This window comes from Ranitomeya variabilis, chromosome 3 (genome assembly GCF_051348905.1).
Source record: "Ranitomeya variabilis isolate aRanVar5 chromosome 3, aRanVar5.hap1, whole genome shotgun sequence".
NCBI lineage: Eukaryota > Metazoa > Chordata > Amphibia > Anura > Dendrobatidae > Ranitomeya > Ranitomeya variabilis.
The window spans coordinates 233,447,752-233,591,930 of record NC_135234.1 but is presented as its reverse complement, the minus strand read 5'-3'; the positions used below and the strand labels follow the sequence as shown (position 1 = coordinate 233,591,930).

Here is a 144,179-nt window from a genome sequence, read left to right as displayed (position 1 = left end):
AACGCAATGTGAACCTAGCCTTAGAATAAAGGTACCGTCACACTAGGCGATATCGCCAGCGATCCGTGACGTTGCAGCGTCCTGCATAGCGATATCGCTATGTTTGGCACGCAGCAGCGATCTGGATCCTGCTGGGATATCGCTGGTTGCAGGGAGAGTGGACGAACTTTCTTTCGTCTCAACTCTCCCGCTGACACCGCTGGATCGCCGTGTGTGACGCCGATCCAGCGATGTCTTCACTGGTATCCATGGTAAACATCGGGTTACTAAGCGCAGGGCCGCGCTTAGTAACCCGATATTTACCATGGATACCATGGTAAAAGTAAAAAAAAAAACACTACATACTCACCGTCTGTCGTCCGTCATGTCCCCTGGAGCTTGCCGTACTGACTGTCTCAGCGCCGTCCGGCCGTAAAGCAGAGCCCAGCGGTGAACCTGCAGTAACAGCGGTTCACCGCTGGGCACCGCTGTTACGGCCGGCCGGCGCTGAGACAGTCAGTACGGCAAGCTCCGAGGGACATGAAGGACGACAGAAGGTGCGTATGTAGTGTTTTGTTTTTTTTACATGGGGACTTCGGCATCGCTGAAGACAGTTTCAGCGATGCCGAAGTCGCTTGGTCGCTGGAGAGAGCTGTCTGTGTGACAGCTCCCCAGCGACCACACAGCAACTTACCAGCGATCACGTCGCTGGTCGCGATCGCTGGTAAGTTGCTTAGTGTAACGGCACCTTAACACTGCCTTCGCTTCTGCGGCTTTCAGACTCCATGACACGTCCTAGCTGTAACACTGGTGACCAATCTCCTCACCTGAACACAGGAGAAGCCACAGCCAGGCCGCCATGATGCGCGGTCACATGACTATTCCACCACCCGGAAGTGGAGCAGAGGAGATATTGTGAGTGACGTCCAGAAAAAATGAGGTAATGTGAGGCGGGAGGGCGAGTCTGCGCCCGGGCGCTGCGCTCTGTCTGCAGATCACTGACTGATCTCATGAAGGTGTATAAAGCATACACATATATATTATACATTATAATATACATAAAGTGTATGAGTGAGGAAGTCTGCTAACATTGAGTTTATAGGATCCAACAGGGAGTAAAATCCTGGCGAGGCGGAGACGTGAAACTAATAATTGTTGTAGCCGGGGGCGGTCCGGGGGCGTGGTAACAATTTTCAATTACCGGAACGCTGGCAGATAGAAATTTTAGTAAACGGCTGCCCCGTACCGGGTCGTACCGGCTGAATCCCACCCCTGGGCAGAGAATACCCCCACGAGAAGCAGAAATTCTGGACATTGAGGACACTGAGGGACAGGAGGATATGATCCATCCTGGGGACAGGCTTAGCGGCAGAGAGAAGAGGCAAGGGAAAGCGTTGCCAATTGTTGTGATTGATTGTGTCCTGGATGATGCTGTGTTGAGTAAAGAAGTTAAAGTGAAGCCGGACTGTGAACAGTCTGTAGAGAATACATTCCCGTACCGGGAGATTTCAGATGACGCAGAGAAGCAGCACCGAGGTACTCAGGGAAGGAAACATGATCGTGTGTTGGGAGGGGGCCAGGGAGTGATACAGGGGTTACTGTCGGCCATGACTGCAGCCCTGGCCCCACCATCCTACAGATATATAGCAGAGCAAACAACCTGTCAATCAGCCAAGTGAGGGGGCTGCTAATACAAGAATACAGCGGAGGCTGCGGAGCTGCAAGTGCATTGTCATGTCCCAGTGCACTTCTAGACGGAACTCCAAAAAACGATTTCTTGCTGCTGGAGCCACACTTTGGTGTCATGATCATAAACGCTTTATCTTTTTAAGGTCTACACGAGGGCTTCACATTAATGGTTTGGAGAAGAGATTGGGTAAAAGTTTCTGACGGGTTCCCTTTCATGTGATTACATAAGAGGGAAACAATATTCTTCTTTTTTAAATGTGCATAAGGAGACAGAAATTACAGAGCCTGCTTCTGTTAGTCATACTGTTGTTTTTGCAGAAACAGAACCCTCTGGAATCTGCTGATGGTTCCACTTCGCAGATCAAGAAGCTAAAAGATGGCATATAACATAAGATAATATTAGCTTACACAGTGATAACATCGCTACTAATAATAGAAGCAATACGGGCAGCATAAAATATTACACGGGTAGGCATGCACATAGTGCGTTAACTCTTTAATATGCACCAGTAAGTTTTGATCTTCAGGACCCAGCCATATTTTAATGATTTATTATATGTCACCTTATTTTGTAAATAAGTCTGTCATTTTTTTTTTAATTTTTTTTTTACACACTTTACTATCTAGTATCTCGCCACCTACTAAAATGCTATTTACTTGCAGATTTAGGCCTCCCCACATGTCTTTGTTTAAACATGTACGTGAAAAAAGTGGTATCGGAGTCATCAGTGTTTTGGATCAGTGTGCCATCAGTGTTTGGTCTGTGTGTCCATTTTTACCATCTGTGTGTCATCAATGTTTGGTCCGTGTGACTGTTTTTACCATCTGTGTGTCATCAGTATTTGGTCCATGTGTCCGTTTTTACCATGAGTCATCCGTGTTTGGTCCATGTGCCCATTTTTACAATCAGCCATCAGTGTTTTGGATCGGTGTGCCATCAGTCTTTGGTCTGTGTGTCCGATTTTACCATCTGTGCGTCATCTGCGTACGGTCATAAAACTTACAAGAGAAAAAATGAGCAAAAACCCTGCTGTAAATAAGTAAAAAGCAAAAGATGCCTCTAAATAACACAAAGTTTTAGTAATACTGTTTCTGTTCAAAAATAGCATAAAAGCCATCCCACCACAACATTCCCCGTAGTCCTCGATATAGTATAATGCAGCCCCCATATAGTATAATGCAGCAAGCCCATAGAGCATAATTTAGCCACCCCATAAAGTATAATATAGAGTATAATGCAGCCACTATACAATATAATGTTGCCCCCTTCATTTAGCATAATGCAGCCCCCCATAGAATATAATGTAGCTCCCCCATAGAATATAATGCATCCCCTCTCATACACTGTGCTCCAAATTATTATGCAAATTGGATTTAAGTGTCAAAAAGATTTAAGGAGTAAAATCATCTTCATGCATGACAATGCACCATCTCATGCTGCAAAGAATGCCTCTGAGTTATTGGCTGATATGGGCATAAAAGGAGATAAACTCATGGTGTGGCCACCATCTTCCCCTGACCTCAACCCTATAGAGAACCTTTGGAGTATCATCAAACAAAAGATTTATGAGGGTGGGAGGCAGTTCACATCAAAATAGCAGCTCTGGGAGGCTATTCTGACTTCATGCAAAGAAATACAAGTAGAAACTCTCTAAAAACTCACAAGTTCAATGGGTGCAAGAATTGTGAAGGTGATATCAAAGAAGGGTTCCTATGTTAACATGTAACTTGGCCTGTTAGGATGTTTTGGAGTTAAATAGCTTTTTTGTTCAGTGAATGTCACCTCCTAATGCTGCAAATTCCACAAATGAGCATTTTCAGTTCTTTAAAGCATATCAAATGTTTAGAAATTCTACTGTGCCTAATAATTTGGAACAGTGCATTTTGAGTTTCTATTCATTTTGGAGATTATACTATTATCATTGGGAGGTTTCTTCAATAAAATTCGATGTATACTTTAACGGGTGATGACTTTTATTAGACTGACTGTCATTTGCACAGACCATTTAGGAAAATCTGAGAAAAATGTCATTTGCATAATAATTTGAAACATGATGTATAGTATAATGCAGCCCCCCATAGAATATAATGTAGCCCCCTCATAGAGTATAATGTAGCCCCCATAGAAAATAATTCAGCCCCCCTTAGAATATAATGCAGCCCCCTTCATATAGTATAATCCAGCCCCCCACAGAACATACTGCAGCACCCCACACAGAATATAATGCAGCCCACTATAGCACATAATATAGCCCCCTCATAGAGTATAATGTAGCCCTTTCACAGAGTATAATGCAGCCCCCCACAGAATATTATCCAGCCCCACAGAGCTACAGTCTTATGGCCACCAGCACTCACTGATTATATATGTATGTATATATCCCTGTCCTGCAATGTGTGGCTCCCCCCATCCTGTCCTGGTATGTGGTTCCCTCCGTCCTGTTCTGCTATGTGTGGCTTCCCCTACCTTGTCCTGGTATGTGAGGCTCCCCCATTTTGTCCTGGCATCTGTGGCTCTCCCGTTTTGTCCTATCATATGGCTCCCCCATTTTTTCCTGGTATGTGTGGAAACCCAGTCCTGTCCTGGTATGTGGACTGATGTAAACACACTGTCACTGGACTCTACAAAAGTGCAAAAATATTATGTGGAGGGATGATTCACACTTCTGAATCTGGCAGTCTGCTGGACGAGGTTTGGCGATTGCCTGAAAGCCTGCCTGACTTTGTCAGGGAGGGCCAGGGCCGTAGTCGTGGCTGAGACTAATAGTCTTTGCATACCCTGGCCTCCCGTCACATACAAAGGACATATTTCTATGAGGTTTATGCGGTGCTCAAATAAACCAGCAGGTGATTTACCACAAAAGGCGTTCCTGAGTTTACCTCTGTAAGCAGCTGGATGAGTGAACCCCTCACACGTGGTGATAGAGGTCTTCTTTGAGAGGATTGCCATGGACCTAGTAGGTCCCCTAGTTAAGTCTGCACGGGCCATTAGTACATCCTAGTGGTCATGGATTATGCGACCCTGTACCTTGAAGCGGTTCCACTAAGGAACTATTCGGCTAAGAGTATCTCCCTGGAGCTTGTCCATATCTTTGCTACGACAGGCCTGCCAAAAGAGATTTTGATGAACCAGGGAACCCCCTTCATGTGCAAAGTGATGAGGGAGCTGTGTAGAGTCCTCCAGATTGCCCAGCTGGGAACCTCAGTTTACCATCCGAAGACAGATGGCCTGGTGGAGCACTTCAATGTGATCTTGAAGGCCATGCTCAAGAGGGTCATTGAGAAGGACGGTCAAAACTGAGATTATCAGCTTCCATTTCTGCTCTTTTCTATCAGAGAAGTCCTTCAAAGCCTCCAATGGCTTCTCACCGTTCGAGCACTTTTACGGTCGACATCCGCAAGGGCTCCTGGACATTGCCAAGGAAACATGGGAAGCCGAAGTCACGCCACACTGGAGCGTCATTGAGCATATCGCCTAGTTACAGGAGAGGATGGCGCATGTGATGCCTATCGTGAAGGAACATCTTCTCCAGGCACAGGAGGCACAGACAAGGGTATATAACCGATCCGCATGGCTGAGGCAGTTCCAGCCTGGGGACTGCTAGTGCTTATCCCCACAGTGGAGAGCAATTTCCTAGCCAAGTGGCAAGGACCATATGAAGTGGTGGAAAAATTGGGTGAGGGGAATTACAAGGTACACCAGCCCAGTAGAAGGAAGCAGCACCAAGTGTACCATGTGAACTTTCTCAAACCACGGCGAGATGGGGAATAGCTGGAAGCTCCTTGCCTGAAGGCCCGTCTCGAAGCCAAAGTGGAGGAGTTCACAATTGCAGAGACTGACACCGGCCCAGAAGCAACAATGTCAGGAACTGCTGCAGTGGAACCAAGGACCTATTCTCAGAGTTGCCAGGGTGTACACAGGTGGTGGAGCATGACGTGTTAACAGAGTCGCATGTAAGGGTGAACCGCAAGCCCTATTGGCTTCCTGAAGCACACAGTTAGATAATATCAAAGGAAGCTAAGAGAATGCAAGACATCAGTGTGATAGAGGAGTCAAAAGGTGGATGGTCGAGTCCCATTGTCTTCGTGCCGAAGCCTGATGGCGAGTGTGGTTTTGTAATGACTACCGCAGGTTAAACGAGGTTTCCAGTTTTAATGCGTATCCGATGCCTCGTGTGGACGAACTCATTGAGCGACTTGAGCCTGCAAGGTACAGTACAACCCTCGACCTGACAAAGGGGTACTGGCAGATCCCCATGTTCAAGAGTGCCAATGAGAAGACAGCCTTCTCCACACCTGATGGGTGTTTCCAGTACACAACAATGCGCTTTGGTCTCAAAGGGCCCCATCTAACTTCCAGAGCGTGATAGATCAAATCTTGGCTCCACATAAGAAGTATGCCGTAGCCTACCTTGATTACATTGTCATATTCAGCCCTGACTGGAGTAGTCATCTACCAAAGATACAGGCGATCCTGGATGCGTTAAGAAAAGCTGGGTTCACCGAAAATCCTAAAAAAGTGAGCCATAGGGAATGAAAATGCCAAGTACTTAGACTACATTGTCGGGAGAGGCGAAATCAAGCCACAGTTAAACAAGATCAAGGGAATTCAGAAGTGGCCGCAACCATTTTCCAAGAAGCTAGTGAGGGCATTTCTTGGAACTGTGGGGTATTACTAGCAGTTTATACCAAGTTTTGCCATAATTGCACCACCATTAATGGATCTCCTTAAAGGCGCTAAGTCGATAATGGTTATGTGGACTGCTGACAGATAGATGGCTTTTCAAGAGCTGAAGCGGGCATCCGGTTCTGGTCGCACCAGACTTCGCCAAAAAATTTGTAGTCCAGACAGATGCTTTAGAAGTCTGGTTGGGTGCCATGATGTCTCAGGAAATAAATGGGGAAGAGCATTCTATCCTGTATTTGAGCCGGAAACTCTCTGCCTGCAAGAAAAATTATGCCATTGTCGAGAAGGAGTGTTTAGCCATATAATGGGCCATGGATACACTGAAATATTACCTACTAAGCCAAAAGTTCAAACTAGTGTCAGACCATACCCCTCTGAGATGGGTAAGAGAAAAGAAGGGTTTTTAGGTGACTAGGTCAGAGATGGATGCCTACTCACCATACTGTATCTCCACCTCAAGGCAGTAGCTGGGGAGTTAAATGTTGCGCTACTGTTTTTTTTTTCTGTTGTGTGTTTGGAGAGGAAAGACTCCAGACGTGGCTCCAGGAGGAGCTGAGGACTTTGTGTGTTACCTGCGGGTGAATTCTGCAGGAAAAAGTACTCTATTGGACTTTATCTTTGTTTTCTTTTACCATTAGTCCAGAAAGGCTATGTTTACTTTATTTAACCCTGATACGGTTTATGCTGTGTTTTAATAAACCAGCAGGTGATTTACCACAAGAAGCATTCCTGAGCTTACCTGTGCAAGTAGCTGAGTGAGTCAACTCCTAACAAGGTGTAAATTTTCAAGTTATTTATCTATAAGAGTACAGAGAGTATTCTGAACCCACAGTTTTTATATGCTTAGATCTTTCATAGAAACAAAAAATAAAGTGTTTCATGTGTATGACAAGACAAATAAAAAATCTAAGAGCAATCCCATTTTTTTGCACTTAACTGGGTGAATCTTGGGTCTGAGGTTTTCCCAGTTTGTGAGGTTGTAGTGTGGAGCAAGAGCTATAATTCTGATGTACAGTATCAGTCAAAAGTTTAGACGCACTTTTTCATGGTGTGGTTTTCCTTGTTGTTATTGAAAGGTGCACATTGTAGATTCAGAAAGAAGGCAGCAAAACCATGAATGGACACACATGGAAACAAGGAGTAGAGAAATGTAAGTGAAATAACCCAGAATATGTGTTCATTAAACCTTAGGGCTGATGCAGACATCCGTCAGATCAGTGCAGTTCCCAGCAGTCGGACCCCCACCAATCAATAACTTATTATCACTTATCCTTTAGGCACGTTCAGTATTTGGTCAGTATTTTACATCAGAATTTGTAAGGCAAAACCAGGAGTGGAAGAATCAGAGGAAAAGTATAATAGAAACACGTCACCACTTCTGCATTTTTTCACCCTCTCCTGGTTTTGGCTTACAAATACTTACACAAAATACTGACCAAATACTGAATGTGTGAACAAGGCCTTAGGATAAATGATTACATGTTTTCACTGTACAAAACCCTGTAAGTGCATATTGGCTACTGTGTAATAGTCACAGGACAGGGGAGGGGTTAAACATCCAAGTATTTAATCGCTATTGAAAATCAAAAATCTTCCCTTTATATATTTATATCAGAGAAAACAAGTAACCTCCATACACAACACAATCCACTACATCAAGATCAATAATACCACATACACGGAATAAATACCACCACACTGTGACCAGATCATTTGTTACCACAACATAGTGACTGAAAAATACCGCCACACCATGACCAAACAGCATATTACCACCACACAGTGATGGAATAATACCACAAAAAATGGACAAATACCGCCACGCCATGACCAGACCACATATTACCACCACATATTACCACCACATAGAGACGGAATAATACCACATACAAGAGAGATATACTGTGATGGTCTGCTGAGTTTCTGGGATTAGGTGGTTTTAGGGTTAACCTCGATGGCCTCACTCTGGGAGGCTTCTTATAGCCTCATTGTGGGGCCATTCCCTGTCGCCAGGGCCGGCTCCAGGTTTTTAGGGCCCCGGGCGAAAGTGGGCCCCCACCTTTAACACATACCCCGATTCATGATGCCCAGATACGGCAGAGAAATGTATAGTACAATGCCAGATTTCACTTCTTACATGAGTGACAGCTATTGTAAATTCTGCAGTGGATATACACTCACCGGCCACTTTATTAGGTACACCATGCTAGTAACGGGTTGGACCCCCTTTTGCCTTCAGAACTGCCTCAATTCTTCGTGGCATAGATTCAACAAGGTGCTGGAAGCATTCCTCAGAGATTTTGGTCCATATTGACATGATGGCATCACACAGTTACCGCAGATTTGTCGGCTGCACATCCCAAAGATGCTCCATACAAGGCAGGATGGATCCATGCTTTTATGTTGTTTACGCCAAATTCTGACCCTAACATCCGAATGTCGCAGCAGAAATCGAGACTCATCAGACCAAGCAACGTTTTTCCAATCTTCTACTGTCCAATTTCGATGAGCTTGTACAAATTGTAGCCTCAGTTTCCTGTTCTTAGCTGAAAGGAGTGGTACCCGGTGTGGTCTTCTGCTGCTGTAGCCCATCTGCCTCAAAGTTCGACGCACTGTGCGTTCAGAGATGCTCTTAGGCCTACCTTGGTTGTAACGGGTGGCGATTTGAGTCACTGTTGCCTTTCTATCAGCTCGAACCGGTCTGCCCATTCTCCTCTGACCTCTGGCATCAACAAGGCATTTCCGCCCACAGAACTGCCGCTCACTGGATTTTTTTTCTTTTTCGGACCATTCTCTGTAAACCCTAGAGATGGTTGTGCGTGAAAATCCCAGTAGATCAGCAGTTTCTGAAATACTCAGACCAGCCCTTCTGGCACCAACAACCATGCCACGTTCAAAGGCACTCAAATCACCTTTCTTCCCCATACTGATGCTCGGTTTGAACTGCAGGAGATTGTCTTGACCATGTCTACATGCCTAAATGCACTGAGTTGCCGCCATGTGATTGGCTGATTAGAAATTAAGTGTTAACAAGAAGTTGGACAGGTGTACCTAATAAAGTGGCCAGTGAGTGTATACAGGACAGGAGGAGTGGTACTGTGCAGTGTATATATATACAGGACAGGAGGAGCGGTATTGTGCAGTGTATATACAGGACAGAAGGAGCGGTACTGTGCAGTGTATATATATACAGGACAGGAGGAGCGGTATTGTGCAGTGTATATATACAGGACAGGAGGAGCGGTATTGTGCAGTGTATATATATACAGGACAGGAGGAGCGGTATTGTGCAGTGTATATATACAGGACAGGAGGAGCGGTATTGTGCAGTGTATATATACAGGAGGAAAGGTGCTGTGCAGTGTATATATACAGGAGAGGTGCTGTGCAGTGTATACATACAGGAGGAAAGGTGCTGTGCAGTGTATATATACAGGAGGAAAGGTGCTGTGCAGTGTATATATACAGGAGAGGTGCTGTGCAGTGTATACATACAGGAGGAAAGGTGCTGTGCAGTGTATATATACAGGAGGAAAGGTGCTGTGCAGTGTATATATACAGGAGAGGTGCTGTGCAGTGTATACATACAGGAGGAAAGGTGCTGTGCAGTGTATATATACAGGAGGAAAGGTGCTGTGCAGTGTATATATACAGGAGAGGTGCTGTGCAGTGTATACATACAGGAGGAAAGGTGCTGTGCAGTGTATATATACAGGGGGAGAGGTGCTGTGCAGTGTCGTGAGCAGGGCGTTGTTGTATCAGAAAATCTTTTGTTTTGAGTTTTTCTATTAAACAAAGACTTTTCTACATAAACAACGTTGTTTGGTTTTGCGGCCCCGACAGATCTGTGCTACAATTAAGTAACAGGCGGCTCGGGCATTAATGAGGGACCTGATGCTGAATCCTTTCCACAAACCCTAATGATCCAATTAGTGCCCCCTCATTAGAAGCTCATTAAAAGCCTCCCTGTCCCGAGCAGTCATGTACAGTATGGGGGGATCCTGCAGCCCACCCCCTGACTGCTCCATACCATACACTGCCCTCTGTTGCGCTCACTATTATCCTGTGCATTTCTCCTTCATCGTTACCCTTGTCACCCCCCACTACAGAGTAGCAGGGCAGCCAATGTCACAGGTCACTCCCTCCCGGACCCTAATGGCAGCAGGAAATGTCTGCTCCTCTATTGGGTTGGAACCTGATTTAATCAAGGAATAATGTGGATTTGTTGCCGGTGGCCGCAGGGGAAGGGTTAAGTAATGCCATGTCCGTGGTGGGAGCGGTGGCAGCTGCTGGGACCTGGACAGACACAACCAATGTTGCTGTGACTGCACAGTGTGATGTGGAGGAGAGAAGCTGACACTCCGGAGCAGAAATCACCCACATGCCAGCACTGGGCAAAGTCCCTCCAGTCACCAGCCTGGGGCCACGGGGGCCCCAACGTACAGCCCACAGCTCAGTTTTATCCATGGCAGCAGCTCCCTTTCCTCCTGGCATCTGGTTAACCCCATTTATGCGGGTCGGATTTTTATCTTTAAGGTTCAGCAATAACCTTCATACAGGTGGGAAGGGGTTAAGCTTCTTCCTACCCCACTGGTGCAGGTTCGGGGGCGGCATGCAGGACTGGCATGCCATTGGTTAATCAGCAGTGGTTGCAGTTGGACTTGTGGCTCAGTCTGCTGCTGTCTGTCTCGCTGCCTAAAAATGTGGGTGATGTCTGGAGGAGCTGGTGGGGTGCAGCCTGCAACCTGCAGCCGCCCAGCTGACCCAGAACCCCAGAATACAGGGATACCATTGCACTCACTCAGGCGCCGGTAGGAGCTCCTCCGGATCCAGAATCTGCCTGGTAAGTTCAGCACTGCAGCCAGCCAGGGGCGGAGAGCAGAGCAGGAGAACGTGCTCTCTCCGCCCACAAAGTCGGCTGTCTGCGTTCTCTTAACCCCTATGTGCCTGCTGCCTGGCTGCACTAAGTGAGTGAGAAGATGCTTGTGCCGGCAGCTGTATCTATGACAGCATGAGTGGGCCCCCCTCTCTCGCCAGGGCCCCGGCACTTGCCCGGGTATGCCGGGTGCTGACGCCGGCCCTGCCTGTCGCTTATACTCTGACCCTTAGCCGAGTGTGTTTGACCCTGTTGTGCTTTGTGCCTGTGCTACGTTTCGTCTGTCTGATTCTGATTTGGCTGTGTCCCTGTTACGAGTTTTGCCTGCCCCTTTTGTACTGCGCTGCCCTTTCTGTGTATGACCCCTTGGCTACTTCCTGACTACCCTCTGCCTGCTTCTCTTGTACTGCGCTGCCCTCTCTGTGTATGACCCCTTGGCCACATCCTGACTATCTGTTCTGTCTAATCCCTTTGTCCCGTAGTTACCTTTCTAGGAGTTTTCCTTCAGATCCTAGCTCTCTGGAGCTTAGGCCACGCCCCCAGAAGTCCTGTGCTTCAGGTCCTGTTTGTCTGAAGCACACATCTTCACCGCTGCTACCCCGCTCCACAGGTATCTTTGGGCAGTTTGTTTTACTCAGGACACGTGCACTGGCTCAGTGAGAAAGTGCAGTGCGGTGTTCCTGACATATACCTTCACACCATGACCAGATCACATCCACCACATGACCGAGTACTACAATCCTGATCATTAATAAAAACCACAATACTAATAACACTAATATTACCACTGGTGACATTATACACAGGAGCTCTTTATGTAGTTTCAGTATACAGATAATTCAGTAATCACCATTGTCATTATACACAGGAACTCTTTATATAGCATACCGTGTATAGTGTCAGTGTACAGGAAATACAGTGATCACCAGTGACATTATACACAAGACCTCTGCACATAGTATACAGTGTATAGTATCAGTGTACAAGTAATGCAATGATCACCAGTGACATTAAACACAAGAGCTCTGAATATAGCGTACAGGTAAATACAGTTGCCACCGGTGACATTATACACAGGAGCTCTGTACACAGTATACAGTGTATAGTGTCGGTGTACAGATAATACACTGACTCACCGGTGACATCTCTAGTTGAAGATCTTCATCTTCATCCAGTGCAGACCGCCAACACTTCTTCCAGCCAGGCCTAGTCTCTGCAGAAAATAATGCATAGCTATCTATGGCTGATCGCCTCCAGAGCACATTTCCCACGTTTTTTCTCCCCCCATGGAAGGCAGAATTCTCAAAAATAAATTAAATTACAGCAGTGATAATGTCTCCTGATTGGTCCATACAGTAGTTGTGTCCCCACTTACCACCATAAACCAATAATAAATAATAATCTTTATTTTTATATAGCACTAACATATTCCGCAGCGCTTTACAGTTTGCACGCATTATCATCACTGTCCCCGATGGGGCTCACAATCTAAATTCCCTATCAGCATGTCTTTGGAATGTGGGAGGAAACTGGAGTACCCGAGGAAACCCACGCTAACACGGGGAGAACATACAAACTCCTTGCAGATGGAACCATAATATATGTTTCTCGTCCTGACCTCCATACAGTAATTATGTCACCCCTTTATTTAATAAGTTGCCAGATCCTAGGCCTCTTTATTTAATGTCCCCATCCTGGTCCTCAATGTCCACTTTAATAAGGTAATAATGTCCCCATCTTAGGCCCCTATGTCGCCCCATCCTGGGCCCTATGTCTACTTTATTATTGTCCCCATTCTGGGCCCCAATGTCAGCCCCTATGTCCGCTACCTTGCCTAATCACAGAGGGGGAGGGATTCTTCTCATCTTCCTGCGCTCACTGGCGTCTTCTTGTGGCTTCATATTTGGCATGGTTGTTAAAATGGCCACCGACTGCAGCTGTTTAAAGGTGCCCTGCTCTGTGACAGGCCGTGATCTGATGTCACACAGCAGTAACATTGAAAGGCTGCCGGCCTATCAAAGGCTGCAGGAGTCAGCGTGTGACCTCTGATAGGCAGTGCGTCGTAGTCACATTGCAGTTACGTTAAGTGACTGCCAGCCTATCACAGAGCAAAGCAGCCCATCACAGCTGCAGCCAGCATTCATCTTGATGTGTGCCGTCACCAGGGCTGGCTCCAGGTTTTCCTGGGCCTCGGATGAAAGAGTCTCAGTGGGCCTCTTTAACACACACCACAATTCATGATGCACAGATAAATAACACAGGTATAGTAAAATATTATGGGCACCACATAGTCCTCCATACAGTATTATGGGCACCACATAGTCCTCCATACAGTATATGGGCACCACATAGTCCTCCATACTGTTAAAAGGCCCCCAAAAAATGCTTTCTTCCTCCTTTCTCTGGGGCCCAGCGGGCATTTCACCAGTGTCTCAGTGGCCCAGTCCAACCCCGATTGCAGACCATGCCCAGACCAATTTGCACGCATTTCTGCATGAGCCCTTAGATTCACCCCTTTTATTCCAATAGCAGCATAACACACCTATACATTCTCTTAGCCAGCAAAAATGCTATTAACCTAGAGATATGGAGTTAATCTGCTGGTTAACAGTATTACTAACCTGCCCAGTGACGGCACTTAGCCGCATGCTGCGGGGTAAAAATGAATGCTCCCCTGCAACATTCGTGTTACAGTGACGGGCGGTGCCAGTGCTGTTTCAATCACTGCTCTGAATATACAGAGCAGTGGCTGTAACTGCACCCCTGACTGACACTGGCTCTGCACTGGGGCCAGCAGTAAGACAGGGCAGAGGGTGCGGTTACAGCTGCTATTCTGTATATTCAGAGCGGTGACTGAACCAGCGCCAGTGCCACCCCGTGACTAAAACCGAATGCTGCCAGGGAGAATAAAGTTAAGTTTCTTCCTTCAGCATTTGGCTTCGTGCAGGAGCTGGGCAAGTTTCTAATGCTATTAACCTACAGATTAAGGCGATTTCTGCAGGTTAACAGTGTTTTTAACTTGTGACATGTTCCCTTTAAGTAATCTCATCGGGTACAGTGGGGGAATTAAGTATTTGATCCCTTGCTGATTTTGTAAGTTTGCCCACTGATAAAGACATGAACAGTCTATCATTTTAACCCCTTCATGACCCAGCCTATTTTGACCTTAATGACCTGGCCGTTTTTTGCAATTCTGACCAGTGTCCCTTTATGAGGTAATAACCCAGGAACGCTTCAACGGATCCTAGCGGTTCTGAGATTGTTTTTTCGTGACATATTGGGATTCATGTTAGTGGTAAATTTAGGTCGATAATTTCTGCGTTTATTTGTGAAAAAAAAAACGGAAATTTGGCGAAAATTTAGAAAATTTCGCAATTTTTTGCTAGGAAGTTATAAGGGTTAAAATTTGACCAGTGATTTCTCATTTTTACAACAAAATTTACAAAACCATTTTTTTAGGGACCACCTCACATTTGAAGTCAGTTTGAGGGTTCTATATGGCTGAAAATACCCAAAAGTGACACCATTCTAAAAACTGCACCCCTCAAGGTGCTCAAAACCACATTCAAGAAGTTTATTAACCCTTCAGGTGTTTCACAGCAGCAGAAGCAACATGGAAGGAAAAAATGAACATTTAACTTTTTAGTCACAAAAATAATCTTTTAGCAACAATTTTTTATTTTCCCAAGGGTAAAAGGAGAAACTGGACCACGAAAATTGTTGTCCAATTTGTCCTAAGTACGCTGATACCTCATATGTAGGGGTAAACCATTGTTTGGGCGCACGGCAGGGCTTGGAAGGGAAGGAGCGCCATTTGACTTTTTGAATGAAAAATTGGCTCCAATCTTTAGCAGACACCATGTCGCGTTTGGAGAGCCCCCGTGTGCCTAAACATTGGAGCTCCCCCAGAAGTGACCCCATTTTGGAAACTAGACGCCCCAAGGAACTTATCTAGATGCATAGTGAGCACTTTAAACCCCCAGGTGGTTCACAAATTGATCCGTAAAAATGAAAAAGTACTTTTTTTCACGAAAAAATTCTTTTAGCCTCAATTTTTTCATTTTCACATGGGCAACAGGATAAAATGGATCCTGAAATTTGTTGGGTAATATCTCCTGAGTACGCCGATACCTCACATGTGGGGGTAAACCACTGTTTGGGCGCACGGCAAGGCTCGGAAGGGAAGGCGCGCCATTTGGCTTTTTGCATGGAAAATTAGCTCCAATCATTAGTGGACACCATGTCGCGTTTGGAGAGCCCCTGTGTGCCTAAACATTGGAGCTCCCCCACAAGTGACCCCATTTTGGAAACTAGACCTCCCAAGGAACTAATCTAGATGTGTGGTGAGCACTTTGAACCCCCAAGTGCTTCACAGAAGTTTATAACGCAGAGCCGTGAAAATAATAAATAAGTTTTCTTTCCTCAAAAATAATTTTTTAGCCCAGAATTTTTTAATTTTCCCAAGGGTAACAGGAGAAATTTGACCCCAAAAGTTGTTGTCCAGTTTCTCCTGAGTACGCTGGTACCCCATATGTGGGGGTAAACCACTGTTTGGGCACACGTCAGGGTTCGGAAGGGAAGTAGTGACGTTTTGAAATGCAGACTTTGATGGAATGCTCTGCGGGCGTCACGTTGCGTTTGCAGAGCCCCTGATGTGCCTAAACAGTAGAAACACCCAAGTGACCCCATTTTGGAAACTAGACCCCCAAAGGAACTTATCTAGATGCGTGGTGAGCACTTTGAACCCCCAAGTGCTTCACAAAAGTTTATAACGCAGAGCTGTGAAAATAAAAAATCATTTTTCTTTCCTCAAAAAAAATTTTTTAGCCCGCATTTTTTTATTTTTCCAAGGGTTACAGGAGAAATTGGACCCCAAAAGTTGTTGTCCAGTTTCTCCTGAGTACGCTGGTACCCCATATGTGAGGGTAAACCACTGTTTGGGCACACGTCGGGGCTCGGAAGGGAGAGAGCACCATTTGACTTTTTCAACGCAAGATTGGCTGGAATCAATGGTGGCGCAATGTCGCGTTTGGAGACCCCTGATGTGCCTAAACAGTGGAAACCCCTCAATTCTAACTCCAACACTAACCCCAACATACCCCTAACCCTAATCCCAACCCTAACCCCAACACACCCCTAACCCTAGTCTTAACCCTAATTCCAACCCTAACTCTAATTCCAACCCTAAGGCTATGTGCCCACGTTGCGAATTTGTGTGCGGATTTTTCGCACCTTTTTTGAAAAATCTGCAGGTAAAACGCACTGCGCTTTACCTGCGGATTTACCGCGGATTTCCAGTGTTTTTTGTGTGGATTTCACCTGCGGATTCCTATTATGGAGCAGGTGTAAAACGCTGCGGAATCCGCACAAAGAATTGACATGCTGCGGAAAATACAATGCAGCGTTTCCGCGCTGTATTTTCCGCACCATGGGCACAGCGGGTTTGGTTTTCCATAGGTTTACGTGGTACTGTAAACGTGATGGAAAACTGCTACGAATCCGCAGCGACCAATCCGCTGCGGATCCGCAGCCAAATCCGCACCGTGTGCACATAGCCTAATTCTAACCCTAATTCCAACCCTAGCCCTAATTGTAACCCTAACCCTAATTGCAACTCTAACCCTAATTCTAACCCTAACCCTAAGTGCAACCCTAACCCTAAGTGCAACCCTAGCCCTAAGTGCAACCCTAAGTGCAACCCGATCCGGAGATCTTTCTCAAAGCCATATCTAGATCTGATTGTGTTTTTCCTATATACAAGGATCCACCAATCAGATTCAATTGCTGGATCACATGACATTTCGTAAGGTCCTGATAAAAACATTATCAATCTATACAGATACATTAAAATATTCACTTTATATTTAACAATAATGCAGCATAGTCTCGGTACGTTTATTTAGTCCCATCGGATGTCTAGTATTTAAATGAAAAATCCAATACGCCTCTCTTGTTAGGAGACGTCTTCTCATATCCCCGCCCCGCCGAGGCATATTTACCTGCTCTATGGCCTGGATCTGAAAATTTGCAGTGTTACGTGCATGGCAAGCAACAAAATGTCTGGATGCTGCTGACATATTCCTATTGCCACTTGTTGTATTATTGATGTCATATAAATGTTCCCGAATACGGGTTTTGAGTTTCCTTGATGTGCAGCCTACATATGACATGTTACATTCTTTGCAATCAATTTTGTATACCAAATTTGTAGAATTACAATTGATGTACTGTTTAATATTGAATTTTATTGTACCTTCCACATTTTGAAAAGTTTTAGTCACTACAGCATATTTACATGTGCTGCAGTTATTTGTGCCACATCTAAAGAAACCTGGATAATTCAACCATGTTTTTTTCTGTCCCATTGACTGCGATTGAAATAGGCTGGGGGATATTTGGCTTCCTATAGTTGGAGCCCTTCTTGATACTACATTAACACCTGATTTTAAAATGTCATTAAGTTGTTGGTCCTCATAGAGCACGGGCAAATATCTGTGGATAATATTTTTTATTTTATTGAATTGAGGACTATATTGAAAACATATATACGTTTTTTTTGTCTGATTTGGATCTATCTTCCTCTCTGATGTTAATAGATCTTTCCGATCTTTTTGTTCCACTATTTTTTTTGCTCTATTGATTACCCAATTAGGATATTTACGATTTTTTAATTTGTTTTCAATCTGCCTAAATTCCCCCTGCAGATCTTCTTCCAGAGAACAATTTCTCTTAATTCTGGTGAACTCCCCCACCGGGATTGCCTTTATTGTATGTTTACTGTGGCTGCTGTCTGCATGTAAAATGGTGTTACCACTAACTGGTTTATGGTGGGTTTTGGTGATAATATTTTGATTAATAGATCCACTAAGTTCTAAATCTAAAAAAGAAATATTAGTCCTATCAAATTTATATGTAAATCTAATATTATATTGGTTATCATTAAGATAATCCACAAATTGTGGTATGGCAGACACATCACCCCTCCAGATGATAAGGGTATCGTCTATGTATCTGCCATACCACAACACATTGTCCAAATACGGATTACCCACCGAAAAAACGTATTCCAATTCCCAGAATGACATGACTAAATTTGCTAGGGAGGGTGAGTATTTTGCACCCATGGCCACTCCCGTTTTTTGTAAATAAAATTGGCCATCAAACAAAAAGAAATTATTTGATAATAGAAATTGAATTACTGTCAGCAGATAATCAATCAAATCCATAGAATAGTCACTGAATTTGGCAAGATGATATTGTGTTGCCTTTAGTGCCAACCTGTGAGGAATACACGTATACAGGGAAATAACATCGCAACAAACCCATGAGTAATTGGCTTGCCATATTTTGCTGTCCATAACTCGCAATACCTCTTTAGAGTCTTGTATGTAGCCCGGAGTTCGTTTTACTAATGGTTGGAGAAGAGAATCGACCCACTGACACAGTTTCTCATTACATGAGCCCATTCCCGACACTATTGGTCGCATAGGAGGAATCCCCTCTTTTTTATGAATTTTGGGTACCCCATATATAATAGGGAGAATCGGGTTCTCTACCGTAATATACTCTATTTCTTTTTTGGTTAGTACTCCTAAATTTTGCCCCTCCTTTATAATCAGATCCCTATTTTTTATAATTGCACTAGATGGATTAGATTTCAATTTTTCATATGTATTAAGGTCTGACAATAGCTCTATCATTTTTTTGTGGTAGTCTGATGTATTGAGCACTACTACTACCCCCCCTTTATCTGACATTTTGATAGTAATATCTGTCATATCTTTCAGCTCCCTTAGTGCATTTTGGAATCTCCTAGGTATGTTATTCTGACTCCTCACAGTATTATTTTTATTCTCACTATATAATTGTCTAAATTCTCTCTCCACACCCTCCTGAAAGCAATCCATGCATTCGGATCTATCTTGAACTGGGTAATAGTATGGGTTTTTGGTCTCAAAAGCCTGTGAAAAATTAACTCTATCTGAGTCAGACATCACTTCAGAATTAAGATCCTGCAACATAACCAATGTCATCTGATCTTTAAAATCCATATTAGAAAATTAATTTGTTGCTCCATTAGAGATAACATTGTCCATCTGTTGTCTATGATCCTCTAAAGTCTCCCCTTGTAGAAAATGTTTTTTGATGGTCAAGTTTCTGATAAATTTATTGATGTCCATGATGGCTGTAAATAGATCAAAATTCTGATCTGGCACGAAGTTTAAGCCCAAAGATAATACTTGGGTCTGATCCGCAGTCAAAGATCTAGTCGATAAGTTCAATACATTTGTATAGCTGTTTATTTCTTGTAAAATTTCTTGTTGCGTGTTGTCATCCCTCCTTCGTTTGTGTTTTCTGCCCCCCCGCCTCCTGCGTTTTTTGACTGGCGGTAATTGTTTTGGGGTAGCCACCCTATTTTCGTTAGAAGAAATGTCTGATGCATTGCTTTGATTGTCAGATGAGTCCACGTCCGAGGACGTAAAACAAACGTGCGATTTAGTTTTTTCCTAAAATTTCTGCGTTTTTGGTGAGACTGACTCTGTTTAAGTATGGACTTAGGGGTCCCATTTTCATTTATCCATTTTCCCCATTCATAAACCATATTGGCTTGATAGTCATTAGAGTCTCTAGTAAATTTTCTTTTCTTTCGTTCCATAATTAAATCTTCTAAGGCTGCCACTTTTTCTTTGATTTTTGCCATAGACAAATCATATAGTGGATCTGTTTTATATTCCGCCAACATAAGGTTTGTCTCATCCATCTCCTGTTGAATGTTCTGTAATTTCTTATCCTCATATTTAATAATAAGTTTCATGAGGTTACAAGAACAATTGCTCAGGATAGAGTTCCATTCCTCAGAAAACTGTTCTGAGTAAATAGTCGTGGGCAGTTTTTTGATGCGCAGACCTCTAGGGATCATCTCTTTGGCCACATAATTATTTAAAGTGGTCTGATCCCACCAAACTTTTGTCTCCTGCATCATTAGGGTTTCCAATTTGCTCAGATTATCACTAAGGACATTGTTTCCCATTTCGTCCATTTGCTGAGTGGAAAACACCTGTGCAGCTTTTCGTAACCTGTCCCTAGATAGGTCCGTAGCCATGCTGCTGTATAAAGTGAATAAGCGTCCTCACGTATTTGGGGGTATCACCGGTCCAATATTGTATCAAAATAAACACACTAGTGTATAAAGGGAGCACCAACGGGGGCACGGCAATCCAGCAATATAAATAATGAAAAAAAAGAGTTATAAGCCAGCTCACCATTGATTCCTCCTATGCGACCAATAGTGTCGGGAATGGGCTCATGTAATGAGAAACTGTGTCAGTGGGTCGATTCTCTTCTCCAACCATTAGTAAAACGAACTCCGGGCTACATACAAGACTCTAAAGAGGTATTGCGAGTTATGGACAGCAAAATATGGCAAGCCAATTACTCATGGGTTTGTTGCGATGTTATTTCCCTGTATACGTGTATTCCTCACAGGTTGGCACTAAAGGCAACACAATATCATCTTGCCAAATTCAGTGACTATTCTATGGATTTGATTGATTATCTGCTGACAGTAATTCAATTTCTATTATCAAATAATTTCTTTTTGTTTGATGGCCAATTTTATTTACAAAAAACGGGAGTGGCCATGGGTGCAAAATACTCACCCTCCCTAGCAAATTTAGTCATGTCATTCTGGGAATTGGAATACGTTTTTTCGGTGGGTAATCCGTATTTGGACAATGTGTTGTGGTATGGCAGATACATAGACGATACCCTTATCATCTGGAGGGGTGATGTGTCTGCCATACCACAATTTGTGGATTATCTTAATGATAACCAATATAATATTAGATTTACATATAAATTTGATAGGACTAATATTTCTTTTTTAGATTTAGAACTTAGTGGATCTATTAATCAAAATATTATCACCAAAACCCACCATAAACCAGTTAGTGGTAACACCATTTTACATGCAGACAGCAGCCACAGTAAACATACAATAAAGGCAATCCCGGTGGGGGAGTTCACCAGAATTAAGAGAAATTGTTCTCTGGAAGAAGATCTGCAGGGGGAATTTAGGCAGATTGAAAACAAATTAAAAAATCGTAAATATCCTAATTGGGTAATCAATAGAGCAAAAAAAATAGTGGAACAAAAAGATCGGAAAGATCTAATAACATCAGAGAGGAAAGATAGATCCAAATCAGACAAAAAAAACGTATATATGTTTTCAATATAGTCCTCAATTCAATAAAATAAAAAATATTATCCACAGATATTTGCCCGTGCTCTATGAGGACCAACAACTTAATGACATTTTAAAATCAGGTGTTAATGTAGTATCAAGAAGGGCTCCAACTATAGGAAGCCAAATATCCCCCAGCCTATTTCAATCGCAGTCAATGGGACAGAAAAAAACATGGTTGAATTATCCAGGTTTCTTTAGATGTGGCACAAATAACTGCAGCACATGTAAATATGCTGTAGTGACTAAAACTTTTCAAAATGTGGAAGGTACAATAAAATTCAATATTAAACAGTACATTAATTGTAATTCTACAAATTTGGTATACAAAATTGATTGCAAAGAATGTAACATGTCATATGTAGGCTGCACATCAAGGAAACTCAAAACCCGTATTCGGGAACATTTATATGACATCAATAATACAACAAGTGGCAATAGGAATATGTCAGCAGCATCCAGACATTTTGTTGCTTGCCATGCACGTAACACTGCAAATTTTCAGATCCAGGCCATAGAGCAGGTAAATATGCCTCGGCGGGGCGGGGATATGAGAAGACGTCTCCTAACAAGAGAGGCGTATTGGATTTTTCATTTAAATACTAGACATCCGATGGGACTAAATAAACGTACCGATACTATGCTGCATTATTGTTAAATATAAAGTGAATATTTTAATGTATCTGTATAGATTGATAATGTTTTTATCAGGACCTTACGAAATGTCATGTGATCCAGCAATTGAATCTGATTGTGTTTTTCCTATATACAAGGATCCACCAATCAGATCTAGATATGACTTTGAGAAAGATCTCCGGATCGAAACGCGTCGCCTTTTGCTCCTCACACTTGGGGATGTACACCGGAGGGAGCACAGTCACTTGTCTTATTTTAATGTTGGACTCAGTTAAACTTTTTGAATTTTACGGAGCTGGAACTCACATTTCTTTTTCTCTTGGATTTTATTATTGTCCCTACCTATGGGGGGGTTTATTTACTATTTTTTTTTATTTTGATCGCTGTGATAGAACCTATCACAGTGATCAAAATGTACAGGGAACGAATCTGCCGGCAGGCAGATTCAGCGGGCGAACTGCGCATGCGCCCGCCATTTTCCAAGATGGTGGCGCCCATGCGAGAACGAGGACACCGGGAGGGACACCAGGACTAGGTAAGTATGGGGGGGTGCGATCGGACAGCGGGGGGGGGGGGGGGCGGAGGAGAGGACGGGGAGGGTCGGAGGGGAGAGGAAGGCGCTTAGGACAGGACAGAGGGGTATGGAACACTGATGGCGGCTGCAGATCGCCGCCGTCAGTTGGTGGGGGGGGCAGATCGGGGTCTCCAGCCATGGCCGATGCTATTGCAGGATCTGCCATGGCTGGATTGTAATATTTCACCAATTTTCATAGGTGAAATATTACAGATTGCTCTGATTGGCTGTTTCACTTTCAACAGCCAATCAGAGCGATCGTAGCCACGGGAGGGGTGAAGCCACCCCCCCCTGGGCTGAAGAACCACTCTCCCTATCCCTGCATGTCGGGTGAAATTGGAGTTAACCCTTTCACCCGGCCTGCAGGGACGCGATCATTCTGTGACACGGCATATGCGTCACAGGTCGGATTGGCACCAACTTTCATGACGCATACACTGTGTCACAGGTCGGGAAGGGGTTAAGGGTAGGTTAATTTTAACATTGAGAGATAGAATATTATTATTATTATTTATTGTTATAGCGCCATTTATTGCATGGCGCTTTACAAGTGAGGAGGGGTATACATAATAAAAACAAGTACAATAGTCTTAAACAATACAAGTCATAACTGGTACAGGAGGAGTGAGGACCCTGCCCGCGAAGGCTCACAATCTACAAGGGATGGGTGAGAATACAGTAGGTGAGGATATCAAAATTAAAATCACATTGTATAAATGTTATAAATGTATATGCATTTTGCAGTGAGAAATAAGTATTTGATCCAGCTGTCAAACAAGACAATACTTGGTGGCAAAACCCTTGTTGGCAAGCACAGCAGTCAGACATTTTTTGTAGTTGATGATGAGGTTTGCACACATGTCAGGAGGAATTTTGGTCCACTCCTCTTTGCAGATCATCTCTAAATATTAAGATTTTGAGGCTGTCGCTTGGCAACTTGGAGCTTCAACTCCCTCCATACGTTTTCTATGGGATTAAGGTCTGGAGACTGGCTGGACCACTCCATGACATTAATGTGCTTCTTTTTGAGCCACTCCTTTGTTGCATTGGCGGTATGTTTTGGGTCATTGTCTTGCTGGAAGACCCAGTCATGACCCATTTTTATTGTCCTGGCGAAGGGAAGGAGGTTGTTGCTCAGGATTTTACGGTACTTGGCTCCATCCATCCTCCCATTGAAGCAATTAAGTAGTCCTGTGCCCTTAGCAGAGAAACACTCCCAAAACATAATGTTTCCACCTCCATGCTTGACAGTGGGGACTGTGTTCTTTGGGTCATAGGCAGCATTTCTCTTCCTCCAAACATGGCGAGTTGAGTTAATGCCAAAGACCTCAATTTTTGTCTCATCTAACCACAGCATCTTCTCCCAATCACTCACAAAATCATCCAGGGGTTCATTGGCAAACTTCAGACGGGTCTGCACATGTGCCTACTTGAGCATAGGGACCTTGCGGGCACTGCAGGATTTTAAACCTTTACGACATAATGTGTTACCAATGGTTTTCTTGATGACTGTGGTCCCAGTTGCCTTGAGATCATTAACAAGTTCCCCCGTGTAGTTTTAGGCTGATCTCTCGCCTTCCTCATGATAAAGATACCCCACGAGGTGAGATTTTGCATGGTGCCCCAGATCGATATCGATTTACAGTCATTTTGTATTTCTTCCATTTTCTTACTATTGCACCAACAGTGGTCTTCTTCTCACCCAGCGTCTTACTTATGGTTTTTAGCCCATTCCAGCTTTGTGCAGGTCTATGATCTTATCCCTGACAGCCTTATAAACCTCTTTGGTCTTGCCCATGTTGTAGAGGTTAGAGTCTGACTTACTGAGTCTGTGGACAGGAGTCTTTTATAAAGGTGACTGTAAGACAGCTGTCTTTAATGCAGGTAACAAGTCAATTAGGAGCGTCTAACTGGTCTGTAGGATCCAGAACTTTTAATGGTTGGTAGGGGATCAAATACTTATTTCTCACTGCAAAATGCAAATAAATGTATAGAATTTATACAATGTGATTTTTTTGGATTTTATTTTTGATATTCTATCTCTCAGTGTTAAAATTAACCTACCCTTAAAATTATAGACTGTTCAGGTCTTTGTCAGTGGGCAAACTTACAAAATCAGCAAGGGATCAAATACTTATTTCCTTCACTGTATATATGTGCGTCCTTATAGTTAGATTTCCTTTCCATGGTAGAAAGATAAATCGTTTTGGATGATTACCATTGTCCCTTCATTGTCTGCGCCGTTGCTTCCAACTAACCTATTCACAAAATCAAAGTATGTAATTGGGAAGGGGTTAAATAGGCAGTTTTGATGACATCACAAAGCACATAAACATCATATGACATCACAATTGGCATAGAATGTGCATAGTGCAACACCTGAGCAATCTTGTTTCATTAGAACCTGACAGCTTGAAGAAAACAAGTCCAGGTAGGGAACTCTTCACTCATGACCTTACTCACAAATTGCATGGATGGGGGGTTAGTAGTGGGATTCATAACTGCATCTTTCACCTGAAAATCTTAGCAAAAAAAAACGCTGTATGTATGTGTCCTGTGATTTTTATAATGATTTTTAAAAAATGTTATTGCCTAGATTCCAAGGAAAAAAAATGAACATTTGAACCCAGGACTCCAGCGCTGCAAGGCTATAATGCTTACCACTGAGCCACCGTGCTGCCCGTCCTGTGGTTTCCTTTAGTTCATAGGTGACATGGATTAGAATAAAATGGTGGAAATGTTTAGGTTTTGACTCAATTAAAAATGAGGCTGGTGGTTATTTGCAGTCTGTGATTTTGTTTTATTAATTCTACTCTTCCTTGATGTTGTAAACTTGATGCATAACACACCAGTGGCCGTTATTACGACAGTGGACATGATATCACAGGGCACATGACATCATAGATAGCACGAGACATCACAATTGGTACAGAATGTAGAAAGTTATTATCCTGAACCACTTAATGTCCCCAGAAGCAGCAGCTTGAGGAAGACAAGTCGCAGTAGGTAGCTGTTCACATAACACTAAGGTCCCACATTACACATTGTGTAGCTGTGGGGTGTTCGTGAAGTATAGAAAATCTCAGCAAATATCTCTGAGTGATGGGTTCGCTCTTGTGCATCAGAATGATTCCTTCAATAGGACCAACCATTTAATCCTCTTTTTTGTAATGATAGGTGTTATGTCTCATCTAGCTTAGATGAGCAGCTGTAATGAAGCACGGATAGATGACGGTGGTGCAGCAGGAAGGCTGAGCAGAAACAATGGAGAATGTTGGAGCTTGATGGCAGCAGGAAGAGCAGAACTGGAACCACAGGAAATCATGAGCAGAATTGATTAAACGGCAACTGGCGTAATAGAGTTACAGACTCAGATCAGAGTTTCTCCACCTTCTCCATTATGTCAGTCTGTGAAAATCGGACCGCACTCAGATGTCATCCAAGTGGGGTCCAATTTTTTTCATGGGTCCATAGACTTGCATTGCCGATTTTCATCTGACACGGTGATAAAAATCGGACTTGTCTCCGATTTTTTTCCATGGACAACTGGGTCCGACGAATAAATCTGCCATTTGCACAGCCCCATCATAGGCACGAGTGCTATCCGTCAAAACAACGGTTGTGTGCACGAGCCCATATGTGGAGTTGGTCAGTGGGCAACTGGTCCTGAGAAACCCACCGATCGCTCCAAACAGCTGCTCTATAGCAGAGCTTCAGCCTGCGCATTCTCAAATCTATGTACAGGATCGATAGAAAGTCTATTAGCCTGTATTCTACTCTGTGCACAGGCTTATAGAATTGCACAAATACACACAAACACATAGATATTTATTTTACTCGCTTACATAGCGCCATTAATTCCACAGCGCTATGTATACATACTGTATATGAATTAAATACATATAAATATATTTATACATATCTATTTATATATACATACTCTCCAATTTTCACAGACTGACAAAATGGAGAAACATTTTTTTCCCCCTCTCCAACTGTGAGAGAAACTGATGCCACTTTGATCGCACTCTGATCAAAGCCTGATCGAAGTCAGCAACTCTAATAAACATATACCGTATATACTCGAGTATAAGCCGACCAGAGTATAAGCCGACCCCCCTAATTTTGCCACAAAAAACTGGGAAAACTTATTGACTCGAGTATAAGCCTAGGGTGGAAAATGCAGCAGGTACCGGTGAATTTCAAAATTAAAAATAGATACTCCATACCGTTCATTATGGCCCCATAGATGCTCCACATAAAGCTGTGCCACATATAATGCTCTGCACCGTTCATTATGGCCCCATAGATGCTCCACATAAAGCTGTGCCATATATACAATGCTCTGCACCGTTGCCCCATAGATAGCTGTGCCATATATATAGTGCTCTGCACCGTTGCCCCATAGCTGTGCCATATATATATAGTGCTCTGCACCGTTGCCCCATAGCTGTGCCATATAGTGCTCTGCACCGTTGCCCCATAGCTGTGCCATATAGTGCTCTGCACCATTATTGCCCCATAGCTGTGCCATATAGTGCTCTGCACCATTATTGCCCCATAGCTGTGCCATATAGTGCTCTGCACCGTTGCCCCATAGCTGTGCCATACAGTGCTCTGCACCATTATTGCCCCATAGCTGTGCCATATAGTGCTCTGCACCGTTATTGCCCCATAGCTGTGCCATACAGTGCTCTGCACCGTTGCCCCATAGCTGTGCCATATAGTGCTCTGCACCGTTGCCCCATAGCTGTGCCATATATATAGTGCTCTGCACCATTGCCCCATAGCTGTGCCATACAGTGCTCTGCACCATTATTGCCCCATAGCTGTGCCATACAGTGCTCTGCACCATTATTGCCCCATAGCTGTGCCATATAGTGCTCTGCACCATTGCCCCATAGCTGTGCCATACAGTGCTCTGCACCGTTATTGCCCCATAGCTGTGCCATATAGTGCTCTGCACCGTCCATTATTGCCCCATAGCTGTGCTGCTGCAATAAAATAATAAAACACATACTCACCTCTCTTGCCGCAGCTCCTCGGCGCCATCTTCCCGGCGTCTCTCTGCACTGACTGATCAGGCAGAGGGCGGCGCCCTCTGACCTGCACAGTCAGTGCAGAGAGACGCCGGGAAGATGGCGAGACGCCGGGAAGATGGCGCGACGCCCGGCGTGTGGAACGAGGACAGGTGAATATGCGATACTTACCTGCTCCCGGCGTCCCGCTCCTTCCCCCGGACAGCTGGTCTTCGGTGCCGCAGCCTCTTCCTCTATCAGCGGTCACCGGCACCGCTGATTAGAGAAATGAATTATGCGGCTCCGCCCCTATGGGGAGTGGAGCAGCCTATTCATTTCTCTAATGAGCGGTCCCACGTGACCGCTCAGGGGAAGAGCTGCGGCACCCGGAGACCGTGGGACGGGCAGGGGGAGCGCCAGGATCGCCGGGACTAGGTAAGTATGCCTCAGCGCCCTCTCCCCCTCACCCGCCGACCCCACCACCGATCATGACTCGAGTATAAGCCGAGAGGGGCACTTTCAGCCCAAAAATTTGGGCTGAAAATCTCGGCTTATACTCGAGTATATACAGTATATAATTTGTGGACTATAAGACGCACCTGACTATTAGGTGCGTTATCGGGGTGGAAAATAGGGAAAAAACATTTTTAAATAACATGGGGATGCGTCTTCTAGTCTGGTTTAACGCTACCTTGTCGGGGGGCGACATCACAGGAGGCAGGGTCGTTGCTTCAGGAGGCTGGCGGATGCGGCAGGAGTGGGAAGATGCTGCTGGCCCTGGGCTCTCATAAGATGCTTGTACCGGTGAATGGAGTCCCCTTTCCCATTGATTTCACTGTGTTGGGCTTTGGGAAAATCGTTGCCAGAGGCCATGCATGCGCAGATTGAGATCTTGGGAGACGAGATCTTGGGAGACGAGATCTTGGAAGACGAGATCTCGTCTCCCAAGATCTCAATCTGCGCATGCACCACCTTTGGCAGCCATTTTTCCCGAAGCTCCTTGCAGGGAAATAAATGGAAAAAGAGTCTCTGCTCACCGGTGCCGATATCTTATGAGAGCCCAGGGCCAGCAGCATCGGCCCACTCCTGCCGCCTCTGCAAGCCTCCTGAAGCAACGATCCTGCCTCCTGTGACCCCGCTCCACTGCAGCCGCCACTTCGGTAAGCTACCTTCAGATTATAAAACGCACCTTCATTTTCCTCCAAAATTTATCGTAAATGAGGTGAACTCCTATACTCCCCCCTCCCCTTATTTACCTTTACATTATGCTGTATGCTCACAACAGCATGTACCGTATATACTCGTGTATAAACTGAGATTTTCAACACATTTTTTGGAGAGTCATGGTCCAGAAAGCCAGGGGGGAGGGGGAGCAGGGAGCTGTAGCAGTGACAGCTTCAGCCGCCGGCTTCCAGAAGACATTAATACTCACCCTCCGTCGCTGCATCTTTGTCCCTGGATCTCTCACCTGGCACCGACAGCTCTTTCCTGTGCTCAGCGGTCACGTGGTACCACTCATTAAGGTCATGAATATGGATGCAACTCCCATAGGCGTAGAGCGCATGTTTATGACCTTAATGAACGGTACCACGTGACTGCTCAGCACAGGAAGAACTGCCGCGCTGGGACAATGGAGATGCAGGGACATTCAGCGATGGAGAGAGAAGGGTGAGTATGACGGGGGAGCCGCGCATACAAGGATGGGACTGGGGGAGCCGAGCTTACAAGGATGGGACCGGGGGAGCCGAGCATACAAGGATGGGACTGGGGGAGACGAGCATACAAGGATGGGACCGGGGGAGCCGTCATACAAGGAAGGGACCGGGGGAGCCGTCATACAAGGAAGGGACCGGGGGAGCCGAGCATACAAGGATGGGACAGGGGAGTCGAGCATACAATGATGGGACCTGGGGAGCCGAACATACAAGGATGGGACCGAGGGAGCCAAGCATACAAGGATGGGACTGGGAGAGCCAAGCCATGCATACAAGGATGGGACGGAGAGCCGAGCATACAAGCATAGGACTGGGAGAGACGAACATACAAGGATGGGACCGGGAGAGCCGAGCATACAAGGATGGGACCGGAGGAGCTGAGCATACAAGGATGGGACCAGAGGAGCTGAGCCATGCATACAAGGATGGGACCGGGGGAGCCAAGCCATGCATACAAGGATAAGATGGGAGAGCCAGGCATACAACAGGGGGAGCCACAGAGCAGGACAGGATGGGGGGATCCACGCATACCAGGATAGGAATGAGGGGACAATACTTACCCAGCTTATACTCGAGTCAATAAGCTTACCCAGTTTTCCATTGCAAAATTAGGTGCCTCAGCTTATACGCGAGTATAAATGGTATATTGTGTATTATATTGTAAGCTCCTAGGAACAGGGTGTATATTAGATTATAAGCTCTTAGGAGCAGGGTGTATATTTATATTAGATTGTAAGCTCCTAGGAGCAGGGTGTATATTAGATTGTAAGCTCCTAGGAGCAGGGTGTGTATTAGATTGTAAACTCCTAGGAGCAGGATGTATATTGTATATTAGATTGTAAGCTCCTAGGAGCAGGGTGTATATTAGATTGTAAGCTCCTAGGAGCAGGGTGTATATTAGATTGTAAGCTCCTAGGAGCAGGGTGTATATTAGATTTTAAGCTCCTATGAGCTAGGTGCATATATTTTTCCTTCCAAATTGACTCTCCTGAGCTTATATTACATGTAGACAGACAGCAATATGCAACAGGACAGATGTGATCCAGGGAAATTTCCGATCGCCACAACTGGAGTCAGGAAGGAATTTCCCCCCCCCCCCCCCCCCCCCCCCGAGGCAGAACTCTCCGGGGGGTTTCTTCGCCTTCCTCTGGATCTTTCGGTTCAGTGGCTCTCAGCTTAACCTCAGTGCCAACAGCTAGTTCTGTGGTCTCCATGAGGTCTGACCTGAAAGTCATTGTGATCATGGTTTAATTTCTTAAGTGGCCGGTAATATTTTTATTACAGTGTTGCTTATTGCGATTTCAATAAAAAAAATTAAAATAAAAAATAAAAGTGTAATGGGAGTTTTTTTGTATTCACTTTCTTTTTACACAGTTACAATGATGGGAATGATCATTATTACCCTCAATACTCTACAAGTTGAACCAGGAATTATAGGGGGTGCCATTTACAGAATGCAGACCACATATATCTCCAGCCATTGTGGTATCATGTAAACTCCTGTCCCAAGTTATATTAAAAGTGTTATGGAGGCGGAGCCCAATAATGTATCCTATACAACAAACTACCTGATAGAAATGACACAAGCAGTGTAGGATAGGGTGCCAAGGGCCCACTAGTAACCAACCCCAGGGCCTCACTTTTCAGCTGATAATGTGCCAATATCCTCAATCACAAATTTATATAATAATAAACTGGGTAGATTGTTACATGAATTAGATGCCGCCTTTATCTGTACATAGCGATTCAAGTATATATTGCCCAATACTTCCCATATAAGAGGATGGTGGCCCACTCTTGCACAGTGACCCACCAGAGGATTTTCCTGTTCGCCTGTGGGCCAGTTAAAGCCAGGGTATAATACGTGTAATGTATATAAATGTGATTTTAATATTTAAAGACTCCATAATAACTGGGTCTGTACCACAGGACTGGCGTATAGCAAATGTGGTGCCAATATTCAAAAAGGGGACAAAAACTGAACTCGGTAATTATAGGGCAGTAAGCTTAACCTCTACTGTGGGTAAAATCCTGGAGGGCATTCTAAGGCCATGTTCACACGATCCTTTTTTTTATCCTTTTTTTTTCAGGTCCTGATTTGGAAAACCCGCAGTGCAAAACTGCACTGCTGATTTTCCTGCAGTTTCTTCTGCAGATTCCTCTGCGGGTTTTCAACAGCACTTTCCTATTGGTGCCTGTTGAAAACAGGAGCTGAATCCGCAGAAAGAAGCGACATGGTACTTCTTTTTTTCTGCAGGCAAATCCGCGCGGATTTGCCTGAGAAAAAAGGGATAGTGGGCACAGCGGTTTTTGTTTTCCATAGGGTAACATTGTACTGTACCCTGCATGGAAAAAGGATGCGGATCCGCAGCCTGAAAAGCGCTGCGGAACAGCAGCAAAAAAAGGATCGTGTGAACATAGCCTAAGGGATGCTATACTGGAGTATCTGAAGAGGAAACAACCTCATGACCCAGTATCAGCATGGGCTTACTAGGGACCGTTCCTGTCAGACTAATCTGATCAATTTCTATGAAGAGGTAAGTTCCGGACTGGACCAAGGGAACCCAGTAGATGTAGTGTATATGGGCTTTTCAAAAGCTTTTGATACGGTGCCATACAAAAGGCTGATACATAAAATGAGAATAATGGGGATAGGTGAAAATATGTGTAAGTGGATTGAGAGCTGGCTCAGGGATAGGAAACAAAGGGTGGTTATTAATGGAGCACACTCGGACTGGGTCGCGGTTAGCAGTGGGGTACCACAGGGGTCAGTATTGGGCCCTCTTTTTAACATTTATTAATGACCTTGTAGGGGGCATTCAGAGCAGAATTTCAATATTTGCAGATGACACTAAACTCTGCAGGGTAGTCAATACAGAGGAGGACATTTTTATATTACAGGATGATTTATGTAAACTAGAAACTTGGGCTGATAAATGGCAAATGAGCTTTAATGGGGTTAAATGTAAGGTCATGCACTTGGGTAGAAGTAATAAGATGTATAACTATGTGCTTAATTCTAAAACTCTGGGCAAAACCGTCAATGAAAAAGACCTGGGTGTATGGGTGGATGACAAACTCACATTTAGTGCCCAGTGTCAGGCAGCTGCTACAAAGGCAAATAAAATAATGGGATGCATTAAAAGAGGCATAGATGCTCATGAGGAGAACATAATTTTACCACTATACAAGTCACTAGTTCGACCACACTTAGAATACTGTGCACAGTTCTGGTCTCCGGTGTATAAGAAAGACATAGCTGAACTAGAGCGGGTGCAGAGAAGAGCAACCAAGGTTATTAGAGGACTGGGGGGTCTGCAATACCAAGATAGGTTATTACACTTGGGGCTATTTAGCTTGGAAAAACGAAGACTAAGGGGTGATCTTATTTTAATGTATAAATATATGAGGGGACAGTACAAAGACCTTTCTGATGATCTTTTTAATCATAGACCGGTGACAGGGACAAGGGGGCATCCTCTACGTCTGGAGGAAAGAAGGTTTAAGCATAATAACAAACGCGGATTCTTTACTGTAAGAGCAGTGAGACTATGGAACTCTCTGCCGTATGATGTTGTAATGAGTGATTCATTACTTAAATTTAAAAGGGGACTGGATGCCTTTCTTGAAAAGTATAATGTTACAGGGTATATATACTAGATTACTTGATAGGGCGTTGATCCAGGGAACTAGTCTGGTTGCCGTATGTGGAGTCGGGAAAGAATTTTTTTCCCCAATGTGGAGCTTACTCTTTGCCACGTTTTTTTTTTTTGCCTTCCTCTGGATCAACATGTTAGAGCATGTTAGGTTAGGTTATGGGTTGAACTAGATGGACTTAAAGTCTCATTTCAACCTTAATAGCATGTTAATATGTTACTTAGTGTTTGGGGTCTGCCCAGCTACATACTGTAGGGACAGACATAGTAAAAGCTTGGGACTGACCCATAGTGGGAGGGGTAAGCCCTAGTAAAACAGGACTACTTCCTGAGAGTCAGATAGGGAAGTACAGTATAGAGTGCAGCCATAGTTCAAGGCAGTGGGAGACTTTACTGGAATTTCTTGTGGACATTCCTGCAACATCCAGAGCCTAGGGCTCAGTAGAGACACTACTAAGAGTGCCTTATCCTCTAGTGTACAGAGGAAGTGGAAGTAAAACCGTATTAAGGGAAGGTAACGGATCCCCGTTGCACTGCGGGACTGGACAGAAAATCCCTGGAAAACCAGTTAACATGAGGATAGTCCAGGAGGAATGGAGAGCGATGCTGGAGATGTACTGTACTAAAGAAACAAGGAATAAGAAGTGTTGTGCCCAAAACTGCATATTACAGTCTGATGATCCTGAAATGCCAAATAAATGTTTGCTTGTTACAATGAACTGTGTGTTCCCTGAATTGTGTGGTGGCTCCTGAGGAGGGAGACCTAGAGAAAGCAGAGGCCTGCGGTCTACAGGTGAATGTGATGCACCCCACACTTGCCAGCAGGGACGGACTGGGACTGAAATTCAGCCCTGGCATTTGAAATCTCACAGGCCCATGGTGTTCCTGCCCCGAGCACCAGATGGGATATAATACTAACATTACCCTGCCTGGAGGAAATCAAAATTTCCTACAAGACCAATATTTCTAATAATACCAATAATATTGCTGTATAAGATTCATTATATCAAAATAATAATACTGCAATATTACAGAGAAATACCAGCAAGCCATAACCAAATATTACCAACATATACAGTATTAATAATACCACCTTACCGATGGTTAAAGAGGTTGAGGTTAAAATCTATGTAACTTCAGACTTCTGAATCCTCATAGCGCACACTGAGAGGATTTTCCAGTGTGCATTGGGAGCGGCCATCATGTTACCGTAAGTATGCAATTTTTACACCTACTCCCACATTCTGACTAATTGTACTCAGCTTTGTGTTTCACTGGTATTGAGGGAGGCCGTGCACGTCTAGTCAGCACGTGACCACATGTATGCAAATCGCATAACTACAGTAGATGCAAGGGTTGTAATCGCACCCAGGCCCTGGAGCCTAGAGGGCTCCAAAATTCCATTTGGCCTATATAAAAAGACCAATGCTATCAAAGACTTGCAATAATTGTGGGCCCCTTTAGAGCCCATGCTGTTCAAGTGACAACAGTGCACTTGGTTACCAACTCCCAGTGCCAGCACCGAAAAATTCTTACAGCGAGCTCTGTGGGGACTCAGAAGTTCACAGTCAAATAGAGTCACTGCAGACTTTAGCTTCAAGCAAGGACAACCACTGATATTACCACCATACAGTGACCATATAATGGTGATATCAGGTCTACACCAGTGCTCTGCAGACCATATATGTGTATACTGTGCAGGTTCTCACCAGTGACGTTCTCGCTCTTTGTTGGCAATTATTTTCCGTTTTCCTCCGCATTCGGTCCAGACCATCATGACCTCTTATTTCATCTATAATTCGGCCCTGCAAAATGTGAAACACAAACATCTTGACTTTACTGATTTTCCAGGACCCCCCTCCTTCTACCACCTCTACACAAACCACAACCTGATACCTTATAATTCACCTGTACCTCCTTTAATAATGCCCCCATTGACCTCTTATAATAATGCCCCTGTACCTCCTTATAGTAATAAAAATATTCCCTGTGCTTTCTTATATTAATAATAACAATGACTCCTTGCTTCCCCATAATGATAACTATTCCCCCATTGTGCCTCCTTGTTATAAACGACCCTCAGTGCCTCTATATTGTAATAATACTCCTGAGCAGGAGCGTACATAAATAACAGGCGCCTCTTATAAAAAGACCTATCACGTCACAGTAAAAGAAGAGTATATCTCCCAATATTTTAATAAACGTAGAAGGAAGTGTATTGCAGCACTTAGACAGTTATTTTGCTCCTACTGAAGCCACTGAGTGGTCTCATTCACTAACAACCCATTCATGACCCCTATAGAATATTATGCTCCTACAAAGTGTAATGACCCTGCACATGATTGTCCCACAAACCTTACATAAAGTATGGTGCCCCACACCACCCCACACAGTAAGATTCTCACTACAGCCTTCCATACAGTATGGTATCCACCACAACCCCCAATAAACATTATGAGAGGCACCACAGACCCCCACACAATGATGCCGACCATAGGCCCCTATATAAAGTCTGATGTCCACCAAAGACCCCCAGACAGTATGAGGACCTCGCAATCCATATACAGTATGATGTCCCCCATAACCATCCCATACAGTATGATGGTTGCCACAGCCAGGGCCGTATTTGCCACTAGGCACCCGAGGGCACGTGCCTAGGGCGGGGCGATGTGGGGGGGGGGGCGGCACCTGAGCAGTGTGTTGTTTTTTTTTGTTTTTTTTTTTACAGTCTGGTCCGGCTGGTCACCTTAAGACAGCACAACCCCCCCCCCTGTCGCCGCTTATGCCTCCCTGTCTCATACTCACCTCACCTGCTCCAGCGGTGCCGGCTGGTCTGCTCTCGGCGACTGCACGACTGCAGCTCGCCCTGTGTGAGCGGTCACATGGTGCCGCCTCATTAAGGTGATGAATATGCATGAATATTCATCATCTTAAATGACTGTTACCACCTGACCGCGGCGCTCACACAGGACGAGGAGGACGGTGCAGTGCTGCGCAGGGACAGAGCGAGGTGGAGGATTCCGTTCTTCTGCTACGCGGTGTGTGAGCTGACTCAGGTGAGTATGAATCATTCCAGCCAGGGAGGACGGGGGAGCCGGCGGGGAGGAGGAGGTCCGCGGTGGACGGCCAGGACGGGGAGCCATGCCCATGATACAAGATGGGACTGGGAGCGTCGGGGAGCCGGCGATGAGCCACGCATGGGGGGGCGGGATGAATCATGAATCATCCCAGGCAGCCAGGGAGGATGTAGGGAGCCGGCGGGGAGGATGTAGGAGGTCCGCGGTGGACGGGGAGCCATGATACAAGATGGGACTGGGGAGCCGGCGATGAGCCACGCATACGGGGGAGGGGGGGGGGGCAGATGAGCCAGTGCCTGACCCACCCATCATCTCCCCCCTCCCTGTATGCATGGGTGGGTCAGGCACTGGCTCATCTCCCATCCCCCCCTGTATGCGTGGCCCACGCATATGGGGGGGGGATGGGAGATGAGCCAGTGCCTGACCCACCCATGCATACAGGGAGGGGGAAATGAGCCACGCATACAGGGGGGGGGAGATGAGCCACCTATGCATACAGGGAGGGGGAGATGAGCCACGCATACAGGGGGGGGATGGGAGATGAGCCAGTGCCTGACCCACCCATGCATACAGGGAGGGGGAAATGAGCCACGCATACAGGGAGGGGGAGATGAGCCACGCATACAGGGAGGGGGAGATGAGCCACGCTGCGCATACGGGGGGGGGGGATGGGAGATGAGCCAGTGCCTGACCCACCCATGCATACAGGGAGGGGGAAATGAGCCACGCATACAGGGGGGGGGGGATGAGCCACCTATGCATACAGGGAGGGGGAGATGAGCCACGCATACAGGGGGGGGGATGAGCCACCTATGCATACAGGGAGGGGGAGATGAGCCACGCATACAGGGGGGGATGGGAGATGAGCCAGTGCCTGAGCCACCCATGCATACAGGGAGGGGGAAATGAGCCACGCATACAGGGGGGGGGGGGATGAGCCACCTATGCATACAGGGAGGGGGAGATGAGCCACGCATACGGGGGGGGGGATGAGCCACCTATGCATACAGGGAGGGGGAGATGAGCCACGCATACAGGGGGGGATGGGAGATGAGCCAGTGCCTGAGCCACCCATGCATACAGGGAGGGGGAAATGAGCCACGCATACAGGGGGGGGGATGAGCCACCTATGCATACAGGGAGGGGGAGATGAGCCACGCATACAGGGGGGGGATGAGCCACCTATGCATACAGGGAGGGGGAGATGAGCCACGCATACAGGGGGGGATGGGAGATGAGCCAGTGCCTGAGCCACCCATGCATACCGGGAGGGGGAGATGAGCCACGCTGCACATACAGGGGGGGGGGGGATGGGAGATGAGCCAGTGCCTGAGCCACCCATACATACAGGGAGGGGGAGATGAGCCACGCTGCGCATACAGGGGGGGGATGGGAGATGAGCCAGTGCCTGTCCCACCCATGCATACAGGGAGGGGGAGATGAGCCATGCATACATGATGGGAGGGGGGGCCATTATACAGTATGCATGGAGCATAATATGTGGCCTTTATACAGTATGGAGCATCATGTGTGGTCATTATACAGTATGGAGCATGCACTTTTTGGAAGTGCATCTGAACAGCAAGGTGGATTGCTGTTGAGGGGAGATAGAGAGAAAAAAAAAAATCTATAAATCTTCAGCACAGCGAGTGTGAGCGAGCTGAGTGTGACCTGAGCGTAAGTGTGAACGGCGGTAAGTGTGTGACTTGTGATTCAGTGAAGAGGTATTTGGAAGGCCTTTAACAAATACCTGTGTGAATTTGTGTGAATTGCTGAATTGGGAGTAGCTATATTCACAAGGTGTTAACTTAGGGTGGGCGGTCATAATCAAGGGTTTATAAGGGGCAGCTGTTTGGGGCTCAAGCCCTTTTTGGAAGTGCATCTGAACAGCAAGGTGGATTGCTGTTGAGGGGAGATAGAGAGAAAAAAAAAATCTATAAATCTTCAGCACAGCGAGTGTGAGCGAGCTGAGTGTGACCTGAGCGTAAGTGTGAACGGCGGTAAGTGTGTGACTTGTGATTCAGTGAAGAGGTATTTGGAAGGCCTTTAACAAATACCTGTGTGAATTTGTGTGAATTGCTGAATTGGGAGTAGCTATATTCACAAGGTGTTAACTTAGGGTGGGCGGTCATAATCAAGGGTTTATAAGGGGCAGCTGTTTGGGGCTCAAGCCCTTTTTGGAAGTGCATCTGAACAGCAAGGTGGATTGCTGTTGAGGGGAGATAGAGAGAAAAAAAAAAATCTATAAATCTTCAGCACAGCGAGTGTGACCTGAGCGTAAGTGTGAACGGCGGTAAGTGTGTGACTTGTGATTCAGTGACTTTGGAATCAGGGAGTTTCCAAGGGAGGAATTGCTTCTGTTTTATTTTTTTTTATTTTTTTTTTTAAATTAATACTTTGTATTTATTTTTAATTAACGTTTCTGTGTGGTGTAATCCCCATTAGGAAATGTGCTCCACAATTGTTAATGCCATCCAGTGCACATCTTGCCACATGTATGCAGTCCTTGACCAGCTGGTCGAGGGTGCATACTGCTGTGCGAGATGTGAGCACATTGTGCATTTGGAAGCCCAGATTTTGGATCTAAATGTGCAGCTGGCAACACTGAGATCCATAGACAATATGGAGAGGAGTCTTCTGCTCACAGAGCAGACGCTCAATGGGATAGATGAGGAGGGGGATGGTAGGATGGAGCTGCAGGACAGTGTGGCAGTTAGCTGGGTGACAGATAGAAGGCGGGGTAGAGGGAAGAGTGTCAGGGAGGCTAGTCCTGATCTGGCACACCCCAATAAGTTTGCTAAGTTGGCAGATGAGGGGGGTGCCAGTACAGGGGTAGCACTGCTGCAGCCAGGCATGTCCTCTGAAAGCCGGAGGAGTGACTGCTCCAGTAAGGAGGGAAATAGGAGAGCAGGGCAGGCCAGACAGGTGCTGGTAGTGGGGGACTCAATTATTAGGGGAACAGATAGGGCAATCTGTCACAAAGACAGGGATCGTCGGACGGTGTGCTGCCTACCTGGCGCTCGAGTCCGACACATCGCTGATCGGGTGGACAGATTACTGGGAGGGGCTGGTGAGGACCCAGCAGTCATGGTGCACATTGGCACAAATGACAAAGTTAGAGGTAGGTGGAAGGTCCTTAAAGATGATTTCAGGGAATTAGGCTGCAAGCTGAAAGCAAGGACCTCCAACGTGGTATTTTCCGAAATACTGCCTGTACCACGTGCCACGCCAGAGAGGCAACGGGAGATTAGGGAGGTTAATAACTGGCTCAAGAATTGGTGTAGGAAGGAGGGGTTTGGGTTCCTGCAGAACTGGGCCGACTTCTCAGTGGGCTACAGGCTCTACGCTAGGGACGGGCTGCACCTCAATGGGGAAGGGGCAGCTGTGCTGGGGGAGAAAATGGTTAGAAGGTTGGAGGAGTGTTTAAACTAGGGATTGGGGGGGAGGGTATTCATTTTATAGGAGGGGAAGATAGTGCAGATAGAGAGCTGGGCACAAATAAGGAAGTTGGGGGTGGCGGTGGCATGGGGGGTGGGGTTAGAACAGTTAATAATTTAAGAAAGAATAGAGGTACAGAGAGTAACATCAAGTGCATGTATACTAATGCCAGAAGCCTCGCCAACAAAATGGACGAATTAGAACTAATGTTGTTGGATCATAATTATGACATGGTGGGGATATCTGAGACGTGGCTGGATGAGAGCCATGACTGGGCTGTTAACTTGCAGGGCTATAGCCTGTTCAGAAATGACCGTACAGATAAGCGAGGGGGAGGGGTGTGTCTATATGTAAAATCTTCCTTAAAACCCATCCTGCGTGATAATATAGGTGAATTTAATGAAAATGTGGAGTCCCTGTGGGTGGAGATAAGGGGAGGGGGAAAAAATAATAAATTACTGATAGGGGTTTGTTATAAATCTCCAAAAATAATGGAAGCAATGGAGAATATCCTCGTAAAGCAAATAGATGAAGCTGCGACTCAAGGAGAAGTCATTATTATGGGGGACTTCAACTACCCTGAAATAGATTGGGGAACAGAAACCTGCAGTTCCAGCAAAGGTAATCGGTTTTTGACAACTATGAGAGACAATTACCTTTCACAGCTGGTTCAGGACCCAACAAGGAGGGGGGCACTGCTAGACCTAATATTAACCAACAGGCCAGACCGCATATCAAATATAAGGGTTGGGGGTCACTTGGGGAATAGTGATCATAAAATAATAAGTTTTCATGTAACCTTTAATAAGATGGGTAGTAGGGGGGTGACAAGGACACTAAACTTCAGGAGGGCAAATTTCCAACGGATGAGAGAGGATCTTGGTGCAATTAACTGGGACGATATCCTGAGACACAAAAATACACAAAGAAAATGGGAGACGTTCATTAGCATCCTGGATAGGACCTGTGCACAGTATATACCGTATGGGAATAAACATACTAGAAATAGGAGGAAACCAATATGGCTAAATAGAGCTGTTAGGGGCGCAATAAGGAACAAAAAGAAAGCATTTAGAGAATTAAAGGAAGTAGGTAGTGATGAGGCATTAAATAAATACAGAAAATTAAATAAATTCTGTAAAAAGCAAATCAAGGCAGCAAAGATTGAGACAGAGAGACTCATTGCCAGAGAGAGTAAAAATAATCCCAAAATATTCTTTAACTATATAAATAGTAAGAAACTAAAAAATGACAGTGTTGGCCCCCTTAAAAATAGTCTGGGTGAAATGGTGGATGAGGATGAGGAAAAAGCCAATCTGCTAAATGACTTTTTTTCATCAGTATTTACAAAAGAAAATCCCATGGCAGCCAATATGACTAGTGATAAAAATTCCCCATTAAATGTCACCTGCTTAACCCAGCAGGAAGTACAGCGGCGTCTAAAAATCACTAAAATTGACAAATCTCCGGGCCCGGATGGGATACACCCCCGAGTACTGCAGGAACTAAGTACAGTCATTGATAGACCATTATTTTTAATCTTTAAAGAGTCCATAATAACAGGGTCTGTACCACAGGACTGGCGTATAGCAAATGTGGTGCCAATATTCAAAAAAGGGGCAAAAACTGAACTCGGTAATTATAGGCCAGTAAGTTTAACCTCTACTGTGGGTAAAATCCTGGAGGGCATTCTAAGGGATGCTATACTGGAGTATCTGAAGAGGAATAACCTCATGACCCAGTATCAGCACGGGTTTACTAGGGACCGCTCATGTCAGACTAATTTGATCAGCTTCTATGAAGAGGTAAGTTCCGGACTGGACCAAGGGAACCCAGTGGACGTAGTGTATATGGACTTTTCCAAAGCTTTTGATACGGTGCCACACAAAAGGTTGATACATAAAATGAGAGTAATGGGGATAGGGGAAAATATGTGTAAGTGGGTTGAGAGCTGGCTCAGGGATAGGAAACAAAGGGTGGTTATTAATGGAGCACACTCGGACTGGGTCGCGGTTAGCAGTGGGGTACCACAGGGGTCAGTATTGGGCCCTCTTCTTTTTAACATATTTATTAATGACCTTGTAGAGGGCATTCAGAGTAGAATTTCAATATTTGCAGATGACACTAAACTCTGTAGGGTAATCAATACAGGGGAGGACAATTTTATATTACAGGATGATTTATGTAAACTAGAAGCTTGGGCTGATAAATGGCAAATGAGCTTTAATGGGGAGAAATGTAAGGTCATGCACTTGGGTAGAAGTAATAAGATGTATAACTATGTGCTTAATTCTAAAACTCTGGGCAAAACCATCAATGAAAAAGACCTGGGTGTATGGGTGGATGACAGACTTATATTCAGTGGCCAGTGTCAGGCAGCTGCTACAAAGGCAAATAAAATAATGGGATGTCTTAAAAGAGGCATAGATGCTCATGAGGAGAACATAATTTTACCTCTATACAAGTCACTAGTTCGACCACACTTAGAATACTGTGCACAGTTCTGGTCTCCGGTGTATAAGAAAGACATAGCTGAACTAGAGCGGGTGCAGAGAAGAGCGACCAAGGTTATTAGAGGACTGGGGGGTCTGCAATACCAAGATAGGTTATTACACTTGGGGCTATTTAGTTTGGAAAAACGAAGACTAAGGGGTGATCTTATTTTAATGTATAAATATATGAGGGGACAGTACAAAGACCTTTCTGATGATCTTTTTAATCATAGACCTGAGACAGGGACAAGGGGGCATCCTCTACGTCTGGAGGAAAGAAGGTTTAAGCATAATAACAGACGCGGATTCTTTACTGTAAGAGCAGTGAGACTATGGAACTCTCTGCCGTATGATGTTGTAATGAGTGATTCATTAATTAAATTTAAGAGGGGACTGGATACCTTTCTGGAAAAGTATAATATTACAGGGTATATACACTAGATTCCTTGATAAGGCGTTGATCCAGGGAACTAGTCTGATTGCCGTATGTGGAGTCGGGAAGGAATTTTTTTCCCCATGGTGGAGTTACTCTTTGCCACATGGGTTTTTTTTGCCTTCCTCTGGATCAACATGTTAGGGCATGTTAGGTTAGGCTATGGGTTGAACTAGATGGACTTAAAGTCTTCCTTCAACCTCAATAACTATGTAAATTTTTTTTTTTTTAACTATGTGTGGTCATTATACGGTATGGAGCATCATGTGTGGTCATTATACGGTATGGAGCATCATGTGTGGTCATTATACAGTATGGAGCATCATGTGTGGCCGTTATACAGTATGGAGCATCATGTGTGGCCGTTATACAGTATGGAGCATCATGTGTGGTCATTATACAGTATGGAGCATCATGTGTGGTCATTATACAGTATGGAGCACTGTGGCCATATTTTTTCGTTTATAATTATTGTATATAAAACAGTGTGATCAGCGGTGCTAAATGGGTGTGGTTGGGACGTGGATATGGGTGTGACTAGTTGTGAAATGGGTGTGGTCAGAGGCGTGGCCTAAAATTTGCCGTGGCGCGCTACGCGCGCCGCACACTTTGTACCTCCTTCCCTTCTTCAAAAGTTGGGAGGTATGGTACCGCATTTGCCAGATCATGGCAAGCGCCACAAATCCCATAGGGAATGAATGAGGCCAAACGCAGTGTTGCCGTAAGTGATCCATTACGCGGCACATGCAGAAAAACTACCAGATCTGCTGCAAAAGGCTACTTTCACATCAGCGATTCTTGCTAAAGTCACTGCCGATAGTGTCATACTCACCAAAGGGGGGGGGGGCAGCACTAAAAGTGCCTAGGGCAGCGGAAACTCTAAATACGGCCCTGGCCACAGCCCCCAACATAGTATAATGTACCCCATAGACCTCCAGAAGGTATGTCCACCACAGCCACCCCACACAGTATGATGTCCACCACAACCATCCTACAGAGTAAGCTGATCCTTCCCACAGCCACCCCACACAGTATGATAGATCCGTCATACACTGAGATCCCCATAGCCAAAATACTATATAACGGTCCCCCACAGCCTCGTATATAGTATGATGATCCCATCACAGCACCCTGTATAGTATGATGGTCCACTTCACAGTCCCCCGTATAGTATGATGGGCCCTAAAACAGCCCCCTATTTAGAATGATGTTCTCCCAACACTCCCATGTAGTATGATGATCCACGTCACAGCTCATTATATATTACTAGATTGTGGCCCGATTCTAATGCATCGGGTATTCTAGAATATGCATGTCCCCGTAGTATATGGACAATGATGATTCCAGAATTCGCGGCAGACTGTGCCCGTCTCTGATTGGTTGAGGCAACCTTTATGACATCATCGTCGCCATGGCAACCATTATGACATCTACGTCGATACTGTGCCCGTCGCTGATTGGTCGAGGCGAATTCGCGGCAGACTGTGCCCGTCGCTGATTGGTCGAGGCAACCTTTATGACATCATCGTCGCCATGCTGTGCCCGTCGCTGATTGGTCGAGGCCTGGCGGCCTTGACCAATCAGAGACGCGGGATTTCCAGGACAGACAGACAGAAAAACCCTTAGACAATTATATATATAGATGTTTCACCTCATAGCTCCCTATATAGTATGCCCCCTTCTCACTAAATTAGAATATCATAAAAATGTTAATTTAAGTCCTTCAATACAGAAAGTGAAATTCATATATTATAGTGTAATTACAGAGTGATCTATTTCAATTGTTTATTTCTGTTTATGTTGATGATTATGTCTTACAGCCAATGAACACCCAAAAGTCATTATCTCAGTAAATTAGAATACTTTATAACACCAGCTTGAAAAATGATTTTAAAATCCAAAATGTTGGTGTATTGAAATGTATGTTCAGTAAAAGCAATCAATACTTGGTGTTGCATGGAGGCGATCAGCCTGTGGCACTGATTCTCCATTTGTTCCTCAGATCTTGCACCTTCACTAATAGTTTGTCCGTTATCACGAGCCCCCTCAATCGCAGTAATCCACACTCCCTTGGCTCCCGCCTGTGTGATGACAGTCTGGAACATTAAGACAATGTTATCCTTTCCACATCCTCCTCTGATTCCTCCTCTTCCTCTGGGACCACCACCTCCTACTGCAGGCTATTCGAAGTCTGCTCCAGCATATAGATGATCGGAATAGTGATCACGATGACGGCATCAGCAGCGCTAACCATCTTAGTATATATTTTGAAACTGTGCAGAAGGGTGTAGAGGGCCTTAATCTGTGCCCATTCCACAAACGTGATATGCGCCATGTCCGTACTGCGTTTGTCTAGACTATACGACATGATATACTGCTTCAGGGCTCCCTGCTGCTGCCACAGTCACTGCAACATGTGCATAGTGGAATTCTACAGTGTCAGCACATCGCATATCAACCTGTTAACTGGCATGGACAAAGACCTCTGTATCGATGCAATTCGATGACCTGAGGGGTGCGAATGGAAGCTTCCGTGCTTTCTGCAGCAGCTCACCCAGGCCAGAATAGTGACGGAGAAAATGCTGTACCAGCAGGTTGAGGACATGAAGCATGCAAGGCACGTGTGTGAGCTTGCCTCTGGGTAGGTCCGCCACCAGGTTTGCACCCTTATCGGACATGGCCTTTTCTGGATGCAGGTTCAGCAGAGACAACCATTGTTCAATCTCGGCCTGGAGAGTTGTCCACAAATCTTCAGCTGTATGACTACGATCTCCAAAGCATATCAATTTTAACACTGCCTGATTGCGGTGAGCCCTCGCTGAGCAGTACGAAGGTGATGGGTATACGCTCTGCACTGTTGGGACACGGGTCTCATTAAGGCAGGGGTTGAGGGAGCAGGTGGAGGACCTAGAGGACATAGAGGAGGCAGAAGTGGAGTCATCCAGGGCCCAGTCAGCGAGATGTAATGCCCTTGTCCATGCTTACTCGTCCAAGTATCTGTGTTGAAATGCACCCTGGCAGAGATAGATTTAGTCAAGGAACAGGTGATGTAGTCTGAGACATGATGGTGTAGCGCAGGCACAGCTTTCTTAGAAAGGTAATGGCGACTGGGCAACTGGTAATGGGGGACTGCAATGGCCATCAGCTCTCGGAAACCGTCTGTATCTACCATGCAGAAAGGCAGCATTTCCGTGGCCAACAGATTGGAGATGGTGGAGTCCAAACTCTTGAAAATGCAGGCAGAGATGTTATGGTGGATTGAGAAAGTTGTGGTATGCTCGTTCTCTCAGATTGGTCAAAGATAGCAGGCATGTCCACTTCCATTACAGCTGATGGGCTCTCAGCCTGACTGGAGCGGTTAAAGAACTCGAGGTTCTGAGGTCATTGATCTGCATCACAATACTTGGCACGATAAAGGAGGCGGAACAAACAGCAGAGGCGATTTATGGGGCGGCTGATAGTCGTTGAGGTCTGCATTTTAGCACAGTGGGATTCCCAGAGTAATGCATGTTGATTGCGCATGTCAAAGTTCATACATGTAGTAATCAAATTATTGCACTTTTTCCCTCTACTCAGTTTTTTTTGGCAGATTACGTGAGTTGGCTCATCCTTTGCGGTGTGAAAAAAAGGCCCAGGCTAGGCAACCTTTGTTGCTCCTGCGAGCTGAAGGCCTGCGAAAACTGCAACGCAACCTCCTCAGATGACCTACTCAGCTGTGTGCCTCTGTGTTCACGCCAACAAGGATCTACCACCTCATCATCATCCTCTGTGTCATCACATTCCTCACCCTGACAATGTTAAAGAGGCAGCCGACAGCACATCAATAATGGGATGCACGCTCCAATCCAATGACCCAATTGGAAAAATATACACTTTGAAATAATGCGAACAGCATCCAGTCCAGGTGATGAAGAAAATTCAGTAGCTTTATTCTGCCATAGTGCAACATTTCGACCCAAAACGGTCTTTATCAAGCATACATAATGGCGGCCTTATATAGTGTGGAGGCACATGCTCTCCGATCACTATCAAGGTTCCGCCCATTGTCAAATACATACAAAATATATACAAAAAGTGAACAATTATCACCAATATAATATGCCTCATACAACACCAATTACAAATCATAAGAAAAAAACAAAAACAAATGATATATACAATGAACACTAATGCGTATTAACCCTTTGTATACCGACCCGACCTATCCTAGCCAGGCATTGCTGTAGTCATAGAAACCTAAAACCTATCAGGCTCCACTATCTGATGTAAACAAAGCCAGGACCTATCATATTATGAGCCATTAAAGGCGCTAAAACCACCTAAAGAAGGGCCAATCCTGGGTACTCACTCAATCCAGTGTCCCATAAGAGCAGATCTCATTCGCCGCTATAGATCTCATCTTTCTAGCATGCACACGCGCACTAGCGCCGGCGTGTCACGTGGCCTAGTCACATGACCAAGCTGTCGCTCCTTGCCGCATAGCTGTAAGTGTATTCCTCACCCTGACAGTCACCCTCCTCCTCTTTCTGCCTTGACAGCACAGTACAGTCCACGTGAGTCTCAGATATGAGTCTCATCAGGATCACCATCCCCCCCCGGGGGGGGTTAACGTCTGGTAACGAGGGTCAGGATGCTTTTCGGACACTACTTATTCCTGCCCCGAAACAAAGATAAAAATTTTTGGGGAATCGGTGCAGATTTCCTCCTCTTGACTTTGTTAATCTTTGGAGTACACTTCTGATGCCCATGGCATAGAATGTGTGAATAGCTCTGCAGACTTACCCATCTGTGGCTCCCAACAGTCAGTTCAATGGTTAAAGGGTTGTGACGTGGGGGGAAGCAAGGGTAATCGGGGTGCCACCTCTGTTGACTGTACTGGGTGTGATGATGAGGTTGAGGAAGAGGTCACTTAAAACTGCGCTTGCTATCCAATCGAGCACATGCTCCTTCTGGGCCTCATCAACAGGGCGTACCGCTGTGCGTCTGACAAAGAAAGGTAGTGGAGTAACCCATCCAGTAACAGAAGTTGTCAGTTGTTTTTGTATAGGATGTGATGTTGTTGGTTCACTAGTTCTTTCACAATCACCACCTACCACACGTACACCTTGAACACCAAGCCTAATCCCTCTTCCACCACGACCTCGCTTTTTCCCAGTCATGTGTCTCAAAGAGTATGGTAGGAGCACAGTATTGGAAACAAAAAATTAGATTTTTTACTCTGCACCCACTCTGCAAACAGCACTAAATGACAAGGTGAAATATGGCGTGCCGAATCACGTTAGTCACAGAAGAATTGTTTGAGTGTGGATGATTACTGTATGACAAAGATATGCTCCAAACAATTTCAAAGTGAGATCTCCCCTACTGTATGACATTTGTAACCAAATACATTTTTTTGGCCTGTTGATTAGGCCTGCATAACAGACTAGATGCTACAAACAATATCAAAGTGAGATCTCCCGTACTGTAGAACTTTAGTAACTGAACAAATTTGTTTTTAGTGTGGATGAGGTCTGTATAATCTAGAAGATACAGTGGGGGAAAAAAAGTGTGTGTATGTTTTTGTTTTTACAAATGTGATACAGCAGGCCAGATCCAAATTTCAAATTGTTTGGAGCATAGAGTGAGGAGAAAAAAGTATTTAGTCAGCTATCAATTGTGCAAGTTCTCCCACTTAAAAAGATGAGAGAGGCCTGTAATTGACATCATAGGTAGACCACAACTATGAGAGTAAAAATTGAGAAAACAACTCCAGAAAATCACCTTGTATGATTTGGCAAGGTTTATTTTCCAAATTATGGTGAAAAATAAGTATTTGGTCATTAACAAAAGTTCATCTCAGTATTTTGTAATATATCCTTTGTTGGCAATGACAGAGGTGAAACGTTTTCTGTAAGTCTTCACAAGGTTGGCAAACACTGTTGGTGGTATGTTGGCCCATTCCTCCATGAGGATCTCCTCTAGAGCAGTGATGTTTTGGGATGCTGATTTGCATCCAAAGAACACCATGCCTACTGTGAAGCATGGAGGTCGCAACATCATGCTTTGGGGCTGTTTCTCTGCAAAGGGACCAGGACAACTGACCCGTGTACATAAAAGAATGAATGGGGCCATGTATCGTGACATTTTAAGTGCAAACCTCCTTCCATCGGCAAGTGCACTGAAGATGAAACGAGGATGGGTCTTTCAGCATGATAATGATCCCAAGTACACCGCCAGGGCAACGAAGGAGTGGCTTCGTAAGAAACATATGAAGGTCCTGGAGTGGCCTAGCCAGTCTCCAGATCTCAATCCCATAGAAAACCTTTGGAGGGAGTTGAAAGTCCGTGTTGCCCAGCGACAGGCCCAAAACATCACTGCTCTAGAGGAGATCCTCATGGAGGAATGGGCCAACATACCACCAACAGTGTGTGCCAACCTTGTGAAGACTTACAGAAAACGTTTCACCTCTGTCATTGCCAACAAAGGATATATAACAAAATATTGAGATGAACTTTTGTTAATGACCAAATACTTATTTTCCACCATAGTTTGGAAAATAAACCTTGCCAAATCAGACAAGGTGATTTTCTGGATTTGTTTTCTCAATTTTGACTCTCATAGTTGTGGTCTACCTATGATGTCAATTACAGGCCTCTCTCATCTTTTTAAGTTGGAGAACTTGAACAATTGGTGGCTGACTAAATACTTTTTTCTCCTCACTGTGAACAATTGGTGGCTGACTAAATACTTTTTTCTCCTCACTGTATGCTCCAAACAATTTGAAATTTGTATCTGGCCTGCTGTATCACATTTGTAAAAAAAACAAAAAACAAAAACATACACACACACCGTATTTTTCGGAGTATAAGACGCACCCCAAATTTTGAGGAGAAAAATAAGAAAAAAATAAAATAAAATAATGGTGGTGCTTCTTATAATCCATGCGTCTTATTGCTTACCGGGGGTGGTGGGTGCGGTGAAGCGCGGTCCCAGGGTCGCTGCTGAAGGAGGCGGGAGTGGAGTAATGCTGCAGGCCGCAGGTTAGAATGAAGGGGGGGCTCCGATGTGCGTCGTGCTGCTGCGGAGGTCTTGTGCAGGTGCATGTCCGATGCTGCTGCCTGGTGCCCGACGGTTGCTGGCCACTACTGTGGGTGCCTCCGATGCCCAGTGGAGATGCATGGGTGTCCGGCTCTGCCAGCATTTTGGGACAGGCCAGAGCCCCGGTAATTCCACTGTTCCCTGTGTGTGTACGGAGGACTCCGGGAATATGGCCGCCAAGATCTCGAGAGATGAGATTTCAGCACTGACACCCCCTCATCCCAGCCTGCGACTTACACCCACGGTATCGGTAAGGCATGTCCACTTTGTAAGATGCACCCCCCATTTTCCCCCCAAACTTTGGGGGAAAAAAGTGCATCTTACAAAGCGAAAAATACAGTATATACATACACACTTTTTTTGGGTGCAACGCGCAATGTGCTGGGCACGTTTAGCAACAGAAATTTTTTTTTTTTTAATGTGCATGAGCTCTGCAGACAGCTTAATTTCACTGCCACAAAATTACAATATTGCGGGCTGTATCACGTTTAGCAACAATTTTTTTTATGTGCAATTGTGCATGAGCTATGCAGACAGTTCAATTTCACCGCCACTACATGACAAGGTGATATACGACGTGCTGAATCAAGTTAGCAGCTGCAAAGAAATTTTTTTTTACCATACAACAGCTCTACACAGAATTTCATCGGCACAAAATTACAATATGGGATATGACGGGATGTAGCACGTTTAGCAACAAACTTTTTTAATGTGTGTGAGGTCTGCAGATAGCTTAATTTCACCGCCACAAAATTAGCATGAGCTATGCAGATAAATTTCACCACCACTACATAACAAGGTATGCTGAATCATGGTAGCAACTGCCAAAAAAAAGATTTTTCATGGCCAACAGCTCAAAGCACAGAACAAGGTCACCACACCCCAAAATGACAAGGTGACATATGCCTTGTTGTATCACAATTAGCAAATGCAAAAATAAGATTTAGAATGGTCTTGCTTGTACATGGAGCACAACAGAAGCAGTGCACAACAAACTTCTACTAAATGTGACCTGCGGTCTTTGTCTGTGGACCTCTGTAATGGCACACACAAAAAAAAATAAATCTGCTGGAAGGTCGATTTCATAGCAACACAGGACACTAGCTATCTAAACTAAGAAAAATATAGTTCTTACCGATAACGGTATTTCTCTGAGCCCATGACGGCACCACGGAGAGAGGTGATCTGCCCACCAAGGACAGGAAACCTACAGATAAAAAGGCGGTACCACTCTCCCGCATCAGTTGTTTACTAGAGAACGATGGGAGACTATGGAATAGCGTATTAGTTTTAACATTACTTAACTTAATTGAGATACCGCGTGACAATCATATAAATAGCTTATGGCACTATGTTAGTGTGCACACCCATAAGTGAAGGGAGGGAATGTACAGGTGCCGTCATGGGCTCAGAGAAATACCGTTATCGGTAAGAACTGTATTTTTCTCTGACGCCCATGACGGCACCACGGAGAGATTTGCATAGATTGTACATTCAGGGAGGGACCACCGCTTCCAGAACCCTTTCACCGAAGGTAAGGTCTGAAGAGGAGATAAGGTCCCATCTGTAGTGCCTATAGCCTCCTGTTGGTAAGCTGTAGGTCTCCCATCAAGGACAGGAAACCAACTGATGCGGGAGAGTGGTACCGCCTTTTTATCTGTAGGTTTCCTGTCCTTGGTGGGCGGATCCCCTCTCTCCGTGGTGCAGTCATGGGCGTCAGAGAAACCTAGCTAATTAGCTAAAATCTATAAGCAAACAGTCCCAGGAGGAGCCTCTCTGCACTGTTAGGGTACTGTCACACAGCGCAATTTTGATCGCTACGACGGCACGATCCGTGACGTCGCAGCGATCGTATGGTTATCGCTCCAGCGTCGTAGACTGCGGTCACACGTTGCAATCACGGCGCTGGAGCGATGCCGAAGTCCCCGGGTAACCAGGGTAAACATCGGGTTACTAAGCGCAGGGCCGCGCTTAGTAACCCGATGTTTACCCTGGTTACCAGCGTAAACGTAAAAAAACCAAACAGTACATACTTACATTCCGGTGTCTGTCCCCCGGCGTCTCAGCTTCTCTGCACTGTGTAAGCACAGCGGCCGGAAAGCAGAGCGGTGACGTCAGACGTCACCGCTGTGCTCGCTTTCTGGCTGGCCGGTGCTCACAGTGCAGAGAAGCTGAGACGCCGGAGGACAGACACCGGAATGTAAGTATGTACTGTTTGTTTTTTTTACTTTTACGCTGGTAACCATGGTAAACATCGGGTTACTAAGCGCGGCCCTGCGCTTAGTTACCCGATGTTTACCCTGGTTACAAGCGAACACATCGCTGGATCGCTGTCACACACAACGATCCAGCGATGTCAGCGGGTGATCAAGCGACGAAAGATAGTTCCAAACGATCTGCTACGACGTACGATTCTCAGCAGGGTCCCTGATCGCTGCTGCGTGTCAGACACTGCGATATCGTAACGATATCGCTAGAACGTCACGAATCGTACCGTCGTAGCGATCAAAATTGCACTGTGTGACAGTACCCTTACAGTGTCAAGTGTAATTTCAGCAGCCAAGGACACAAGCCATTGTGTCAGGACATTGTGGATGTTTCCTGAGCCCTGACTGGCTAGCCGCAAAGTGCACATAAATTTAGAAGGGGAAAAAAAAGAGGTACAACCCGCTGCTCCTCTAAGATCTCCCCGCTCCCTTCCCTCAAACACATGCCCCACGTTCATCATACAAGAAAAAACTTGTTCAAAAAACTTTAGTGGCAATCCAAATATTTTCACATACTTTTTACTGAATGTTTCATATTTTTTCCTATTTTATAAAATGTTGCTATTGTTCCCAATCATGAATACGAAAGTACCATATTTATGCCGATTTTATGTTTGGCGATTGTTTTTCAAACAAATTCGCTCATCAGTAGTCCTCAATAGTAGCTTCTTTACAGAAATTCAACCATGAAGGTCTACAGTTTCATTAGTACAGTTGATCTTGAGAGATGAGCGAACCTGAACGATAAAGTTCGGGGTCCGTACTGGTCATCTAGTGTCCATGCATGGACCCAGAATAAGGACTCCTGGAAGTCCGTGTTACTGTTTTGGTTTGGCAGCCCAAACAAATCTTGTTGAAAGGCAGCACTGCAAATCAAGAAGCTATTCCTGTGTGGGCACTTTTGGCCCCAGCACCGTCATGTCAATTATTGGCATGGCTATTACTGGCCGGATAACCATGTAGGGGGAAAAAAAGAAAAAAAAAAAGTATCCTCTACTTTTGATACCAACTGCAGGTAAAACAGACAGCTGCAGTCCACACCTGTCTGGTTTATGTTGGCTGCTTACCAAAAATAGAGGAGCCCCAAGCCATTTTTTCGAATTATTTAAATAAATAATAATAAAAAATAACGTAGAGACCCCCCTATTTTTGATAACTAGCCAAGCCAAAGTAGACAGCTGAGAGCTTCAGCCGGCAGCAGTTTGTTTTACCCCCACTTGGTATCAAAAAATAAAGGGGACTTCACATCTTTTTGGTTTTAGGCCCTTTCCAGCCTAAAAATAGCAGCCCGCAGATGCCCCAGAAAAGGTGCGTCCATTAGATGGATGTGACAGCCACCCGAGGAAGCTCACACAAAACGCGTGTTGGGGCTGCTGGTATAGCTCATCAGACAGGGAACACCACGAGTAAGTGTGCCCTGTGTGTTTACACCATGCTTTTCATTATATTAGCTATGTTTGTACCTTACTTATGCTAAGAGAATACTTCTATAGGGAATACCCCCTTACACGGTTACATTTGGTTTGAAGAAGTGGCAATCGCTCCTATTATATGAGCACATAATATAATAGCATGTGTCCCTGAAAAAAAAGCCAGTCACTGTCCTTGTGAGGTGAACTAATATAGTGCTGGGCAGCCCACCTGATCTAATAGGATGGGCGTCACTGATGAGTAAGCCAGTCATTGTCCTTGTGGGGTGCACTAATATAGTGCTGGGCAGCCCACCTGATCTAATAGGATGGGCGTCACTGATGAGTAAGCCAGTCATTGTCCTTGTGGGGTGCACTAATATAGTGCTGGGCAGCCCACCTGATCTAATAGGATGGGCGTCACTGATGAGTAAGCCAGTCATTGTCCTTGTGGGGTGCACTAATATAGTGCTGGGCAGCCCACCTGATCTAATAGGATGGGCGTCACTGATGAGTAAGCCAGTCATTGTCCTTGTGGGGTGCATTAATATAGTGCTGGGCAGCCTGCCTAATCTATGGTAATTAAAGCCAGACACTGTGCACTACAACATCAGTGTGACTGGTGCCCTACTCAAGCCTTAGCCGTGTGCATTTATTATACTACCATCCCTCCATGATTGGTTGTATCATCAGTATCTGTGCTGCCTCCTCCTCTATCATTGGGCTTGCTGCACTTTGTAGTGCTTTAGTATTGTGATCTGCTGTTGGTAAATACAGCTGCCTTTATTCTGTGATGCTTTTCGATGTTATGTCCTTTTCAGCGAGTGGCTATTAACCAATATCAGTAAAACACATGAAAACTAACAGGAGGCATTAGTGGTAAATGAAAGCAGGTTTTGGTTTTTAGCAGCTCTACAATAATTGAAATGATTAGTGATAAGTCGGGTTATCGCACATGGAAAAAACATGGCAGTTTTCAAGTATAAGAAAAAGGTTTATTTGAGACATCTGGAACCTGCATCTCTATACAGATAATTATATATAAAAAAAACAAGGAAAATCAACTAAGGACCGGGCAGCTGTGGACCAATCAGCTCTGTGATTTTGCTGCTTAGATGTCCTTGATAACCTCTTCCAGTTCCTCCTTGCAGTACATGTGAAATTTCTTCCCAGGCTCTACTGTGGCAAGCTGCAAAGGGGAGGAAGAAGAAAGGTGAAGAATGACAGCGGTGGGAGGTAAAGACCAGCAGGAGATGGACGGAGCAGCTGCTGTGAGTGTGATTGATGTCAACAAAGAATCTGCCATTGCAATCCCCCAAATATAGCCACCCGCACCCAGAATAGCTCATCGCAGCGCCCCCTCCTCACCCTGAGTGGTGAGAAATTAGAGCTGAACCTTTTACATCAGTAAAGCAATGTGGGTCCACTTCCTGAAGGTGGAGGGGTAAAACATAGAAGCTGTCGCCCACAAGTCAGAAAGCAGAAAGTAGTGCACGGATACATTTTATTCCACAGTGAAGAATAACCTACCTCAATGTTTGTGGCATTCAGTTTCTCTTCCATCACTTGCTTTAGGATTGTGAGTGATGATTTAATGGCTTCTTTTAGTGTCATTGACTTTAAAATAAAATATATATTTAAGATCTCACATATTAGGCATCTAGTAACGGTAATTTATACAATCCTTCATATGTTACTGCCACAGCTGTGCTGGTCACATCTAACCTACAGTAAGATGGAGCTGAGATACACCGAAAGCTGCGTACCAGAGTCAGACTGACATTATCTGAACGCAAAGCACGGTCACCTACAACAAGCCGTGGTGATGAGCAGTGAGGAGCGCAAGTGCTTCCTGCTCGAGTGTGCCTAGGGTGTCGGGTATGTCCAGAGTATCGCGGGTGCTCGGGTGACATGTTTGAGACCCCGCACTCGCATGTTTCGCGGCTGTTAGAATGTCACAAAATATGCAAGGATTGCCTGACACAGGTAACCCTCGTATGTTGTGTGGCAGTATAACAGCCGAGAAACATGCGGCCGTGGGGTCACGAACATGTCACCCGAGCACCCGCGATACTCCCGAGCACCCTAGGCACACTGAAGTAACGAGCACTTGAGCTCATCACTAGTAATGAGCTGAAATAGTATATTAGAAAATATAATTAAAAAGTGAAGCTGACACATGCTGCTCGATCGTATAACTCTGAAACACTGCAGAGTTCCAGAGGAAGACATACTTCGGGGACCAAAACACACAAGAGACTAGTCAGACTGGCGGGTGCCCGGTGGCTTCTTCCCACCCGCTGCCCTAGAGTGACATGTCTCTCCCTATACACGCATGTCGGCATTGTCCTTTTACAACAGGAACTGTAAATAGCTGCAAATTAGTGAAATTAGTGGGGTTCGGATCATAAAACCACCACAACTCGCTGAAAACACTAGTGTGAAGTGTGCAGCTCTCCTAGGTAGCGCCCACAGTGGTGTACAGGCTTAATACAAACGGCAGGGGTCTGTACACAGCTCAGATGCATAGGCGTATTAGAAGGCCATATACTGCCATGTGTACGCACTACATACACAAGCAGCATTTTGAGTTATCAAAGGGGGGCTCAGATCGCAGACCACCACTGATTGGTTTAGGACCACCACCACCGGTTGGCAGTTATTTAATGTTTATCATATACAATAAAATGTGAAGTGACGGCTACACTTCACCTCCATGGCAGCTGCTGTGCTGAGGACATGACTTTCTGGCACCTAACATGAAAGGTACTTCTGGTTACAGAAGCTTTCTTCACAGACTGCACAGCTCTCCAGGGTTAAAGATGGCTGCCGATGGAGGACCATGTGATTAGTCCATCAGCCTCCAAATGAAAACCAGCTTTCCATGTGAGGCGTTGCTCTGTAGCAGGGGGCTGATGGGCCGATCCGGCCCCAGGCTCCTCCACCACCAGCTGCTGGGTGCAAAGGTGTATATTATTAAGGGTCAGACAGTCATGTTCACAACACATCTGTTAGAAATTACATAACGTGTCCAAACCTTTTAAACACAGCGCCTATTTTGACCCCAATGACAAAACTTTCTTTCCCCAGTCTATTTATTGTGCGATCCAGGAGTCACACTTTATTCATTTTTTGCAGATATAGCCATATTACAGGGGCTGCAACTAAAGACATAAGACTCCCAGATTGCGGGGTGCTGATGGGCTAACAGAGGGAGGGCTCCTCCTATGACTAAGGCCTCATTCACACATCCATTTTTTGCATAGTAGGGCTATTCTACAGATGGCACTTGTGCCTCCGATAGTCTATGAAGCTATTAACATGTCCAATATTAACCTCAGACAGAGTGGTCAGCGAAAAATATCACAGACATGTCCGATTCAATAAGTCCATGTAAAAATAAATAAATCAGACCGCAACCCTTTGACATCAGAGTGCAGTCCGATTTCACTGACTGTCAGAATGAAGACTTGAGAATTATTATTATTATTTTTTTTTTTTTAAATTTCTCCATGTATGAGAAAATCACTTGACACTTGTAACACATTCTAGTCAGAGTCTGATCGGAATACTCAGTCCAATTTTATCACACATGGAAAAAAAATTTAAACACTATAACTAATTGGGTGTATTGTTAAAAAATTCTTGTCAAATATTGGTTTAAAGCTACTTGGGTTTTTGAAGATTTTTCATAGTTGAACCTCTTTAACGCAAATGGATTTCTATGTATGTGCTGGTGTGAATTAATTTATCATATCAGGATGTACATGTGCGTCCAGAGATGGCGCCATCACAGGACTTGGAATATACAGCTCCGCTCCCGCTGCATCTACTAGGACTGAGGCTAGTTTCTATACCAGCAGTTTACATTCGAAGAAAAACCATAGAAAAAAGGCCATATAAAGTATAACTTTTATTAGGACTATACAAAAGAGGCCACACGATCACTACATACCAGTACATACATAGAAATCCATTTGCGTTAAAGAGGTTCAACCATGAAAAATCTTTAAAAAAAAACTGAAAAGAAAAATACACCATTTCTTGAGACCCATAGCGTCTCCATTTTCTGGGATCTCGGGCTGGGTGAGGGCTTAATTTTTGCGCACAGAGCTGATGTTTTTATTGATACCCATTCTGGAGTAGATACAATGTTTTGACTGCCCGGTATTGCAATGTTGTGGAGATAAAAAAAAAACGTAATTCTGGCGTTTTCATTTTTTTTTAGTTATGCGATTTACGAATCGAATTGTTTTTTTATATTTTGGTAGATCGGACATTTCTGAGAGAAGAGATACCAATAGGTATTTTCCTAATGTTTTATTTTGAATGGGGCATGATTTGAACTTTTATATTTTAAAACTTTTTTTAAAATTTTTTTTACTTAATTTCATTGGTCTCCTTAGACTTGAATTTGCAATCATCAGCTCACTTGTGCTATACATAGTATCAGACCCCCGGTTGTCATGCCAACCCATTGGCGCCCTGCGATCATGTGACAGGGGGCGCTGATAGGCGGATCTTATAATGCACTTCTGGAGCACTCCAGTTAAATGCCGCTGTCAGTGATTGACAGCGGCATTTAACAAGTTAACCGCCACGCAGGGCCGGACTGGCCATAGGGCACTTCTGGCAAATGCCAGAAGGGCCGGTGCCAGTGGTGGGCCGCTCAATCCGCCGCCCCCGCCGTCGCATTCAACTATACCGGCGTATAGACGCCGGTACAGTTGAATGCAATGATGGAGGAGAGAGCGTCTACAGACGCTCCTCTCCCATCATTCCCCGCTCTGCCTCTGACACTGCGGGTGCGCGATGATGTCATATCATCGCACACCTGCTGTGTCCCGGGCAGACTGCAGCTGCTGAGACAGGAGCAGGAACCAGGAAGCAACGCTGGGCACGAGGAGAGGTGAGGAGAGTTTTTTTTTTTTTCTGGACTGTGGGGCCATTCTCGGAGGAGGTGAGGGGAGGAAGAGAAGAGATGTGGGCTGTATATAGTTCTCTGTGGGCTGTGCTCTGTGCTGTATACTGCTGTGGGCTGTATATAGTTCTCTGTGGGCTGTGCTCTGTGCTGTATACTGCTGTGGGCTGTATATAGTTCTCTGTGGGCTGTGCTCTGTGCTGTATACTACTGTGGGCTGTATATAGTTCTCTGTGGGCTGTGCTCTGTGCTGTATACTGCTGTGGGCTGTATATAGTTCTCTGTGGGCTGTGCTCTGTGCTGTATACTACTGTGGGCTGTATATAGCTCTCTGTGGGCTGTGCTCTGTGCTGTATACTACTGTGGGCTGTATATAGTTCTCTGTGGGCTGTGCTCTGTGCTGTATACTGCTGTGGGCTGTATATAGCTCTCTGTGGGCTGTGCTCTGTGCTGTATACTACTGTGTGCTCTGTGCTATATATAGTTCTCTGTGGGCTGTGCTCTGTGCTGTATACTGCTGTGGGCTGTATATAGTTCTCTGTGGGCTGTGCTCTGTGCTGTATACTGCTGTGGGCTGTATATAGCTCTCTGTGGGCTGTGCTCTGTGCTGTATACTACTGTGTGCTCTGTGCTATATATAGTTCTCTGTGGGCTGTGCTCTGTGCTGTATACTGCTGTGGGCTGTATATAGTTCTCTGTGGGCTGTGCTCTGTGCTGTATACTGCTGTGGGCTGTATATAGTTCTCTGTGGGCTGTGCTCTGTGCTGTATACTACTGTGGGCTGTATATAGCTCTCTGTGGGCTGTGCTCTGTGCTGTATACTACTGTGGGCTGTATATAGTTATCTGTGGGCTGTGCTCTGTGCTGTATGCTACTGTGGGCTGTATATAGTTCTCTGTGGGCTGTGCTGTATATAGTTCTCTGTGGGCTGTGCTCTGTGCTGTATACTACTGTGGGCTGTATATAGTTATCTGTGGGCTGTGCTCTGTGCTGTATGCTACTGTGGGCTGTATATAGTTCTCTGTGGGCTGTGCTCTGTGCTGTATATAGTTCTCTGTGGGCTGTGCTCTGTGCTGTATACTACTGTGGGCTGTATATAGTTCTCTGTGGGCTGTGCTCTGTGCTGTATACTACTGTGTGCTGTATATAGTTCTCTGTGGGCTGTGCTGTATATAGTACTCTGTGGGCTGTGCTGTATATAGTACTCTGTGGGCTGTGCTGTATATAGTACTCTGTGGGCTGTGCTGTATATAGTACTCTGTGGGCTGTGCTGTGTATAGTACTCTGTGGGCTGTGCTGTATATAGTACTCTGTGGGCTGTGCTGTATATAGTACTCTCTGGGCTGTGCTGTATATAGTACTCTCTGGGCTGTGCTGTATATAGTACTCTCTGGGCTGTGCTTTATATAGTACTCTGGGCTGTGCTGTATATAGTACTCTGGGCTGTGCTTTATATAGTTCTCTGTGGGCTGTGCTGTATATAGTTCTCTGTGGGCTGTGCTGTATATATTACTTTGTGGGCTGTGCTGTATATATTACTTTGTGGGCTGTGCTGTATATATTACTCTGTGGGCTGTGCTGTATACTACTGTGTGGACTGTGCTGTATACTTCTACGTGGGCTGTGCTGTATACTACTATGTGGTCTGTGCTGTATACTACTGTGTGGTCTGTGCTGAATACTGCTGTGTGGGCTGTGTTATCTACTACGCGAGCTGTGCTATAGTATGCAGGCTGTGCTGTATACTATGCGGTTTGTGCTATATAATATGCGGGCTTTGCTATATACTATGGGGAGTATATTATATTCTATGGGGGAGGCCATGTTATGTACTATGTGGCTGTGTTATATACTATTGTGGGGGTATATTATATTCTATGGGGGAGGCTGCGTTATATACTATGGGGGGCTGCATTATATTCTATGGGGGGCTACATTATATATTATGGGGAGGTGGGCTGTATTATATTCTATGGGGTTACATACTCTGGGGTGGCTGCATTATACTCTGTGGGGTGGCTGCATTATACTCTGGGGTGGCTGCATTATACTCTGGGGTGGCTGCATTATACTCTGGGGTGGCTGCATTATACTCTGGGGTGGCTGCATTATACTATATGTGGGCTGCATTATACTGTATCGAGGACTATGGGGAATACATAGTTACATAGTTATTGAGGTTGAAGGAAGACTTTAAGTCCATCTAGTTCAACCCATAGCCTAACCTAACATGCCCTAACATGTTGATCCAGAGGAAGGCCAAAAAAACCCATGTGGCAAAGAGTAACTCCACCATGGGGAAAAAAATTCCTTCCCGACTCCACATACGGCAATCAGACTAGTTCCCTGGATCAACGCCTTATCAAGGAATCTAGTGTATATACCCTGTAATATTATACTTTTCCAGCAAGGTATCCAGTCCCCTCTTAAATTTAATTAATGAATCACTCATTACAACATCATACGGCAGAGAGTTCCATAGTCTCACTGCTCTTACAGTAAAGAATCCGCGTCTGTTATTATGCTTAAACCTTCTTTCCTCCAGACGTAGAGGATGCCCCCTTGTCCCTGTCTCAGGTCTATGATTAAAAAGATCATCAGAAAGGTCTTTGTACTGTCCCCTCATATATTTATACATTAAAATAAGATCACCCCTTAGTCTTCGTTTTTCCAAACTAAATAGCCCCAAGTGTAATAACCTATCTTGGTATTGCAGACCCCCCAGTCCTCTAATAACCTTGGTCGCTCTTCTCTGCACCCGCTCTAGTTCAGCTATGTCTTTCTTATACACCGGAGACCAGAACTGTGCACAGTATTCTAAGTGTGGTCGAACTAGTGACTTGTATAGAGGTAAAATTATGTTCTCCTCATGAGCATCTATGCCTCTTTTAATACATCCCATTATTTTATTTGCCTTTGTAGCAGCTGCCTGACACTGGCCACTGAATATGAGTCTGTCATCCACCCATACACCCAGGTCTTTTTCATTGATGGTTTTGCCCAGAGTTTTAGAATTAAGCACATAGTTATACATCTTATGACTTCTACCCAAGTGCATGACCTTACATTTATCCCCATTAAAGCTCATTTGCCATTTATCAGCCCAAGCTTCTAGTTTACATAAATCATCCTGTAATATAAAATTGTCCTCCCCTGTATTGATTACCCTACAGAGTTTAGTGTCATCTGCAAATATTGAAATTCTACTCTGAATGCCCCCTACAAGGTCATTAATAAATATGTTAAAAAGAAGAGGGCCCAATACTGACCCCTGTGGTACCCCACTGCTAACCGCGACCCAGTCCGAGTGTGCTCCATTAATAACCACCCTTTGTTTCCTATCCCTGAGCCAGCTCTCAACCCACTTACACATATTTTCCCCTATCCCCATTACTCTCATTTTATGTAACAACCTTTTGTGTGGCACCGTATCAAAAGCTTTGGAAAAGTCCATATACACTACGTCCACTGGGTTCCCTTGGTCCAGTCCGGAACTTACCTCTTCATAGAAGCTGATCAAATTAGTCTGACATGAGCGGTCCCTAGTAAACCCGTGCTGATACTGGGTCATGAGGTTATTCCTCTTCAGATACTCCAGTATAGCATCCCTTAGAATGCCCTCCAGGATTTTACCCACAGTAGAGGTTAAACTTACTGGCCTATAATTACCGAGTTCAGTTTTTGCCCCTTTTTTGAATATTGGCACCACATTTGCTATACGCCAGTCCTGTGGTACAGACCCTGTTATTATGGACTCTTTAAAGATTAAAAATAATGGTCTATCAATGACTGTACTTAGTTCCTGCAGTACTCGGGGGTGTATCCCATCCGGGCCTGGAGATTTGTCAATTTTAGTGATTTTTAGACGCCGCTGTACTTCCTGCTGGGTTAAGCAGGTGACATTTAATGGGGAATTTTTATCACTAGTCATATTGGCTGCCATGGGATTTTCTTTTGTAAATACTGATGAAAAAAAGTCATTTAGCAGATTGGCTTTTTCCTCATCCTCATCCACCATTTCACCCAGACTATTTTTAAGGGGGCCAACACTGTCATTTTTTAGTTTCTTACTATTTATATAGTTAAAGAATATTTTGGGATTATTTTTACTCTCTCTGGCAATGAGTCTCTCTGTCTCAATCTTTGCTGCCTTGATTTGCTTTTTACAGAATTTATTTAATTTTCTGTATTTATTTAATGCCTCCTCACTACCTTCTTCCTTTAATTCTCTAAATGCTTTCTTTTTGTTCCTTATCGCGCCCCTAACAGCTCTATTTAGCCATATTGGTTTCCTCCTATTTCTAGTATGTTTATTCCCATACGGTATATACTGTGCACAGGTCCTATCCAAGATGCTAATAAACGTCTCCCATTTACTTTGTGTATTTTTGTGTCTCAGGATATCGTCCCAGTTAATTGCACCAAGATCCTCTCTCATCCGTTGGAAATTTGCCCTCCTGAAGTTTAGTGTCCTTGTCACTCCCCTACTACCCATCTTATTAAAGGTTACATGAAAACTTATTATTTTATGATCACTATTCCCCAAGTGACCCCCAACCCTTATATTTGATATGCGGTCTGGCCTGTTGGTTAATATTAGGTCTAGCAGTGCCCCCAACGTTATACTATATGAAGAACTATGGGGTGCATTATACTATGGGAAGTGAATTGTACTACATGGATGACTGTGGCGGTGCATTATACTATATGGAGCACTATGAGGATTGTATTATGCTATATGGAGGACTATGAGGATTGTATTATGCTATATGGAGGACTATGAGGAGTGTATTATACTATGTGGAGGACTGAGCAGTGTATTTTAATATATGGAGGACTATAGGGAGTGTATTATACTATATGGAGGACTGTGGAGCACATTATAATATATGGAGGACTATGGGGTGTATTTTACTAAACAAGTAAAATGCTGCATATTCGGATTGCTTTTGCTGGAACAAAAAGCCTTGTTGTCAGCAGCACATTGCCAGTGTAAACTGTAGATGTGCTGCTGAAAACATGATACTGTATGGTGATCTATTAGTGATCGTTCTGTCTCATCATTATTCCTCAGCTGGTGGAAAGAGGCCGGGAAACAAGCGTTGAACAACTTCAGTATTGTCGATCAAACTCGTTTAGCGGCCTGAACTCAGCGCACGTAAATACAACAGAAAGGCTTCTGTGTGATGTGCAATATGTTAGCATTTGGGGACCCATTTTAAACTTTGCCTAGGGCCCCACTTTGCCTAAAACCGGCCCTGCCTACAAGTGTACAAAGATATTATACAGTCACCATGTGACAAGTGGGCCTGTGTAACTTCAAATGCCAGGGCTGAATTTTAGTCCCAGTCCGGCCCTGCCGCCACGTGTGGATCATGATTCCACCCACGGCTGTTAAGAGGCACATCATAACTGATCAAATCAGCCGTCATGTGCCAGGAAAAAATGAGGGTTCAGCGCCAGAGTCCACATCAAAGGGAGGGACACTACATCTGATGTATCTATATGTCAAAGGTCGTGAAAGTGTTAAAAATAATGTAAAAAAAACATTTTAATGTTTGACATCTATTGCGTGTCTATTTAAGCTTTCAATGTATGAAACTGGACCTCCTACCTGCAGCTATGCACACTGATTAAAGACTGGCTATATCATCCCTATTCCTTGTCTCCAATTTTTTTTTTAGATTTCCAGAGTGATTTAATACAGGAAAGATATATATCTTTGTACAGTTTTAGCCAGTAGATAGAAAAATGTTAAGAATTGCAAGTCCTCAATGGTTGATAGCTTTTAATGGCTAACTAAAAAGATGGTAACAAATTGTAATTACAATTTATTACCATCTTTTCAGTTAGCCATTAAAAGGTATCAACCACTGAGGACTCTCACGTCTTAATATTTTTCTAGAATGATTTAAGGCATATATTATATAATCAACGAGCACATAAGAGTGTTTTGGGTATTGGAATGCTAAATGCCCCTGTTTATGTAAATTGTACAGTTTTATGTGCCTTCATGTAATGCAGGAAAGTTCCCAAGCTTCAGACTCACCTTATGATAGACCTCCTGCAAAGAGCTCTGTGCCCCCTCAGAAGCCGAGCCGATGGCACGGGCATCACACTGCACAAAAGTCCCAGAGGGATCCATGTGAAAGCTGCAGAACATGAGGGGGGACAGGTCACACAAAAACTCTGCAATGCTATGGAGCTGTAAGAGATTCCACAATCATGTAGATGACAGACCAAAGTACATTATCGCTATGCATAAAGAATAGCCTCGCACTTGCGCTTCGTATCGTGAAGATTTTCACTTGAGAAACTACTCTATTCCCTAAACACACCACGATGTATGATCCCACCTCCATGAACTGGATCATTTTTCTGGTTTTTATAAGGGGATGAAGAGACCAATTTTGACCTGGCGACAGGTCCTTTCTAAAACTTCTCAAAATATGATAAAAAGTATAAAAAAAAATTATTTATGAGCCCCAAAATAACGCCCCTGAAATATACAACACGCCTTACAGAAAAAAAAAAAAGCCCCATATAACTAAATAGACTAAAAAAAGTTGAGTCCGGCGGAGGTTAAATTTGAATAATGATTTTTAATCAAACAGATCTAGAATTTTATATACAGTGATAAACTATAGTATAGGCAGACTTACAGCTGCGGTCCTTTCTCATCTGCTCCACCAAACAGTAAAGCAACTCCAAATGGTCGACTCTAAAATATAATTAAAAAAAAAAAAGAATGAAAGGAAAATTTACACAGAAATATCAGAATGCTGGGAAGATCTACGTCCTTGGGAGTAGCACTTGCCATTGCTCCAGGGTCAGCATCTTCTTCCCCAAACTGCAACGCCAGGTTAGAAACAGCCTGCGTGACGCTCTCTACAGTCATCGTCTCATTATATGTGAACCAGTGATTCTAGAAGAAGAGACAGAACGATGAATACAAGTGTATCCAGAGAGGCCGGCAGTGAAAACTGGACTGGGATAGGATCATACCTGGGTTTCAACTCTAGCTTTATCAATTAAAGTCTTCGCATCTGCAATCAACCCACTCATGGCGCAGCCTGGATCGGAAAGAAATCATTATAGTGGAGCAGAGGTTAGAAAGAAAGGATTGGAAAATAATAGAAATATTCATAACAGAGCACACACTGTTGGGGGCCAAGTTCACACTGGTGTCGTTCTTTACATTACACATGCAGCGGACATTATTAAATGGAATCTGTCACTAGGGTTATGTGAACCCATCTAAGAGCAGCATAATGTAGGAGCAGAGACCTCGATTCCTGCGACGTATCACTTACTGAGCAGCTTACTTCAGTTTTGATTAAACCACTATTCTCTCTGCTGCAGGTCTAGTAGTTCTGATTGCTGAGCGCTGTATAACCCTGTCCACACCACTGATTGGCAGCTATTTGTGTACTCTGTGCATAGGCAGAAAGCTGCCAGTCATGGTTGGGTTATTTGGTAGCAGGTTTACTAGTCCTCTAGTGATAATCTCCTGTTGATAAAACAGATCAACAACAAGCAGCCCAGTAACTCATTGCTGGATTCACGGTCTCTGCCCCTACATAATGCTGTTCCCAGATTAGGTGGTAAACACCTGATTAAAGATTCCCTTTAATCCTATATATAACTTATCTGCTATACTTAAGGTCCCAAAACACTTGTACATTGCACACTTCTTGCAAATACAGAAGAGGGGAAGACATTTCGCAATTAATTTGCTTTATCAAACTATGATATGGTTATGACTTTTGTATCACATTCTAAAAATGTTATGACCTGCAGCAGTATCAGCCACTGCAAACAGTACGGAAGGTACAGTACATACAGCAAGCCCGATGGGCAGTTTCTGGGGAGCACCAAGGTACAACATGGTTGGTCAGCAATTAATTAAACATAGGTAGTAGCTGATATACGTTACCTATATGAGCATCTATTTCTACTATCTTCTCAATGCTGTTTGGCTCCATCAATGGAGAGGTGATTCTCTTCTCAACAGCAAGACATACTCCCTCCGATGTCTGGATACCGATGGCCGTGGAGCCAAGCTGCGGAATACAGAGCACAATACAGTGGCCACAGAGTCACAACAACCCACAAGGTAGTCCATTTATTCAATCACATAGTTGTAGTAAAGCCAAGTTTCAGCCAAGAAACTGGTTGTCAAGGGCCATGTGTCATATGCAAATCATCATGCCAAACAAGGATGACCCATAATGGGCGGCACGGTGGCTCAGGCTTCTTTCACACTAGCGTCGGGCTCGGCCTGTCGCAGTGCGTCGGGCCAAGGTCCCCGATGCTAGCGTTGTCTCCGCCGCACAACGGGGGCAGCGGATGCATTTTTCCAGCGCATCCGCTGCCCCATTGTGAGGTGGGGGCGGAGTTCCGGCCGCGCATGCGCGGTCGGAAAAAGCGGACCGTCGGGAGCAAAAAACGTTACATGTAGCGTTTTTTGGTCCCGACGGTCCGCCACAGCACGGCGCAACCGTCGCACGACGGTTGCGACGTGTGTCATTGCGTCGCAAATGCGTCGCTAATGTTAGTCAATGCAGAAAAAAACGCATCCTGCAAGCACTTTTTCGGCAAAACGACGCATTTGCGACGTAATGCAGTTAACGCTAGTGTGAAAGTAGCCTCAGTGGTTAGCCTTGCAGCGCTGGAGTCCTGGGTTCAAATCCCAACAAGGACAATATCTGCAAGGAGTTTGTATTTTCTCTCCGTGTTTGCGTGGGTTTCCTCCCACATTCCAAAGACATACTACTAGGGAATTTAAATTGTGAGCCCATCGGGGACAGCGATGATAATGTGTGCAAACTGTAAAGAACTGCGGAATATGGTAGCACTATATAAAAATAAAGATTATTATAACAAGGGAGGCGGGAGTAAAATAAGTTGGAATTATGGTGCAGCTTGGTATTTTTCCAAAACCAACTACATCAACAAAACACTTACTGTATGGAAAAATACATGAATATTGCACCAAATATAGTGTAATTATAAAAGACAAGAAAACATTCTACAGGGAGGATTGCAGGAAACAAAGCAGTACAGAAATATTGAGCAAGAACAACCATATACGTCGAAAGCCATAAACTTCTATCACATGGAGAATGAGCCAGGGAAGATACCAAAGCAGTCCACCAAACAGTCAGAACAAGACTGGGATGCCCTGATGTTTTCACCATGCTGGTTTCGCACAATGTGCTTTGTCAGGGGCAACAAAGGTAGCTATTTATTTATTTGCACATCAATGGTGCAGTAGTACTAAAGACATAGGAACTGAGCCACAGGCATGACAACATTTATTAGCCACCATCACTATAAATAACTAATATATTGTGTGGATTTAATGTCTCAATTTTACAAGAAAAACTAACTAATTATATCTTTATATTTATCCTGTTTTTTTATAAGGTTCATTTGTTTGTAGGCATTATATTCTGGGATGTTGTAGGGCTAGTCAGGTTATATATCAAATCGAGAACATCAAAGAGTGGGGCTCGCAAAAAACTTTACTGCAAAGTGAAATACATAAAATTGCAAGAAGCAAAAATGACCCTTTATACTTCCAAGCTGTAGTGCTAATAAATATACCCAATAAAGCAAAGGTGGCAACTGACTAAGCCAGATCAGAGACATTCAGAGACACCCAGGAAGGTCTCCCTCCGAGGATGACTTGCAGATTTCCTTTCACTTTCTGTTCGGTAACGCACACAAGATACTGCATAAAAAAACCAATAATTACCTTTATTGCTTCAATTGCATATTCTACTTGGAAAAGTCGACCTTCTGGTGAGAAAGTATTCACCCCCCTAATGAGAGAGAGGAGACAAAGATTGCATGTTATACAGTGTTATAATGCCGCAAACACCAGTACATTATATAAGGATGAGGGCGACTGCGCGCCACCAACACCAGTACATTATATAAGGATGACGGCGACTGAGCGCCACCAACACCAGTACATTATATAAGGATGAGGGCGACTGAGCGCCACCAACACCAGTACATTATATAAGGATGAGGGCGACTGAGCGCCACCAACACCAGTACATTATATAAGGATGACGGCGACTGAGCGCCACCAACACCAGTACATTATATAAGGATGAAGGATTATATAAGGATGACGGCGACTGAGCGCCACCAACACCAGTACATTATATAAGGATGACGGCGACTGAGCGCCAATAACACCAGTACATTATATAAGGATGAGGGCGACTGAGCGCCACCAACACCAGTACATTATATAAGGATGAGGGCGACTGAGCGCCACCAACACTAGTACATTATATAAGGATGAGGGCGACTGAGAGCCAATAACACCAGTACATTATATAAGGATGAGGGCGACTGAGCGCCACCAACACCAGTACATTATATAAGGATGAGGGCGACTGAGCGCCACCAACACCAGTACATTATATAAGGATGACGGCGACTGAGAGCCAATAACACCAGTACATTATATAAGGATGAGGGCGACTGAGCGCCACCAACACCAGTACATTATATAAGGATGACGGCGACTGAGAGCCAATAACACCAGTACATTATATAAGGATGAGGGCGACTGAGCGCCACCAACACCAGTACATTATATAAGGATGACGGCGACTGAGCACCACCAACACCAGTACATTATATAAGGATGAGGGCGACTGAGCGCCACCAACACCAGTACATTATATAAGGATGAGGGCGACTGAGCGCCACCAACACCAGTACATTATATAAGGATGAGGGCGACTGAGCGCCACCAACACCAGTACATTACATAAGGATGAGGGCGACTGAGCGCCACCAACACCAGTACATTATATAAGGATGAGGGCGACTGAGCGCCACCAACACCAGTACATTATATAAGGATGAGGGCGACTGAGCGCCACCAACACCAGTACATTATATAAGGATGACGGCGACTGAGCGCCACCAACACCAGTACATTATATAAGGACGATGGCTCTTTCTGGGAAATACACTTTATCTGTGAACTGAACTCTCAGCTCCAATTACACAACTGCATTGTGTTTCATACAGCGGTGTTTTTCCTGTCACGGTTCTGTCACAGATTTGGATTTTGGTTTGTAGTGTGAACATACGCTTATACTTTATCTCCTTTAAGTACATTTTGTGGGTGTCCGTGCCTGAAGTCTGTAAACTGTATATTAAGGGGGTTGTTTGGGGGAACTAAAATGGCCGCCATCCTGTCATGACTGAAAATTGGTTTGTTGCTAGTCAGCCTGACAGGACATACAGTATTAGTGTGTGTGCACACTGTCTTTTTAAGGCAGCTCCACTCCGAAACCCACCGAAAAAACCCTCAAAAGAATGAGGGCGTACATTTCTACGTCAAAACGACTTGCTGTTCATATGTTCAGGAATATACATGGCGAGATGCGTCAGGGCAGCGGACAGGTTATTGACCCCTACACAAAACAAGAATCTGTTGCCAAATAAAGAATGTATTACTTCTTTTCCCAGGGAATCCATATAAATTCCTAATGAGCCCATTTAGACATTATACTGCTCCGTGTGCGAACATGTCACATGACCTCAGAAGGCCGAGATTGGCTGTTACAGTCATGTGACACATCGCCAGCAAAGCTTTAACACACAGTGAAGTGGGGGACAAAGATCGGGAGGGTGAAAATAAGTCTATAAGGCGGGTACGTTGGGAAAGCTCGAGGCAATAGTACACGGTCTGTGGGTACAACCTAGTCACATGAGTGATTGTCCACAGTGGTCCGTGAATTGACAGTCAACTAGACATCGCCGCTAGAATCTCTGCATTGTATGGATCTTTTGTTTACAGCTTGTTACCTAGGAGACCGACCACCACTGCGCTGAAGCTTGCCAGGATTAGGAGGTAACCTAATTAGGAGAGATCCCTCCCAACGGTAAAACAGCACTTATAAGAGCAAGAGAAAAGCTACTGTAAGCACTGGGCACGTCTAGCAGCAGTGGTCGATCTCCAAGGCAACAAGCTGTAAATAAGCGTTTATATCTAAAGAACAGCTTATAAGCGCTATGTGACAATACCCATCAGTGGGAGTAACCCATAACCAGACACCCGGCCACCTGCCCTCATGAATGTGTCCAGCACAAGGGGGCCATACCTATAAAGAGGCAGATCCACTATGGCGGCATGTACATGATCAGCAGTGGTGACAGATCCCGGCACCTACACATATCCCACCCATGATAATGGAGACCCCCTCACTACAAGGAATAGAAGAGCCCAGGACACACATGGTTAACTTCTTTCATTTTCTAACGTGGTTCTGGAAGCTGATGTCCAGCATCACGTGATGTCTCCCCCGCCGCATCCTCCTCCTCTGCCAGGTATCACACTCACCTGTCATACTCGGACCGTGTGAGGAACATGGTGATACCGGAGACCGCGCACAGCTCAGGAGGCACCGCAGCTGCTAACTCACTGGGGCCTACTACTGCCGGCACACACAGCTCACGTCACACCGCCGCAACCTCTGATTGGCCAAAAGCTGCACCACGTGGCTCAGCACGTCCGGGAGTGGGTACAAGGCATGACGGGAAGTGTAGTTTGTAGACCAACGATTATTGTAAGCGCACCGCTAGAGGTTGTCGCACACTGATGTGTTGTGCGTGAGCCGTGAGTGCAGTGCCATTCGGTAGTGTCACGCTGTGGGGTGCGGCTTCTGCTGTGTCGGTGGTTTTAGCCGGTCTGGCAGTAATAGGGAAAGCAAACTGACAGAGACATGAAACCCAGGGTCGGGACATTAGGTTATGTTCACACGTCTTTTTCTAGGCTGGAAAGACGCCCCAGAAACGTTGGCATTATTCTTTTATTAGGCAACTTTTTAAGTGGTTTTTTTTTATCGTTTACAGAGCGGTAACTCCACTCAAGAATGAAAGACCTAAGCCCAAACACTCAAAAAGACAGCGGGGCGTCTTCTAAGGGCCCAGTCACACTGCGCTGTGTCCCACGTTCTGTGGTCCCATCGGGGCTTACAGCCTCAACACCCCCAGCCCAGAAAATGGGATTCGGCGTATGCTCCGACTTGGCCATTAGCTGTGATGGTGCCGACGGTCACCGCATGCTGTAACGGTGCCGACAGAGTCACCGCGTGCTGTAACGGTGCCGACAGAGTCACCGCGTGCTGTAACGGTGCCGACAGAGTCACTGCGTGCTGTAACGGTGCCGACAGAGTCACCGCGTGCTGTAACTGCCGACAGAGTCACCGCGTGCTGTAACTGCCGACAGAGTCACCGCGTGCTGTAACTGCCGACAGAGTCACCGCGTGCTGTAACGGTGCCGACAGAGTCGCCACATGCTGTAACGGTGCCGACAGAGTCACCGCGTGCTGTAACGGTGCCGACAGAGTCACCGCGTGCTGTAACGGTGCCGACAGGCTCACCGCATGCTGTAACGGTGCCGACAGAGTCACCGCGTGCTGTAACGGTGCCGACAGGCTCACCGCATGCTGTAACGGTGCCGACAGAGTCGCCACATGCTGTAACGGTGCCGACAGGCTCACCGCATGCTGTAACGGTGCCGACAGAGTCACCGCGTGCTGTAACAGTGCCGACAGGCTCACCGCATGCTGTAACGGTGCCGACAGAGTCACCGCATGCTGTAACGGTGCCGACAGAGTCACCGCGTGCTGTAACGGTGCCGACAGGCTCACCGCATGCTGTAACGGTGCCGACAGAGTCACCGCGTGCTGTAACGGTGCCGACAGAGTCACCGCGTGCTGTAACGGTGCCGACAGAGTCACCGCGTGCTGTAACGGTGCCGACAGAAGCACCGTGTGCTGTAACTGTGCCGACAGAGTCACCGCGTGCTGTAACGGTGCCGACAGAATCACCGCATGCTGTAACGGTGCCGATAGAGTCACCGCATGCTGTAACGGTGCCGATAGAGTCACCGCGTGCTGTAACGGTGCCGATAGAGTCACCGTGTGCTGTAACGGTGCCGACAGGCTCACCGCGTGCTGTAACGGTGCCGACAGGCTCACCGCGTGCTGTAACGGTGCCGACAGAATCACCGCATGCTGTAACGGTGCCGACAGAGTCACCGTGTGCTGTAACGGTGCCGACAGAGTCACCGCATGCTGTAACGGTGCCGACAGAATCACCGCGTGCTGTAACGGTGCCGACAGAGTCACCGCGTGCTATAACGGTGCCGACAGAATCACCGCGTGCTGTAAGGCTATGTGCACACATTGCGGAAATTGCTGCGGGTCCGCAGCAGTTTCCCATGAGTTTACAGTACAATGTAAACTTATGAAAAACCAAAAACGCTGTGCCCATGCTGCGGAAAAAAAACGCGCGGAAACGCAGCGGTTTACATTCCGCAGCATGTGAATTCTTCGTGCGGATTCCGCAGCGGTTTTACACCTGCTCCATAATAGAAAACCGCAGTGGAATCCACACAAAAACCGCGGTAAATCCGCAGGAAAAATGCAGTGTTTTTGCCCTGCGGATTTATCAAATCCGCTGCGGAAAAATCCGCAGCCCTCACAAATACGTGTGCACATAGCCTAATGGTGCCGACAGAGTCACTGGGTGCTGTAACCATGCCGACAGAATCACCGCATACTGTAATGGTGCCGACAGTCACTGCGTGCTGCAGTGGTGCCGATAGAGTCACCTTTAAAGGGAAAGGGAAACTTTCGTGTGAAAAAAAACGCTATTAACCTGCAGATATGGGGTTAATCTGTAGGTTAATAGCTCTCTGGACCAGCCCAGCACCTGTATCGGCATCAGTGCAGTTTCAGTCATCGAACTGTGCATAGAGAGCAGCGGCTGTGACTGAGCCCTGACACTAAGAGCCGACTAATGCTGATATTAACTGCCATTCTCAGCTTGTTTCCAGCAAAAAAAGCAGCATCAATAAATGTTAATATATTAATATAATATGTTAACATAATAATGTTAATATAATAAATGATTCTCATTTGGTCTGACATGCGCTGTGAGGTCTTATATAGACAGGTGTGTCCTTTCCAAATCAAGTCCTATCAGTATATATAAACACAGCTGGACTCCAGTGAAGGAGTAGAACCATCTCAAGGAGTACAAGGGTATGTTTCCACGGTCAGGAAACGCTGCTTTTTTGACGCTGCGCAGAGCTGCAGGGTCAAAAAAGCAGCGTCCAGATGTTCCAGCATAGTGGAGGGGATTTTATGAAATCCCGTCTCCACTATGCGTGGAAACCCGCACGCGGCGGCCCTGCGACTCCGGACATGCTGCGCGTCTTTTCAGATCGCAGCATGTCCGTACACCTTGCGGGGACGCAGCGTCCCCGCAAGGCATATCGCAGGGCCCTATGGGACAGAGCGATCATCCCGGATGTGAAGAGTTAACACATCCGGCATGATCGCGTCCCAGAAAGGGGGCGGGCTTAGCGCCGAGCGGCTTCACCGCTGCGGCGATACCGCCGGCCATCCTGAACGTGGAGACATAGCCTAACAAGGAAACGGACAGCATGTGACTTAATTATGAGTGTCTGAGCAAAGGGTCTGAATACTTATGACCATGTGATATTTCAGTTTTTCTTTTTTTATTAAATTTGCAAAAATGTCTACATTTCTGTTTATTTCAGTCAAGATGGGGTGCAGAGTGTACATTAATGTGAAAAAAATGAACTTTTTTGAATTTACTAAATGGCTGCAATGAAACAAAGAGTGACAAAGTTAAAGGGGGTCTGAATACTTTCCGTACCCACTGTAGATGTCCGTAAATTATGGTATGTTTAATAGCGAGAAATGACACAGGGAAAAAGTATTGTGCACGTTTACTAAAATATAATTAATACTGTGTACAAAAGCCTTCGTGATGACAGCTTCCAGATGGAAAGGATGCAAGCACCATGCACACTTCTTAGTTTGGTGCCATTTTACTCCAGCCCTGATTTCATTGAGACTGGCATACAAGACACCAGTTCTAATGAATCGGGGCCCATGTGCCATATTTTTTAAAGCGATGCCAGGATTTCTCTTCTTTCTAGACTTCAGTGTCTTCCAGATGATGATGACTTGTATATTTTTTGTCCCGAAAAAGGAACATTTCTTTTTATTTAAAAACAAGCAAACCAAGATATTTACACATTTTCTTTGAGAATCTTTTTTTTTACGTGTCCTATTTTATCTTCATCTTGACCTGTAGAGTCACTCCAAGTTATGATTCTGGCGCACCCGGCACTGTTATTGTGTGGTACTGTACATCTGCTGATCATACTTCACAATACTGTGACAGATCATTCCCTCTTCTATTATAGAGTTAGTAATTGTATATTAATTTACTGTATTTTCTTTGCTACTTAAACCTTAGGATCATGCCACCGGCCTGTGCCCCCTGTTCCAAGTAAAGAAGCCCTGTGTGTCACCTCCTACCAGCTGGACCGATGACTGCTTATGTCCTGTTTTGGGATGGGGTGTGCATAGGGATCAAGTGTCCTTTGCATTCTCACAGCTCCACACTAAACTAGGATTTTTTTGTCAGTGCGCAGAGAGAGGGAGCAAGTAGGTGAGTGTTAGAGAGTGGGTAGGGAGGGGGCAGAAGGTTAGATTGGCAAGGGCACTGAGCCAGGGACAGGGAATTGTTAACATATAGCTACATACAATTTTTTAGAGAAAACCTGCTAGGATTGGTGATAGACAGTTAGATCTATAAGGGGTGCACACTCTTATCAGATATTTATATATAAAAATACGTGTTAGTGGAAAGATCCGATCTGCGTATAGCACAAGGTAATCTACACAACACAAAAGTGAAAGAAGAATTACAAAGTGGAAATGCAAAAAAAGGATTTATAGACAGGGTTACACAAATTCAGGACGAAAAGTACCAGCTAAGTACCCAGTTATACTGAGTCTGGGGATCGGCCACACGATCACTATCTGGGAACCGGAAGCTCTTTTATTTGGATACTTGGATTTCCTTCATCTGGTTTGGAAAACTGTGATTTTGGAATATGTCTACACCAGTGTCATCCTCAACGATGGATAGAGAAGGGGGCCACACGGGCTTTGTCTTCAAGGTAGCTCAAGAGCACGGACAATATGAATGATATAGTCTTTACTCAATGTGAATGATCTAGATAATCACATCTCACCCCTGATTCACTAGAATCCGCTGCCAGCTTTGCGATGGAAGCGACTGGAAGAGCCACTTGGATTCATCAAATTGCTGGAATGGGTAAGACGAGCTACAACCTAAGATGTGCACAATCTCCATCAATTTAAGAATAGTTCCCTCACCTGTTCAGATACGTTGGTGCACACATTGCTGGTTGAAAGTTATACTAACCCTATCCTGTTCCCATACATTGGTGCACACATTGCTGGTTGAAAGTTATACTAACCCTATCCTGTTCCCATACATTGGTGCACACATTGCTGGTTGAAAGTTATATTTCCCCTATCCTGTTCCCATACATTGGTGCACACATTGCTGGTGGAAAGTTATATTAACCCTAACCTGTTCCTATATGTTGGTGCACACATTGCTGGTGGAAAGTTATATTAACCCTAACCTGTTCCCATACGTTGGTGCACACATTGCTGGTGGAAAGTTACCGTATATTAACCCTAACCTGTTCCTATATGTTGGTGCACTCATTGCTGGTGGAAAGTTATAGTAACCCTAACCTGTTCCCATACGTTGGTGCACACATTGCTGGTGGAAAATTGCATTAAACAAAATATATGTGTATATATAGCAAGGAAAACCATCTGTTCAAATGACGATGCCATTAAAATCCTCTTTTGTACAGAGCTCCTGGTAACCTTTACAGTCAGGTACATCAGCAGTTTCTTTCCTCTTTCCATGAGATAGCTTAGCTTCAGGTTTGTTTTTCTTACAGATAAATTGTGGGGTATAACGATGGCATAAAAAGATATTGTACCTTCAGCATCCTGTCACAGTCTCAGCTGTTTCTGCACTCAAATGGTGACAAGTGTCCTGCCTGTATGCGGAGATATCCATCACTATAAGGGATGTTTGCTTAAGGATTGCAATGTTCTTGTAATGGCATCCCAAATCATGGGCATCACCCCATACAAGTCACTCACTATTATTTTATTTCCCTATTAGCATTTCTTGTACACAATAGTGTATATTTCGACTCCCAGCCCCCAACTTGGATGGATCCGTATGCCAATCACAAATAGCTGCTCTCACATTTCACTGCCGTTAAGGAATCTCTCCAGCCAGTAACCTTTCCACCATCTCCATACTCCACATGCTTGGCATCACTCTGCACTTAACTTGTGCCACGGAGTGTTCAGATTTCAACCGTATGTTCTGTGTAGTACACATGTCTTTCACATCTAGTAACTCCGACAAGGAAATTATACTATGTAGTGGATAATGATCCCAGTAGCCTTTTAAATATGCTCGATGATGCCCTCATCTGTGCTGGGAACCAGGACTGGTTGTGCGCAAAGGTCATTGGGGAGGTGGCTGCGCATGAGCAGCTCTCTCGATTCATCTGTATGGAAGTTGTGAAAATTTCTGAGCTGGGAACCACATCTATCAAACATTTTTGTCATATCCTGTGGATATCCCATAAATGTAAAAGATGAAAAAGAAACAGTTGTCCACTTTTTGCTAAACGTTTTGAAATGTCTATTTGTACTGGCATAGGAATGGCTAAAGCGGCTTATTGCTTACTGTGGCACATGCAGTACAGAAGCCGCAAGTACCATGTCTAAACAATGACGCCAACCACATGATCTACCCACGTGGCTACCTCCTTGGCTTCGTCTGTTGATAGTTCACAATTCTGGCGTAGATACAGAATCTTTTGTGTGCGTGCCCACACTGAACACTTTTATCCTCTGCGCAGTAGATGACAAAGTCACGTGAGACATGGGTAAATCATGTGACCACGGTCATCTTGAGAGGTATGAACATGCCGAACCCATTGGGAGTATGTAGGTTCTACTTGCCATGAGTGGTTCATAGGCTATTATGTAAATCTATAGCATTTGAGCAGAAAGCAGACACCCCTTTTAGGATAGGGCTAGGATAGGACATGTGTCACGAGACATCAATTCTTTGAAAAGAACTTGCTGTCACACGACTACATTAGAACTTTGATTGTGCAGGAAGTCGCATGTCGCGTACGACTAGCATTGAAGTTTATAGCAAGTGTGACTTGTGACTAGCGATAGAAAATCCAAGACATTTGGAAATATTTGCAACTCTGTGTCACACATGTAGAATGTCCCAGGTCGCAACGCAACACCTTAGAAAATCATTTCATCCAATATTACAGTGTGTGGCTGCGTTTTCAGTTTGGCACAACACATGTCACCGGTGATTGGTCGCTGGAGTAGAAGGGCATTCATCGCACTATCATCGCATTTACTGTTCATTCAAACATATTAATACTAATACACAGATAAATGGAGGTCATCACATGACTTAAACAGCTAATTGTCTACTGGCAGCTACACGGTTGGACACTGGAAATAGAGTAACACAAGGGTAATATTAAGGTTATGTCATCTCCACAACATGCACGGTAGTGGGATTTACCTGTTTTTTTGTGGTTATCTATGAAAGAGGCATCTTTATATATTGTTCTGCTTTGTAAATGAAAAAATCATGGGAATGATTGGTTGTTATATATGAGCTATATTTCTTGGATTTACCCTCGCGCCAGGATGATTGGCATGATGTAAGCTTGGCAGACTAGGCCAAAATATACTGTATTATAATGGATTACGTCACTCACTCAGCTACAAACTTCTATTAATTGGCAAGTAAAGGTTCCTAGAGACTTTTTAATGCAAAAAGCATATTTTTTTCACAACGAGGCTTAAAAAATCTTGATGGTGAAAGTCATCCTAAGGCCGGTGTCACACTTCCAACTGCAATGCGAGAAGCTCGGGCCTCAATACCCGGCACTGCCGCCGGCGCTCGGGACCGGAGTGTGCGGCTGCATGTATTTCTATGTAGCTGAACGCTCCGGTCCGTACAATGCTTGATGGCTACTCTCAGAAATTATCTTTAGAACAGTTTTAGATATATAGCACACTCCCTTGTTAATACCATGTGGTCAAAAACCACCCATATTAGGTCACTTTCCAGAATGACCCCTAACCATTTACAGTACATGCTTTTGAACCCTTTGAGACCAGACAATTTTTTTAAATCATTTTTGCACTTTTGTTTTTTTCCTATCCTTCCAAAGAGCCATGACTTTTTCATTTCCATTGTTATAGCCATAAGAGGAATTGTAATTTTCAGTGAAATCATTAATTTTTACCATATCAGGTGCTGAAAAACGGCACAAAAATTCCAAGTGGTGTGAAATTGTGAAACAACTGCAGTTATGCCATGGTTTTTAAGGTTTTGTTTGCACAGCGTTTCTTATATAGTAAAAATGATCTGACAATACGATTCTCTATGTCAATACGACTACGATGATACCAAATTTGTGTAGTATTTTCTATTTTAGTAGTGTAAAAAAATTCTGAAATATGTAAACAAAAAAATGTTTGTATGTGTCCACATCTGCTGAGATTATTTTTCCATTAATAGAGCTTGTTTTTTGTGTGCCAGGCTGTACTTTTTATTGATACAATTTTGGGGTACCTATGACATAGTGATTACTTTTTGTAAGGGAAATACAGTGACTGTAAAACTGTAAATCTGAAGTTTTGATTTTTTTTGCTTGTTTTTCACATTTAGGCCATGTTCACACTTTGCGGCATCCCTCTGCGGGTTCTCCCGCAGCGGAATTGATAAATCTGCAGGGCAAAACCGCTGCGGTTATCCCTGCAGATTTATCGCGGTTTGTTCCGCGGTTTCCGCTGCGGGATTACTCCTATACTATTGATGCTGCATATGCAGCAATATGCAGCATCAATAGTAATGTTAAAAATAATAAAAATCGGTTATACTCACCCTCTAATGTCCGGATCTCCTCGGCGCTGCACGCGGCGCTCCGGTTCCAAAGATGCTGTGCCGAGAAGGACCTTCGTGACGTCACGGTCATGTGACCCGGGCGTCATCATGGTCATGTGACCGCGACGTCACCGCAGGTCCTGTTCGCACAGCAACTCTGACCGGCCGGCCGCGTGCAGCGCTGAGAGGTGAGTATAACATGATTTTTTTATTTTTATTCTTTTTTTTACCCCAAATATGGTTCCCAGGGCCTGGAGGAGAGTCTCTTCTCCTCCACCCCGGGTACCACCCGCACATTATCCGCTTACTTCCCGCAACGTGGGCACAGCCCCATGCGGGAAGTAAGCGGTTCAATGCATTCCTATGGGTGCAGAATCGCAGCGATTCTGCACAAAGAAGTGACATGCTGCGGGTTTTAAACCGCTGCGTTTCTGCGCGGTTTTTCCCGCAGCATGTGCATAGCGGTTTGCGGTTTCCATAGGGTTTACATGTAAATGGAAACGCTATGGAAACTGCTGCGAACCCGCAGGATCAAAATCGCGGCGGTTCCGCGGTAAAAACCGCAAAGTGTGAACATGGCCTAAACGTATGATTTAAATAATGTTATTTTGTAACTGATAGGAATTTTGCATATGTGGTGATACTAATTATGCTTATTATTGTTTGTTGTTTTTTTTTTTTTTTTAAACCGCGGCAATTGCTGCTGTTACAGACAGATGGCGGCTATGTGTTACAGCTGAACAGCCGGAATTTGCATCTTATGGTGCAGGCACAGTTTTTGAGCCTGCGCCATACACAGAGCACCTTGATGTACAGAACATGTAAAGGCAGGGTTCACAAAGGGTTAGTACAGTACATGTAAAGGCAGGGTTCACAAAGGGGTTAATAAACATGTCACTAACACTTGTAATTAACAGTGGACAGTCCCTCTTTAAAGGGGTTGTCCACTGCTGGACAACCCCTGGTTAAAGGAATTGTCTGGTCCAAATCAATGATTCTGCAGTCACTCAGTGTGACTGCAGACTTATGAATCCCCCAGCGCATGCACTGTGTGCTGCAGGGATTCGCCAGTTTCTGAGCGGTAACCGGAGGGTATGTATGTGTATATACATATTCCCGGTCAGGGCCCGTCTAGTGGGCATTGACTCGTTCCATACACTTATATTGAGCGAGGCCGTGCCCCGTCTAGTGGGCATGGTTGACTAGAGGGCGTGGCCTCGCTCCATACATGTATATGGAAGCCCACTAGCAGGGAGTATGTATAACACATACCCTCCAGTCCTGGCTCAGAAACTGTCAAATCCCTACAGCACACAGTGCATGCGCTGGGGGATTCATAAGTCTGTAGTCACACAGAGTGACTGCAGTATCATTGATTTGGACCGGACAGTTCCTTTAATTGCTTCAGGATCCCATTTAAAAAAAGAACTGTGGATACTCGCCTCCCACAGCGGCGCCGATCCAGCTGCTGTTTGCGTCAGGCCGCATGACATTGTTGTGTCACAGATCTGCTGTAGCCAATGGGCAGTGGTCGCTGATCAGGTGTAGCTCATCAATATTCCATAAGATGGAAAGTCCGTTATGATAAAATAGTAAAGGCTGCTGCCAGCCAGTGGCCGCTCATAGGCTACAACAGATCCGCAAGTACCATCCTGGCTTGGATTAACAGCACAACATTTAACTATACAGTAATCTCATTAATTACACCTCTAAGACTCTGCGTTCGACTTGCACTTATTTAGACTTGCAAAAAGTGAATAACTACACACACTGATCCCATATTGGTATTTAGTGGTTCTGGTGTGGTCCCCAGTAGGCACGATTCATGTCTTTCTCCATCACAGTGCATGCTTTCTTACAGTCGGAGTGTCTTAATTGCCTTTGACCAGGCCTTGGAAAAACCAGTTCTAAAACAATGGTAAACAGTGGGACAATACACAGCAACCAGCTCCCTTTTACCAGTCTCTCTAACTCACCAGCCTCTATGACTTTCTCAATGTCCAAGTAACTCCTTTGAGGTGGGCAATTTCCAGAACTGTCTCTGTGTCACATTGTCCTCACTTCGTAGTGAGATGGGCACCACTCCTCCTCAGAATCACTTCTCAGCCTCTCTCCCATTAGCCACTGGCATGCTTCTTGTGGCTGACTAGGCCTAGGCTTCCAATCCGTCCCATCACAAGTCTTCCTGTCTCTTGTATGCTTACTATGCACATACTCTCCAGACTCACAAGCAAACAGGCGTTCTGGACGCATATCAACTCCACCTGCCAATACGGAGTGCAATGTATTCCTTCAGTTCAGAAGCGAAGCACCATAGCACTGACCCTGCTGACTGACCCTTCTCCTGTAGGATAATATGTAGGAATGCCATTCTTGGTGTCATCAACTAACACAGGAATGGCATCACCTGTCGTAATAGCTTCAAAATAAGTTCCCAAAGTTCCCAGTTTGATACCAACCCACCGAAGAGCAAATGCAGAGCCTTGAGAGCAGGTAGTTGAAGATGTCACTGTAGGAATATGAGGAGGATCCATCACAATATGCAATACATGGATATTTTTTAAATGATAATCAAAAATAAATTACTTAAAATAATATAATAAATCATATAAAAAGTAATGGGAGTAAAAAGTATCTTAACTAGGCAACATATCGGCATCTTCATCAGGAGCTACAGAGTACAAAGCCTATACAAATACCACAAAAGGTAGCAGAAACAAAATTGATACAATGATTCAGCAATGAAAACACATTATATATATACAGTATATATATATATATATATATATATATATATATATATATATTTATATAAATATAATTTTGTAATATATAAATTTATATAAATATATATATAAATAAATATATATATATATATATATATATATATATATATATATATATATATACCCTGGCAAAAATTATGGAATCACCAGCCTTGGAGGATGTTCGTTCAGTTGTTTAATTTTGTAGAAAAAAAAGCTGATCACAGGCATGGCATGGAATGTAAGTCAGCAAGGACAGGGTTCTCTCCCCTCTGTACCAGTCTGTCTTTGTAACTTTGTTTACTGTAAATGATATCTATAACTGTACGTAATCCCTTTCTCATGTACAGCACCATGGAATTAATGGTACTATATAACTAAATAATAATAATAATGGCATAAAACTAAAGTCCTTTCAAATGGCAACTTTCTGGCTTTAAGAAACACTAAAAGAAATCAAGATAAAAAAATGTGGTAGTCAGTAATGGTTACTTTTTTAAACCAAGCATAGGGGAAAATTATGGAATCACTCAATTCTGAGGAACAAATTATGGAATCACGAAAAACAAGCAAAAAAAAACCACTCCAAAACATCACGAGTATTTTGTTGCACCACCTCTGGCTTTTATAACAGCTTGCAGTCTCTGAGGCATGGGCTTAATGAGTGTCAAGCAGTACTCTTCATCAATCTGGCTCCAACTTTCTCTGATTGCTGTTGCCAGATCAGCTTTTTAGGTTGGACCCTTGTCATGGACCAGTTTCTTTAACTTCCACCAAAGATTTTCAAATGGATTGAGATCCGTACTATTTGCAGGCCATGACATTGACCTTATGTGTCTTTTTTCAAGGAATGTTTGCACAGTTTTTGCTCTATAGCAGGGTGCATTATCTTGAAAAATGATTTCATGATCCCCAAACATCCTTTCAATTGATGGGATAAGAAAAGTGTCCAAAATATCAATATAAACTTGTGCATTTATTGACGACGTAATGACAGCCATCTCCCCAGTGCCTTTACCTGACATGCAGATCCATATCATCAATGACTGGAAATTTGCGTGTTCTCTTCAGGCAGTCATCTTTATAAATCTCATTGGAACGGCACCAAACAAAAGTTCCAGCATCATCACCTTGCCCAATGCAGATTCGCGATTCATCACTGATTATGACTTTCATCCAGCCATCCACAGTCCACAATTGCTTTTCTTTAGCCCAGTGTTACCTTGTTTTTTTTTTGTTTAGGTGTTAATGATGGCTTTCGTTTAGCTTTTCTGTATGTAAATCCCATTTCCTTTAGGAGGTTTCTTACAGTTCGGCCACAGACGTTGACTCCAGTTTCCACCCATTCGTTCCTCATTTGTTTTGTAGTGCATTTCCTGTTTTGGAGACATGTTGCTTAAAGTTTCTGGTCTTGACGCTTTGATGTCTTACTTGGGCTACCAGTATGTTTGCCTTTAACAACCTTCCCATGTTGTTTGTATTTGATCCAGATTTTAGACACAGCTGACCGTGGACAACCAACATCTTTTGCAACATTACGTGATGATTTACCCTCTTTAAAGAGTTTGATAATCCTCTCCTTTGTTTCAATTGACATCTCTCATGTTGGAGCCATGATTCATGTCAGTCCACTTGGTGCAACAGCTCTCCAAGGTGTGATCACTCCTTTTTAGATGCAGACTAACAAGCAGATCTACTTTGATGCAGGTGTTAGTTTTGGGAATGAAAATGTACAGGGTGATTACATAATTTTTTCCTCAGAATTGAGTGATTCCATAATTTTTTTCCTATGCTTGGTTAAAAAAAGTAACCATTACTGACTGCCACATTTTTTGTTCTGTATTTCTTTTAGTGTTTCTTAAAGCCAGAAAGTTGCCATTTGAAATGACTTTAGTTTTGTGCCATGTCTGTGATCTGCTTTTTTTCTACAAAATTAAATAACTGAATGAACGTCCTCCAAGGCCGGTGATTCCATAACTTTTGCCAGGGGTTGTATATATATACAGTGAAGAATAAATGGGTAACAATGTTTTGAACTTTTGACTTTCAGGCTCCATATCTCATTATCCACTTCTGCTTTGAACCTGAGACTAGCCTCATTTTATAGGCAATCATCTTGGATATATCATACTTAAATTTGACTTGCAGCTATTTTAGCATATGATTAGTAATGCAGATTCTTGTCATGTCACTGCATTGTTACTGTTTTGCTCCTAAAGATCTAAATTTAAATTTGTATTATTTTGTTAGTATTTTGTAACTCCACCTTCGGCTTTCAACACTGCCTGAATCCCCATGGGCATGCTCTATATCAGATTCAAACATGTCAATGGAAATTTGATCTCGGGTCTTTTCTACACGTTCCCAAAGTAGGTGCATACTGATCGACTCACTTGGGTATGTATACAGTTTTTTTTTTCCAATTCAACCCACAAGTGTTTAATTGGATTGAGATCTGGGGACTGTGGGGGCCAATCCTGCACCTCTACTTCATTGTCATTGAACCATTTCTTTGCCAATCTTGACATATGCTTTGTGCTTTTGTCCTATTGGAACATTATATTGTCCTTTTAATACCCATAGCACTTGAGGATACTCAAATATAGCTCAGCATTGAGACCACCATCAATCATGGTCAAGTATCCAATACCTTTGTCTGTGAAACAACCCAATATCATCAGGCTTCCTCCACCGAACTTCAAATTTTTCAATCCGTTAGCCCTTTTTTCCCTTGTTTCTTTCAGAACCATTTGCATCTGTCAGCGCCTAGTCTATTGACTTTCGTGTTATCGCTCAAAATTGCCAATTTCAACTTTTTAAATGTCCACTTTTCGTACTTGTTTGCAAACTCGAACCAGTGCTTCATATGACGATTGTAACGCTCGCGCCGAGACTGGTTGGCGCGGGCGCCTGGGGATGTGGCCCCACTGGACCACAGACCAAACTTCCCTGGAAGGGGCGTAACTAAGTAGCTTCCTAGGTGTTCGCTGGAGCCTCTGATGGTGAGGTCAGACTTGTGCAATAGGAAGCTACCAGGTACCACTCCAGGGTGGAGTCGGACTGTGGATGCTGATCCCACCGGGGACAAGACACAGGCAGGCAGGCACGGCTGTGACACTGGCTGACGGACGGGTATGGCAGAGGCCCTGACAGGCAGACTGGCTTGACGGAGATACAGGCAGGCAGACGGGCGCGGCTGGCACTCAGGCGGGCACGGCTGGCACTGGCGGACAGGGCTGATACTCTGGTAGGAACTGATATACAGGCAGATGTATGGAAACAGGTAAGAACATGTTCAGACTGGTGAACATAAAGAAACAGGTAGAGACCCGTACGGCAAGTTGCTGAATAAAGGTAGAGCAAGAGTGGATGCAAAGCAGAATCACAGGAGGCGGAGTAAGAGCAGGAGGTGGAGCTAAGAGTAGGGAAGGAGAAGGCAGAGTTAAGAGCAAAGAAGAAGGCAGAGCCAAGAACGGAGTCGCAGGGGGCGGAGCCAAGAGCGGAGACGCTGGAGGCAGTGCCAAGAGCGGAGACGCTGGAGGCGGAGCCAAGAGCGGAGACACTGGAGGCGGAGCCAAGAGCGGAGACGCTGGAGGCGGAGCCAAGAGCGGAGATGCTGGAGGCGGAGCGAAGAGCCCGAACCGCAGGAGGTAACGCCAAGAGCAGAGTGGCGCAGAACCACGGGTAGTGGCGAACAGAGCAGAGAGATGCAGAGCCACTGATAGTGTCAAGCAGAGCTGAAAGATAAGGCGGAGGTACACACAGCAGAGTGGGAAATGACAAATGACAAAGAAGGAACAGGAACGGACATAGACCAGAGTACAGACAGGAACGGACACGGATACACAAACAGAACACAGATGAAGGCCTGCTAATTGCAGCCCTCTGAGACAGGAAACAGACACGACCTGGCAGCTCAGTAGCAAGTGCTAACTGAGGGAAATAGTTTGCTCAGGCATCCTCCAATGGGTGAGGATGCCTTAAGTATCAGAGGCCCCTAGGCTATTGGCCAGGGACACCTTAGGGAGGTGCACACAGTCTCAATAAGAATCCGGAGTGGCTGGCACCGCCCCCCTATGCACACAGCCAGGAAGTGTACACAGAGCAAGCAGCCATGAAGCACATGGCATGGAGCCGGCAGCAGACAGATCTCACAGCATGGCACTGGGTGAGTGAGTTGATGTAACAGGCAGGTGGGGAATGGAAGGCCATGCAGTGATGCCGGCAGGGTTGTTACAACGATATTGAAGTTGAGGCTTCTTCACCTTTTTTTGGACCACCGTTCCAGACTTGTGTAATGTGGGTTGCACGGCACTTGCATCGACGTCTGTGATCTCACTATTGTGAAGCATATGATCCACCTCCACTGCCGTGTTTGTCGCACCAGAACTTATAGACCTTGTGATGAGCTGACTTGTTGACTCCAATATTTTGCCTGGATGTCTACCTTCTGACCTTCTGGCTTCTGAATGGATGGACGGACTTCATTTCGTATTCTTCAAACTGTCATTGCACTCGTGTGGTGCAGTTTGGCAATTTTCTTGGCCAAGAGACCACTATCGATGAACTGGATGATGCTGTTTCTCTTTTCTTGGGAAATCGTCTTCATGGCTGCTCCTCGATTTGAACCAGTGACCTTTCACTTAGGAATCAACCTAATAATACACTGAGCTATTAGGGAGTGTGAAAACAGGTTGTATTTTGTAGTATTCATGAACAAAAATATTTTTCCACCAACAGGAGCAAAACAGTAACAATGCCGTAACATGACAAGAATCTGCATAATTAATCATATGCTAAATAGTTGCAAGTCAAATTTATGTATGAGATAGCCAAGATAATTGTCTATAATAGTCTCACGATCAAATGATGAAAGTCAAAAGTTCAAAATATTGTTACCATTTTGCTCTTCTGTCTGTGTGTATATACAGTGGGGAAAACAAGTATTTAGTCAACCGCCAATTGTGCAAGTTCTCCCACTTAAAAAGATGAGAGAGGCCTGTAATTGACATTATAGGTAGACCACAACTATGAAAGTCAAAATGAGAAAACAAATCCAGATAACCACCTTGTCTGATCTGGTAAGATTTATTTAGCAAATTATGGTGGAAAATAAGTATTTGGTCATTAACAAAAGTTCATCTCAATATTTTGTTATATATTCTTTGTTGGCAATGACAGAGGTGAAACGTTTTCTGTATGTCTTCACAAGGTTGGCACACACTGTTGGTGGTATGTTGGCCCATTCCTCCATGCAGATCTCCTCTAGAGCAGTGCTGTTTTGGGCCTGTCGCTGGGCAAACCGGACTTTTAACTCCCTACAAAGGCTTTCTATGGAGTTGAGATCTGGAGACTAGCTAGGCCACTCCAGGACCTACATGTGCTTCTTACGAAGCCACTCCTTCATTGCCCTGGTGGTGTGCTTGGGATCTTTATCATGCTGAAAGACCCATCCTCGTTTCATCTTCAATGCCCTTGCTGATGGAAGGAGGTTTGCACTCAAAATCTCACGATACATGGCCCCATTCATTCTTTCATGTACACGGGTCAGTCGTCCTGGTCCCTTTGCAGAGAAACAGCCCCAAAGCCTGATGTTGTCACCCCCATGCTTCACAGTAGGTATGGTGTTCTTTGGATGCAACTCAGCATTCTGTCTCCTCCAAACACGACGAGTTTTGTTTCTACCAACAGTTCTACTTTGCTTTCATCAGACCATATGACATTCTCCCAATACTCTTCTGGATAAGCTAGCAAACTTCAGACGGGCCCGGACATGTACTGGCTTAAGCAGGGGTACACGTCTGGCACTGCAGGATCTGAGTCCCTGGCGGCGTAGTGTGTTACTGATGGTAGCCTTTGTTATGGTGGTCCCACCTCTATTTAAGTCATTCACTAGGTCCTCCCTGGTGGTTCTGGGATTTTTGCTCACTGTTCTTGTGATCATTTTGACCCCACGGGGTGAGATCTTGCGTGAAGCCCCAGATCGAGGGAGATTATCAGTGGTCTTGTATGTCTTCCATTTTCTTATTATTGCTCCCACAGTTGATTTCATCACACCAAGCTGCTTGCCTATTGCAGATTCAGTCTTCCCAGCCTGGTGCAGGGCTACAATTTTGTTTCTGGTGTACTTCGACAGCTCTTTGGTATTCACCATAGTGGAGTTTGGAGTGTGACTGTTTGTGGACAGGTGTCTTTTATACTGATAACAAGTTCAAACAGGTGCCATTACTACAGGAAATGAGTGGAGGACAGAGGAGCCTCTTAAAGAAGAAGTTACAGGTCTGTGGGAGCCAGAAATCTTGCATGTTTTTAGGTGACCAAATACTTATTTTCCACCATAATTTGCAAAATAAATCATGCCAAATCAGATAAGGTGATTTTCTGAATTTGTTTTGTCATTTTTACTCTCATAGTTGTGGTCTACCTATGATGTCAATTACAGGCCTCTCTCAGCTTTTTAAGTGGGAGAACTTGCACAATTTGTGGCTTACTAAATACCGGTACTTTTTTCCCCACTGTATGTGTATGTGCATGTATATATATATATATATATATATATATATATATATATATATATATATTCAACGTGTAAGTGCTTTCGTTGCTGACTCATTTATATTTATAGAAGCTTTATACACTGATTTGTGTGCCTGATGGAGTCAATAGTATAGTGTTGGAACATATTGCAGTATGTAGGTTTTTCCCACCTTTCCTTTTATAACATTTGTTTTAGTCAATTATTTTATTTTTGAATAACATGTTAGTAAAGTATCAATTGATTATACAGTCTTCCTCATATTTCTGCTGTGATGTCTTCAGCCAGTATCTCCCAAGGCTCAGCGTTTTCTCTGATACTTCCTTTGGTTTAATTGATGGTAGCTGAATGGTAGACATATTTGTCTTTGACAATAAAGATATTTTAAAATAGTTATTCCCATATTAGCAAGTTACTAACTAGCCTTTAACCCATTTCCTTTGCTATTTTTTTAAGCATTTAAATGCTACTTTCAATCTCTGATAGAGGCTGGTTTTCATAGGAACTTGTAATTTCTTTTATATACTGCAATACTCTAGTATATACACCAAGCTTTCAAATTATTGCAGGTTCAAGCAATGTAAGATGGCTAAAAGATAAAGTGAAGAAATAAGAGTTTGAATCACACCCCTTATCCCATTTAAGAAAAAAACAAAAAAAACTTAAAAAAAACCTCATGCTTTTTTCACATTGCTAAACAGCACAGATCCATTCAGTCCCACCATCCAACACAAGAGACACTCTCACAAATCACTTAACCATCTACTTTATCTATCCTCTTTCTCCTAGTTGCAGGAGATATCTCTCCCAACCCCGGCCCCCCATGTTATTGTAAGTCGAACCCCTAAAATCTCATTAATATTCCCTGCATGCCTTCTGTCTCTTTTAATTGTGCCCTTTGGAATCCTCGCTCAGTGTAATAAACTCTCCTTCATCCATGGCTTCTTCCTTTCTGATTCTCTTAACCTTTTGGCTCTTACTGAAACCTGGATCCAGCAGTCAGACACCACCGCTGCTGCTCTCTCATATGGTGGACTACACTTCTCTCATACCCCAAGATCGGGCAACAGAGCAGGTGGAGGTGTTGGTCTGCTCCTATCACCCAAATTTACCTTTCAGGTTATCCTTCAAGTATCCTCACTTGTCTTCCCTTCTTTTGACGTCCATGCTGTCAGACTCTACATCCCCTTCTCCATGCGAGTGGCAGTGGTGTATCGTCCTCCGGCTTCCCCCTTCATCAGTTCCTGAATCACTTTGCCACCTGGCTTCCACATTTTCTCTCCTGTGACATCCCCACCCTCATCATGGGGGATTTCAACATCACCATTGCTTTTCCCCTCTCCCCATCTGCCACTCACCTTTTATTTCTAACCTCCTCTTTCGGCCTTTCGCAGCTTACTAACTCTCCTATGCATGAAGATGGAAACGTCTCGCCTCGTCTCGTCTTTGCTCACTGGATGATTTCACAAACGCCCCTGTCCCGCTCTCTGACCACAACCTTCTTTTATTCTATATCAAGAACTGCTATCCCGCTCAGGTCACCCCCACTTTCCACACTTATAGAAATATTCGCCCATTAACACCCAGAAACTTATGAAGAACTTGCAGTCATGATTGGCCCCTATCTCCTCCCTCTCATGTCCTGATTCTGCACTGAAGCATTACAATGAAACACTGCAAAGTGCCCTGGATGAAACTGCACATCCGATACATGGAACAACTCGGCACAGATGGCGACAACCCTGGCACACACTGCAAACACGTTTCCTACAGTGGTGCTCCAGGTGCGCCGAACGTCTGTGGAAAAAATCCAATCTACCCGAAGATTTCATCCATTATAAGTTTATGCTTAAAACATACAACACTGCCCTTCACCTCTCCAAACAAACCTATTTCACACCCTGATCACCTCACTATCCAATAACCCTAAACGTCTCTTTGACACTTTTCATTCCCTACTCAACCCAAGAGTGCAGGCCCCAACCACGGATCTCCGCTCTGACCAATTATTTCAAAGAAAAAATTGGCCATATCCGACAATAAATTATCTCCTAGTCTCTCATACCATGCACTGTCCTCGCTCCTCCACTGCATCTAGCTTACTCTCTGGTTTTGAACTAGTCACAGAAGAAGTAATCAGGCTCCTTGCATCTTCTCGCCCTACCACTTCCACCAGTGACCCCATTTTGTCACATCTCCTCCAGTCCCTCTCCCTTGCTGTCACCACTCACCTAAGAAAAATATTCAACCTCTCTCTCTTCCGGTATCTTTCCCTCCTCATTTACGCATGCCATCATACATCCATTACTTAAAGGACCATCCCTCAACCAAAACTGCGCAGCTAACTATAGATCTGTCTCTAACCTTCCCTTCATCTTTAAATTCCTGGAACGCCTGGTCCACTCCGGTCTTATCCACTATCTCTCAGATAACTCTCTTCTTGACCCTCTGCAATCCGGTTTCTGCTCTTTACACTCTACTGAAACTGTCCTCACTAAAGTCTCTAATGATCTACTAACAGCTAAACCTAATGGTCACTACTCCATGTTAATTTACTTGGATCTGTCTGCAGCATTCGACACTGTGGATCATCAGCGCCTCCTCACTATGCTCCGCTCAATCGGCCTCAAGGACACCGTTCTCTCCTGATTCTCCTCCTATCTCTCTGACCGCTCCTTCACTGTATCTTTTCTGGCTCCTCTCATCTTCTTCTTACTGCTGGGGTTCCTCAAGGATTGGTTCTAGGTCCCCTCCTCTTCTCTTTGTATACTGCCCCTATTGGACACTCAGTAGATTTGGTTTCCAGTACCATCTCTATGCTGAGACCCAATTCTATACTTCTTCTCCTAATATCATGCCTGCCTTTTTAGAAAACACCAGTGATTGTCTTACCGCTGTCTCCAACATCATGTCCTCCCTCTATCTGAAACTGAACCTGTCAAAAACTGAACTCCTTGTGTTTCCTTCCTCTACTAACCTACCTATGTCCGACATTGCCATTTCCATGTGTGGTTCCACCATTACTCCACAGCAACATGCCCGCTGTCTTGGGGTCATACTTGATTCCAAGCTTTCATTTCCTCCCCCACATCCGATCACTGGCTCGCTCTTGTTATTTGCACCTCAAAAACCTTTCTAGAGTTCAACCCTTTCTTACTTTCGACTCTGCAAAAACTCTTACTGTTTCTCTTATTCATTCTCGTCTGGACTATTGTAACTCTCTACTAATCGGTCTCTCCTACCTGAGGTTAACATCCTCAATAACCAGAACCTCCCACTCCCATCTCCAAGACTTTTCACGTGCTGCCCTGCATTCTTTGGAATGCACTACCCAGGTTAATACGATTAATCCCCAATTTCTACAGTTTTAACCCCTTCATGACCTTCGGATTTTCCATTTTTCCATGTTCGTTATTTGCTCTCCTCCTTCCCAGAGTCATAACTATTTAATTTTTACATCAATATGACTATGTGAGGGCTTATTTTTTGCGGGACGAGTTGTACTTTTGAACGACATCATTGGTTTTACCATGTCGTGTACTAGAAAATGGGAAAAAAATTCCAAGTGCGGTGAAATTGCAAAAAAAGTGCAATCCCACACTGGTTTTTAGTTTGGCATTTTTACTAGGTTCACTAAATGCTAAAACTGACCTGCCATTATGATTCTCCAGGTCATTACGAGTTCATAGACACCTAACATGTCTAGGTTCTCTTTTATCTAAGTGGTGAAAAAAAATTCCAAACTTTGCTAAAAAAAAAAAACTCGTAACATCTCCATTTTTCATGATCTGGGGTCAGGTGAGGGCTTATTTTTTGCGTGCCGAGCTGGCGTTTTTAAGGATACCATTTTGGTGCAGATACGTTCTCTTGATCGCCCGTTATTGCATTTTAATGCAATGTTGTGGCGACCAAAAAAACGTAATTCTGGCGTTTCGAATTTTTCTCTCGCTACGCTGTTTAGCGATCAGGTTAATCCTATTTTTTATTGATAGATTGGGCGATTCTGAATGCGGTAATACCAAATATATGTAGGTTTGATTTTTTTATTGATTTATTTTGAATGGGGCGAAAGGGGGTTGATTTAATCTTTTATTTTTATTTTTTTTTCACTTTTTTTAACATTTTTTTTTAACTTGTGCCATGCTTCAATAGCCTCCATGGGAGGCTAGAAGCTGGCACAACTCGATCGGCTCTGCTACATAGCAGCGATCATCAGATTGCTGCTATGCAGCAGAAATGCAGGCTTTCTATGAGCGCCGACCACAGGGGGGCGCTCACAGCTAGCCGGGATCAGTAAAAATAGAGGTCTCAAGGACCTCTATGGTTACCATTCTGATGCATCGCTGACCCCCGATCATGTGACGGGGGTCAGCGATGCACTCATTTCCGTCCGGAAGCGCCGGTTAAATGCCGCTGTCAGTGTTTGACAGCGGCATTTAACTAGTTAATAGCGACGGGTGAATTGCGATTTCACCCGCCGCTATTGCGTGCACATGTCAGCTGTTCAAAACAGCTGACATGTCCCGACTTTGATGCGGGCTCACCGCCGGAGCCCTGCATCAAAGTGCGGTATCTGACCTCGGACGTACTATCCGGGATAGTACGTCCGAGGTCAGAAAGGAGTTAAGCGTGCTCTAAAAGCGACTTTGGTCAGACTGGCCTACCGCCTCAATGCATTAACCTGATTATTCCTGTGTTGCCCATTCAATTTTTTTTTACCATAACCAGGTTCCTCGTATCATGTTCCCACATGCTTTCTGCATTTAATAGCCCTCTGTGTCTGTATTGTTCCATACTTAGGCTGATAACCGGTTCATGCAGCATTACAAGAACATCCGATTCATACACTATGGCTGGTCCTAACAATGAAAGCAATTGTAACCCATCCACCTTTCGTGTCTCCCCTTTTTCCTCATAGATTGTAAGCTTGCGAGCAGGGCCCTCATTCCTCTTGGTATCTGTTTTGATCTATGTGTTTATTGTTATGCTGTAATGTCTATTGTATATACAAGTCCCCTCTAAAATGTAAAGTGCTGCGGAATATGTTGGCGCTATAGAAATAAAATTATTATTATTAATTAAAAAAATATATTTGATATAGCTGTTTCCATAAAGTCCAATCTATGAAAATCTATAATTAATTAACCAGAATGGTAATCGCTGTCAAGAGAATAACAAAATGCCAGAATTTATATTTTTGGGTTGCTGCACCTCACCCAAAAAATCTGATAAATTATTCAAACACTGTATGTATCCTAAAATGGTGTCAATAGAAATGTCAGCTGAAAACCCAAAACCTTACACAGCTCCATCGACCTTGGCACCTGACAAATTCATCATAATTTACGTCACAAAAGTGGTATAACTTCCGAATGAATTTCTGGCGATTGGGTATAGCAGTTGAAAGATGCTCCAAATTCAATGTGAGGCAAATGTCCCTTAATAAATTTGTCATATCTTTCTCCAGGTCTCCCTTCAATAAGGCTGGTGTACAAGATGCCACAATAAATCTTGATTCTTAAGTCTAATATTAAACCCACTGACCAGTGTGAAGATTGCTAGATACCTGTTTTTTATTCCATATACTGTAGATAGTGATATAGAAGATTGAAAAATAAATGATCAAAAATTTTAAAATGATGCATTCCATATAAAAAAAATCTGATTTAAGCAATGGGTAATTTTCTGAAGACACAGTCCCTTTGTATTGCTGGTCACTGAGAGAGAGCTGAGTGTAGCACTTGGCTACCTCCAGCAGTCCCATAGACAAAGAATAGAATAGCGCAGAATGCTTGGATATTGAACCATTCGAGTGGAACCCTTCGGAATCTTGCACCCTGGATTGGCGGGGGTCTTTGTGATAGGATACCCAGAGATCAGCAAGTTATTGTCTATTCTTATTACGTGATATGTTTCTAAGATGGGAACAGCCAATTGAGAGTGGCTGCGCCTACTAGTTGGGTTCTGCCCAGGAGAATGCATATTGTTCCTGGCACAGACACCGGCGAATCCTGGATTAACAAATCTGCAGTCACACAGCGTTGTCAGATTTTAGATCGGAAAACCCATTTAAGCATGACTTGCTGTTTGGATATGTCCCATTTATGTATACATTATTTCTACATTATTATATATTTGTATAGCGCCTACATATTCTGAAGCATTTTACAAATCAAATGGTAAGCATCATTCAACAATTATTAGAGGAGTGAGCACCCTACTTCCAAGCTAATAATCTATAAGGAAATAGGGGGGACAAATAAGTGCTTGTAGCGTAGGGATATTCATGTAAAGCTTCATGAACCAGTCAACAGTTAGTATCTGTATATGTCCAGATACAAAGAGCTAATGAGAGCATTAAAGGTGTGTAATTAGAAGATAAAAAGTCCCAGATTCTGAGGGAAATGTAGAAAGTGAGAACTGAGATATGTTAAATTATGGAGGTGATAGGCCTATCTAAATAGATTTGATTTTACAGCCCTCTTAAAATTGTGGATACTGGGAATTAATCGGATTATCTGGGGTAGAGCATTCCAAAGAACTAGTGCAACATGAGATAAGTCTTAGAGACTGGAATGTGAGGTTCGGATTATGGACAATGTTGGCCTTAAAACATTGGAAGAATAAAAGCCCAGGTAGGGTGGTAGAGATGAGAGAGGATATATAGGGCTTGGTTGCATAGCAGATAGTAGTAGTAGTAGTATGTTATATTTTCAGATGAGGGAGCAGTGACTAGTAATATTCATATTTCTTTGATATACCGAAGCAACTTGTTAGAATGCATGAGTTCGTCCACATTTGTAAATCTGAGCCTTCCAAAAATATGAATGTACTGTATGTTATGTCTGTCCACGTTGTCAACTGCTATATTAATTTCCAATCACTAACTGGTATCTAGGTTCTATTTTTCCATGTTTTACTGGATATACTAAGCAGATAAATATATTACAGCTTCAATACTGTATAAACCATTGAAAAAACATGCCCTGGTCACCCAAGTCATCCCAATATCTACAGCTCAGATACATGCTGCCATGTAAAGCAAAATCTTTTAACATCTTACATGAACACATTAAGGGGAATATTTCATTTCACCAAATGTCATTCACCTGCAGATATAGGGTTAATCTGCAAGTTATTAGCATTCCTATGTTGTTCGGCCGCCTTAATGAAAGTGCGGCTACTGGGAGAAATTAACTTTATTCCTCTCGGGAGATGCCTGCTTTCAGTCATAAAGACTTGCCCAAAACGGCTGCAGACACTCACCTCGGCAGTTTGATTGACAGCTCACTCTGAAATGCATTTGTGCAGAAACAGCTGTCAATCAAAATACCAGGTTATGCTTTATGCCGCCACTCACTGTGTACTGAGCAGTGACTGTATCAGACGGCTCCTGGGAGGAATAAGGCTCATTTTCTCCCAGTAGCCGTACTTTCCCTAAAGCGGACTGACAGCTTAGGAATACTGTTAACCTGCAGCTCTTGCGGACATGACAGGTTCCTTTTAGCATGCTACATGAATGTGCACAGTGTGAAATGAGTAATACAATCCAGATAAGTTTTATAGTATACTAGCTGTACTACCCGGCTTCGCCCGGGTTAATGACTGCTGTTAGCAAAATAGAATGTGTTAACAAAAATTTATTCTGCACACAAAAACCACAAAACAAATAGATAGAAATGTAATTATTAAAAGGCAAAAACTAAGCTAATAGAAGAATTTCACAACATATATTAGCTTTGTTATACTGAGAATGTCTTTGTTGCCTATATTAACCAATCAGAGCTCAGGTTAATTAACTGTAGCAAAATAGAAGCTGAGCTGTGATTGGTTGCTATTGGCAGCCTGATAAATCCCCAGCCTACAGGAAGCCCTCCCCCCTGGCAGTATATATTAGCTCACACATACACATAATAGACAGGTCATGTGACTGACAGCTGCCGTATTTCCTATATGGTACAGTTGTTGCTCTTGTAGTTTGTCTGCTTATTAATCAGATTTTTATTTTTGAAGGATAATACCAGACTTGTGTGTGTTTTAGGGCGAGTTTCATGTGTCAAGTTGTGTGTGTTGAGTTGCGTGTGGCGACATGCATGTAGCGACTTTTGTGAGATGAGTTTTGTGTGGCGACATGCGTGTAGCAACATTTTGTGTGTTGAGTTGCATGTGACAGGTTAGTGTAGCAAGTTGTGTGCAGCAAGTTTTGCGCATGGCGAGTTTTGCGCGTGGCGAGTTTTATGTGTGGTGCCTTTTGAGTATGTGCAAGTTTTGTGTGAGGCAACTTTTGCATGTGTTGCAACTTTTGCATGTGTTGCAACTTTTGTGCATGTGGCAATTTTTGTGCGTGTGCAAGTTTTGCGTGTGGCGAGTTTTCCATGAGGTGAGTTTTGCACGTGTGGCGAGTTTTGCATGTGGAGAGTTTTGCGCGTGGCGAGTTTTGAGCGGCGACTTTTGTGTTTCTACTTTTATGTGGCGAGGTTGGTGTATGTGTGGTGAAATGTGCGCTGAGGGTGGTATATGTGTTCGAGCACGTGGTAGTGTGTGGTGATTATCCCATGTCGGGGCCCCACCTTAGCAACTGTACAGTATATACTCTTTGGCGCCATCGCTCTCATTCTTTAAGTCCCCCTTGTTCACATCTGGCAGCTGTTAATTTTCCTCCAGCACTTTTCCTTTCATTTTTTCCCCATTATGTAGATAGGGGCAAAATTGTTTGGTGAATTGGAAAGCGCGGGGTTAAAATTTCACCTCACAATATAGCCTATGACGCTCTCGGGGTCCAGACGTGTGACTGTGCAAAATTTTGTGGCTGTAGCTGCGACGGTTCAGATGCCAATCCCGGACATACATACATACATACACACATTCAGCTTTATATATTAGATTTAGCTTATACAGTCTGAGCCCAGTTATGTACATTGCTGTATTGTTTTGCTTTTGACAGGCTGTAAGGATCTGTCTTCCTTGTATTTTCTGTTTAGGGAGGGCAGAGTATAGGATTACCCTTGTATTTGCTTACCTGATTTAGTAATTTCTTGTGTATACATATTTGGATTACTTGAATACTTAATACTTTTTGTATTTATGTTACATAATTTTATATACCTTTAGTCATATAACATTAAACATTGTCTATATCGATTTTTGTCCTCAAATACATAAACAGATAGATTTATATTTGCCTGTAACAGTGTAATAAATATTTGTTCATCTTTTAGATGTCATGTTTTGTAATTCATTACTTTTAAGACCTTTTTTTTAATCTACTGCTTATTAAATTTCCTGTCCACTTTTGTTTCTCAGCTGTTTGCCATCTTTGCCTTTGGAACTTGTGGTTCTTTCATTGGCGAGACAGCAGCAGTCGTGATGTGTAAGGTTTCAGAAACGCAGACAGACACAGATCTCATTTCGGTGCCTTTTTCCTACCCTTTCAGGTAATGCCTTGTCATCTTCACTTGATTCCCTGCCAGTAGAATAGAATACTGAAAATGTCTTTCTGCCTGTTTTGCCTCATCATTAAAGACTTTGTCCAGGTACCCCTCACTGTATGTGTGTGTATATATATATATATATATATATATATATATATATATATATATATATATATATATATATACACACACACACACTAATCAGAGGGAAGAAGCAGATGAAAAGAGTGACATTGGACAGCTAATTACAATGGCACCTGTTCAGGAATGGGCTATATTAAGTGGCAAGTGAGCAGCCATCTCTGAGAAGATGTGTTGGCTGCAGGAAAAAAAGTAAAGCATACAAACCTAGCCAGCTCTAACAAGGGGTACTTGTCATGACTACAGTGACTGGCTATAGACACCTCCAAAAATGTCAGATCTTATATAGTTTTTCGGGTAGATTGGTTAGTACTAGTGATGAGCGAATATACTCGTTACTCGAGATTTCTCGAGTACGCTCGGGTGTCCTCCGAGTATTTTTTAGTGCTTGGAGATTTAGTTTTTCTTGCCGCAGCTGAATGATTTACATCTGTTAGCCAGCATAAGTACATGTGGGGATTCCCTAGCAACCAGGCAACCCCCACATGTACTTATGCTGGCTAACAGAAATCTCGAGTAACGAGTATATTCGCTCATCACTAGTTACTGTAGTACCTGCCACAAGTGGTCCAAAGAAGGACAATAGGTGAACAGATGTTCAAGGAAAATGAACTCTAACCTGTCTGGTTCAATCTCACAGAAGGGTTACTGTTTCACAAGGTGTCACAAGGTGTCAGAAATCTCAGGCATCGCAGCTGCAAACTGTACAAAGTGCTCATGTTGACCCTTATCCACTGCTGGTAATGGACGTGCTCCCCTGGGGACAAGATGACATCAAATGATGATGAAAGCAAGCCAATGGAGGCAGTGTGGTACTCTTTACAATGTTCTGCTGGGAAACCTTGAGTTCTGGAATTCTTATGGATGTTATTCTGACAATCAAATCTACTTCTGCATTGTTGCAGACCATCTAGAACCCTTGATGGCAAAGTTTCAGCAGTATAATGTGCTTGCCACACTGCAAAAATTGCTCAGTAATGGTTTGAGTAAGACTATATTCACGTACCATTTTAGCATACGTTCAGTGGCTCCACCGGGGCTTAAGTCTGAACCCCCGCAAAATGGGATTTGGGCGTCTGCACTGATGGGGTCAAAGGCACTAATGATGCAGACGAAGTCACAATGTGCTCTGTCATACATTGTTTCCGGCAGTATACACCTAGTTGAGGCTGGCAAAATGACATAGTTCATTATCTCCATAGGCGTATATGACCGAAAATTATGTCCATCTGCATCATTACTGTCTATGTCCCCATTAGTCAATATATTTGAATCCCATTTTGTGGGGGTTCAGATGTTTTGGCAGCACCAGGGGGATCTGTGCAATATGAGCCAGGTGGTTTTAGGATTATGGTTGATCACTGTATAGTTTGCATAAAAAGTTACATACCTTAGCACTCATAGAGTGGTGCTTGACTTGTAATGATTCTAATTTAAATTAATATGAATTAACAGAGCAAAAGAAGTGCAGCAGTATTTACATGCCCAGGTCTCAGAACTAGTGCAGGATGCAGTAAACCCATGTAGTAAAGATGGCAGTAACACAGACTCAAAATACTGATGAGACAACCACTCACAACCTACCAGTTCATGGAGGGGGTGATTGCTTAGTATAGGAATGCACGAAAGAGGCTTATATAGGGCTCTGGTCACACAGATAATGCAGTGTTCGGCTTACAACCTATTAGTGACGCCCATACTATTAGATTAAGCGACCAATACCTCATATATTATGTATATTTTTTGCACTTCATTTTTAAGGGTGCAGCCAAGCCCAGCATTTTTGGACTTGTAAACTAGGGTGTCCGTTCTCATGATGGGCACTTAGATAGTGCTGGACAGCACGCCTAATCTAATAGTATGGGTGAGTGAATTGATAGGTTGTGAGTGGTTTTCTCATCAGTATTTTGCACCTGTGTTGCTGCCGTCTTTACTACACTGCTCAAAAAAATAAAGGGAACACTAAAATCCCACATCCTAGATATCACTGAATGAAATATTCCAGTTGTAAATCTTTATTCATTACATAGTGGAATGTGTTGAGAACAATAAAACCTAAAAATGATCAACGTAAATCACAACTAATATCCCACGAAGGTCTGGAGTTGGAATGATGCTCAAAATCACAATGGAAAATTAAGTTACAGGCTGATCCCACTTCAGTGGAAATGCCTCAAGACAAGGAAATGATGCTCAGTAGTGTGTGTGGCCTCCACATGCCTGTATGACCGCCCTACAGTGCCTTGGCATGCTCCTGATGAGGCGGCGGATGGTCTCCTCAGGGATCTCCTCCCAGACCTGGATTAAAGCATCCGCCAACTCCTGTACAGTCTGTGGTGCAACGTGACGTTGGTGGATGGTGCGAGACATGATGTCCCAGATATGCTCAATCGGATTCAGGTCTGGGGAACGGGCGGGCCAGTCCATAGTTTCAATGCCTTCATCTTGCAGGAACTGCTGACACACTCCAGCCACATGAGGTCTGGCATTGTCCTGCATTAGGAGGAACCCAGGGCCAACTGCAGCAGCATATGGTCTCACAAGGGGTCTGAGGATCTTATCTCGGTACCTAATGGCAGTCAGGCTACCTCTGGCGAGCACATGGAGGGCTGTGCAGCCCTCCAAATAAATGCCACCCCACACCATTACTGACCCACTGCCAAACCGGTCATGCTGAAGGATGTTGCAGGCAGCAGATCGCTCTCCACGTCATCTCCAGACTCTGTCACGACTGTCACATGTGCTCAGTGTGAACCTGCTTTCATCTGTGAAGAGCACAGGGAGCCAGTGGCGAATTTGCCAATCCTGGTGTTCTGTGCAAATGCCAAGTGTACTGCACGGTGTTGGGCTGTGAGCACAACCCCCATCTGTGGACGTCGGCCACTCAGATCATCCTCATGGAGTCGGTTTCTAACCGTTTGTGCAGACACATGCACATTTGTGGCCTGCTGGAGGTAATTTTGCAGGGTTCAGGCAGTGCTCCTGCTGTTCCTTCTTGCACAAAGGCTGAGGTAGCTGTCCTGCTGCTGGGTTGTTGCCCTCCTACAGCCCCCTCTACATCTCCTGGTGTACTGTCCTGTCTCCAGATAGCGCCTCCAGCCTCTGGACACTACATTGACAGACACAGCAAACCTTCTTGCCACAGCTCGCATTGATGTGCCATCCTGGATGAGCTGCACTACTTGAGCCACTTGTATGGGTTGTAGAGTCCATCTCATGCTACCACGAGTGTGAAAGCACAACCAACATTCAAAAGTGACCAAAACATCAGCCAGAAAGCATTGGTACTGAGATGTGGACTGTGGTCCCCACCTGCAGAACCACTCCTTTATTGAGTGTGTCTTGACAATTGCCAATAATTTCCATCTGTTGTCTATTCCATTTGCACAACAGCATGTGAAATTGATTGTCAAACAGTATTATTTCCTAAGTGGACAGTTTGTTTTCACAGAAGTTTGATTTACTTGGAGTTATATTCTGTTGTTTAAGTGTTCCCTTTATTTTTTTTAGCAGTGTATATAGGTTTGCTGCATCATGATAGTGCATTAGTTCTGAGACCTGGGCAGGTAAATACCGCTGCCTTTTGTTGCTGAGTTAACACCTTTTGTGAAGTAAATAAATGTATAAAGATTTTAGCTTTTAAATTGAATTTTTTGCTTCCTAATCTGAGAGCAGCATTATGTAGGGTCAGTTTCCCTGATTCCAGCAATGCATCACTTACCTGGCTGCTTAGTGTAGTTTTTATAAAAATTGGAGATTATTACTAGAGAACTAGCAAACTTGCTGCCAGGTAGTTCATCCACGCTCTCACCATTGATTGAAAACTTTCTGCTTATTGTGGGATTGCTACTCACTTGGGTGCATCATTACAGAACACACAAAGCGTTTCAATTTAAATGTCCATGGTCGTTTATTGGTGCTTCATAAACAAGGCACAAGCAAATGAAAAACAAACAGCCTTTCAGTGCAGGCAAAACAAAATAAACAGTTCTTGACAAAGTCTCTTTAGAGCCAGTCCTGGTCACACAGGCTGGATAGCATCCATTATACCAGCTCAATCTGGGGATAACAGACAGGAGGCTTTCTTCCTCTATACACACAGACCATGTGTCAAACAGACTACATTTTAACATGTGAACTATACCCAGAGGTGGGGTATATAGGCAGCCAGACCCACCCATTCACCAGGCTGCCCATAAAACCTGGCTTAGATGCACCAAATAAGCCTCTTAGTACTATGGGCACTAGAGGAATACTCCAGGTTTATATCACAGACGACAACCACCTCTGTGATACACACCTCCCATCACCTATGTGTCCAGTAATCACCTTACATACCTCCCCCTGTGCTTAAAGCTGTGGGGCTTGGCATCTTCATTTACTAGACACGGGATTCTCAAAAGGGCATCGGCATTACCATGTAGCTTCTCGGTTCTTTGTTCCACATGTAAGCTGCAATATTCCAGGGCTGGAAACCAGCAGGTAACGCAAGCATTTTTCCAATTTTTCTCCCTCATCAACTTGAGTGGGGCGTAGTCTGATACTAATTTAAACTTTCACCCTAACAGATAGTACCATAATGTGCCCACCTCCCACTTTGTGGCCAAGCATTCCTTTTCTACAATGGAATAATTATTTTCACAGCTTCCTACTCAGGTAGAGAATGGGGTGCTCATCCCCATTTATCTCTTTATCTGCTCCTAAACCGACTTCTGAGGCGTCTGTCTAGAGTACAAATTCTTTCTTGACGTCGAGGGCAACCAGGACTGGCTGCTTACACAGAGCTACTTCCAGCTCTTGAAAGGCCATCTCTGCCTCCGCAGTCTATTTGGCCATAGCTGATTTCGTCCCCTTAAGAAGGTCAGTTAGGGGTGCGGCCATCATGGCAAGGTTTGGAATTAGTCTCCTGTAATGATTCCTAGAAAGGCTCTAACTTAATTCTTTGAGCGCGTTCTCGGCCATTGTTAGATTGCGTCCACTTTACTTATCTGGGGTTTGAGCTCTCTACCTACTACATACCCTAGCTATTTGGCCTCTTCTTTCCCCATTGCATTTTTTTTTTGATTTATCGAAATCCCCACCTTCTTGAGAGCATCAAAGGGACCACCTCTGCGAGTAGATCAAACTGTTCCTGCTGGTAACGGTGCTGCTGTTGCTGAATCTGTTGCATAAGCAGTTTATTCGTCCCCTGCTGTGCTAGCTGTTGTTGGTGCTGCTGCAGCAGCTGGGCTTGCACCAGGTGTGTCACCAGGTCCTTCATGCTGTCTGACGTTATTTGCCGACTTATGGCCACCTTCACCCAGGACATGCAGTACTTCTGTTGCCGTCACATGTGTTCCCTGGCAATGCTGTGCACACTTCGAACATCAATTGTTGGATTGGTACTCACTTGGGTGCATCATTTGGCTACACAAGAAGCCTTTCCATTTAAATGTTTTTTGCTGCTTTATTGGTGCTTCATAAACTAGCCACAAGAAAGGAAAAACAAACAGATTTTCAGTGTAGGCAAAAGAGTTTTTGAAAAAATGTTTCTTTAGGGCCAGTCATGGTCACATAGGCTGGATAGCATCCATTATACCAGCTCAGTCTGGGGATAACACACAGGAGGCCCTTTTCCTCTACACACAGACCATGTATCAACCACAGACTCCATGTTTACATTTGAACCACACTCAAAGATGGGGTATGTCGGGAGCCAGACCCACCGATCTCCAAGGCTGCCTGTAAAACCTGGCCCAGATGCACCAAACAAGACTCCTAGTACTAAAGTATGTGCTCTAGAGAAAGATTCCAGGTTTACATAACAGATGACTACCACCTCTGTGATACATACCTCCCATCAACTATGTGTCCGGTAACCACCTTACACTATACACAGTGTACACGGAGAGCTGTGTGAGGTTATACAGGACTCGGCATTTAAAGAACCAGTAGATCTCTGCAGCACCCGGTAAAATAAGCAATTGCTGGAATCAGGGTCTGTCCCTTGCCACTATATCATGCTGCTCTCAGAAGTTGTAACAAAAACCTAGTGGTAAATTCACTTTAAACCATCAGAAATGTGCATGCAGCTTTGGACTGTCAGGCTGTGCAGTACAAGACTTGCGCACACAGCACTAAGCACATGGAGATTCAAGAAAGACCCTGCACTCGTCTATGGGCACTGAGTTATAGCTGCATGCAAAATGAAGCCACAATTCATCCATATAGATGGGACTTAATGCAATATATTATAATATTTGTCAAGATTTTAATAATGTAATAAAAATGTCTCAGCTAACCTGGTGGGTTGTAGTCTATAAGGGGCATAACTAACACCCTTCTGCCAAGGTATAATCTAATAAAAACATATTAAAGCATATACCATAAATGTAAAACGTTAAAACTAGACATTTCCTCATCCTTCAGTATTTGCTTAGCTTTGACATTCATTATTATGGAAGCGTTCACATTCATTATTTGCTTATAATTTGGCTACATGCTTACATAGTAAGGGGTAAATAATTGCTCTTGTATGCTGCCTCTACTCCGCGTCTGATTGTATCTTTGCACATGTCTTTAGGCTGTATCGACAGCGGTATGAGATGCCAGCCTGTGGGGACACCGAAAGTCGTATCTTGCACCTCTCAGGGGATTTCTCTGCACCAGCTGAATTCTTTGTTACCTTGTCCGTGTTTGCTTTCTTTTATTCCATGTTTGCTTTGGTAATTTACTTGCTCTTCCATGAACGATACACTCAGATTCGGAGAGTACCTATTGTGGTAAGTGGCTCTAGTCATGTCAAGAGTTACTGGGGTCCTAAGTAAAACTAGGAGGACACTTTATAATGTTGGGTGTATCAGTAGTTCTTCTGACTGCAGTGGGGTTCCTTTATTATGACCGGATCCCTAACAGCAATGTGTTGATTTTTTATTTTATTTTCGCTTTTAAGCACTGAAAACCCCTTTAAAGGGAACCTGTCACCAGGTCTTTGCTACCCCATCTGAGACCAGCATGATGTAGGGGCAGAGACCCTAATTCCTGCAATGTATAAATTAATGGGCTGTTTGCTGCAGCTTTGATAAAATCACTGTTTTATCTGCTGCAGATCTAGCTGTTCCCTGAAGGCTGAGCTCTGTATAACCCCACCCACACACCTTTGATTGGGAGAACTCTTGTGTATACTGTGCATAGGAGTAAAACTGCCAATTGGTGGAGGCGAAGTTATACATGGCTCATGAATATGGAGGACTGCATGGCAGCAGGTTTACTAGTCCTCTAGTGATAATCTGCTGCTGATAAAACTGTGATTTTATCGTAACTGCAGCAAGCCAACCAGTAAGTGACACCGCTGGAATTAGGTTTGCTGCCATTACATCATGCTGCTCTCAAATTATGGGGCAAAATCCTGATGACAGATTGCCATTTAAAGAGATCCTGTCAGCAGGATTTCGCTATGTAAAGTACAAACAGGCCCATTGTTAGGATTTGAACCTGTGACTCTTTGTTTGTCTGTTCCTTTGCTTGAGGAGCTATTCGGAACTTGCTTGACTTCTGTCTGAAACCATATGAACTTCGTCTGGATAGAGATCATCACCGCTCTGTTGATTGGTCCCCGCCCTGACTGAGCTTGATTGGACCTGCTATATATACCTGGCCCTGTGCAGCTTCCTGTTGCTGAGTATTTTGTGTGCTCAGTCTAACTGAGTGAAGCAATCTCTGAGCTCCTGGTTGGAAGGTGTCTTGCTGGCATCTCCCTGCTTCTTACTGATATTCTGCTGCTACTACCCTGAACTCCTGCTTTGTGCTCGTGTGTAATACAGGCCGGCCCTTGCTCGGGCTGGTGCCTGCATCTGCGGATATATTGGACTACCACTGTCATATATTGCATCTCCAGAGGTCTTTCTACGGTCCGGTCACTTGTATACATCTGCTTCGGCCACTGACCTTCAGTCCTGTATCGCCAGTAACGTGACACCCATATTAGTGCTATAATACTGATTAAAATGATATGTTCGGTGAAGAAATCTGTTTTGTGGTTCTTGTGTACCATGCATGCGCAGCCACCACCATTTTGTGGGAGACCTAATGTTTTTTGGACACAAAATAAGTACTGCGCAGGCGCGATGTTTAAAATAGGAGACAAATCACTGACGGATCAGTGACCTGTCATTCAAACAGGAGGCAGACGAAGGACCAGAGCAACAAGAAAAGACCCTGCCCATAGTCCCACCCCGATGCACGAAGACGTGATTACAGCAAAACTTTAGACACTCATTACACAAGAACCACAATACGGATTTCTTCACCGCGCGTATCATTTTCATCAGTATTACAGCACTAATATGGGCATGTCTGTAGTTTACATAGCAAAATCCTGCTGACAAGATCTCTTTAATTACTAAATGCAGAATATTATAAGTAATGTATCTGAAGAGTATTTTTACCCTTTTTCGTTGCATTTATTATGTTATGTTCCTATGTAAAATATGTTTTAGTATAACATTAATGTTAGCTGATTTACACTAGATCTTCTCTATTAATCAAATACTGATGGCCTTCATGGTGATGTCATTTTGCAGGATCTTTGTGTGACTGGTGGCTTTGCCTTCTTGTGGCTTGTAGCTGCTTCAGCATGGGGAAAAGGTCTCATGGATGTGAAATTAGCTACTCACCCATCTAGCATCTTGTCGTCAATGCCGTTGTGCCAGCTGGAAAACGCGTCTTGCAGTGCCGGCGTTACACCATACTATGGCCTTGCCAACATATCAGTGGTAAGTAATCGCTAAATGAAATTCTGTACCGTGTGCCAAAAGTGTTATATACTCGAGAGTATATACTATTTACTGAACTATACCTAATAAAGAACACAAAGTAAAACATTATAATAATAATTATTAATAATAAGTTAATATACACAATAGTAAAATCTAAACACTATAAAAATAGGAAACAATTTAGTGACTACAGAATTGACAGAGATAACCAAGCTATTTCCATCAGTCCCGTAGACATAAATGGAGCAGCAGAAGTCATGTGTGATCATGCTATTCCAGTCAATTCTGATAGCTGTGAGAAGGAAATGGAGATTGATTGATCCCCAGCTGTCACATATTTAGCGCCTCTCCTTTGGTTAGGTGATAATTTTTTTCTTACAGTAAACCCACTGTATAATTATACTGTATATATGCAGATGTTATATACAGAGGTGTCCACCTCAAATCCGAAGGTACTAAATTTGTCTACAAAAAAAGTGTGCTGGCATAGAAGAAAATCAGTAAAAACTGATGTCAAAACTGATCCCATAGTTTCTTCTAGAGTTGTATTAGTTCCACCAGCAGAAGTCTTTCAAGTCCAGACTGATACAAAAAGTGCTCAACTTTGTCATCACTGTTCGAGCCAATGCGAAACATCACCTGGTCAGACAGAACGGCTATACTGTACATGATGCATCAATGACTTATATCCCTGGAGGTCTACAAGTTTTCAGTTTAACACATTCCGTGCAAACGTTCAGCACATGTGTTAGGAGATAGTTCTGCTACATTCATAGCTGAACACCTAATGGATAGTTTAGATATATCATTTAGCATCCAACAAGCAGGTACATGTAAGTAAACCCTTTTTTCAGTATAATTGGCCACCTATAAAAGAGTATAATATGTACTGTCCTTTTTTTGCATGTGACCTACTAAAGAGATGAAGATTTCCTAAAGAAAATTATGTCCGATAAGAACAGCTGTGTGGGGACAGAATCAGTATAGAGCAATCATTTTATGTGTCAGGATAGGTAAATGACTAATGATGACCACTAATTTACCGCATTAAAAGGGATAGCATGTCTTCATTGTCAGGACTCCACCAAACTAATCTACGCTATAAGTAAGAAATAGAAAAAACTTTCTTATTAGTTAAATATGCATTTTTATCCATTTCTCTTCCTTCCCCTGTCCCTGAACTGATAACTTACTCATGAATACTGGTAATATCCATCTTGCTTAAGACCAGATAGACTGCCAAATCACTGAGGGATCACATTACAGCTGCTTATCAAAGTCTATGGAGAGGGAAAGGGAAGAATGAGCAGAGTTAATGATGCAGATCTACACAGACTGTGATTCTTCTTTCTATTAAAAGCTTTATCAAGCCCCAGTGCTGGATTGACAGCTACACTGCTCAATACTGCAATGTTCCCCATGCTCCTGCTGCTTATGAATATCTACTACAGAGACGGAACCATTGACTTGTATTGCCAATTTTTGATCTGACCCTCGGTTCAAAATCAGATATGTCTCTGATATTTACACTCAGTCTGAGAAAAAAAATCAGATATGTGAATAGTCTCTTAGAATATCATTGGTATGAGTGCTAGCCATGAAAAACACGGAGTGCACTCGTACGCAGTAATCCGACATATAAATGAGCCCTTAGTTTGAGTACAGTTAAGTCATGACTTTACCAGAACTTCTGTCCTTATTTTGTAATGATTTATTTATTACAGTATTCTACCACATTTCTGTACTCTCACTTTTCCTTGCTTTCACCACAGCTCTTTGGATTTCTGAATTTTCTGATCTGGGCAGCGAATGCATGGTTTGTGTTCAAAGAAACTGCATGGAGCAAACCTGCCACCAGCAAAGAGGAGTCTGCTGAGCGTGGGGAGGCTGAAGATCTGCAGTGATCCTGTGCACCTAGATCAGGAAGCCTTTCTCTGACTGTGACTCTCTACTTGCTCCTTCGAGTGGACTTAAGTGACTCTGCTTTTATTTACTTAGAATTGCTCAGTATTCTGATGCGGGTCTTAAGTCACCTTGTACCAAAAAAAGAAACAAATCCACTCCAATACAATATTTTTCTTCCATCTTTCTGATTTCCAAAGTCATTAATCCGTCTACAAGTTGTTACCTCCACTGGTGCTATTTATTAAATAAAATGATGTCCACTTTCTGATCTTGGTCAGATTCTTGCCTCCAGAAGCCCTGTCTGCCTGCCAACCACACAAAAATCATAAATAATAAATAAATCGAGGAGTAGGCAGCTTTTTTCACAGCTACAATTCAATACTTTCTCTAAAAAATAACACACAGAATGCTAATTTTCCATCTGTAGCAGAAAACTGAGACCACTCCTTGGACTTTTGGTGAAGATTTACAGTTTGAACTCCAGAGGGTCTGCAGACGGGTTAATTTATTGATTGGGGCTAGTCTGCGCTTGGCTACCTTCAGCAGTTTCCGCAAAGAAATTGCTTTAAGCCCTTTGGTTTTGCATTTTCATTTTTCGCTCCCCTTCTTCCCAGAGCCATAACTTCTTTATTTTTTTGGTCAAAATGGCCATGTGAGGGCTTGTTTTTTGGGGGGCAAGTTGTACTTTTGAATGACACCATTGGTTTTACCATGTCATGTACTCAAAAACGGGAAAAAAATTCCAAGTGCGATGAAATTGAAATAAAAGTGCAATCTCACTGTTGTTTTTTCTTTGATTTTTTTTTACTAGGTTCACTAAATGCTAAAACTGACCTGTCATTATGAATCTCCAGGTCATTACAAGTTCATAGACACCAAACATGTCTAGGTTCTTTTTTTTCTAAGTGGTGAAAAAAAATTCCAAACTTTGTTAAAAAAAAAAAAATTGCGCCATTTACCCGTAGCGTCTCCATTTTTCATGATCTCGGGTTGGGTGAGGGCTTATTTTTTGCGTGCCGAGCTGATGTTTTTAATGATACCATTTTGGTGCAGATACGATCTTATAAACGCCCGTTATTGCATTTTAATGCAATGTCGCGGTGACCAAAAAACGTAATTCTGGCATTTTAACTTTTTTCTAGCTACACTATTTAGCGATCAGGTTAATCCTTTTTTATTGATAGATCGAGCGATTCTGATACCAAATGTGTATGTTTGATTTTTTTTATTGTTTTATTTTAAATGGAGCAAAAGGGGGGTGATTCAAACGTTTATTTTTTTTTTAGATTTTTAAAAACATTTTTTTTAACTTTTGGCATGCTTCAATAGTCTCCATGGGAGTCTAGAAGCTGCTATAACCCGATCACCTCTACCAGGTCACCTCTACCCAATCACCTCTACCAGTACCAGTATTCCTTTGGCATCAAAGACCTTGCTCTATCCTGGATCTCCTCATACCTTTCCAAGTGCACATTTAGTGTTTCCTACTCCCACACTACCTCCTTATCCCACTCTCTCTCTGTTAGTGTCCCTCAAGGCTCTGTCCTAGGACTCCTTCTCTTCTCAATAAATACCCTTGGCCTGGGACAACTCATAACGTTGTGGCACCCCAGGAGTTTGGATGCCACAGTGGTATTGCCTTCCTCCATGGGAGGGTGATGCCATGCCTGGAAGTGAGAAGGAATTCCCTTAGCAGGTAACACTAGCATACAGCACTTTCCTGACTCCAGGCCAGAAGGGGGAGCTCTAAACCTGGCTTCAGGGTAGCTTCCTTATAAGTTCTGGCTTGGAGGAGCAGTTACGGTCAGTATGTGTGAGACAGTGAAGGGAAAAGAAGCAAAGGAGAGAGAAACTGGGAGTGGAGCTCACCCCCAGGATTAAGAGCAAGAAACCGGACCCCGTGGTCCGAGGTTGTTTGGGAACTGTATGCCCCACAGCTGAAACCGGAGGGCAGGAGATTGCAGGTCTCCTGGCCCATCTAACACCCGAAGACACAGCAGCAGATTAGAGCCTGGAGTCACCACGAGAAAGGGACACCTGTAAAAAGGCTCGAGCCGACTGCCATGCGGGTAGTGTCCCACCTGAGGGACAGATTGAGAGAGGGACTTGATTAAAGCTATGGCATCAAGAACCTAGAATTCAGCGCAGAAGGGAAGGCTTCCAACCCCACCTGGCTAGGGGGATTCCGAACGGCTTCCAGGCTGCCCAGATTCCAAAGATCACCTGTAAACTGTGCCCAGGACTGCACTGGCAATTAAAAGGTAAAGAGACTGTGAATCCTGTGTCCTCCAATTATTTCCTGCACCCCAACATCTACAACCCCTCATAGACTCGTAGCCCTGGGGACACAGGTGGCGTCACCAACATTACTACATTAGATGTTATTTCCCACTACACTTCATTTTCCTTAATTGGATGCCTAGGGCCACGGACCGGGTCACTGCCGCCGTGACCACCCCTTTAAGAACTGTGCCAACCCGGTACCGAGTATCCCACGGTCCTAGCGGGCGCTCCAAAGTCCTAAGGCTTCCAGTACCACCTATATGCTGAAGACAGTCAGATCTACCTCTCTGGCTCAGATGTCGCCTCTCTGCTGTCCAGAATTCCAGAGCGTCTATCAGCCATATCCTTCTTCTTCTCCTCTTGTTTCCTCAAGCTCAATGTGGACAATCTGAACTAATTAACTTTCCTCCATCTCGCATATCTTCCCTACCTGACCTATCTATCACAATAAATGACATTACATTTTCCCCGGAAATCCGCTGCCTCGGAATAACCCTTTACTCTGCTCTGTCCTTCAAAGCACACATCCAAGCTCTCGCCACCTCCTATTGCCTCCAGCTCAAAAATATTTCCAGAATCTGTGCTTTCCTCAACCCACTATCTACTAAAATGCTTGTGCAACACCACTAGGGCGGTGGGGCACTCTAAACAGGGTCGGATGGTTCTTAAAGGGGTGATCACGGCAGCAGTGACCCGGTCTGTGGCCCTGGGTGGCGCGCAATTAAAAGGGATGTATGATGGAAAGGAATAAAGTTTATATAGGAAAAGGGGATAATTCGTGACGCCACCTGTGGTACTCAGCCAGGGATGGCCGACGCTGCTTAAAGGGACCGCTGAGGATGATGATGATGCAGCTGGAATGGTTCTGCTCCCCACAGGTGGAGCAGGGGCCCAGGGCTACCAGAACAGTTTATGAGGGATGGTGGACATTGGAGTGCAGGAATGAGGGTGCAGGAATAACTAGAGGACTCAAGGGTTGCAGTTTCCTTTACCTTTAAACCCAGGTTGCAGGTGCAGTCCGGGGCACACTCACAGCTGATGATGGAGATCCGGGCAGCCTGGAAGCAATTCAGGATCCTCCTAGCCAGGTGGGGTTGGAGGCCTCCCTGCTGTGCTGTTCTCTGGATGCTTGCTGCTTTTACTTCTCCTCAAGTCCCTCTCTCAGTCTGTCCACTATGTGAAACACTACCTGCATGGCAGGCAGCTTGAGGCTTGAGCCTGTTCCAGGTGTCACTCCCTAGTGCTGACTCCGGGCTCTCGTTTGCTGCTGTGCCTTTGGGTGTCCAATGGGGCCAGGAGACGTGCAATCTCGCTGTCCTCCGAATTTGGTGGCGGGACCTGCAATTCCCACACACCATGGACTCCGGTGTCCAATCTTCGGCGCTCAGTCCTGGGGTGAGCTCAATCGCAGCTCCTATCCCACAGATTCTCCTCACTTGCCTCTTCCTCCTTCTCAGTCTGCTTCCTCACACACACTAACTAACCCCATCTCCAGACCAGAACTTATAGGGAAGTTCCCCTGAAAATCGGGTTAGAGCTCCACCTTCTGATCTGGAGTCAGGAAAGGTGTTGCATGCTGACTGTATTACCTGCTAAGGGGATCCCTCTTGCTTCCAGGCATGGCATCACCCCCCTGAGAAAGGCAATGCCACTCTGGCAACCGGACTCCTGGGGTGCCACACGTGTACATGCCCTCATCATCTCCTTCCTTGACTACTGCAACATCCTCCTCTGTGGCCTACTTTCTAACATTCTTGCACCTCTCCACCCCATCCTTAACTTTGCTGCCCAACTAATTAATCTCTCTCCTTGCTGCACTCCTGCTTCCCCCCTTTTCAAATCCCTTAATTGGCTCCCAATTTCCCAATGTATCTAGTTCAAATTACTAACAGTAACCTACAAAGCCATCCATAACCTGTCTTCTCCGTATATCTCCAGATATCTTCCCTCACGTAATCTCCAGTCCTCCCAAGACCTCCTTCAATCCTCTACACTTATTTGCTCCTCACCCAATCGCCTCCAAGACTTCCCCAGAATATCCTCCATCATCTGGAATTCTGTGTCCCAACACGTCTAATTATCCACCACATTTGGCTCCTTCAGACGGAACCTGAAAACCCATCTCTTCAAGAAAGCCTACAACCTGCAATAACTACCCTGCCACCTCAACACCATCGGAGCTTCTGCAACCCCCCAACCTACTGTCTCCTTGCCCATCATCCTGTAGAATATAAGCCCGCAAGGGCAGGGTCCTCTTCCCACTGTACCAGTCTGTCATTGTTAGTTTGTCTACTGTAACCCGTTTGATGTAACCCCTTCTCATGTACAGGACCATGGAATCAATGGTGCTTTATAAATAATTAATAATATTAATAATAATAATCCCGCCAGGGAACACAGCCTGAGACGAGACTAGTATATAGCGGAGCCTGTGGCTAACTATTCCTAGGGCTTTTCCAGGTGATTGTCGGTTCTCTCCCTCATGGGTACATAGGGACAGACCTGTCAATCACCTAGAGCCAGTTGGGATCTAGTCTGTTGTGAATTCTGCTTTTGGGCTCCCTCCGGTGGTTGTAGGTGGTAATGCAGTTGCCCCTGAGTTGCAGTCCTGGTCAGGTGCATCTGCTGATTGCAGTTCTGACTGGGGTATTTAGGCGTGCAGGATTCATTAGTCCTTGCCAGTTGTCAATTGTTGTTGGGAGGTGTAGGACCTCTGCCTGGTTCCTCCTGCCTTTCTGCCAAATCAGCAAAGATAAGTGTCTGGTTTTTTTTTCCTGTGGCACACATGTTGTGTGCTTCACAATTCAGTGCTATTCTTTGTGTTTTCTTGTCCAGCTTAGATTGTGTCAGTATTTTCTCAGTCTTGTTGGATTCTCTGGAGTGGCAGATATACATTCCATGTCTTTAGTTAGATTGTGGAACTTTTTGTATTATCTGCTGTGGATATTTTTGGAAGGGTTTTAATACTGACCGCCTAGTAATCTGTCCTATCCTTTCCTATTTAGCTAGAGTGGCCTCTTTTGCTAAATCCTGTTTTCTACCTGCGTGTGTCTATTCTTCTCCTACTCACAGTCATTATTCGTGGGGGGCTGCCTATCCTTTGGGGGTCTGCTCTGAGGCAAGGTAGCATTCCTATTTCCATCTATAGGGGTATTTAGTCCTCCGGCTGTGTCGAGGTGTCTAGGGTTTTGTTAGGCACACCCCATGGCTACTTCTAGTTGCGGTGTTAGTTCAGGATTTGCGGTCAGTACAGGTTCCACCAACTCCAGAGAAAGTTTCATGCGGCTCCAAGGTCACCAGATCATAACAGTACAACTGGCCCATAATGAGTTAAATGCATCTCAGAAGAAGGGAAGAAAGGTGTTGAGCCATTTTTTTTTCTGCAGTCTGTTTTGTCTTTTTTCCCCTCTTTATTTATGGGTGGCTGAGGAGTCTTGTGCCAGCATGGATGTTCAGGAATTAGCTTCTCGTGTAGACCAGCTTGCTGCTAGGGTACAGGGTATTTCTGATTATATTGCTCAGACTCCTGCTTTAGAGCCGAAGATTCCTACTCCTGATTTGTTTTTTGGTGATAGGTCCAAATTTTTGGGTTTTAAAAACAATTGTAAACTGTTTTTTGCTCTGAGACCGCGATCCTCTGGTGATTCCATTCAACAGGTTAAAATTGTCATCTCCCTGCTGTGTGGCGATCCACAGGATTGGGCATTTTCCCTGGAATCTGGGAATTCGGCCTTGCTTAATGTAGATTCCTTTTTTCAGGCTTTAGGATTATTATATGATGAACCGAATTCTGTGGATCAAGCGGAGAAAACCTTGTTGGCCCTGTCTCAGGGTCAAGAGGCGGCAGAATTGTTTTGTCAGAAATTTAGAAAATGGTCTGTGTTGACTAAATGGAATGATGATGCTTTGGCGGCAATTTTCAGAAAGGGTCTTTCTGAATCCGTTAAAGATGTTATGGTGGGGTTTCCCACGCCTTCTGGTCTGAGTGATTCTATGTCTCTGGCCATTCAGATTGATCGGCGCTTGCGGGAGCGTCAAACTGTGCGCGCTGTGGCGTCGTCCTTAGAGCAAAGTCATTGTGGCGACGCTTCTCATGTCATTTCAGTCTGCCCTAAGCGGACAAAAAGGATCGCTAGTTCATTTACTATCAGTACTGTACAACCTAAATTTCTGTTATCGGTGTCCTTGATCTGCTCATTGTCATCATTTTCTGTCATGGCGTTTGTGGATTCAGACGCCGCCTTGAACTTAATGGATTTTGAGTTTGCCAGGCGTTGTGGTTTTCCCTTGCAGCCTCTGCAGAACCCTATTCCTTTAACGGGGATTGATGCTACACCTTTGGCTAAAAATAAGCCCCAGTTTTGGACACAGGTGACCATGCACATGGCGCCAGCCCATCAGGAAGATTGTCGATTTCTGGTGTTGCATAATTTGCATGATGTTATCGTGCTGGGTTTCCCGTGGTTGCAGGTACAAAATCCTGTGTTGGATTGGAAATCTATGTCTGTGACTAGTTGGGGTTGTCAGGGGGTTCATAATGATGTTCCTTTGATGTCAATCTCCTCTTCTTCCTCTTCTGAAATTCCAGAGTTTTTGTCTGATTTTCAGGATGTATTCGATGAGCCAAGTCCAGTTCCCTTCCACCGCACAGGGACTGTGATTGTGCGATTGACTTGAGTCCAGGCAGTAAGTTTCCTAAGGGCCGACTTTTCAACCTGTCTGTGCCTGAACATACCGCCATGCGGAGTTATGTTAAGGAGTCTTTGGAGAAAGGGCATATTCGGCCATCTTCTTCACCGTTGGGAGCAGGTTTTTTTTTTGTTGCTAAGAAGGATGGCTCCTTGAGACCTTGTATTGATTATCACCTCCTGAATAAGATCACGGTCAAGTTTCAATACCCTTTACCTTTGCTTTCCGATTTGTTTGCTAGGATTAAGGGGGCTAGTTGGTTTACGAAGATTGACCTTCGGGGGGCATATAATCTTGTTCGTATTAAACAGGGTGATGAATGGAAAACTGCGTTTAATATGCCCGAAGGCCATTTTGAATACCTTGTGATGCCATTCGGGCTCACTAACGCTCCATCTGTTTTTCAATCCTTCATGCATGATATCTTCCGGACTTATTTTGATAAATTCTTGATTGTATATTTGGACGATATTTTGATTTTTTCCGATGATTGGAAGTCTCATGTGGAACAGGTCAGGATGGTATTTCAGATCCTTCGTGACAATGCTTTGTTTGTGAAGGGGTCTAAGTGTCTCTTTGGGGTGCAGAAGGTTTCTTTTTTGGGCTTTATTTTTTCTCCCTCATCTATGGAGATGGATCCGGTTAAGGTTCAGGCCATTCATGATTGGATTCAACCCACATCCGTGAAGAGCCTTCAGAAATTTTGGGGTTTTGCAAATTTTTATCGCCGTTTCATTGCTAACTTCTCCAGCGTGGTTAAACCCTTGACTGATTTGACGAAAAAAGGCGCTGATGTGGCGAATTGGTCCTCTGCGGCTGTCTCTGCCTTTCAGGATCTTAAACGCCGATTTACTTCTGCTCCGGTGTTGCGCCAACCAGATGTTTCTCTTCCGTTTCAGGTTGAGATTGATGCTTTTGAGATTGGGGTAGGGGCCGTTTTGTCTCAGAGGGATTCTGTTGGTTCTTTGATGAGACCGTGTGCCTTCTTCTCCCGCAAGTTTTCACCTGCTGAACGCAATTATGATATCGGCAATCGGGAGTTGTTGGCTATGAAGTGGGCGTTTGAGGAGTGGCGACATTGGCTTGAGGGAGCTAAGCACCGTATCCTGACCGATCATAATAATTTGATTTACCTCGAGTCTGCCAAACGGCTGAGTCCTAGACAGGCTTGATGGTCCTTGTTTTTTTCCCGTTTTGATTTCGTGGTTTCGTACCTTCCGGGTTCTAAGAATATTAAGGCTGATGCCCTTTCTAGGAGTTTTTTGCCTGATTCTCCTGAGGTCCTTGAACCGGTCGGCATTCTGAAAGAAGGGGTGGTCCTTTCTGCCATTTCCCCTGATTTACGGCGGGTTCTTCAGGAATTTCAGGCTGATAGACCTGACCGTTGTCCTGTGGGGAAATTGTTTGTTCCTGACAGATGGACTAGTAGAGTGATTTCTGAGGTTCACTGTTCTGTGTTGGCTGGTCATCCTGGTATTTTTGGTACCAGAGATTTAGTTGGTAGGTCCTTTTGGTGGCCTTCATTGTCACGTGATGTGCGTTCTTTTGTGCAGTCCTGTGGGACTTGTGCGCGGGCCAAGCCTTGTTGTTCCCGTGCTAGTGGGTTACTTTTGCCATTGCCGGTCTCTGAGAGGCCCTGGACGCATATTTCTATGGATTTTATTTCTGATCTGGGTTGTTTGTGACCGGTTTTCTAAGATGGTTCATTTGGTGCCTTTGCCTAAATTGCCTTCCTCTTCAGAGTTGGTTCCGTTGTTTTTTCAGCATGTGGTTCGTTTGCATGGTATTCCGGACAGAGGTTCCCAGTTTGTTTCTAGGTTTTGGCGGGCCTTTTGTGCTAGGCTGGGCATTGATTTGTCTTTTTCTTCTGCATTTCATCTTCAGACAAATGGCCAGACCGAGCGAACTAATCAGACTTTGGAGACTTATTTGAGATGCTTTGTGTCTGCCGATCAGGATGATTGGGTGGCCTTTTTGCCATTGGCCGAGTTTGCCCTTAATAATCGGGCTAGTTTGGCTACTTTGGTTTCGCCTTTTTTTGTAATTTTGGTTTTCATCCTCGTTTTTTTCTGGGCAGGTTGAGCCTTCTGACTGTCCTGGTGTGGATTCTGTGGTTGACAGGTTGCAGCAGATTTGGGCTCATGTGGTGGACAATTTGGTGTTGTCTCAGGAGGAGGCTCAACGTTTTGCTAACCATCGTCGGTGTGTTGGTTCCCGGCTTCGGGTTGGGGATTTGGTTTGGTTGTCTTCCCGTCATGTTCCTATGAAGGTCTCTTCCCCTAAGTTTAAGCCTCGGTTTATTGGTCCTTATAGGATTTCTGAGATTATTAATCCGGTGTCTTTTTGATTGGCGCTTCCGGCCTCTTTTGCTATCCATAATGTCTTTCATAGATCTTTATTGCGGAAATATGTGGTGCCCGTTGTTCCCTCTGTTGATCCTCCGGCCCCTGTTTTGGTTGATGGGGAGTTGGAGTATGTGGTTGAGAAGATTTTGGATTCTCGTTTTTCGAGGCGGAGGCTTCAGTACCTTGTCAAATGGAAGTGTTATGGTCAGGAGGATAATTCTTGGGTTTTTGCTTCTGATGTCCATGCTGCTGATTTGGTTCATGCTTTTCATCTGGCTCATCCTGATCGGCCTGGGGGCTCTGGTGAGGGTTCGGTGACCCCTCCTCAAGGGGGGGGGGTACTGTTGTGAATTCTGCTTTTTGGCTCCCTCCAGTGGTTGTAGGTGGTAATGCAGTTGCCCCTGAGTTGCAGTCCTGGTCAGGTGTATCTGCTGATTGCAGTTCTGACTGGGGTATTTAGGCGTGCAGGATTCATTAGTCCTTGCCAGTTGTCAATTGTTGTTGGGAGGTGTAGGACCTCTGCCTGGTTCCTCCTGCCTTTCTGCCAAATCAGCAAAGATAAGTGTCTGTTTTTTTTTTTCCTGTGGCACACATGTTGTGTGCTTCACAATTCAGTGCTATTCTTTGTGTTTTCTTGTCCAGCTTAGATTGTGTCAGTATTTTCTCAGTCTTGTTGGATTCTCTGGAGTGGCAGATATACATTCCATGTCTTTAGTTAGATTGTGGAACTTTTTGTATTATCTGCTGTGGATATTTTTGGAAGGGTTTTAATACTGTCCGCCTAGTAATCTGTCCTATCCTTTCCTATTTAGCTAGAGTGGCCTCTTTTGCTAAATCCTGTTTTCTACCTGCGTGTGTCTATTCTTCTCCTACTCAGTCATTATTCGTGGGGGGGGCTGCCTATCCTTTGGGGGTCCGCTCTGACGCAAGGTAGCATTCCTATTTCCATCTATAGGGGTATTTAGTCCTCCGGCTGTGTCGAGGTGTCTAGGGTTTTGTTAGGCACACCCCACGGCTACTTCTAGTTGCGGTGTTAGTTCAGGATTTGCGGTCAGTACAGGTTCCACCGACTCCAGAGAAAGTTTCATGCGGCTCCAAGGTCACCAGATCATAACACTAGTCTGGTCTTTGGCTGTGGTCACTGGTTGGATCATTAGAGAATATTTTTTAAAAAACGTTAGAGCATTTCAGAGAGTTAATATATCTGGCTCCGATTGTGCAGCCATGCTCGGATTCATGTCCGTAATTTGAGAAATATGAATCAGATGACACGTTCCCTTTAAAATGTGTCAGACAGCCATTATGTCTCTGTCTGTGTCTTCAAGTCACTTAAATTAACTGATATGAAGCCTCCCCCTATTTTTTAAAATCTAAGAAGGCCACCTGCTGCTGCAGAACATCTTTTAAAAGATGATCATTAATTCTGGGGTTTACTTACCTATGGTGCAACATGTGCAGCTGCATAGGGTCCGATAAGCAGCTTCCCACATCTGTTCGAATACAGGTCATTTCCTGACTTAATGACTTTTATGGCTAATAATTCCTTGTCAATTGGTAGAAAGATAACAAGGGGCCCGTATGCTGTCTTATGGGGGTCGTAAACTGTCTTATAGGGGTCCTAAACTGTCTTATAGGGGGTCCTAAGCTGTCTGATAGGGTTCCTAAGCCGTCTGATAGTGGGTCCTAAGCTGTCTTATAGGGGGTCCTAAACCGTCTTATAGTTGGTTCTAAATTGTCTGTGTCGCCTACGCATTAATTTCTTTTCACCCCTTCTATTTACCTCTTAATGACTTATAACACATAGTGGGGATATAGAAGAAGGAAAATGCCGGCTGTGCTATATGTCTGGCGTCTGTCTCTATCAGCAGCGGCCAGGGCGAACTACCATTGCTGTTTCCAACCATTTCGATGCCACTGTCAATTATTGACAGCAATATTTCATGACCTGTGTGCCAGTCCGCTGGTGACACAATTGCGGGAAGCTGATGCGTTGTCTTGGCAGACATGGACCTTCTGAAAACCCCTGAAACTGCCACCTTAGTCCTTCTCACTTTAGTGGAGTGATCTCAGTGCCGCACGGGGCTGCGCTGCGGAAATGAAGAAATCTCGATGGTATAAATTTAAGGTTTTTATTATACCAACACGTTTCAGTGCAGGACTGGCACATTTTTCAAGTTAAAAAACAAATGTCAACATCAACTCTATCTGTGGTTTCCCGAATTCCACTACTTTTCCTTCTTAGTGTCCACTCTTAATTTTGAGGAGAGTATATTAATTTTGCCACAGTACACTAACTATTGCACACAATAGTTCCACTATGGCACATGCACAATTAAGCTTGGACTGGCCCACAGAGGAACGGGTGAATCCCCCAGTGGGGCCGCCAAGCCCCTACATGGACAGTGTTTGCTACAGAACATTTAGAGAGAAGCTTTCTCCAGGATTTCACCTCCCAAGCTATTTATACGCACATGCAGCAATACCTTTACAAGGCCAGTCCGTTCCTCCTGTTTGAATTGATATGCAAATAAGGCTGTAGATCCGAAGCCTCTGTCACTCCAGCTCTATTCCCCGCCCAGTGCCGCCACCTCCTGCTTAATGCTACGGTCACACTAGCAGTATTTGGTCTGTATTTCACATCAGTATTTGTAAGCCAAAGCCAGGATTGGGTGATAAATACAGAAGTGGAGCATATGTTTCTATTATACTTTTCCTCTGATTGTTCCGCTTCTGGTTTTGGCTTACAAATACTCATGGAAAATACCGCCCAAATTCTGACAGTGTGACCGTAGCCTAACTGACAGCCTCTACGTGTTGTGTCTTCACTCTTCAGGCAAAGGAGTCATCAGTCAAGCAGGAGGCAGTGTGGGGTGGGAAATAGAGCTGGAGTGACAAAGGCTTCAGATCTACCATAGTTCTTCAGCCTCATTTGCCTATCAATTTAAGCACTGATTTCTCAGTTAAAAAAGGAATGAACTAGTCATGTACGGGTATTTCTGGACTTGTCTTTGAAAGAGTTACATGGTCATATACTTAGTTTGGGGGGGCGAAATTTTGCTGAAACCTTCCCTTTAACCCCCTTCACCACTGACGACGTATATTTATGTCAAAGGTCCCTGCATTTGATGTGGGCTCTGACCTGGAGTTCACATCTTTCCTCACACTTGATGGCTAACTTAAGAGCCACGGGTGCTCTACTCACGGCTGTTAACCTGATAAATCCTCGTCATGACAGTAGAATTTAACTGGCACCAGCCGTAAACACTTCACAAATCCCACCCAATGGCATACCTCTCAAGCGATCGAGTGGCGCCGATGGGTTATCATGAGCGCCGGAGGTCTGCAGAAGACCCCCTATGCCTGTCATTGTGAATCTCCTATAAACAGTGGCATGCGGTCACGTGACCAGTGCACAGGGCAAAGCCCCCTAACTCAGAAATAATGACCCCTAATTACTGTGCCCCATTTTGAAAGTATTTTTTTCCCCTTGGTGCTCCCTAAAATAGAAATGATGTCCTCCTTGTTCTACCACCCACAAACCCGACCCCCACGGCCCCTGTAGCGCCCCTCCACACTATGTCGTTATTACATGGGCATATTTAGGGGCCATGGTACCGTAACAGGGTAGCCAGACCCCACAAGAACCAGAACGTGGATTGAGACGCGTGTTGCCACAGCCATATCACTAAGGGACCCTGAGGCAGGACATATGCACATAGTGCCACTTTTTATTAATGGCTAGACATGAGCTAACCTAAAAATATATATATGAAGCTGGGCATGGTGCCCGGGCATTGTGAGGCGCACGGCGGCACTGGGATACAGCAGCTGACATGTTACATCAGGGGACCGCTGGGTGGCGCTGTGGTCGCCGGTACATTATGTCTGAGTCTGACACAGAAAGCAGGAAACGTAACATCGAGGAAGTTGTGTCCGCGGAGCCTCCACATCCGGCTGCTCAGTGTCCCCGAGCCCGGCACCGTACGCGGTATGTCAGTGACCGAATGGCCATCTCTGTACACTGCCAGCACCTGCAGCCGGCATCCCTGTCTGCACTCTGTTACCACCTATGGTCCTCTGGCTGATGGCTCACTACAACTCCCAGCATGGCTGTAATCCCTGGTGATTATGGTGCCTATGATACGTTACTTGTGTGCCCATACTACCGCACACGGTTCATAAACATACCTATATATACATACATACTGTGTGTACATATATATACATACACACACACACACACCTACCTGTACAGTATGTGTGTATACATATATATATGTGGGGGACACAGGGAGAAGAGGGCCCTGGGCAAGGACAGTATACGGATCGCTCTTTGTGTCTGTGATAGGACCTGCTTGCTGATTTGATGGTGGTAGTGGTCCCCTTACCTGTTGGGCACCTTTGCAGCACACGTAGCACCAATAATATGTCTGCCCTGTCTGTGTATGAATTGTATACTTTCCATGAGTCCCTAGACTGGACATGTTAAACTCTGGTTTGAAAGGTGATTATATTTGTCCTTCAGCGCTGTCACCTCCCGGCATCGCACCTTCACATGTATCCTGGATGCTGATACAGTTGCAAGCAATGAAAGAGAGCCGTCCACTCCTTTCTTTCAATGTTCTTTTTATTAAGAAAATCAGCATATTACAAACCTTTTCATGAAATAACTGCAACAGGTTACAGTCAACTAAATGAAATACAGGCTTAGTAATCATCTTATATCGGGTATTATTCAACCTAATCCTGCATTATTATACAGAGCCGTCCACTCCTTCCATCATCACTCTGCGTCTGACATCTCCGCACAATCACGTCACTATTTTGCGTCCGCTGTACAGAGCTTCATAGCACTCGCTGCAGTGACCAGGGCAGCAGGGGAACGAGGATAGGTGGCTAATTCTTTTTCTTCATTATCTTGTACGGAGGACTATGTGATGACATTATACTGTAAGGCAATGCGGGGCCCATTATACTGTATGGAGGACTGTGAGGGGCCATTATACTGTATGGAGGACTGTGTGGGGCCCTTTATACTGTATAGAGGACTGTGTGGACTGTGTTTGGGCCCACTTTACTGTATGGAGGACTATGCGAGGCCCACAATACTCTATGGAGGACAGTGCGGGGCCCATTATACTGTATGGAGGACTGTGCGGGGCCCATTATACTGTATGGAGGACTGCGCGGGGCCCATTATACTGTATGGAGGACTGTGCGGGGCCCATTATACTGTATGGAGGACTGTGCGGGGCCCATTATACTGTATGGAGGACTGTGCGGGGCTCATTATACTGTATGGAGGACTGCGGGGCTCACTATACTGTATGGAGGACTGTGCGAGGCCCATTATACTGTATGGAAGACTGCGGGGCTCATTGTACTGTATGGAGGACTGCGGGGCTCATTATACTCTATGGAGGACTGGGCGGGACCCATTATACTGTATGGAGGACTGGGTGGGACCCATTATACTGTATCGAGGACTGTGCGAGGCTCATTATACTGTATGGAAGACTGTGCAGGGCCCGTTATACTGTATGGAGGAATATACAGGGCCAGTTATACTGTATGGAGGACTGTGCGAGGCCCATTATACTGTATGGAGGACTGTGCGAGGCCCATTATACTGTATGGAGGACTGTGCGAGGCCCATTATACTGTATGGAGGACTGGGCGGGGCTCATTATACTGTATGGAGGACTGGGCGGGGCTCATTATACTGTATGGAGGACTGGGCGGGGCTCATTATACTGTATGGAGGACTGTGCAAGGCCCATTAAACTGTATGGAGAACTGTGCGGGGTCCATTATACTGTATGGAGGGCTATGTGGGGATCACAGTTTGAGCATCATATGATATTGGGGTAGCCATACTTTGCTAAAGAGTTGAGGGGATATACAGTAGGGTCATTTCACCGTGCATGTGAAGGGGACCATAGAGGAATTCACTGTGGGGATATCCTAGTGTGTTTGGGGTCACTTTTGTTGACATAATACATTACCTGTATTATTTATTAATTCAAAGTTATTTATGCTTTATTATTAAATATTTATATTATACTATTGATATTGAGCCATAAGCTTCTTACTGCTCTTAGATAGCATATGTTATTACAGTATGCCCCATTTGTGATTGTGTTTATTATAGTCTAAGATCCATTTAATTAAAATGTACTTTGTTCGTGGAACACCCCCTTTAAAAAATAGTTTGTTCTATTTGATATAGAAAAACTTCCTCAATTGTAGACATTTTTTTTAATAAATATCAAGGTTGGCCCTCAACTTTGTTCAAGTTTTTAATTTTGGTCCTCTGTGTATTTGAGTTTGACTTTCCTGCCCTAGACTATACATGCAGAAAAATAACAACTGGTGCATATTTCTGGGGCATATATGTCCCAGTGTATGTGAGCCTAGCCCAGCGTGTTCCCCGAAATTGTTCCTACCACACACTACAGGTTCCAAGTACCAGATGAACAGTAGATGAGACCAAAGTTCCCCAGTTCTGCAACAAGTTACTCACAACCTATAAATACAAGGGGAAATAATCACCCCAGCAATCCCATGGAAATATGGTCTGTGAATGATAGATCGGCAGCATTTATCACCCTTTAGGCTGGTGTGATACAGTGACTTTGGCTGTGACATAAGTCACATGGCTGAAGATTGCTGGTTATCGCCATTACATCACAGCACAATACAAGTGTATAGGGTTGTATTGCTATCCTCAGGGTACAGGTCCACCACAAGAAAGTCGCAGACATTTGCGTCGGGTTGGATATTTTGTGACTTGCCTGTCACGGTAGCCTTGGGGTCACAATGCGACCATATGCTCTTGTATCGCTCTGTGATGTGTCAGCGACACCTAGCGATCTTTGGCCACAACACAGGTCACGCAGCCAAAGTCCCCGTGTAGCCCCAGCCTTATACTGACCTATCATTGTCATCAGTTGGTGGTTGGGATGTGGTGCTCAATAGGACCTGCACTGACTTGGTGGTTGGGATGTGGTGCTCAATAGGACCTCCACTGACTTGGTGGTTGGGATGTGGTGCTCAATAGAACCTCCACTGACTTGGTGGTTGGGATGTGGTGCTCAATAGAACCTCCACTGACTTGGTGGTTGGGATGTGGTGCGCAGTAGGACTTCCACTGACTTGGTGGTTGGGATGTGGTGCTCAGTAGGACCTCCACTGACTTGGTGGTTGGGATGTGGTGCTCAATAGGACCTCGGCTGACTTGGTGGTTGGGATGTGGTGCTCAATAGGGCCTACACTGACTTGGTGGTTGGGATGTGGTGCTCAATAGGACTTCCACCGACTTGGTGGTTGGGATGTGGTGCTCAATAGGACCTCCACTCACTTGGTGGTTGGGATGTGGTGCTCAATAGGACCTCCATGACTTGGTGGTTGGGATGTGGTGCTCAATAGAACCTCCACTGACTTGGTGGTTGGGATGTGGTGCGCAGTAGGACTTCCACTGACTTGGTGGTTGGGATGTGGTGCTCAATAGAACCTCCACTGACTTGGTGGTTGGGATGTGGTGCTCAATAGAACCTCCACTGACTTGGTGGTTGGGATGTGGTGCGCAGTAGGACTTCCACTGACTTGGTGGTTGGGATGTGGTGCTCAGTAGGACCTCCACTGACTTGGTGGTTGGGATGTGGTGCTCAATAGGACCTCCGCTGACTTGGTGGTTGGGATGTGGTGCTCAATAGGGCCTACACTGACTTGGTGGTTGGGATGTGGTGCTCAATAGGACTTCCACCGACTTGGTGGTTGGGATGTGGTGCTCAATAGGACCTCCACTCACTTGGTGGTTGGGATGTGGTGCTCAATAGGACCTCCATGACTTGGTGGTTGGGATGTGGTGCTCAATAGGACCTCCACCGACTTTAAATTGATCACCTATCCTTAGGGCGCTGTCAGACGGCTGTATTAATCGGACCGCAATGTATGGACAGGATGGCGGCTGTCCTGACCCAAGCATGACTGCTTTATATATTTCTATGCTGCTGTCACGCTCTGGTTGGGAGAACCGCGATCAGTCCGAGCATTGCGGTCCAATCTCCGTCCAATTTAGAGGGCCGTCTGACTGCGCCCTAAGAATACTTAATCAATATCTTTTTCCCAGACAGCCCCTTTAATGGCAGTGGTCGTTCTAGCACAACCCATAAAAATGCTTCCTACTCTGAATGATATCTTCTGCAATTAAGCCATTTAGCAACTCTCTGAAGTCATTAGTGAGTATAAAGCAGCAGAGAAAGCTGGAGAGTAACAGCTCTGAGCGCGGCTTCGTGTTCTCCAGTAACTTGTAAATGGCTTGCGGTAATTGCACAAGATATTTTCCATAAATTCATTGTCTAAAACACAGCAATTTTTTTTCTTGACTCCATTTCTATGCGCTGCTGAAAGCTCAGCAGGTATATACTTATCCAGAGAAACAAAAAACCTCTCCCGCACGTACAAAGCATCTCCTAAATGCTGCAGATATAGCTGCATGGCAAGCAGAAGCGAGAGGTGAAATCTTAGGATGTCATGGAATTTCCCACCAAATGATAAGGTGGCACACCGTCCATGTGGGACGTTTCACAGGTAAGACCTTAGTGTGCCGCGACACCATAAAATACCATATAAAGGTTTTCTGTTTTATTACTCGGGAGCAGCAAGTAGGTTATAGTTAATCTTTAACGCACATTATATACTATACTGTAAATATAATCTACTGTGTGTGGAAATTGTCCGTGTTTTGAAAGGTTGTCTAAATGCTTTGTAGGCAATGCCAGATGTGTCGGCCCTTTATGCCCAACGTGGGGCAGAATCTCCACGGGTTCCAGATTACTGGCTCTACAAATGTCTGCGGAGGTTTAGCGGCTTTGTGGCACATGTTCTCACCCTTGGTTTCACCATCTTCTTAGTGATTCTTGCTCGGCCTGGGACTAGTGAGTACACGTACTGTAGCATTTAGATTCTAAACTGTATGTACCGTATTTTATAGTCATAATTTATACCATCCTGTCTTGTGTTTTTCTTTATATCATTCCAAGAATGTAAGGAATTAAGAATGTCAGGTTAAAAAGACAGGGGAAAGAATCAAGTATGATTTGTGCAAGATATTTGTCCAGACTTTTTGATCATCTAATCAGTGTTCTCGAACTAGCGCGCCTAAAATTCAGGGAAATATCTGGCATTTGAAAGCTGTTACCCTACAGAAATAGGGTTAATCTGGAGATAATAGTGGTACAAAGTTTCCTGAATATTGGGAGGATAAGAACTTCATTCTTCCTGGGAGCTGCTGGCTTTTAGTCATGGGTGGCATGAACGAGCAGTTCAATCGGTCATAGCATTGAGAGTGGCGTACCTTCGTACGAGCCCTAGCTTCCTCTTCAGTTTGTCCGATGGCGGGGACAGTGACGCCATCGCTGATTGGGCGCCACGTGTCCTACAACCATGCGAGAGCCCAGACACCGTGAGTGTCGACACCGGGAGCCGAGTATAAGCTTTTTTCTTATTTTCCCAGAGCCAAATATCTAGATTAAGAAGGGGTTGTCCTAGTCGTGGACAACCCCTTCAAAACTGCTGCTCACCATGTACTAAGTTGTGTCTGTATCATCTCCGTACATGCACTCAAGACTGAAAGCCGGTGGCTTTCGGGAGGCATAAAGGTCATCTTCTCATGGTAGTCGCACGGCGGCCAATTAGCTTTGTAACGCTGTTAACTAGCAGATTAATCCTATATCTCCAAGCTTATAACTGGGGACATGACAGGTTCCCTTCCAAGGGAACCTGTCACATGATCTGTGCCTCCCGAACCACAGGGACCATAAATCAGAGACCGGCTCTTGCATTCTTAACATCTATGTTCTACTCTGAATCTGCCAACAGGCTCCCTTTACAGTAAGGTCCTCCCTGGTAATTAGGATTGGAATTGCTGATCTATGCAGTTTCTGAGCCTGTAAACTCAAAAGTGTGCGAATTCTGTGTAGCAACACACAGCAGCTGTTAGAGGAGTTATTAGGCACGCGGCCAGATTTCTCACTTCACGGAAAGACTGCACTGTCAGATAATGAGCCTGTAGAAAGCAGTGCTGCCATTATTATGAGGAAATGTGGAAGAATTCACATAGGAGATGATTACTTCTCACCTTAAATGAAGCCGACATTGATTTTTTTTCTTGTTTTATCTCAGAGATTAAAGAGTCACAATGCGATAGTGGTGCAGTTCGGGTCCGAAGGCTTGAACGGGTAGTTTTTGCTGCATGTTTTGTAGTATATGGCGAAACGTACAATAATAATGAGTGATGGCCAATATTGTGGTTAGATACGTTAGTGGATCATCACATGTGGAAAGACACATTAGCCCTACTGAGGACAGAAGACTACATACTTTAAAAAAAGGATTGAATATCGTAGGAAACTACTACTTTGTAAAGTAGGAAAGAAGTTGTCCAGGCATAAGTATCAGTTCTCACTGAGCCGAAATCCCGATCTGCGTACGCGCCGCTCAGCCCAATAATGTCGGCAGCAGTGCGGAATTTCAAAAAGGCAGATCCTGGAATAATCAGTGACCTGTAATCCGGAGACTGGTGGTGAGGCTGGAGCAGAAGACCCTACTCCCTAGGCCAACCTCGATGCACAGATATATCATTACCAGGAAACCTTAGAGGCTAATTAAACATCAACCACTGATCGGATTCCTTCACCGCAGGAATCGGTTGAATCAGCAGAACAGCACCGTTATGGCCATTATGCCTTTACTTTATAGTGCTAAATCCTGCTGACAGGGTCCCTTTATTATATATAAAATACACATGAAAATAAGAAGCTTTGTAATATAGCTTCTCAGAGTAATCTGCTTCTTTCTCCTCCTGGTCTGATCATTCATTTTCAGATTTCTCAATTCTTGGGTGAAATCTGTATTCAGTGAAGACAGATTGTTACATTACTGACAAAGGAAATGACTGGTTCAGGAGAACTTGCAGCAGAATGGCTGTGTCTACCTCTTGTTCCTCCTTTCTCCATAGGATTTTAAAAGAACCAACTGTCATCGATCTAAATAATGGGAAAATCTGTCTCCACTGATTAAAGATTGTACCCATTAATTGAGAATTCATGCTCACTCCAGGAGGTGAAAGAATCAGATTTCTCTGATAAGATGTATTACAAAGTTGCTTATTTCCATGTGTACTACTGACTTATGCAAAAGAGATTAGAATGGCTTATGTCTTTAATATGCAAATTGCCTCTTCAGAGAGGAAGAGGACTTGAACTCTATAGCGCCACCTGTTGGAAGCAGCAATCCTCCAAGTCACTTTAAGTAATTGGAGTGGTGGGACGGACAGTGATGGCTACCCCATTCCGGCTGCTAGATGTGTGCCTTATGTCTAGTTTTATGTACTCTCTCAGTTCTCAAGTATAATCTATCTGTAGCAGCAGAGACCCCAGGACAAATTACAGGAAGTGCGGACAGGTGTTTGTCTTTCTGCTTTTGTTAGTCGCACCGCTTAAGGTACTCTCGGACGTACTAGACTGTGTCTGGGTGTCTACCTCCAATAGGTGTATACAGTGGGTACGGAAAGTATTCAGATCCCTTTAAATTTTTCACTCTTTTTCATTGCAGCCATTTGGCAAATTCAAGAAAGTTCATTTTTGTTCTCATTAATGTACACTCTGCACCCCATCTTGGCTGAAAAAAACAGAAATGCAGAAATTTTTGCAAATGTATTAAAAAAGAAAAACTGAAATATCACATGGTCATAAGTACTCAGACCCTTTGCTCAGTATTGAGTAGAAGCACCCTTTTGAGCTAGTACAGCCATGAGTCTTCTTGGGAATGATGCAACAAGTTTTTCACCCCTGGATTTGGGAATCCTCTGCCATTCTTCCTTGCAGATCCTCTCCAGTTTCGTCAGGTTGGATGGTGAACGTTGGTGGACAGCCATTTTCAGGTCTCTCCAGAGATGTTCAATTGGGTTTAGGTCAGGGCTCTGGCCGGGCCAGTCAAGAATGGTCACAGAGGTGTTCTGAAGCCACTCCTTTGTTATTTTAGCTGTGTGCTTAGGGTCATTGTTTTGTTGGAAGGAGAACCTTTGGCCAAGTCTGAGGTCCAGAGCACTCTGGCAGAGGTTTTTATCCAGGATATCTCTGTCTCTGTGCTTGGCCGCATTCATGTTTCCTTCAATGACAACCAGTCGTCCTGTCCCTGCAGCTGAAAACACCCCCATAGCATGATTGTAATAATTATAGGGGATAACTCAGGAGACTCTTTGCGTGGAACAAGACAACTACAGGACACAGTTTTATAAGTGGTAAAGTCTATATTATCACACGGTGATTCAAACAGGTGCAGAGAGAAACTCAAGTCCACAACACTTGGTGTAAATATTAAACGCAGCTTAGCAGTCTATAGGAAACTTCAGAGGAAAATGCAATCACGCAGAAAGTCTATGAAGCACAATTATTCTTGAGGATACCTGACACGAATAAATCCTTGTCTTAGTCCAAACACAGATAGATATGCTTATAAGGCAGTTCAAATAATCTTAGCTCAACCAGGGAGGCCTGGTTAATAGTCTCAGGTTTTTGCAGAGCAGCAACAGCTTACATGTCCAGCAAATGCAGATGGAAGTAAACACCAGCAGCAGATGAAGGAGGATTACTGGAAACTGGTGTATGCAGCAGGAACTCAGAGCAGAATAGCAGGATCACCACACAGGTTCACAAGAGCAGGTATATAGCCAGGGAGTAAGCAGAGGTCAGGAGCTGGATGCAAGGCAGAATACTCTAGCACAGACTGAAGGCTGGGGTAGAGTTTTATAGCAGGAAGAGACAGTGCACATGAGACCAAAGACGCCATCTTGGAAAAGGGCAGTAATGCACAAAAGGTAAAAAATGTTCAGAGTCCTGACAATGATGCTGCCACCACCATGTTTCACTGTTGGGATTGTATTGGGCAGGTGATGAGCAGTGCCTGGTTTTCTCCACACATACCACTTAGAATTATCACCAAAAGGTCTATCTTTGTCTCATCAGAGCAGAGAATCTTATTTCTCATAGTCTGGGAGACCTTCATATGTTTTTTAGCAAACTCTGTGCGGGCTTTCATATGTCTTGCACTGAGGAGAGGCTTCTGTTGGGCCACTCTGCCATAAAGGCCTGACTGGTGGAGGGCTGCAGTGATAGTTGACTTTGTGGAACTTTTTCCCATCTCCCTACTGCATCTCTGGAGCTCAGCCACAGTGATCTTGGGGTTCTTCTTTACCTCTCTCACCAAGGCTCTTCATTTAAGGATTATGGAGGCTGTGCTCTTAGGAACCTTGAGTACTGCAGAAATTCTGTTGTAACCTTGGCCATATCTGTTCCTTGCCACAATTGTCTCCGAGACCCTTGGCCAGTTCCTTTGACCTCATGATTCTCATTTGGTCTGACATGCACTGTGAGCTGTGAGGTCTTATATAGACAGGTGTGCCTTTCCAAATCAAGTCCTATCAGTTTAATTAAACACAACTGGCCTCCAATGAAGGAGTAGAACCATCTCAAGGAGGATCACAAGGAAACGGACAGCATGTGACTTAAATATGAGTGTCTGAGTAAAGGGTCTGAATACTTATGACTAGGGTTGAGCGAAACGGGTCGTTCATTTTCATAAGTCGCCGACTTTTGGCAAAGTCGGCGTCTCATGAAACCCGACCCGATCCCTGTGCGGGTCGGCCATGCGGTACGCGATCTTGGCGCCAAAGTCGCGTTTCGTATGACGCGTTTAGCGCCATTTTTTCAGCCAATGAATGAGCGTGGGCAGAGTGATGACATAGGTCTTAGGGGAGTGAACGCCTATCGTCATGTTATCGCTTGTGCGCAGTAGGGATTTGGAATGTGCAAAACAAAATTTTCTGTGCTGGGACGGAGGGGGAGAGAGAGAGAGAGAGAGAGAGAGAGAGAGAGAGAGAGAGAGAGAGAGAGAATAAATAAAAAAAATAATAATAAAAAAAAAAATCCTTCATTGGGTTTCGTGTTTCGGCCGAAACCCGACTGTTCACGGTGGTCGGCCGATTTCACTCGACTCGACTTTTAAGACAGTCGGGTTTCACAAAACCCGACTCGACCCTAAAAAACTAAAGGTCGCTCAACCCTACTTATGACCATGTGATATTTCAGTTTTTCTTTTTTTCATAAATTTGCAAAAATGTCTACATTTCTGTTTTCAGTCAATATGGGGTGCAGAGTGTACATTAATGTGAAAAAATGAACCATTTTGAATTTACCAAATGGCTGCAATGAAACAAAGAGTGAAAAATGTAAAGGGGTCTGAATACTTTCCAAACCCACTATACACCCAAAAATGATGCCCTTCAGAGTGCACGTTCGCTGTCAGCGCCATTATAGTCTATGGCTATATAACGTACGGGCTGTGATGCAGTGACCCCTGTAACAGGTAGGGGGTGCTGCATGGTCTCCCCGTATGTGCACGGAGTCGTATTGAGACCGTGAGAATCGACCTGCAGTGGTGTCAGGATCACGTGACCAGCCCATGTGATCCATTACTGTGGGTGTGGTTACGAGTACATAATGTGGCCAGGGTGTGGGTCACATGGTTCCTGTGTGGTTCCAGTGTTTGGATCTGTTAGGTCCAAGTGCAAGGTCCTGGAAGCCTGTGTTGGAAGACCTGGGAGGAGGCTTCCTGGAAAGCACATGGTTTGGACCTAGTGGCCTGTGGTGTTGGACTAAGTCCTGAATAGCACCCAGACAGGCCACATGCCTCTGTGGTTGGACGGTCCCAGGTGGGATGGACGTTCTGAAGACCACAGTGTGATCATGGTCCTGGACAGTCTGTGTTAGAAGCTCCTGTGAGTGGAGTCTTCTTGGAGCACCTGAGAGACTGTGGACCTGGATGATCGGTGTTGGGGAAGCTACCGGCCTTCGGTGGCTCTGGACTGACTGAGGTGTGCCGGCCAGGCAAGTTGGTGAACCCCGTAAGGCAGTTTCCCCAGGAGAGAGGACTGACAAGGAGTCAGCAGATGGAGCAGGAGCTCCCATAAGGTACCTCCATAAACTGTCGGTGCTTGTAACATGAACTGTGTGGTAACCCACGGCAACTGGTCAGTGAGGACCAGCGTGTTTTGTTGCCACAGAATAAGGGCCTGAAACTTGAAGTGATGTCCTGGTTCAGTATGTAAATGGACTGCTCATGGTAGGGTTTATGAGACATAATAAATCGTATGGACTGTTTTGTTTTAAAAACCCGTGCCCGTGTGCTGAATATCGCGGCCAAGCGAGTGTCCCCCATCACACTCAGTAGGAATAGTCTTACAGGGCTCACTCAAACGAGTGTGTTATATGGATAGATGCTGTCTAAGTAAAGTGCTGTGTACAGGTGATACATTTTGTCATCAGTGTTTTGGATCGGCGTGCCATCGGTGTTTGGGATCGGCGTGCCATCGGTGTTTGGGACCGGCGTGCCATCTGTGTTTGGGATCGGCGTGCCATCGGTGTTTGGGACCAGCGTGCCATCAGTGTTTGGGATCGGTGTGCCATCTGTGTTTGGGATCGGTGTGCCATCTGTGTTTGGGATCGGCGTGCCATCGGTGTTTGGGATCGGCGTGCCATCGGTGTTTGGGATAGGCGTGCCATGGGTGTTTGGGATAGGCGTGCCATCGGTGTTTGGGATAGGCGTGCCATCGGTGTTTGGGATTGGCGTGCCATCGGTGTTTGGGATTGGCGTGCCATCGGTGTTTGGGATAGGCGTGCCATCGGTGTTTGGGATAGGCGTGCCATCGGTGTTTGGGATAGGCGTGCCATCGGTGTTTGGGATAGGCGTGCCATCGGTGTTTGGGATTGGCGTGCCATCGGTGTTTGGGATTGGCGTGCCATCGGTGTTTGGGATAGGCGTGCCATCAGTGTTTGGGATAGGCGTGCCATCGGTGTTTGGGATAGGCGTGCCATCGGTGTTTGGGATAGGCGTGCCATCGGTGTTTGGGATTGGCGTGCCATCGGTGTTTGGGATTGGCGTGCCATCGGTGTTTGGGATAGGCGTGCCATCTGTGTTTGGGATCGGCGTGCCATCTGTGTTTGGGATCGGCGTGCCATCGGTGTTTGGGATCGGCGTGCCATCGGTGTTTTTCCGGTATGGCAAAAAAGCATACGGATGTCATCTGTGTGCTGTACTTGTTTTACACAGTCCCATAGACTTGCATTGGCCCCTGTCATCTGTTTTTAACGGTAAAAAATGGACATCTTTGTGTGGTTTACAAGTATACACGGTCCATGTAAAAACAAGGACATGTGCACAGCAGCATAGGTTATAATGGGTACGTGTGGTATCCATAAGAAAGGCAGATTGCACACATACTGCAAACACGGACAAGTAAAGGCCACATAGGCAGCTTGGTGGAGGCTAATTTTAGGAATCGTACTACTCAGCAGATAAGATTATTGAAATGTACAGTTACTCTTCTTGCTCTATTATTTTTCCATATAAAAGAAGGCGCACAGACAAATGCCCAATAACAGTTTCTTCCTTTTCTTACTCTTCTCAGGTCTTTTCTCGTGGCATCCTGTGTTCATGGCTGCTGCTGTAAGTATCAATGTCACAAATTGTATATTTGGTTTTCTATATTTTTTCCTTTTCCCCTCTAATTTTATAAATGCTTTTCAGATGGGATGCTACCACAAAGTAATAGAAAAAAATCAATATTATGTTCTGTAATTTATTTTGTGTAGTCGTCAGCCATTTCTATCTGAGATCTGGTTGACACGCAGTGTGGTCGCCATTAAAGCTTCCTGCTTTTTTTTTTACACTAAACAGGCGCAAAGTGAAGGTGTGCAGACGTTTCAGATTATTATATATGGGTCTCTGGTCCCTGTCCAGTGGTTTACACAATTTTATTTCTATGTGATTCTTTTAATTTTTCTTTTGTACTTTTTTCATTCCTTTTTTGATTTCAAGGACACGTTTAATCCAGTATTCATTTGTATGCAGATCCGATAATAGTGATCTCATGCGTGCCGACTAGAGATGAGCGGATCAGCCAAAATTCAAATTCGCCTGTTCGCACGGAATTTCCAGGGAAATTCGATTCTCAGACCAGTTGTTCTCTGCGGATTGAATGTTTCTTATTATGCTTTGGCATCTTTCCAAACTCCAGAGCATAATACTATATGTAAGATGTTAAAAATCAAATAAATACTTATACTCCTCTCACTACTCAACTCTCAAGCTCCTCGACTCCTCACTGCCACCCGTCTTGTCCTCGCCACCTTTTCTGATCACTGCTGCTCATGCTGAAATCTCTGGGCCTCTCATGCTAGACAGGGACATCGCAGGGTTCATCGCAAGCACGTGGAAGATCATGACGTGCACAGTGTCCTTATGTACATGTGCGCAGAACCTTCCCGGACCTCCTCAGCGCTGGAAGCCCCAACTTACTGTGAGCGGCCCAGAGATGTCAGCATGAGTGCTGGTGATAGGAAGATGCAGTGAGATCCTGATGGGTGACTGTGAGGAGCGGAGGGCCTGGAGACGTGAGCAGTAAGGTGACTATAAAGATTAAAGAAAATTCTAACCTTTTGATGGCCCTTCATGGTTCCGAAAAAATGCTATTTTGTTAAATCCGCCGGGAAGTGAATTACAAAAAAATCCACATTTTGGTAAATGCGAATTTCTGTAAAATGTTAGTAGAATACTGTTCTCTTGCATGTATTCGCTCATCTTTGCTGCTGACCTCTAAGGGTACTGTCACACAGTACCATTTTGATCGCTACGACGGTACGATTCGTGACGTTCTAGCGATATCGTTACGATATCGCAGTGTCTGACACGCAGCAGCGATCAGGGACCCTGCTGAGAATCGTACGTCGTAGCAGATCGTGTGGAACTTTCTTTCGTCGCTTGATCACCCGCTGACATCGCTGGATCGTTGTGTGTGACAGCGATCCAGCGATGTGTTCGCTTGTAACCAGGGTAAACATCGGGTAACTAAGCGCAGGGCCGCGCTTAGTAACCCGATGTTTACCGTGGTTACCAGCGTAAACGTAAAAAAACAAACAGTACATACTTACATTCCGGTGTCTGTCCTCCAGCGTCTCAGCTTCTCTCCACTGTGTGAGCGTCTGCCAGCCGGAAAGCGAGCACAGCGGTGACGTCTGACGTCACCGCTGTGCTTGCCGGCTATGGCGCTTACACAGTGGAGAGAAGCAGAACGCCGGGGACAGACACCGGAATGTAAGTATGTACTGTTTGTTTTTTTTACGTTTACGCTGGTAACCACGGTAAACATCGGGTTACTAAGCGCGGCCCTGCGCTTAGTTACCCGATGTTTACCCTGTTACCGGGGACTTCGGCATCGCTCCAGCGCCGTGATTGCAACGTGTGACCGCAGTCTACGACGCTGGAGCGATATTCATACGATCGCTGCGACGTCACGGATCGTGCCGTCGTAGCGATCAAAATGGTACTGTGTGACAGTACCCTAACTCACATTTACTAGTGACCTGCATACAGACGACTCAGGTTCTGTCCTTTCAGCCTGCTCTTCCCTACATGACAGTTGGATGCCAATGGTATTCTCACAGAATCTGTGACAAAAGCTTGAAGAGGCCAGTTTATGCTCTTATCTTATTCCATGACGGCGTGGCTCAGTCATTTTGCAGAGCAGCCAAAAAACAAGCACCAGAGAATCCGATGAGTCGTACCTCTTTGATAAAGACCATTAAAATTTTCACTAAATTAGCGGATTTATAAAGAAAAAAAACTTTTTGCATTCGGACTGCACAGCAGTTGTGATGATTTCAGAAGGATGAGGCTGGCACCCTGCTTGCCCAGTCTCTGTATTGGCAGAGCAGTGCATTGCACGATCTGCCATTACATATAAGCTGGTGAATGTTTTAGCTGCACAAGGCATCGAATCAGAATATACATGTGGTGGTCGAGCAGAGGTTTAAACCTCTGGATTTGGTTCTATAAACAAATGTATAAGACGGATCAAGTACATTAGTGTGATTGTCTCGTAATCAGGAAATGTCGGCACATCTTATACAAATTTACTGCAAATTACTGTATAAACCACAGAGAAAAATCCTAGTGAACAGAATGGATAAAGGTGACAGGAGTAGAGCACAAATTACTGTTACATCCGTGTGATGCAAAAGTTCATCTCTTAGTACACAGTCCGAACAGACTCACTGGCAAGGACCGGTAAAGGTTGGAGATGCCTGGTTTGGTCTGACATAGCTTGATTTATGCTGCCTCTTGCCAATAACAAGACTATAAGGTACAATAAACCACATATAACGCATGGATCCATCATGTGTTATATTAGGTTCTTGGTAGTCATGAGCGAGTGTACTCGTTGCTCAGGTGTTCCGGAGCATGCTTGGGTGGTCTCCGAGTATTTATTAGTGTCTAGAGATTAAGTTTTCATCGCCGCAGTTGAATGATTTACAGCTATTAGCCAGGCTATGTACATGTAGGGTTTGCCTGGTTGCTAGGGAACCCCACATGTACTCAGCCTGGCTAGTAGCTGTAAATCTTTCAGCTGCTGCAATGAAAACTTAATCTCCGAACACTAATACTCGGAGATCACCCGAGCGTGCTCAGGAAAACCCGAGCAATGAGTACACTCGCTCATCACTAGTTCTTGGTGTAACCACACTTAAAGATCAGGATTAGATACCGTGTACCCAAAATTGAGTATGATCTAATGTACTCCCATGAGTGAGATGTTTTATATATGTGGTATCTGCCTCATCAGGTCATCTTACATTAAAGTCTTTTTATGAGAACAATAGTGTGGGCACTGGATTAGTGACGGGGGCCCACCTAATCTTTTTGACTGTAAAATGTTGCTCTTTGGGGTGTATTCCCGCCTGACTGTGGGTTTCCTGATCTGTAATTTGAGCCGCAATTCCCAGCCAACTACTTGTCTCTTGGACTGAACTAACAGCCTCATCTATTCCTATGAGATTGATAGTTTCGGTCCTGCGGCTGGGCCAGGTATTGTGGCTTTAACACAGACTGTAAAATAAGTGTGTAAATGAGGTTGGCTACAAAGAATAGTAAATTGTATCAGTCGTTTGAATACCATTTATTGCACCTAATTGTTAGTATGCTGTACATTTATCCCCAATGTCCTTTATAATTGTGTTTCCCATTCTTCTCTCCAGTATTGCTTATGTATGACAGAAGCTGTGCTGCTGTTGTCTCCGGAAACCTCGCCATTTTGTCCTCTTTCCCGCAAGTCCAAGACCCGTTTGCACTGGCTTATACAACTGTGTGTGCCGGTGTTTGCTGGAGTAGGTATAGCCTTTATTATATGGAGCAAGAACCGCAGTGAGCTCTCTCATCTGACCTCCTGGCACAGCCTTCTCGGGGGGCTCACCTTGATCACTACATGCTGCCAGGCGGTGTGTGGCCTGGCACTGCTCTTTCCACGCCTGGCGCGAGTCACTGCAGTATCGCGGCTCAAACTGTATCATGCCACTTGGGGTCTTTTAGTTTACCTCCTTTCTACAGCCACAGTTCTCTTTGGATTGTGTTCTGACTGGTTTCAAGCACAGATCAAGGGACCTTTATGGTATATTTGCTTTGCCTTACCGCTGTATCCTGCACTGGTAATTATGAATCAAGTACTGGACATATATCTACCAAAGAAGAAGGCTCTAAGCAAGACTACAAGTATGCCCAAGGTCAACCAGCACAAGTTTCCTCTTATGTGAATGTAAGCCCCACATAGGATCTACTGGTCTTATTGCTTTATTGGGTTTTATTCTTACTCTTGTATTTTAAAGGTGCTGTCGACTACTGAATTACGCCTGCATAATCCCTCCCGGTCCCCACTGAAAATTAAATGCAACTATACTCTCCTCCCACAGTGGCGCCATACCAGCAATGTCAGTGCTGCTATTTCCAGTGGATCAGATGACATTGTGTCACGTGACTGCTGATAGGCTACATCCGTTACTATTTCATCTGAACAGATGTGCACTATTGATAATTTGCTGCCATTGATTGGCTGCAGCGGTAGAAATGACACTTGAACTATTGAGATTACCAGTGGCAACATTGCTGGATCGGCCCCACTTTGTGATGTTTGTATTGATTGTTTTTATTTAATATGGGGCCCTTAAGTCATTAAGCAGGGGTTATCTAGTAGTGGATAGTCCCTTTTAAAGGGAACCTGTCAACATTATTTCACACCCTAAACTATTTGCATGCACATGTAGCTCTTTTGAAGACCAGTCTAACAATGCATTTACAAGGCTAAGCCATTCCTTCCTTACTGAGAATTGATATGTAAATAAGGCAAAATAACTATTTGTAGCTCTGAAGTCTCTGTCACTCCAGCTCTATTCCACGCCCAGCGCCACCTCCTGCTTGACTGACAGCCTCTATGCTGTGTGACTTCAGGCAAAGGAGACATTAATCAAGCAGCAGGAGGAGGCAGTGCTTGGGAATAGAGCTGGAGTGACCGAAGCTTCAGCACTACCATAGCCCTTCAGCCTCATTTGTATATCAATTGAAACATTGATTTCTCAGTAATGGAAGAACAGGCTGGCCGTGTAAAGGTATTGCTGGAGTTGTGTTTGAAAGGCTTACATGAGCATATCAGGGTTGGGGGGTGAAATCTGCTGATTCCCTTTTAAGCTTTTGGTTTTACATTCCAGTACTGTAAATGGAGCTTTGTGATCAAGAAGAGGATTGTCTTAATTGTATCTGTGCTTCGTATTCTATGTATGGATACAAGAAGTGCTGCTCTACCAGATTTTCTGTGTTTCTGACAACTGTATTTTGTGTGGTATTCATATTTGTTTGTTGTATCCTTGAGTCTAAAACATTGACTTTCTGACAATGTCTGCACTATCCTCAAGGGTTAATTCATGCTACGAATGTGTACTTCTGTCTGTTACATGATGATGTGGTCACTGTGCTTCCGATGTCCGACTTCTCCGGTAGCGAGAACATTAACGTTCTTACAAAGCATTCCATTTTAACATGATTTTTGGAGCTAAGTAGACTTTGTTCTTTTTTTCTTTTTTGCATGAACTTGATCACTTTAAAGCACTTATTACAGATCTTGACTACGGGTACAATCACGTCCATTATCGGGCTTAATTGTGAATTGCACTCACCACTAAGGCAACATGTCACTTGTACTGGCTATTCTAATGGAACGGATGACAAAAACACAGACAAAATGGAAAATAATAGCGGAGCTTATGTAACTGTAGACCTACTATGTATGAAGAGATTGTCATATTGTAGATCACATTTGTTCCATTTCTGCCGCCCATTATCACAACTTGCCTTAGGCCGCTTTCACACGTCAGTAGCACCGGTATGTGTACTGACAGTTTTCTCACGTACCGGAGACACTGACACATGTAGACCCATTCAAATGAATGGGTCTATGCACATGTCTCTGTGTTTTCACGGACCGTGTGTCCGTGTGCAAAACACGGAGACATGTCCGTTTTTCTCCGGCAGCACGGTCCGCAAAGCGTCCCGCACACGGTCCGCAAAGCGTCCCACACACGGAGAACAGTGTGCACTCTCCTCCGTGTGCACGTACCGCCGCAGGAGAAACAGCGCTACAGTTAAGCGCTGTCCCCTACGTGTGGTGCTGAAGCCGGCATTCATCCCTTCTGTCCTGCTCGGCTGAAAGCAGCCCTTGCAGGAGAGAAGGGATGAAAGATCAAGTTTTTTTTTTGTTTAAAATAAAGTTTGGGGTCACCTCCCACCCCCAGCAGAGAATTACTCACCCAGCTCCCGCGATGCCTCCTCTCAGCGCCGGCAGCCTATCCTGTGTGAGCGATCACGTGGTACCGCTCATTACAGTGATGAATATGCGGCTCCAACCCTATGGGAGGTGGAGCCGCATATTCATCACTGTAATGAGCGGTACCACGTGACCGCTCACACCCGACAAACTGCCGGCGCTGAGAGGAGACATCGCGGGAGCTGGGTAAGTATTTCTCTGCGGACGGGGGCGGGAGGTGACCCCCAAACTTTATTTTTAACAAAAAAAAACTTGATTTTTAATCTCTTCTCTCCTGCAGGGGAGAAGAGATGAATGCCGCCTTCAGCACCACACGCAGGAGGGACAGCGCTTACTGTAGCGCTGTCTCTCCTGCACGGTCCGTGTGGTCCTCAGGCGGCACACGGCTGCCGCACATGTGCCACACTGATGTGCCATGTGAGCACACGGACACGGATAACTCCGGTACCGGAATTATCTGGACGTGTGAGACTGGCCTTAGTGTAAACATCGCACTTTCTGCAGGTGCTTTCTGTATCCGGTAAGTTCGGTTTGGGAGCACAATACATTTTTATATACAAAGCTCAATAATGTCTCTTTTTAGCACAGCAGAGCTGAAATCCCCACTTCATTAGATTGTGCACCATAGCAGGGGTAAGAGGAGAACCTTGTGTATGTGACACCAGACAGCAGGAATTATTTATCTTGGGCCTCTCCGTTTTCAGAGGCCTCTAAGGCCCATTTTTGCATAGCTGCAGGCTGCACTTTCCCAAACTGCTTTAATGAAAATTTGAGAATTAGTTGTGTTGTTGTTTTTTTTACATCTTTAATGCTACGAAAATATAATAGGCATAAGTGCATGCCACGAAAAATCCTCCATGCTGTAATAACCATGTGCAAATTAGCGCCCCTCCAGAAGAACGGAAAACTGTCTGTGTATTGCCATTCCAAAGACATAATGATAGGGAATTTAGATTGTGAGCCCCATCAGGGACAGCGATGATAATGTGTACAAACTGTAAAGCGCTGCGTAATATGTTAGCGCTATATAAAAATAAAAATAAAGATTATTTATCTATTAGGAGCTACCTTATCAGTTAATATGTGACCCTTTAACTAGCCTTATATCTTGACTACTGATTAGTGATGAGCGAACATGCTGGGATAAGGTCTTATCTGAGCATGCTCTGGTGCTAACCGAGTGTCTTCGAAGTGCTCAACTAATATGTTCGAGTCCCCGCTCCTGCATGTCTTGCTGCTGTTCGACAGCCGAAACACATGCATGGATTGTCCAACATCCGCAAAGACACTCGGTTAGCACCCGAGCATGCTCGGATAACACCTCATCACTACTACTAATGATATTTCCCCAAATAATATCTCCTATAAAAGAAAATTCTCAGTTTTGTATTTTCCACGGTCATTTTGCAAGACTTGTTACGGCTATGTTCACACATAATTGGAGCACTGCAGCGTTTTTGAAATCTGCATCATGCCAATTATTTCCGCTTTGTTCAGCGTTTTTTTTACCAATAGATAGCAATGAGAGTGCAAAAATCATAGCAAACATGTTATTATTATTATTATACATGTACTATAGACAAATCACATAAGTAATCTGCACCTTAAAAAAAAAAAAAAAAAAAAGTTGCTGAATTTTTACTGCCAAGGGAGCAGGCGTTTACTGCAGAAAAAAATAGCTGTGTGTGAACATTGCCTGAAGGATCAGACATTCCCTCCATTGTTTTTCTTTATCACTGATCCATAAGCCTGAATGGCTGATCACCTCATTTGTTGTTGATCAGAGTAGGACTTGCATTGAGCTTACCAGACAGATGCACAGATCTGTTAAACGCATATAATAATTAGTTACATCTTGTCCGCTTTAATAATGGGCAGCACACGGCTGAGAAATACTTTTATGTCCCTGTAGACTAGCGTCCTCCAATAGGTGGCACTAGACAGACTGTTTTCCTGCCTACTAGAAGATCGCTAGTTTGGATACTCGTTTTCCAAGGCCTAATTTGTAAGACTTCTCCATGAAAAATAGTATCTCCCCAGATGTAAAACCTGTGTCATTTCTTCTATAACCTAGTTTATTTAAAAATAAGAACTCAAGCCCGTAATATATTGAGCCACGTTATGTGAGCTAGCCCTGAAGAACAGATCCCATAATTGTCTTACAACTGTGGCTTTGGTCCAGCGAATCTAAAGGGTCTTCGATGAATATTAACTTTAATGGCGTCTCTTAGGGCTCCAGCCTATTTTATGGAAACTCTGACCGAGACCCCTAATATATACATGAGCAGAGCCCTAGTTTACTCTGTCGTTTTTACCGATTACCCTACAAAAATTGTGTAAATTTTAAGTCTTACTGATAGAAATAATGAATGTATCTTTTTATGTATGTAATGTATATTTTACCTTTTTATATTATTTCATGTATGGCACCTATGCAAATTAATGGCGGAAAAGCACATGTCTATGCAGGCAGGATGCCGACTGTGTGAATGTATACGTGTAGTATTGAGTTATTGCACTCCTTTGTGTTCAGTCCTTTTATTTATCATTCTATTGCTCTTTTGCTGTGCTGTAAATTCCGAGACTTGCGTGTTGGTGTCGGGTGTCCTATTTTATAAAACTCTAGGTATACGCCTGCAGACACAAGGCTATATCTTCTTCATGTCACTGTTACTTTATATTTATTACATTTTTATCAAGTCTTTGTATCTTCTGTCATCAAATAAATTATTTTTAATGACTACATATTTTTTGTATATTTGGGTTCCTCAGGATCTCAGCTTGTAGTCATTAAATGGGAGAAATCAGGGTTTAGATCCAGCAGATGAAAATATCCGACAGTCGTGTGACGATCACACAAGTTCATGGCTTTTTTACAGTGAAATCCTCCAAACCGTCTCTTGTAATGAGTCATTACAGCTTTGTGATCATCATATGACTGAGGATGACGATGCCAGTATGTCGTCTCTTAAACATTATATAGGGGTAGTCACCCGCTCTATGTAAGTATCAGAAAGCCGCTATGTAAGAGTTAACTCCTACTGAGATGGAACCAACTCATGTGCAAATTAGATTAATTTGAATGGCGAGCATTCAGTAAGGATGGAGGCTTTACCGAGTTAGAAAAGCTGAACCAGAGCCAACTTCTCTTTAAAAAGCAGTTTTCTTCATGTCGCAACCTTAAATTGTTGAACGCTTTGCTGAGACTTTGACAAACAATAGTGGCCTGATGCGGGAAAGCAGCAGCATGGCGTCATTAAAGGGAACCTGTCACCCCCAAAATCGAAGGTGAGCTAAGCCCACCGGCATCAGGGGCTTATCTACAGCATTCAGTAATGCTGTAGATAAGCCCCCGATGTATCCTGAAAGATGAGAAAAAGAGGTTAGATTATACTCACCCGGGCGGGCGGGCGGTCCGATCCGATGGGCGTCACAGTCCGGGGCCTCCC

At 44.5% G+C, this 144,179-nt stretch overlaps 3 protein-coding genes across 4 annotated transcripts; 2 read left to right on the top strand and 1 right to left on the bottom strand.

Moving 5' to 3' along the window:
* Positions 1–54,242: 54,242 nt before the first annotated feature.
* Positions 54,243–70,752, bottom strand: PSMA5 (proteasome 20S subunit alpha 5). Its single transcript, XM_077295254.1, has 9 exons — positions 70,570–70,752; positions 67,951–68,017; positions 66,127–66,253; positions 65,196–65,263; positions 65,008–65,115; positions 64,853–64,911; positions 64,240–64,342; positions 54,800–54,886; positions 54,243–54,458 (listed from the first exon to the last, which is right to left on the bottom strand). The coding sequence occupies exons 1-9, from the start codon at positions 70,596–70,598 to the stop codon at positions 54,381–54,383; spliced, it is 726 nt and encodes a 241-aa protein (XP_077151369.1). The 5' UTR covers positions 70,599–70,752; the 3' UTR covers positions 54,243–54,380.
* SYPL2 (synaptophysin like 2) lies at positions 70,746–108,913 on the top strand. Its single transcript, XM_077295253.1, has 7 exons — positions 70,746–70,795; positions 74,529–75,237; positions 75,327–75,395; positions 97,719–97,849; positions 104,550–104,748; positions 106,549–106,740; positions 108,516–108,913. Exons 2-7 carry the CDS (start codon positions 75,172–75,174, stop codon positions 108,645–108,647), a joined length of 789 nt encoding a protein of 262 aa, XP_077151368.1. The 5' UTR covers positions 70,746–70,795; positions 74,529–75,171; the 3' UTR covers positions 108,648–108,913.
* A 12,817-nt stretch (positions 108,914–121,730) lies between these two features.
* Positions 121,731–140,459, top strand: CYB561D1 (cytochrome b561 family member D1). Of its 2 annotated transcripts, XM_077295251.1 has the most exons (4): positions 121,833–121,953; positions 126,739–126,904; positions 134,494–134,531; positions 138,119–140,459. In XM_077295251.1, exons 2-4 carry the CDS (start codon positions 126,742–126,744, stop codon positions 138,668–138,670), a joined length of 753 nt encoding a protein of 250 aa, XP_077151366.1. In that variant the 5' UTR covers positions 121,833–121,953; positions 126,739–126,741; the 3' UTR covers positions 138,671–140,459. The 2 variants fall into 2 exon arrangements, with proteins under 2 accessions (XP_077151365.1, XP_077151366.1); XM_077295250.1 differs by lacking the exon at positions 126,739–126,904 and having other exon boundaries at positions 121,731–121,953.
* The last annotated feature ends 3,720 nt before the right edge of the window (positions 140,460–144,179 follow it).

Coding starts and splice junctions, on each gene's coding strand:
- PSMA5 (XM_077295254.1), bottom strand. CDS start 70,598: ATGTTCCTCACACGGTCCGAGTATGACAG. Junction 66,254..67,950: donor ATGCAATTGAAGCAATAAAG/GTAATTATTGGT, acceptor TGTATTCCGCAG/CTTGGCTCCACGGCCATCGG. Junction 64,343..64,852: donor GATGAGAAAGGACCGCAGCT/GTAAGTCTGCCT, acceptor CATGTTCTGCAG/CTTTCACATGGATCCCTCTG.
- SYPL2 (XM_077295253.1), top strand. CDS start 75,172: ATGTCTACACCAGTGTCATCCTCAACGATGGATAGAGAAGGGGGCCAC. Junction 97,850..104,549: donor CCTTTTTCCTACCCTTTCAG/GTAATGCCTTGT, acceptor ACATGTCTTTAG/GCTGTATCGACAGCGGTATG. Junction 106,741..108,515: donor GCCTTGCCAACATATCAGTG/GTAAGTAATCGC, acceptor CTTTCACCACAG/CTCTTTGGATTTCTGAATTT.
- CYB561D1 (XM_077295250.1), top strand. CDS start 121,734: ATGAAGCTGGGCATGGTGCCCGGGCATTGTGAGGCGCACGGCGGCACT. Junction 121,954..134,493: donor CGAGCCCGGCACCGTACGCG/GTATGTCAGTGA, acceptor TACTCTTCTCAG/GTCTTTTCTCGTGGCATCCT. Junction 134,532..138,118: donor CTGTGTTCATGGCTGCTGCT/GTAAGTATCAAT, acceptor TCTTCTCTCCAG/TATTGCTTATGTATGACAGA.